This window comes from Lepeophtheirus salmonis, chromosome 5 (assembly GCF_016086655.4).
Source record: "Lepeophtheirus salmonis chromosome 5, UVic_Lsal_1.4, whole genome shotgun sequence".
Classification (NCBI taxonomy): domain Eukaryota; kingdom Metazoa; phylum Arthropoda; class Copepoda; order Siphonostomatoida; family Caligidae; genus Lepeophtheirus; species Lepeophtheirus salmonis.
The window spans coordinates 64429513-64571430 of record NC_052135.2 but is presented as its reverse complement, the minus strand read 5'-3'; the positions used below and the strand labels follow the sequence as shown (position 1 = coordinate 64571430).

At 29.3% G+C, this 141918-nt stretch overlaps 1 protein-coding gene and 1 non-coding gene across 2 annotated transcripts; one reads left to right on the top strand and one right to left on the bottom strand.

The window, feature by feature from the left end:
* The first annotated feature begins 20731 nt into the window (after window positions 1-20731).
* Window positions 20732-125387, top strand: olf186-M (Ki-ras-induced actin-interacting protein-IP3R-interacting domain olf186-M). The gene is made up of 9 exons (XM_071888117.1): window positions 20732-20863; window positions 40090-40307; window positions 61302-61507; window positions 64898-64955; window positions 73413-73514; window positions 93748-93871; window positions 108474-108567; window positions 121268-121914; window positions 123142-125387. Exons 1-9 carry the CDS (start codon window positions 20732-20734, stop codon window positions 123166-123168), a joined length of 1608 nt encoding a protein of 535 aa, XP_071744218.1. The 3' UTR covers window positions 123169-125387.
* On the bottom strand, window positions 53059-53222 carry LOC121119138 (U1 spliceosomal RNA). Its single transcript, XR_005864684.1, has one exon. It is a non-coding gene; the product is annotated as a U1 spliceosomal RNA (small nuclear RNA).
* Window positions 125388-141918: the final 16531 nt, after the last annotated feature.

Genomic DNA, 141918 nt, shown 5'->3' with positions numbered 1-141918 from the left:
GAAATTTTTTTTTTCATTTATGATCATTTCATAAAAACAACATAGTGGTATGTGTTTTGAATGTAGTTCGAATCTCCAATCGATGCGTTTCTTAGGACCAAGGACCCCCTCTAATGTGCTATAGACAGTTAAGGTTGATAATTTTGGTAAGGATACAAAAGCCTGCGAGGAAAAGGGAATGAATACTTATGGCATCATTTATTAAATAATAAACATCTTCCTCTATCAAGAACGTTATCAATTCCCGCCTTATTATTCAATATTAATATAATATTAGATACTGATAGGTGATGGAGAACTGAATAAAATTCCTAAAATAACGTCTCTTTCTGTCTGGATTTCTGGAAATGGAGGCTCAGGAATATGGAAATACTTACCGAACGAGGAACAGATGGCTTGTCGGATTTGTCGATATAAATGTGCCTTTAGTCCGCCGTCTACAGTTAAACACAACTCATTATCCTCATCTCATATTGAGAGCATGGATATTCATCTAAAAAATCAAGTTAATGATGAATACATCAAGCCAGACCATAACTTTGATCTCAAAAAAATACTTATTGCATGTAATATACCCTTATCTCTTGCTAATCATCCTACACTCAAAAAATTTATGGAAATACCCCCATTGTAAATTGTGAAGTTGAGATAATTTTCAGCATGTTTAGAGTCATCCACACCAAATTACGATCAAAGTTATCAGTAAAAAGTATAAAATATTTACTAATTTCGAAATGGAACTCTGAATTTTGTACCATCTATTTTTTTAAATTTAACCATAAAATATGATTCTATTTTAGCTAAAAATATCAAGAATTATGGTACACAACTCATTAAATGGCAAACACAACTGCTTAAATGGTCCAAACAACGGGGGTAGTAGCTTTGGATGGTTCGCAAATAGTTTGTATGACACTAGTTTCTTCACTTAAAGACATGGGTATGATCATTAGGTTTTCCAATATTACATAGTCAATAATTATTACTTTTTTATCACTTAAGGATTCACTATTATCACTATGGTTGATGAACTCCAAGAAGTGGTGTTCAGAAAAATCGTAAAAGGCCAAAACAACTTAAATGTTCACAACAACGGGAGTAGTTGCATTGGGTGTAGCATTATAATTAACAATTGTGTGTATCCTTCATGATATGTTGTTATGTAAGCATGAGTAACGGGGATTTTTTTTCTTTGATGCTCTTATTAAGGAGTAATATCGCCGGACATTACTACATAATTAGATTTTGCTCTAAATCTTTACGATAGATTTAATTCTAACATTTTTTTAATAAGTATATTTATTGTCTACTTTTATGATTTTGACATTTGCTTTATTATTAATAATTATTTAGGTAGAGATATATCTATCCTGTGCACAATTGTATATAGCAACTTCCACATGAAGAAAATGGGGTGATTATCTTTTTGATTAAACTCTACATCTGGCTTGTGTTTTGCAGCCTAAAGTTATGACATATTTAACTAAATTCTGATGTCAGACTAAGGAAATATTATTTGGATCAATCTATTATTTCAATATTCTGTATTTATAATTTATTGTTATTATTAGTTATATGATTCTAATTGTTTAATTTTGTATATTTTGCGTAAATATATGATGGTTTATTTTTTAGTATGTAGATTATATTAAATTTAAGCCTTCTTTTTTAAACTTGGAACTTCAAATATATTTGAAATACTCTACTTTATCGTTTCATTAGTTTTTTTTCTGAGAATATGGTTCATAATGAATTACAATTTCATGGAGTGTGACGTTTTCAAATCTACTGTAACGGATAAAAAACGTCTAAGTCAATTATTCCTAGTATATCTTCATTAAACATTTTGCTAATAAATACTTTCGTTATACCCTCAAAAATCATAATAAAGCAGGCAGCTGATAATCACATCAGTATTTTAAGCAATGATACCATAAGTCTTTCTACCCCCTCTTCTCCTCGCACGCGTTTTTCTCTACAGGATTATCAACTTTGGATAGTACATACTGACCCACAGATTGTGTACATGAGCTGCTGTGCCCTGATGTAAGATAAATCCTTCAGCTGCTGCTTCCCTGAGTATCAAGGAACCCTTCTTTTATCCAAAATATACCCCGTCCATCAGGTTGTTCATGTAAGTGCTGGGCCAAAAGGTTCTTTAAACTCTACCGCCGCTGCGTTTCAAATCAGCAAGGACCTCTTCTAATATGCTATGATACACTCTGGCCCACGGGGTGTGCGCAATCCATTCCTTAAAATCGGATATGTATAATAATTCATTAGTACAATAAATGGTAACAGATACAAGTAAAATACATACGTATTAGATTTCTAAAAATATAAATTTCTATTTAACATCATACATCAGTCATCACATAAAAATTGCTCAAAAAAGTACAAAGTACTTGCGTAGAAGTAGATGGTACACAATCTATGAGCCGTGTATGTGTCAGAGCATATTAGAAGGGGTCCTTGGTGCTCTACGACAGTAGAGTTTAAACGACCTTGGGATTCTGTACAACCTAAGAGCCAGGGTGTATTTTTTTGGATATTAGAAGGGTTTCTGGATGCTCAGGGAAGCAGCAAATGAAGAATTTAACATACATACGTTGGGACCAGGAGCTCATCTACACAACCCATGGGCCTGGGTTTGTTTGATGTTTAGATAATCTGCGACCTAATTCGGGGTCCAGCCGTTCACCTGCACAACCTGTGGTTCGAGGTGTCTTATAACATATTATAAAAGGGTCATATATGCTTAACAACGTGGCGGAGGTGGATTTCAAACAGCTTTGGGGCCCAGCGCTTCACTTGTGGGCTGGAATATTACATGGCCAGTTTTTTCATCATTCAATAATTTTTATTGTCCGAATATATTATGAATTGCAACAAAATTGCACACGATAATAATGCCTTGCAATGAAATTATTCGCAATCAAATTACTTACAATGATGTTGCTTCACGATGATATTACCCAAAACAATTTTGTCACACTGCGATAATGTACACGACATTTTTACCACGCAACAACATTGTCTGCAACCTGCTTAACACAATCATTTTACAATGAACACTACTTTAGTGCTTATATAATGTTCATTAACGAATATTAAATATTTATCTTAAAAAAAACCAAAAAAACACTCAATAATTTATTGACATATGACATTTATCATATGAACAATACCTATTTATCATTTTAAATGGAATTAAAATATGCAATCATATATATCAATAAAGGTAATATAATTTTTGGTCAAATTGTCCTTCGGCGAAATGTCCGTTTGGTAAATTCTCCTTCGAAAAAAATATTTTCGGCTAAAAGCCCGCTCAAGAAAATGAATGAATGTAATTTTAAAAAAAAGTGATTCTAATATTGTCCGCTAGGGAATCAGTGTTTATTACTCGTAGACAACATGACAAAAATACTATGGCGGAACTAACACCAGTAGGTGGTAGTAAATGAGTCTGTTTAGCATCTGTCGGTGGCAATTGTATTATTAATTTTCGTTTACATTTTTCAGCAAAATATTTTTGTCAAAAACGAGAAAAGTGTACACAGTGTACAAATTGTAAATTGAATAAATTCCATGTCTTTTGTATGCCAGCAGAAAGTTATGGTATTAAAGTAAAATAATATTGGGAGCCATGATGAAACTAATTATGAAATCTTTTAAAATAAATAAGTCTTGAATCCTAGTCTCCACCTCTGGTGCATCATATCAATCATCATAGCTAATAAGCATATAACTCAGGTTAAAATATTGAAGAAAAAAAAAATCAGTCTCAGCTTTTAAACTTATTGTGTACTACATATTCTCAATTTGAAACATTATACCTACAGGCTATAACATGATATATAGTTCGGGCCTTACATACTCGTAATATTTATTTGTAGCAGTCATTCAATTTTGATTTATTGGAGTCCTATCAAAACATGACGTTTAACAGATGTACTTTATTTTTTAAATATTTATTTATTCAACCTTAATCTCTTCTACTATGTAATCTGACTCTACGCTCTTAATTCGTTTCTTAATCTTCTTTTTATGGTCTTTTTATTTAGAATAATATAAATTATAAAGCAGAGTTTAAATGGATGTACTCGGTACAGTAATATTTGAGCGTATTAAATAAACAACATGCCACTACAGGGGGATCTGAAGGGGTGGAATGGAGGGGGTTGTATCCCCCAAAAAAGAAGTAAAGGAATTTTTACTTTTACAAAAAATTTGTTTGTTGAGGAAGAAAGATTTTATGCGAAATTAGTGTAAAATTTTAATTTTTTTTCATTAGCTATGGATTTTTGAAATTTTTTTTCCAAAAATTTAATTTTCATTTTTTTCGAATAGCTATAAGTTTTAGAAACATTTTCACAAAAATTCAATATTTCAAATTGTTTTCAAAAAAATTCCAAAATCAATATATTATTTATATAATCCTGTAGACGCAGGATTGAAAAATTGAAAATACTATATTATATACTTCCTATTCTTTGGAAAAATTCATTCCATCATATTTCTAATAATTTATGACTGATAATACTATGAAGGAAAGGCTCAACGGTCATCTTTAAATTTAACATACACGGACGTTGGTAGAATTAGACAAAAATACCTATTTATATATATGGAGGGGGGGAAGGGGGTAGTTTAAGGAACATTTTATATTAAAATTTATTTTTTGACCTTGGCCCTGAATTTCATCAAACACAAATTTTTTTTTGTAACAAAATGAAAATTGCCATGGGAAATATTACTTTTTTCAGGGGAGGGGGACCTCCTGCGGACGCCCCTCACCTAACCCTTAATACAAAACACAGTGAATGTATGTTTCGTTTCTGTTCAAATAATGGTCTTGCCTCATATAATTGTTGTTTGTCAACCCATGAGTATTTTCCATCAAGTCTCATGATTATTAATTGATAAAAGAGAAGTGACTAGCACTTCTTCTATTTGAATCATTCTCTTGTTTATTATTGTTATCATTTTATTACCTATTTTGTCTCTGGTTCGAATTCATTACATAGTGAGATTTCAAGAGTATGTACTATGTATTGAAATTTCAGGGATTAATTTTCATCCTTTTTTCGAACAGAAAACAACCATTTAATCCTTTTTATAGTAATAAACAATACATATTTTGCAGGAAAAATTCACAGGGAACATCAATTTTAGCCAAAAGTAAACCTAATTTATTTTTATATTAAGGCAAAAATCCTTGAGGCAAAATAGTTTAAGACGAAAGTACCTAGCACCCATATATATACTTTTTTTTTACTTATTTAATATGAAGCACATGCTCAACGCTACATTGCAAGACGCCTGCTAAATTTAATTAATATGACTATTTTATTATTTATTAGATTTATAAATATTTACTTAATGTAATAATATCATAGAGATAAAGTATGTTTTTTATCTCTATGAATAATATAAAATAATATTATTATCTAAGTATATTAATTTCTAAAATCTATATTTATAAGAGATTGCACATCTTTTCGCCTTAAAGTTAATTAAAAATAGGTAGAGATTAAAGAAGAATGTGTCTCTCCTTCTAACACCAGTCCTTAGCTAATGTAGAAACTTGAATAAAACATTAGCAATTAAATATATTCATATATAGATATCGAAACCGTTTAATATATGAGATCATAAGAAAATCGTTCCATAGAAAGAAACTAAAAAATATCGGTCTAATCCAGTATAGATAAAATCACTTAAGACGAAACCGAAAAAAAATATGTACTGGAAAGAGTCTCTACTCACTCAGGGGCATCCGCAAATGGGGTGGTCTGTACCCCAGCCCTAACCATTTTTTTGTGGGGGAAATCCATTTTTTTTCTAAGAAAAAGGTCATTTGATCAAATAGCCATGACCCAAAATGTAATAATCCTGCGGCAATCCTAACACACTATTTTGCGGCAATCCTAACACACTATTTACTCCCCAACACCTAGCTAACCCCCAAAACGGAATATTAATTATTTTCTAAATCACTAAACCTCAATCTTAACAACATTATGAAGTTTTTATTTATCTAAAAATTATTCATTACCTAGTACTAGTTAAATTTATGTGACAAGAATAGATAACACATTAATTAGATAAATATATAGGATCCTAACAGAGTTTTAAACGCAAATAAAAAAAAATTGAATCAATTATAACAATAAATAACTGATCTTAAAATTTAATTTGTTTTTGTATTTTTTTTCCGGATAAAAATAGATATTTTGTATCTAAACTTTCATAAGAATAAGTTTTTGTACTACATATACCGCACTATCACAAAAATGTAAATATTATTATCTTGTCAGCTGTCAATATTTCTTCTTTTTTCCCCGTATAGTCCTTGTTTTGAACGTTGATTGGTTGAATTTTAATTATCTCATGTTAAACAGTTAACAATTTTCAAGAACGATTGAATAATCCTTACGTAGTTGCTCAGAAGAATGTACTAATAACAACTGATTTTGGGCCTTGTTATCTTTCTTTTTGGAGCAAAAGTTAGAAGATATAATGAAGGTAACGACGTGACAAGACTTAAGAAGGAAGTATCAACATTTTTTAAGAAATATTTTGTAAAAAAAACGCCATAACAACTCGTATCACTTACAAAAAAAAAATAATGGACAATTATACATACATTATGACATATATTATGTATATACAATGTACATGTGTCCCTAGACAGAGCAATTGAAGTATATAGGATGATATAATACTGTGCGCGTGTATGTTACTTGTAAGTATATACTTACTTATCTTAGGCTCATTGCATTGCTCGAAATTTTTGCCCTGGTCCCTTCGCTCCTGCTTAAATACATATACATAATATATTGTTAAAAGAAGAAACGGGATTAACAAAATTCTGTATGTTATGTTGTGTCAGTCATAGTAGATGTGTGCCCTTGAATTCAACGTTATTTTATTTTTTATTTTATTTCCTTAGAAAAGTAAGGTTTACCATCCTCATACAACCAAGTAGTGCTTACATACCTATGTGATACATTATATCTACACAATATATCGGAAGTTAAAAAAAGAATGTGCTTGTAAACATCACTTAATATAAACACATGGTTCTTCTTCAACCTACTTTAGTGTCACAACATTACCATCAATTTTGTTCAAACGTTGTTTTTCTTCATTTTAATATTATAGGGTAAGAAATTTCCTTCATTTTGGATAAATAGGCATTTTATTCGTAGAATAAAAAAGAATCATAAGCCCTCATATATATTTGTAACATACTACAGACCTACTTGGTTGTACATGACTAAGGCCAGTTTGAGGAGAGCATAGGCCCCGTGCTTTTAAAAGTATTATTATCATTGATGACAAAAAGGTCATTCAAAATAAGATTTAAAATCTGTTTTCTACAAAAAAGGTCTTTTGAAAAAAATAAACATCAAATAAAAGACATTTCTTTTCTAAAAAATAAATTTGAATAAAAAAAAGAGCCCTAAGATTTATCTTTGTTCTAAACTCTGCTCACGGTAAAACCGGTCTTTAACACACTACTAGGACCGGTGCCAGTGAGAGAGTGAAGGGAACAATCCCTTTTGCCAACTTAACTGAGACCCAGATATTTTATAGAAAATATGTTGAATTATTTCCTACATTCGCCCCTTTTTGATCATAGAATGCTAGCAGAGGTTCTGTACTCCTGTATAATTTCTTCCATAATTGTGATGGAGAACCGAAAATGAACTACCTATGAATGATTAACAACTTACTCATAGAGATAATACAGAATAAAAAAATGCAAATATTGAAATCCATTCAAATAATCAGAAATATCTCACTCCGTCCGGGATATTGCAATACTTAGAACGGTTTTTCTCCTTTAAGCAATATAATTTGCCATTTAGATACTTGCAAAAATAATAAAACACTAATTCGTAGCATTACTACACGTCTTGTAGCACGAACAGCTAGGATTATAAAAGTCCGGTATACCAACTTCACTACTGTATAGTACCGAACTTTACGTTTCATAAGTGAAACAATAGTCTTTTGTGATATTATTTCAATATATCTTATATTGTACATCAAATTATTTAAGAGGGTGTATACACACTTGTCCCTTCGGAATTTCCGATATTGTTTTTTATTTTTCAGGGGTATTAGTAATTTTATGTTAAAAATGCCCTAAATTTGCTTAAAAAAAGTGGTATTCAGTGTACAGAAACAAAATAGGAATTTTAAACTTTAAATAGAATATTTTTAAAACTATTTAATCATAATGTAAAATTAAATCTCCATAAATCCAAAGGTATCATAAAATAAAAAAGACTATACTTTTGTGCAAATTGAACCCTATGAACCAAATTATGTGAAGTTCTACTAAACAATTATTGAGAACTATTCACGTCCCCTTGTAATAAGATACACTCTAAAAATATATAATGACTAATAATAGTCTTGCTTTTTTTGCAAAAAAATATTTATAAATAGTTATACCAAAATTATGTAGCGCCCAATTTGTGTTTCCGCGTTGGAGGTTATCAAGTCTTTCAACATTAACGAATGAATTCGCTTTAAATAAGAGTTATCTAAGTATGCATGTCTTTCAATAAAAGGTTAAGATTAAAACGCATAATTATTATTAATAATCTATGACTTCCATGGAAACTGCTTATCAAAATTATATTGATATGAACAATAAAGACATAATATATACTCGTATAAGTTAGGAAATATTAGAACTCAATTTTTTGTATAGGAGTTTTCAGATCCTTGTCGAAGCTTTATTAAGTAGCATCCTAAACAAAAAACATTGATCTCTTATGTTTGTTTATTAAACATTCCAAATTTGTTTAATGGTGTATTTGTCAATTACGTCAGAGAGGGATTATAAATAAAATACAAAGAGTCTCAGGGGCGTCTGCAGGTCACGGCGTTATCTCTCTAACACAAAAATACTCTATGTATTTTGATGTCAGCTGTTGATTCCCTCTTCTCCCTTGATACGTCATGGCTATTTCATAATTTATTCTTTTTCATATATACACGAAGTAATAATTTATTCTATACATATGCTCCGTTTCTAAATGAACAGGCATACAATTTCTTGTTGATCCCTCGTTGTTTATATAATTTTTAAATTGGCCATTTTGTCATAGAAATAATATGACTAATCATAACTACTCTTTTAATCAAATGTTACTCAGCAATATTATAATACAATATCGGATAAAATACTATGTAGATTTTAATAATATGTATTTTTTTTTAAAATGGTGAAGAAATAATATGACAGTGACAGGCTGCGAGTATATAAGATATAAATAGCGGCTGGTACGACTGCCTTATTCGGTTAACTACCAGATGATTTTGGGCCTTTTTTTTGTTTTTAAAAATTAAAATTTCAATCACCCCAGATCTTTAACTGAAGAGTTCTATATATAAGAATATAATGAAATATAAAATACAGTGAGGTTGCGAAATAACAATATTTGAGGCGCCATCTAAGTTGTTAACATACCCATTGATTACTAATCAAGACGTTACCTTGCCACCAACACAAAAATATACTCTGTATTTTATTGTAAGCTGTGGATATTTCTCTTTCTTTTGGCCTAACTAGTTCTCTGAACGTAGATTGCCTGAATCAACAAAAACTTTTTTTTAGCTATTCACAATTATTGTTGAAAATGCCATAGTTGGGAAGAATTGGCTTGCTACCAACCGATTTTAGGCCGTTTTTCTGTTTGTTTTTGAAGGATTTGTTGTGCTGTACAATACAAGTAGTGACGCGTACTACAAAGGGTGACAATTTCTTCTTCACCTCATCATTCCATGCTTTTTATCTCTAAAGATTGACAAATATTATCAAAACACTAGTAAAAAATGAGCTGTTACTTTTTTAAAGTCAATATAACCAATAAGAATAGGTTAAATTTTATATTATTATTTTTTATTGCATTGCAAGTAGTTACAAAGTTCTATTATTAAACTTATAAAATAAAATAACTAATTATGATTCATAATTTGGAATTCTATGAATCATTTACTTATGACATGAATTAATTTGAATTGTTAATCCCTGAAATTGACTGGTTAATAATTAATTCCTAAACGCTATAGATCTAATATTTTTTTAAATTATGAGTTACTTTATTGCTCATTTCCTAATTGCAAGTCTCAATTTTTTCTCCAATGCAAAGATATACACTAATTAAGCCAGACTTAGACTGTAAAACTGTTCTATACTTAATAAAAAAGATCCAAACTCCGTTGGTAATTAGTTAATTATTGTCAAAAGCGATGTAATTATTATTTAATTGTTGTTGGGAATTATTCGCCATTTAACAAGAGCTTATTCCAATTCAACTAATCAACGTTCAGAATACTGATAAGGGAAAAGAAGAGGACAAATATACAGCTAGTAACAAAATACAGTTTAAATGTTTATGTTAGTCAGGTAAGGCCGTGTCATAAGGAGAGTTTATACAAATCAACAGCTAAAAGAAACAAAACCGGAGCGGGGCGTCTGCAGGATTATATTTGTTTATGGTTTTTGGAATTTTTTTAGAAAAAATTTCAAAACTTAAATTTTTTGAAAAAAAATATAAAATTTAAATATTTTAGAAAAAAATTTCAAAACCTCATATTTTCTTAAAAAAATTTTTTTTGAAAATTTTTTTTCAGAATTCACAATGGATAAAAAAATTTCAAAAATCCATAGCTATGCTTAAAAAATTAAATATTTTGGAAAAAAAATTGAGAATCCACAGCTGTTAATAAAAAAATTTCAAAATTTCAGAGCTATTTACAAGAAATAAAGTTTTTTTCTTTTAATAATGTCAAAAATCAATAGATTTTCTTAAGAAACTGATCTTTTTGGGAGAAACATTCAGAATCCAGAGCTGTCAAGGAAAAAAATTCAAAACTGTTCGCAAAAAATTACATTGGTTGGAAATAAATTTCAAAATTCCATAGCTATTTTTAAAAAGTTAAATTTTTGGAAAAAAAATCAGAATCGACAGCTGTTAACAAAAATTTTCAAAATGCACAGCTATTTTCACAATATAAAAATCTTTTGAATAAAATTTACAAATATATTTAATTTTCTAGGTAAAGGCAAAAATTCCTTTTTTTTTTTTTAGGGTGGGGTCAATATCCCCTCCAATCCACCCCCTTGACGATGCCCCTGAACAATTTATTTTGTGTGGATAGCATTGGAATTTGTACTAAATATATTTTATCCCCTGATTACAAAATGGTTATCAATACCTGATTTTAATATTTGATATATTGTATCTAAACTTTACAGATCCATTTTTACAATTGATTACAATTTTCAAAAATAACCCGTTTTATGCTATTAACATATTTACTTATTTCAATTATTAAAAGAAAAAAAAATGATAATGGATTTAAACAATTTTGTTTTTACATAGTCTGTATTCAAAATTTATGCCCTTCAATGTTTGCCATTAGTTTCATCTTTAATATTATTGATAAATATTTTACATGAATATATTATGTATTCAAATTTATCCTTTTATCAATTTAGTTCTTAACTATTCAATAAAAAGGCTTTTGGTGGCTTGATTATCAGCTAATGAATAATTATTTCAGCAACGTTTTTTGATTGGATAATTAAAGGGCATACTAAATAGTAGACAGAGGGAGACCATGAACAGTTGAAATTCTATTTTTTGTTTAGGACCAGTGATGTATAAATTCACAATGTAATCCTAATAATTTGAAAAATGTTTGGGAGGAGAGCAGCTTAGCTGTTATGACGTTTTTAGTTAAGCTGCGAGCAGTGATGAGAGTAAGAATATAAACTGGTGATGGGATGATAAATCGGAATCGGGGAATCGGGTGTTTTATTGCCTCAGAATCGGGAAAATAATGTTTAATTTGCAATTCCGATTCTTATTTATTAGTGGTATTTAATAAATTATTATCTTTCTGAGTGATTGAAAAAAATATGGCTCCTCCCCCAATTTAAAGAATATTTCCTTTTTACAATAAAAATTTAATATTTTAAATTTAATTTAATTATTTAAATTTTTTTTCTTACAAATTTAATTTTCATATTTTTTCCCAAAAATTAAACTTGATTAGTAACTATGTATTTTTAAAATTTTCTCTAAAAATATAATATTAGAGTTTTTTTCCCACAAATTCTTGAATTAAAAATTTAATTTTTTTTGCAAACAGATGGGAATTTTTGATTTTTTTCCTAATAATATAATTTATTAAATTTTTTCGGAAAAAATTTGATTTCAGATGGGAATTTTTGATTTTTTTGCCTAAGAATATAATTTATTAAATTTTTCGATAAAAAATTTGTTTTTTTAGAGTAGCAAGGATTTTTGAACTTTTTTTATATAAAAATTTATTTTTGTACATAGTTGTAGATTTTTAAAACTTTTTGTGAATAGTTTTGGATTTTTGAAGAAATTGTGACTATCAAATTTTCAAAACATTTAAAATATTAAATTTTTTTTTCACAAAATTAAATATTTCATATTTTTATACAAAAATTGATAGCAAAATGCTATTTTTTAACTTATGGGTATTTTTACTGGAATTGCTTCGGAATTGGCATAGGAATAATTTTTTTTTTTAATCGTCCCATCACTTAAATGAACACAAATCCCACTCCATATATAGCAAGAATATATATGCTGGAACTACTGCGATGTTGATCCTTAATTTTACTACAATTCCAACAAGGATTTACATTTATAACTCCCGAGCAATCACCCATTGTTAATCTTTGTCTTTCATAAGAACACTCGCAAGTTATGACTTTATACTTAGATGTTTTGCCTTCATGAATGAAATATTTAAAATAGCAGCTTTAGAAAAAAAGCTTATTTAGATTGCCAACTTGAAAAATCCATTCCCCCTTTCTGGTACACATTTTATACTTCTCTGTTTATGGCACAAATATCCAAGGCACGTCAAAATTTTTATACAAAATACCTATTTACTATTGTTTGAATCTATTTACAGATTAAAGCAAGGATTAATTTATCCCCTAACAGTTAAAAAGATAATTTGAGTTACAAATTAAGAAAGTTTGAAAATATATCTATACCTCTTAAAATGTTGAATTACTAACATTCAATGTATTATATCAACTAAAGATATAATAAGATTTATGTTTTAAGTTACTAAAATTATAAACATAACCGAGAAATTGACTCTTACAACTCTCTTGAGAGCCCTGTTCTAGCTAAAAACATCCGTGCTGAGAAGTATAAATATATGAACTTATAAATGAAATATGATAAAATTTCAGCACTTGCCGCAACTGACCCCTTTGTACTGAGTGTTTCAATATCTTAAATATTAATATATTGTTCAAAAGATACGAGTTACTTCAAAAAAGAATAGCAAAATATTATCATAAAAAAACAATTATGCACCAAATCAATTTTAAGTATATGCCGGAGTAGTTAGTTGAAATTCCTATACTAATAAAGCAAAGTTTGTCTATAAATGTGTCGAAGCCTCATTTTTGAGTGTGCTCTTGATATTTTAGAACTTTAACCAATCAATGTTATTCGAAATATTTAATATAGAGTAAGAAATGGAAAAAAGAGACAGTTGACATAAAAATAAAAATGATTCATTTTCTTGTTAGTGGGATAACGCCATGAGTGTGATATTCTCGTTAACCTAAAATAAAAAATCAAAACACTTGCCCTATAACTTATTTGGAGCAAATAACTAAAATAACCTACTGAATTAATTTCAACTTTTTTTCTCTTGAAATATATTTGATCTACCTAGATACAAGTATATAGATGTTCAAGAGAAGGTGTTGATGACATCATGCATATGTACGAGTATATATGTATTTAGGCCTTCACATACACTTGCATACATGCATAATATACACATATATGTTATCTACAAATTGGGATTTTGAGCCTACATGTCGTCCTTACTTGTATAAGCATATTGTACAAATTTCAATCGTACAACTTATCGACAGAGTTTTTTAATGAAGTTGATAAAGTAGGTATGGTCCAAAAGTATGAATTAAATCTGCCAATTGTGATAGGCAGTTAGAGAATAAAACAAGATCAATATATATTTTTGTAACACAATGGTATCTCCAAAACATAAAACATTCCTATGCATTTTTTGTCAGCCATTGATTTGTATAATCATTCCCTTATAGGGCAACGTTTTTAAAACTAAATTTATTTGTATTAAAGTTCAAAAAGCCTTGCGTCCACACGAGTAAGAAATCTGCTTAATCTGAGCCAGTTAAGGATGATATATCTAACGGTACTCTACGTAGATTAAAATAATACTTTATTAGACGAGGGACCGGCTTTTTGTAGTTGCTGCCGGAATATATGTTTGTTTTTCCTAAAGCTGTTCTCATTATTCTTTAATTCTTGAGAGGAGAACATAATACATTGCGCATATCATTGCTAGATGCTGAGTGAGGTTTGTTTTTACTTCCTTCATCTCATAGATGCTTGCAGCTTATTTAATGAAACGTCATGGAAACTTAGTTTCTCTCTTCCAAAACATTCTTTAAATTGTCAAGGTGACCAAGTTAATTTTCAGTTCCTTTTTAACATACCGGGGGACTTGTCTGGATATTTGCCGTAAAGTCATCTTTGAAAGTGATTTTAATATCTACTTTGTTGCTACTTCATTAAAAAAAGAACAACGTGACAACAAGAGTAGGTAGCAACAACTCTGCACCTCATATTATATATGTATATTTAGGGTTATTAGCGAGCAAATTTAGTTGTTGTTAGGATTCGGTATTTAAAATTTAAATCCTCTATTTACTCTTGTAAAATTTGCTTATACAAGTTACAATTTTTACAACCAGATTGTACAAGTCAGTTTTATAATAATAAAGAAGATAACTTCCTAAGCAATCTTCTGTTTTTCAAGAGCATACTCATACGTAGTTACTCAATACATAGTTGTTCTCTTCTCAAGAATGTAAAAAAAAATAAAATAATAATAACTCTAGGGGATTTGATGTGGAGTTATAATTGTAAGTCCTTGTTGGACACGGAGTAGAATTGGGGATGGCCATCGAAGTAATTCCAGAAAATGTCTTTGTTTTTCTCCTTTTCACTGATATCAGCTTTTGAAATTAAAAAATACTTATTCAGGTAACAACTACAAAAAGCCGATCCCCCTTCCATTATCATATTATTTTCATCAATGAAGTACTCTATGTTCACGGTAAAGGTATGTAGTAGCGTTTAGGGATATTTATCAAAAGGTTTTCGATTCACTTCTTCCTACTCAAATCATAAATCAGGTTTTAACACAGGGATGAAGCACCATGTTATTTATTTGTCTTCCTTCTTGGATTGTGGTTTGTTTGAATTACTAATTTTTATATAATAGCGTTATTTCTTGAACATGTACTCGTGGATTGTTTGAACTCAAATTAAATCTTTTGATGCTCTGAACATTTCCTAAATATGTATAAAAATGAAAAATAGTTTCCCTATAGAACATTTTTACATGACTTCACAATGAACAACCATTGCCACCAAACTTAAGGAAATATACTTACAAGTCTTAAGTTTTAGTTTGGAAATCCTTAACTGCCCTGAGGTAGATAAATTTTAAGACTAAATTGGTCAAATTTTGGTCGTGACCGATCTCGTAGTATATACAAATAAATCGGTCTTGCTCCGGTTCAACGTCATTTGTTTGAAAAATAAATTTGAGAGAAACATTACGTAGTTTTGAGATTGTTTTCTGTCGATAGCTTGAATTCTGGGAATTTTAGGGTCTGCAAAATAACTTAAGACCGAACAAAAACTCTGGATTGAGTCTCAACACTCTGTTCTTTTGCAATCGTCATTTAGTGGAAATAAACCACGAGAACTACCAACTGAGTTTAGGAATTTTTTCTTTCTCTTTTTTGGGAAGAAAGGTTGCAGAATATAATAAAAATAACAACATACTTAAAAATACATTTTATATTAAAATATAAAATTATATTACTCATTCAACAAATAGGTCAGGAATCCTTGGAATCTTTATAGTACCTTTAATTTGATCATTATACCTATGTAGAGGTACTCCTTTAAAAATGATGGGATCGTCGAATGCATTTATTATGTATATGAAAAACATGTACATAAAAGTAATGAGATGTTTGGGTATAGTTATACTTAATATCTCAATGAGTCAGTTATCGAGTTAGCTCATGACTTTATTTAGTAATAAACTTTATTCGTTATGCTTGTATTTTTATATATAAAAAATGGAAATCAAAAGTTTATTTAGATCATTGCTTTTTTTTCATGATCGGAAGTTACGCCCTGTCCACGGGCGCCCTGGGAAGTTTCGCCATGTGGAAGTTTCGGCGTCATGCATATATTATAGTATCAATGGATCTGCCATATATAATTTAAGGTCTTCCTTTGCTTCAACTTGAAGTCATTTGTAATTAATTATGAAATTATGCCATTTGAGTAATTAATATGAAATAATTGTTGTTTCTTATTATAATGAATTCGAATCGTTTGATAGGTTCTATTTTAAAATACATTAAAATTGAACTAAATGCACTCATTTTACACTACAGAATGCAAAAATGCATTACAAATGATTTCAATTAGGGAGAAACTGATTTTAAATCTTAAATTATACGTGGAAGATACGTTTATGCTACAATATATGTACGAGGGCGAAAATTCTGCAGGGCTGTCCGGGGTGTAGCATCCTAGAACCTTTTTTTTTACATGTTTAGTTTTATTCTGTTTATATTGGTAAAATGATATGACCCTCTTTGGCAGACAATGGGCATTCAAAATAGCAAAAGAGGCTTATGTGAGTCAAAATCGAATATTTTAGAAATCCTAGTCAATTTATATCTTGTAAATTGATTACTTAGTTTTGTTATGGATGCCCCCTTCATTAAATTTAGGTTTGCGATAAATATTAATATTATGTTTAATTTAATGAAAAGAAAAAGAACAATTGGTAGTTGCACATTGATCAGTTCTATCAATATTGTTTATTATTTATTGTATATAAAAAAAATACATTGTAGAATGTAACAAAAGAACCAGACAGCAATTTCAGGTGTCCTCACTCATCTAAACAAATGTTGCAAACCTAATTATGATAAATATAGTAGCAAGATATGCTAATCTAAGTGGTCACACCCGCAATGCCTATTTGCTTCATCTGGTCCCTACTATATTCTACTTGCCATTGACAATAAATATATATTGATAGAGCAAAGTTGGTCTGGGTGCAAGTATAGTGTATACTCTTGGTTATTTGTAATAACATCAACTCTTGATCTTCCTTCAATATAAAAGGATGTTCCACTAAAGAAATTAGATCATTTTATTATGATCTACAATTTGATTATTCTGTGAGGTGATATAATTTGGGTGGATTGAGTGAAACATCTGTTCTTTAGTAAATGAGGTTTCGTAACGAGCATGTGTAGCTAAGTAGCACTCTAGAGACTAAAGTACTTTTGGGTTCATCATGTTACTTTAAAAAAAAACAACACTTAAGTATTGAATAGCCACGTGTGAGGGACTGTCTTACCTTTTTTTTTTTTGGTACTCTGAGAAATAACTAGGGTTGGGAATTTCTGAGAGTTTGAGAATGGAACGACATTGCTCAATAGGCAACATCATCGGGATAAATTATTCTTTTCCACTAAATCTGCGGGGGTTGTGTCTCGGTTGCTAGTGTATATGAACTTAAAAAGACAATTCCTTGTACAGATGGAGTAAATGTAATACTATAATGTTTACTAATACTCAATCAGTGCAACTCCATCTGACCTAAAGGAACATTAAAAATAAGAAAAAAAAATGAGAAAGACATATGGTAATACCTATATTATGATCATCTGCCTGTTAAATGATTTTGCGGAGAAAAATCTATTACAGCTTTAGAGATGATAACTTTCAACATTTATCGTTGCATTTGTGTATGGAAAATATTGTAAGAATTATATATAAATATATATACAATTATTTTATTATGTATTAAAGAAAAAATCACCCAAAAAGTCACAAAGAATTCATCATTCAGAGCGATCTATTAAAAAAAGGGGGAAAAACCAAAACAGAAACGATAGCACCAATTGTTTTTCTTTTTTAATCAAAACTATAAATATGCTCTACGTTTAGCCCGACCATAAAAATGGCATATCTACTGACAGAAATAACTATCAACTTTAGTACTCATTGCCTGTTAACACATTACAATTTTTAATATAAAAAGGAATAATTAATAAAAGCACTTAAATTTTACAGGATTTTCACTGAACTTTTCAATATTGATAATTGGGATAGTAAATTAACAGCTTCAGAGTCATAATTCGCTTCCTATGTCAGTCTTTGATAACGACACTTTGCTAAATTTATTATCTAATGCAGACTGCAAAATTATTTATTCGTTATGTAGCTTTTTCTTTTTTGCTAGTGAAAATGAATACATATAATAAGTTTATATGACTTACATATTCAATATGTAAGTCATACTATTATTAATTAATAGTATGAATACATATTACGTTAAGCACATAAAAACTCAACCTTTATATACATATGTTAATTATTTTAAATGTATTAATAACATAAAGGCTCATTTTTTGTATATGTTAATTATTATAAATCATACAAAATAAAATCTTAAAGGAACATAATATACCTACTAGGGGTTTCTCATTACCCAGGAAGTTGTCTCTGAATATTATTCTCGGACTTATGTTTTTGATATTCTGGGATCCAGGAAAATATCAGTTAAACTAAAGTAAATATTTTTATATTTTAATCAATTATAGTATATTTAAACTAGTCTTTCCCATTAATATATATATTCTCAATCCTCATTTTATCATTATGACTAAAAGTGCACGGTTTGTTTTTAGAGATCACGGCTCCAACTTATTTCAAATCCATAACACAATCCAACCATCAATAAAAAAATTTAAAAGAAAGAGATAAATGACCTATTTTTCTGTAGAGCTTGGGATTGTGTAATTTTAAAATACTGTGGATCAGAAATTTAGAAAGTGGCACCAGTAGATAGTCTAAAATTCAGAATTAATTTCTATGATTTACCTAAAAAAAGTTCAATTTGAAATCTTTAATATTTTTATTAATTTTTAAAAAATAACCAGTAAAATAAATTTGTGTACCCGTTAAACCGAATTCCAACCCTAGTAGTTGTCATCACACTACGAGTCCTGTTGGACTTATCTTCGTTTAGTAGTAGGTGCATAGTCACAGCTTAACAAAAAAATAGCTCTAGTTTAGTACATCAACATTATGGTCACCAATAAGCCTATATCGGCCACTAGGTTAATGCGTGGTTATAACTTTAACAATTTTTTGTTGGGGCAACTCTTTTTGTTTAATGGTATATAGATTATATATATTGAACCAAGAAATTGCCGAACTTCTCCGATCTAGGATTATAAAATTCATGTAATTATCAAATGTGATACGTATTGCTTTATAGGTTTTATAGTAGAAAAGTTGTAAATTGACGTGTTCACAGGGAAACACTATTATGACATTACTATGTAAAATGTGAATTCCGTCCTATTAAAATAATATTCTGTTTCCTCAAAAACTTGTTAAATATAAAAAGTTAATTCTCACTCAAAGTTATACAATAAACCTAAATGTGGGTACATTATGTAATTTACACTTCCTATTCATCTATGTCTCTTGTAAGAGCTTATTACTTTTTATGGGTATATCTACAAAACTCCTGTCCTTCAAAAAAATATCTACATTCTTACTTATTTTATGTGTACAAAAGAATATGTTAAGGTTCATTTAATTAATTCATTCCTTGCACGTTTGAAAGGGCCAATTATTATCAATAGATAAAATTTATTGGAATGATGTATAAGAAATTATACCACATATACCAATTATACTCCATCCGCTTCAAATTACGTAAAAGCTTTAATCAAGATATGTCAGAAATTAGTTTTTCAGAAGATGACGATAGATTTATAGCAAATTTCATATCGGGTAGGTTTTAGGCTTGTTATTTGGGGAAATTTTATGCAGTAATCACCACAAACCATATCCACCTATGCTAAATTCCACTTCTTGTTTTGATTATTGTTGTTCATTCTTGAAAACAAGGTATTGATAAACCATTAGCAGAGTTGGAAGTCTCTGACAGCTAAATTGGTAAAAAATGTGTCAAAAATCTCCAAAGAGTAATGTATGACTCTTGTAGATTCTTTTCCCACCTTTTCTCTTTACAGGTCCAAGTAGAGTTTGAAGTGACAGTTTAATTAGATTAAGTTACAATAATGGGTTTTAGTTGTGTTCTTCAACGTGAAATTAATACGCAATTAGACTTAAAATGGTGTTTTACAATGGTAAAAATTTGGTTTCTAGTTTCACTTATATGACTTTAATATATCAATTTATATAAATACGTAGTTTTTTAAAACATTTGTAATGATACTATTATTAGACAGATTTTATGGAGCTTTTTATGCATGTCATCATTAGTTAGCAAAAATTACTTAATATACCAATATACCTAAAACAGATATTTACTCTAATTATATAGAACTTAATATAGGAAACAAAGAAAGGGGTGGTTTACTGGGTGTAGAAGAAGTACTGAGACCTGTCTCTAAGTGGTAATTAAAATACTCATAATTGATCTGGATAATGTTGTACATGGAAAATTTTATTTTATAATATTTTTACTATAACAATCCACATTAATTATGAATCTGGCCACCATGAGCCTCAATGACAGCCTCCAAGAGCCTCCTGAACCCCTTGCACACATAGGCAATGAAGTCCTTTTTCATGATCCTCCACTGCAGGTTAACGGAGGTCTTCATAGTATCAATATTCGGATGGTGGACTTTGTAAGCCTTCTTCCCAATTTGCCACCAAGTGGAGCAATCCAGTGGATTCAGATCTGAGCTCCAAAGGTTCGTGTACCAGAATTTCATGTTGCTACCCATCCACTCCTGTACAATATTAGCAGTATGGGTCAGAGCCCCGTCCAGTTGAAATACATACGTGGCCTTGTTGGACTTCTTCATGGTCTTGGTGATCTATGAGACCACATTTTCCTTAAACACAATCAAGTAGTAGGCCGCAGGTTACCAGTATTCAACAGGAACCCAAATAGGATGCATTTTTCTCATGTTGGTGCTAAAACCACCAACATCATGACAGAGGCCGGATGTTTGGTCTTGGTGACTGTCCTCATGCTGTTGTCAGCCTTGTCAAAGCATACTATCCGATATGCATACTTTAAGGCTTGTTGTAAAGGGGGTCAACGGTAAAGTATTTTCATCAGAGAAAAAATTTACCCGGTTGCTGTTGTGCTTCAGATCATTCAAGAGTTCTTGCATCGCTGAAGACGGAGCTCTTTTTGACGTTGAAACAGGAGTGGCTCCCCAATTCTTCTATCGACCTTCCTCTAGCTTTTCGGATGGCCTTGTCCACCGTAGACCAATGCATCTTCTTCTTCCTGAAGTACTCTGTCATCTCCAACGTTGGGTTGACCTTAAAGGCCTCCATGATGTCTTCAGGCTTCACTTAGGCGAGTCTTCGACTATTGAGTTTATCCTTAAGGTTTTCCCGATTAGTCAAATGATTTATGACTTGACAGACTGGAGCCTTGCTGACATTTAAGGCCTTCATGAAGTCGGACGTTGTCCTCCAGGCGTGGATTAATTTGTCTATGATGGATTTTCTTGCCTCCATCGCGAATCATATGTAGTGCCGTACAGAGAAGATGACTTACTTAGTCGGGGTCACCAATGTAGTATTAGATCCAATACTATTTGATGTGTCACTTTTATACATTTTTATACCTCTTTATTCCTCAAACTACAAGTTACTATTGATTATAAAAGATACTTATGAAGAATTAATACAATTAAAAAAAAAAGATAATACTAATAAATGATAAACAGGTTAATGTGCAGATAGAAGTAATCTCCTCTATACCGCAATACATATACAGAATTGTTGATTACAACATGTACATCAATCAAAGATTTAGAATCTCAAAGAATCGAAACTTTATGATTTAATCAGCATTACTTATTCGAAACTGCATTTTTAGAAGGTCTCATTACTTTTTCTACACCCAGTATGTCTCAAAAAAGATGTTTACTTCTAGTAAATAGGCCGCTTCATCCTGGCAGAATAGCCCAAAGAGCCAAAACCTTCCGCTAAGGATATAGTAGCCGTTTTTAAGCTTTGTCGGTATGAGAAAAAATAAATTGAAAAATAGGCATGGTAACTCTGACAATTTAAAGAATGTTTGAAAGCAAAGCAACATGGCTGTCATAATGTTTTACAGGTGTGCGCGTCTAAAACTGAACACTTACCTCTCCTGTTCTCGACAGACTTTTTCACAGCAGCAACCATTCTAAGCATTTTAAATTAAGGCCATCGAGGCCTTGACTTAGATCTTGTGGTCTTCTCAGGAGTCCCTTTGGCTACCACGATGTAAACGGTGGTGCGGCTGCAGTTCAGGACCTTGGCAATTTCAGTGGGAGTTTTTCCCCGAAAGCTCCAAAATTACGACTCGACATCTCTGGATATTATTGGCTGTTGTTTCACTGTTGCTATTTAAAATTTGCTGGAGTTTTGTTTATAATTAGTCAAGACCCTTGCCTCGAAGTATAAACCGGTTTCAACTCAATAAAATCACAAATATATGCATGGGGTAAAATTTAAAGGAGTGTTGAGCTTTAGGCGAGCACACCTGTATTAGTATAGCTAAAAAAAGCTATGACAGAACGAAAACGAAATAACAAAAATCCCACTTTGTATCTAGAAATGACATAAACAGGAATGCCTAAAATGTTGATCCTCAATTTTAGTCTGAGTCCAACAAGGACATACATTGATAATCCTCCAACAAATCTTGCTAACACTGCTAAAGTTGTATCTTAAAAATACTGAACTCGTTTATTATCATATTTTTAACATCTTTACTCCTTATTGCGACATCTGAAAACTGATATATATATATATATATATATTTGAATAAATATTTTTATAAAATTTAATTTATACCTATTAGTTATTTGATAATAGTTTAATACATTAAAGGAAGTGACAAACTTTACACACCTAATTGTTTGTGAAAATTCCGAGTTCAAATATAGAAAATGTTTACTTTTAAGGATTTGACATGTTATTCACGACTTTTCTTTTTTTAGGAAATTATTTATCAATTAAGAAAAGTAATTAAGAATTCCAAGATGCATTAATAATAATTACGTATATATTTTCTAATCAGCTTATTATGTGGGCATTGATAATTTGATTTTCTTTATCAAAAAGAAGTTTCAATATATCTTAGCATTAAGTACAGATAAATATATTTTTTTATTTTGAGAATGTAATACCAGGCTTGCATACTTGAAGTTGCTCATACTTTTTCCGTTTATTTCTGAAAAAATTTATTTAAGGCACTAATTCGTCAATTTATATTTGCTTATTTTTACCATAAATTCGCTTATTTTCGTAAAATATCCATCTTAAGGAATCCCATAGGGCTTCACTTAATCATTTTCCCTCGTGACGTAAATTACTTCTTTGTTGTTAGAGAATTCGTCTTATGAATTGATGGACGTTACGTAGTAAGTTAAGTCCCTGGGTTAAAAGATTGTTTTGATAATAATGAAAAAGTTGTCGTTCTAATTTTTTGAAGTTAAATTAATTCCATTTTTACCCCTCTAGACGTTTTAAAAAGAACTGAGATTATTTCCTCTCAATATCCAAGCTTTTGTATTTAATTAAGTGCCTTGTACTCTATATTTATTTATGTTTTTCAAACATTTTTGAAGGAATTTTCCTTGTAGAAATAAAAGTAATTCCCAATTTAATTAAATATATTTTTTAATTAAATACTAAAAGAACTGATTTAAAAAAACACAGCAACACTATGTGTAATTTAAAAGGTATCTTATCCTGTAAATTCAAAAGTATACCTACAATTTAGTAATTAAAAGTTTTAATTACATGAAATTCTTTAACTCGAAGACTTTAATTTTACTTACTATATTTTTTCTTTATCCAGGGGAGTATCGACGTTATTCTATAATGGGATTATGCCATAATGGTTTTATACAAAATAATATTAACAAAAAAGGTTGAAATACCTTTTTGATATACAAAGAAAAAATATATATAAGTTAAATCTCCATCTCAAAGTTAAGTGCCCTACGGATCCTTAACTAATGCTCTATGAATTTATATTTTTTCAATTAACTTACTCTGAGATTTGGTAATTTTTGTTATATTATTTATGAAAATATCCAGATAAATATAAATTACGACATTTATTTATCATCACACATGAAGTTCTATTGTGCACAAGGCTGTGTATTGTTAAGGGTTTTAAAATTAAATATATAAGTGTTATTTAATAAATAACTAGCATTAGTACCCGGCATTGCCCAGAGTAGTATCCGGCATTTCCCGGAGTAATAAGCCGTCGACTAAAATAAAAAAATTGCTTTACCAATATAGAAGATAACTCCCTTCTCCATTTTTCAAGAGCACATTGACACGTAGTTTCTCAATACTTAAATGTTTTCTCCTCAAAAATAACAATAACAACTTTATTTTCTCACCCAATATGATGTGATGAACCAAGATGTACTTTAGTCTATAAAGCATTCGCTGGCTGTTCTTTACCTACACACCCTTGTTACTAATCCTCATCTAAAGTTTCATTTATTTATTTTTCATTAAAAATATACATATATTTCCTTTTTTAAATGTGAGATCGTTGTTTTAAATGAGTCCTCATTTTTAACCCGAATAAAAAACAGACAGGCTTTGTTAAAATAGATAAAGGTTCTTTTTGAATAAATCGATCCAATATAAATGAATTTGATATTTCAATATTCCTTTTGTTATTTATAAAAATCTTTTAAAATCAATTATTTTTTCGTTTATAATTTTGTTAAGTGTTGTTCCCCACAAATGATTAGTAACATGCTCCTATTGGTCCTAAATGGCCATAATATTATTCATTTATATTTACACCATAAAGTCATGTATATAATGTTCATACCCTTCTCCCCTTGTCTTTTTTTGCCCATAAAATGAGAAAAAAAATATGACCTCTAATAGAAAATAATATTTTTCACATACCTTAAAATTTCGAATCTACTACTTTCTCTGGATGTCATGTATGACTTGGGTTTTCAATTCTAAGCATTTTTTTACCGTGCAAGTTTTAGTTGTTGTTCTTGGCAACCTGATCAGTGTTATTACAATTCTTTCATTCTTGAGGAGAGAACATCTCAGTATAATGTGTAACCACGAGTAATGACGGAGAACAGCTATGAGGATCTATGAGGGTGTGAAATGTGTAACTCCTTGATGGACTCAGAGTAGGATTGAGGATTGACAACGAAGTAATTCCTGGCTGTATCCTTGCTAGTTATAGAGTGCGTTATTTAATAACTCAAAGCTAATCTTATGGAACTCCATAACAGCTAAGCTACTCTCTACCCGAAATTCTTCAAATTGTCGGGGGTACCATGTTAATTTTCGGCTGCCCTTTTTTATATAACAAAAGATATTTAATTTACAACTCTATATAAATCCTTAATAAAATTTAGTGGTTTAGTAAAATATAATAAATTTCTCATCTTTAAATGACCTCGTATAAAAATAATTGATTTAGTTCTGTTTTGTTCCAAATTAATTGTTCAATAAAGAGTAAAATTAATGGTCTGGTTGGTACATTAGAGTAACCGGTCGTCTACTTTTGCGCGTAATTGTCCTCAATATTGAACAAGGACTCTTTTATAGATGTATGGTAAATCCGCTTTGATTTCATTTTTTATGTATATCTTGAGTATAAGTTGTACAAGGAGATTGCACAAGTTGTAACCACAAAATTAATAAAATAATTACAATGATCAGTTTAAAAAATATAATTTGTCATAAGTTTTAATGTAATAATTGAAGCTCCATTAGATGTTTTATATATAAATTGGAGTATTATTAATAACTTTATTAATATAAATGTCTAATTACTTAGCAGTATGTTGCATCATATAATGTAATTAAAGGATTAAATACATATACAATTTATTGTTATGTTTAATTATAGACCAAAATGAAATTAGAGCATCAATTAGTGACTGTTAAATAGAAAAGCTAGTTTTATGATTAAATATTATACTATGGGCAAACTTGTAAATTCTAATTAATTTGGGTATGTAAAAAAAGAAAAATGTAATCCTAACAATTTCAAAAAATTTCGGGAGGAGAACAGATGAGCTACCATAATGTTTCAATAGATAAGCTGCAATGTAATAAAAATAAATCTCTTCCTTTATATTGCATTGTAATTTGTTGGCAGTACCTACTCCAATATTGATCCTCAATCCTGATTTGAGTTGAATATGGACTTATATCCCCCATACGAAACTTGAGCATTGTTTTCACTGATGAACAGTAAAAATTGAACAAGAACGAAATATAATGAGCTTAGTAGAGTTATATCTCTTGATTATAAATATGGCCTATATTTGTCTTTACTAGCCTCATGATCTTTGGTTAAAGGCTATGGGTTTTTTAACATTTTTGGCTACTTTTAAAGGCTAAAGTTTTTGTAAGCATTTGGTGTTGAAGATAGGGATACATCATGTGAATATCTTTCAAAGCGTAATGTTAAAAGAATACAAAACCATTCCTAAGTCCTCTATATCATGTTTATCACTCGAGTTATTTGTATTTATTGTTGAAAATGTGTGTTTTTTATTAAAAGGCTCATGGCTTCAAGAAGAATATATTTAGAAAAATTCTAAAAATATATCATTTGATTCGTGAAATTCTGAACTTCAATTAAAAAAAACCTCATTAAAAATGTGCTATAAAGTTCTCAATTTGAGATAAGTTGACCACAATATTTCAAGGATAAAACTCCTTTTCAAAAAATTAAAAACCGCCCTCTTTGTTAATGTATACTTAGATTTTCTCCCCTCAAGAAATAAAAAAACTCTATAAAGAATGAAGGAGTCTCGATACAATGTCTTGGAAAAATAAAAACCGTTAGACCTGGGAGGAAAATTATTAGAGTTGTTTCGGTATCTGATAAAAATAAACCAAAAATGAATATGGTTATCCTCGGAATTTGAGAGCGGAGTCTGTATGACGTCTTATCTGATTTGCAACAAGCAGCTATGACGAAAGTTAAAATAAACAAAAATCTCAGTTTGTATCTTGCAAGATAGGGTAGAATTACTCCAACGTCGACCGTCAGTTTTACTCTTAGTCAAACAAGGACTTAAACTTAAATTTCCCCATCAATTATAAGTGTTACTCACTGTCTTTTAACGTGATTACTATATATTTTGCTGTTATCTCCTCAAGAACTGCAGGGAAAAAAATAAAAAACACTTTTCGGATTGTCAACTACAAAAACGCTTCAACATGCTTAGAATTTAGAAGTCTAAGTCCATGAGACGTAGTAATTGCAATCTATATAAATTTCTTGTGACAATTTGTAAAAGTCCCTAACTAATAAACAATTAATAACTATATTAATGACAAGCAGTAATACTCTGCATTGCCCGGACATATTTGGCGTTGATAAAAAGAAAAACCTTGCTTTCATATGTAGCAACTCAATAGTAATTTTTTTTTTTTTTTGGGGGGGAGGGTGAAGCCCTACAAAAGGTTTCTGAACCCTCCCCAATTTACATCATATTTGAAAAGAAACATATATATATAACTAATGATATAAAAATGATGAAATGTAGCAACACTCCTTTTTTTTAACTCTAAATATATTTACACCATATTTTTTTTTCTTTTTAATATGACGCAATGACCTTTAGCTAGACACAATCGTCGATAAATCCCATCAAATGTCAAACTCATATTTTTATATGACGCGCTGAGCTATAGCTACAAATTCTCGTTGTTAAACATCAGTTTTCCCAGACAATCAAACTAACAAACAAATAAACATACCTTTATTAATTATATAGATATTTTGGTGTAGAGTGGCCCATGAAATATTATCCGAAAATAAACAATATATAATCACCCTTGAAAAAGGTGCATTATTGCTTGAAAATAGTCAATGTAATCAAAATAGAATACTGAATAAGAAATAACTATTTTAAATAAATGAAAAAAAAAAGAAAAACCTTTCAAAAAGATAAAAATAATTTTTCTCTAAAATGTTTTTTTTTATGAGAACTGAAGGATTTCTTTTGTGCAAAATATAATAATTTTCCCTTGTATAACATATATGAACAAAAATTTACTTTGAAAATACATTTTATTATTAAATTATAAATTTGTAGTCAATATTAATTAACCTTTCTATATATTACTTTGCCCATTTTTGGAGGTTTTTTTTTTACTGCAATATGGTTTTTTCTAGTGGAAGGCACAAAAAAACTATATTTGCTAAATTTCAAACCTTTAACTACAAAACAAATTATTATGATGTACATGTATTTTTAAAATCTAAGCATCTAAAAAGCCTTTATTATTTAAAAATATTGAGATGGTAGTAAAGAAAGTCATAAGACATACTTTTTGAAAAAAAATTTGGTTATATTTACTATATATAAAAGAAACATAAATTTCTGGGGCTCACAGTTAAAGAAACACTGTCATAGATTATAAATAAATAAATTACAGTATTAAAATAGACATGGTTTTTGTTATTATTATTCAAGATTTGTAGGACAAAATCAGAGAAAATTTCAAAGTATGAAATAAATCATTGAAATTTATGATGTAAACACAAGTTAAATAATAACGAACAATTTTATATATTGTACCGTTGCGACTCTTGGGGAAAAAATTACGAATACTTTGATTACCATAACACCCCAAAAATATAATGCCCATGTAGGGAATTAATTCATTTGATAAAGTTTCTTAAAGTTATTTTTTTGATAATTTCTCCCTTTTGCTTCATAAATCAATCAAACAACTATCTCTTGAACATAATTGGTTCATAATCAAATTGGAAACGTCAGTAAACACGCTTTCCTAATAATTATTTTCTAATACGGGATGACTAACCTATTGTTATGACATCCAAACACAAAAAAATAAGCTGAAGATTACAGATCTAAAAAAATTATGTAGAAATTATTATTTCTTGTATTTACAAGTAAATATGTACATACATATACCACAATTGATTAAACGATTTATAATTCTTGTAGCATTAATTTCAATTATATAAATAGCCGGCTATATTGTCACAATGTTGATTATAGTTTATATTATCACTATTTCCCGATAATATGTATTGGAACGTCATAAGTAATACAGCGAGTTTTTTGTCAACTTTCAACCTTGACTGATAAAAGGAATATAATAAGTTTGAAAAAAAAATGATAGCTGACCTTATGTATTGTTCTTGTTGCTAATTGTTCATTACACTATTCAATAGTGAAAATGTCCCGAACAAGAAATAAGTTAAACTTAATAAAATTTTATTCTTTTATTTCCAAGAATAACTTTAGTTTTTCTCTAACGACCTCTGATTCTTCAGAAGAGGGACATACAGTTTTAGTATTTTCCCTTTCTGAAATATTCAAAGCTTTTTAAGTGCTTGGCATTGAAGATGGAGATAAATTATATAAGTTTATTTTAAAGTATAATGTTAAAATATTTGAATTTTTTTTTTTAATAATTTTGTTGAATTTTAATTTTGAGTCATATTTTTTAAAAGTTGAAGTTCTTAGCTTGAAGAATAATACAAAAAGAAAAAATATTAGATGTTGCTCCAATCTTTTCCTATATTTTCTTTGGTTTTATCTACTATTTTAGACAAAAATATAACAAAAAAAAGGAAAGCGGTAAAATCTGTAAAATTTGATCAATATTAGAGTAAATACTTGATGATTAGGAACGGATTAATCCATTTTTAGTTATGTTTTATGTCAAAAATTGATTTGTAACTCGACTAGAACGCTTGTTGAAGTTCTTTCTGAAAAAATAACAGACAAATTTGGGAGTTTACTGAAGATACAACATTTTCAATTTAATCATAGTTTCCCTCCTAAGGGTTATTAAAATTTGAAGGTCTCTATTGATTTTATTATGTGTTTTTGCAATTTTTTTTCAACGATTTTTATTTTTCGAAAATTGATTTAAAACTAAAAAAATTGTCCACTACTTGACCTATGATGTTAAAATTTTAATAGATATAATTTAATGAAAAAATTGTTATGATTGACAAAAATTTAATGTTACTAATTTCACACATTACAAAAACTAAAATCAATAAATTCACAATATAATATATATAGCATAAAAAATAAAAGTATACGTGATCATTTCGATTAAAAAAATGAGCATCTTTGCATGATTACAAGAAAAAATAGAGGAATCAAATAACCGATGGTGAATAAACCATTTTGGAGACGTATTAATTAATATCGTGTTGTAAAACAAAACATACACATTTTCTTCGAAAAAATACTTAAAAAACTTCATGTAATGGGATTTAAATAAAAAAACTATAATATTGCAGTTTAATAATGTCGAAGTTTCCATACATTTATTTTTAGATTGAAAATCATATTTTTCAATTTAACAAGAAATGATAAATTTATCTGCAAAAAGAAAAAATTGCACTAGTCATCCAAAGTTTCTACCCAACGTTGCCTTTTTTTATGCCAAAAGTTCAGAGAAATTGTTTGTTCAAATTTAATATCTAATTTAATATTCTATTCTATATTTAATTCAAAATATATAATTTCAATAAGAAACTCACAATTAAAATTATAAGATTTTAAATAACATTTTACATTTAAAAATATATATTTTTTAATTAGTTTTGTTTTTGTATACTGATTTTAATTGAATTAACTAGTTGAAATTCTACCTTGGAGTAATAGTTTTAAATTATAATGTTTATTTATGTAGTGTATACGTAATTGTTTCGGGGTTTCTTATTAAAGTTATTAACTATTTTTGTATGCTTTGTATAAAATAAATGAAGGATATTACTTAAAAAACAAACAAGCTGTAAATTAAATAACTTTTTCCTATTCTGTTTTTTTTTTTTTGTAATTTCTTACATTGAGCCTATATTGTTTTATTTCTAAGAAAGTACATAAAAATACAATAAGCAGGAAAATACATCAAAAGCGTAGAAACAACCATACAATGGTTTAAATCCCGCTGATCAACAACACATCCCATTCTAAGGTTCTAATGCATATATTGCATGTCAAGAAATGAGCAAGCTATAATTATTTTCTAAGTTCTAAGATGTCTTAACTCATCCCACAAATTTAAACACAAGGCTTATTATTGACTCAAATATGTCAATAAAATATTTTTCGTTAAATATATACAGGAAGTAAAAAAAAATAATGTTTTCCTTTTCTTGAATCTTCTTCCATATTGTTTTTATGTTGACGTACTATATATATATTATTCTATAAATTATATTCACCACTTGTCATATTTTTTTCTCAAAGTATAATTTAAAAATATGGTTTTTTTCCCTCTTATTTTTAACAGAGAGTTTTTGTTGTTTTATAAGTATGGTTGAGTCATGTTAAAGGAGTTTTTTTTTATATATACCTGTATATGACCTTACATCTTTCAATTTGCATAATTTATTTGCTTCTTGGAAAATAAAACTATTTTCCCATCGTACATATGTTTGTTATTTAATATACTAAGTAATGTAAAAGTGTAAGTAGAGATAAGGAAACAAAATACTTTTTGGTAAAATCATTAAATTTACTCGGGTATACACTGATAAAATATTAAATTGAAGATATTTTAATCAAGAGATAAATGCGCCTTTAAAATTGAATGTAAAACATCTTTATTACTTTTTCAATTTGTAAATAAAGATTAGTGGATACTTGTGTCGGGTTTCGGTCTGAAAATTCTAGACTAATCTAAGACCGTTATGATTTTTAGTAGATAGAGTTAATTCGGTCCTTTAAAGAAGTTTGGCTGGAAAACTTCGGTCTTAAATTGGTCTGTACTGGCCTCATTTAAAATTTGGTCTAGACCAATTGCTAATGATGTTATGTGTGTTTCAAAATTGTGAACGTTGGCACAATAACTTCTAGGTGAGAAAAAATGGGTCTATAGATTGAGACCAAAAAAATTATTCCACGATTTGAAAACGATTAAATTTCGATTTAGGTTTGAGAGCAAGGGGGTGGACCGACATATTGGTTCAAGATGGTTTAGAAGAAATCCCTCAAGATCGATATAGAAAAAAAATGGCCTTGTTCCGAGTCTCAATAATAGTAGATATTAATGTTGGGTTTGTTCCTGAAATTTCTATGCCGGTGTAATACCTTTATATTTTTTATGATCAAACTAATTCGACTCAATTTCGGACGGGATCGGTATTGTAGTAAAATTCAGTTTACACTCCCCCCAAAAAAAATGGCTTTATTGGTCCAACACAAAATATGACGTTTTTTTAAGAGTAAAAATTGGTTTTATATCATTTTAAAAAAAAAAAAAAAAATTTGAAATCCCTCCCCGGTCTATGCTTTTAATTTTGTTCTACAATTCAATTTTCACTCTGCGGTTCTGAAAAAGTCCATTAAGACCAACTCAAAAAAAAATTCCTCCTTATCTCCGAGTATCAACTTTCTTAAATATGCCAATAAATTTATTTATTTGGTTGGTTTCTACTAATGGCTACTAAAGTATAATAAAACAATATGATAAAATCTAATCAAAGAATATGGTAAAATGAAATGATAGAATGTGGTGTGGAATTAAAGTATATGTGGATTATTTTTTAAAAAACTCTTAAAACTGCAAAGTGAAGACGTTCTTCTCATCTCTTCGGGGAGGCTATTCCATATCCGTATAGTTCCATTAGAAAAGCTATGTTGGAGGTAATTAGTATTTGCCGGTGGCTGAACTAAGTAAAAATCGGAAGACAACCTAGTGTTGTACACCTTACTACATACGTTGGGCTTGATATTACAATGAGTCAGTCCATTCATAACTTTAAATATCATAACTACATCCTAAAGTTTCCTCCTCTTTTCAAGCGACAACAGCCCTACCTGATATAAACCAACATCATGGGATATATCACCGTATACCATCTTAATAAAGCGTTTCTATACATTTTCAAGAGCTCTGATTTCCTTTATATACATACATTGGATTCCACAAAGGAGAAGCGTAGTTTAAAATAGGCATACCATATGGTTCATATAGCTTCTTCATCAACTTCATATTTCTGGTTTTAAAACTCCTTCAATAAACCCAAGCGCTCTGTTTGCTTTTCTAACAATATTGTAAATGTGAGTGTTGAATTTCATATTAGAATATGTCAGCACTCCGAGATCCTTAGAGACACCCACATTCTTCATCTCTCAAAAGATCAATAGCATCTCCCGAAAAATGATAAAGAAGCTCTTCTCAAGATTTACAGGAATTCTCCAACGGTCGCTCCGAGGTCATGTTTGGCCTCCTCTTCTGAGTGGCAAACAAGCATTGTGTCGTCAGCGTACATATATATTTTGGATCTGAGGTTGTCACACAGGTCACGAATATATACAAAGAAGGCCCAAGAACACTACCATGAGGTACAGAGGATGGGACACCTATTGAAGCTGATCCAATGCCGTTTATCAGAACTCACTGTTGTCGATTTCTGAGCCAAGATGAAATCCACTGCAATAGTTCACCCCCAATCCCAATGCAATATAGTTTGTGTTCGAGCCCACCATGCAGCACCTTGTCAAACGCCTTACTGAAATCAAAGTATAAAACATATGTATCCAGTGAGGAGTCCCTACTTCGAACGATACCATCCCAGAATGATAACAGGTTTGTAACACAATACCTTCCACTTCGGAATCCATGTTGTCTGGGAGATATCAAATTGTGTTTGTCAAAAATTTTTCTCAGTTCAAAATTGAATAGCTTCTCCATTAGTCGAGAGATCTGGCTTGTGATGGAAATTGATTGGTAATTACAAACATACTTATGGCTTATTTTTTGTGTATTGGGATAATATTGGTGCATTTCCAGTCAAACGGCACCACTCCCTTCTGGAACGACTTGTTGAATATCATTGTAAGAGGGAAATAGATAACAGTACTAAGCTTCTTCAAGAAGAAAGCACAAATACCATCAGGACCCGACGAGAAAGAACTATAGGGAGTAAATGGCTTTTAGGAAAACTGATTCTACAAAGACGGTGGACTTGTCTTACGATTGAATTCCCTATATGTATTTTTCTTCTTAGTGTTCTGAAAAAATGACTGCATCATCAAAACCTATGATTGAAAATTATTCTAAATCTTTATAGTATTTTTATTAACTAAAAAAGAGCTTCCACAGCGAAAAAAGTATAAGATTTATACATAATTCAGTCCTAGGTAATATTATTAAATCTTATATATGAGGTACCTAGTTACAAAAGTTTGGTTGAAATAAAAATCGTATTAAAGGAAGTACATAATGATCGAATCCGGACTAAACGGGATCTTGCTTTACACGAGTACTTGGTATTAAAAATTACTTTTTAAATTGTATTACCCAAATGATAGGAGATGCTTTATTATAAAAGTGCTTTGAAAATCCAAGGGAAAGAGTGGTGACGATTTGATTTAATAGCAAATATTTTTTATGGCAATATTAAATAGGTATATTGTTACTAAATAATTTCAAAAAACCTATTTATTACAAACCTTAAGAAGCTAAAAAGATCTATATTTAAAGGTAAAAAAATAATTGTGAATAAAAAACAGGAATAAATAATCCCCTTTTCAGATAAAAAGAGTGTGGACACAGAACACATATGTTTTATTGCTGTCTGAATAAATAAGTTTGAGAAACACACCATTCGGTACTCGTACAGCTTTTAAGTTGAACTATTCAGTATTCAAAGAAGAAATTGAAGTCTCGATTAATTTCCTACAACAATAATTGAATTGTTAAGTAGGTTATCTTTATATATGGCAGAAGGGTGGAAAAGGATATATTATATTAGTGATGCAGTCAAGACCTTGTGGAGCTAAGACCATGTTTTTCTTGTAAAAGCCAAAACATATCAGTTTTTTTTAAGGAATTTTTTTTATTCAAGCTGCTTTGGCCTTGTTCATGATATCGAGACAAATACATTTAAGGGTCAGAGCAGGTCAACACATTGAGGTGTAGAGATTGTAACGAGATATATATTTAAGTGTTAATACCAAGACTTTGTGGGGTAGATACCGTGACGAGACAAATATATTCAAGGGTTGATATAAAAGTTAGACTAAGACATTCTATGATTGAATCCAACACCAAAACTTTGAAGAGAAGAGAACAAGATCCATTTCGCGGAACACTAGAATAGGATCCAGTTATGATTTGAGAGGAAGTGCTGCGTTAATAAAAAGATTCAGAACCTGAAATCGAAACAAATATATATTATCAATCTAAAACTTATTTATGTCTTTAATATTTAACAATACTTACACACATTCTAAAGTATCCTAAAACTTCTAAATATCGAGTTTAACTATTTAATTTCATAGTGTTATATGAGAAGATGTAATTATAGGCAAAATATTTAATTATGTTTGTATAACTTAAACTTACGTTTAGTCACTAATAAGTATATATGTGAAAATTTGTGCATTTTTAAGCGTATTAAGATATAATATTTTGTACAATTGTATCCTCGAACAATTAAAAACCCTCGCCTTTTTACATCTATACTTGGAAGTGACGCTTTAGCATAGAAAGATAATAAGACTATAGCGGGTTTAGAAAACGTACTGAGACCTGCCTCTAAGTAGTCATTAAAATACTCCTGATTGATCAGGATCATGTTGTACATAGAAAATTTTATTTTAAAATATTTTTTACTATAATAATAGTACACATTAATTATGAATGTAGCCATCATCAGCCTCAATGACAGCCTACAACCACCTCCGGAACCTCTTGCACACTTTGGTAACGTAGTCATTCACAGTTGGTTAACAGAAGTCTTCAGGGCAAAAATATGCTTCAGATCATTCAAGAGTTGTTGAAATCACTGAAGACAGAGTTCTTTTTGACGTTGGGACATTAGTGTCCTCTCTATTCTTCTAAGCGACCTTCTTCTAGCCTTTTGGATGGCCTTGCCCACAGTAGACCGATGCACATTCTTTTTCCTTGCGTACTATGACATCTTTATCATTGAGTTGACCTTAAAGGCCTCCATGATGTCTTCAGACTTCATTTTTTGGGTCTTCCACTCTTTGATTTGTCCTTAAGGTTAACATCATCAGCCACGTGATTTTTGACCCGACAGGCTGTGTCCTTGCTGACGTTTAAGGCCTTCATGATATCCGAGGTGTTTCTCTCGGCGCAGACTATATTCCCTATGATAGCTCTTATTGGCTCCATCGCAAATTATACATAATTTTTGTTCACAACATGTACATCAATCAAAGTTCAGGGAGTTGAGGTCAGGACTGGAAGAGGACCACATGGAGATATACTAGAAATTAATTTGCATAATTAAACCTTGTAATAAAAAAAAAAAAGGAAAAAAAAACCAAAACGGTGATACAATCGTAATTAAATTCTACTGCAAGTTTTGGGTCACCACTCTGTAAAGTAAGACACTGAGATATGGTTTCCCCAATAAAGAGTTTTTAGAGATGAGTGCTGGTTTGTCCGTAAAAATTTGCGATATTATAAAAGAATATAAAACGAATTAAACTCGTATCTTAAGACATTACTGTATTACCTTATAAAAATAATACAATCATCGTTGAAGGATCTTCGTACATAAATACGACGTGCTTACTATATAATTGGTAACTATGTGAATCACTTATTTCTTTTGTATCATGTTTGAATTCTGTCGACTCCAGAACAATTTCACTGGTTGAAATGGGCATCTCTTAATTCTCATATATTGCCTCCATGGAGGTGAATCAGTAACTAAACTATCATCATGTATATGTATCAATATATATTGTAATCCAATAAAAATATTAATTTGGCATGCTTTTTATTTAGGACATACAATATGCTCAACAACACGATAATTTGCTGCCAGCGGTTGGTGTTTCTGCTTCTTTCTCATAAAAAATGTTCTGAATATTGATTGGTTTAGTTGGAACTATCACTTGTTAAACTGTGTACATTTTTCAAAATTTAATGAATAATAATTGCAAAGTTGGGAAAATTTCGCTGACTATCAACTGATTTTGGAATTTTTCTATTTCTTTTCGGAGTAAAGTTTGTGAGATACAATAAGGGTAACAATATATTATATTTGAGCAGTTTTGTACTGCAAATATTAGAAGTACAAACACAATTAGTTGAAGAATACAAATTTAATCAACACTCCTTTTTGAGAAAAATCATACTAGCATGGTTTTATGTTAATGAACTTCATACGATGGATTGTTTATTTATCATCTCTATTTTAAAGTAATATTAATGATGTACTATAGGCTTATCTTACATATAATGCTTATTTTGTACAAATTAAGAAAAATAAATGCAATATGCACTGCTGAGTAAGTGATTACTTTAAGAAAAAAAAACCCCATTAATTTGTAATAAACATAGGTATATTTCGCATTTTCTATTATCTTCACGACGTAATATTTGTCATTATTTAAAAGCTTGCAAAAATGGATGGTTATACAAAGGGAGCATCTCTACTAAGTACTCGTATGTGATATTCAGAGATCTTTTTAAAAAATACCTTTTGACTTTATTAATGAAATAGTAGAAAGGTTTTATGACATTTTCAAAAGTTTCACTTTTTGGTTCAATTACTCAAAGCTCGTTTAATTTGGACTCGACAAGTTTTAAAACAAGGTATCTACATATGTATACTATGATTTTCGACTCATCAAATGTTGCAACTGTTCCCGCAACAATTAAGTTTGAGTTAGAAATTTAAAAAAAATGACAAAATAGTATTTTTAATGAATAACTAACTAGATTTTTCATGTTGATGCATAATTAAATTTCAATGTATTATAGTAGATTAAGATAAAATAGATCATTCATCAATTGGATAAATTTACTCTCAAAACACTATTGTAGGGCTTGCAATGAATAAGAAATATGCTTGATCTGAAGTGTAATTTTATAGAAAATAAATGGTGCGAGGAAAAGTACAGCACTTATTGCAACTGTTAAATTTGTACTGAGTCTTTCAAATTTCAAGTTACTGATTAAGTTTTTAATTTTGAAAATATCAGATCAGCTAATAGCAAAATAATTCAAATAATATCAGTAACAGTAAAAATAATGATCGTTAAATATCTACTATTACCCCCTCAAACAGTTTTCATTCAATTTCTCAAAGACAAGTTGCAATAACTTACTGTCTCCCTACTTTTAATTGACTATTATTATTTTACAAGTAATGCAATTATTTAAAGAATATATATTACCTTAAATTTTAAGTAGGTTATCAAAAAAGTTAAAGTCCCATATTTACATTATTATAGTATAATATGTCGTTGATTACTGTGAAAAACATCAATATTTATTGACATATCTTATAAATTATCTCATAATTTATTTATTTATTAAGATAATTTTTTTTTTTCCTGGAGAAACTTTATATTACCTTTTTGTTTTGTTTTCAATAGGTAAAAAATTTGAATCTTTTTGACTTTTTTTTAATAACTTTGTTTTTTAATTAAAATTGGACCTACAATTTTTTGGATATATATTTTTTTCAAATATTATGAATGTGAGTTTGACATCCAAAAAAAATATTGCCAAAAAACAGTTTAACATAATTTTTAATAAAAGTAAATAAATTCATTCCTTCAATTGGTAATTTACTTAAAAAAATTTTTTTCAATATAATTTCATAATTTAAAATATGCAACATCCTTTGAACGCAAATAACTCTACTGAGAATGATGCTACAGGGTTAAAAATGGTGCCATAGGTGTCATGCAAAAATTGTAAATTAGTGTGATAAGTCCAAATTTAGATAAATGGAACGAGTTTTCTTATGGAAAAATCAATGTTGTTAAGACCTTTGCAAAATTGCCAAAAACGTATCCCATGATCAATTAATCATCCCCAATGAAAAAATAAGACATGTTAGAGATTAAGTTACACATATTTTTGTAAAAAATGATTATCCCTGATAAATCTTTCAATGAAAAGTTATTTAAAAAGTAACGAAAAAGATCACCTGATATTTTAAGTGAATAAATTTTTATTTCTATGAGTTTTAAAACTTTGTAAAGGAAAATTTTAAGTGTTTACTATCATTATGAAACTAAAAAAAAACTTTTCTGATTTATAAAACTTGTTTTATTTTCTTTTGGAAAAAATGAGTTAAGTTCCCGAAATATATGCTAATAATTGAATATCAAACATAAAAAAATAAGAATAAAAGATAATTGTGCAAGTTTACTAGCTCAAAGCCGATATTAAGTTGACTTCTCCTTACATGTAACCCACTATATACCAATAAAAATTATTGCTCCAAACTCTGTGGGTTACAATAAAAAAAAGGGTCATTGTACATATTATGAATAAACACATTTATTAAATGTCTCCAAAAATGAAATTATATTTTTAAAATTTTTAATAATCTACATAATCTGGATAAAAAGTTGTTAAAATTCGAAATCTATTTAAACAAAACACGTCAAAGGGGAAATATAGGGGGATCGTATTTCTAAGAACACTTTCGAATATTGCCCCTAGAATTAAACCCGTCCCCTGCTACTACTTCTAACTTGGTTGCCCCACATTATTAAAAAAAAATGTTCGGTTGTCTTACCTTGTAGTTGGAATTTTTATATTAAGAATTCGTTCACTATTATATAGTTAGTATTATCAAGTAGATATCAATAAACCAACTCTTAAAATATCAGCATACTTTAGTGAGCTACATGCTAGAACTAAACATTGAAATGTATGTGTGGGTCACTAGAAAATTAGGTTGAAATAATTGGAGGAATTATAATCTATTATTCAGTTTCTGAATTTAAAAAAAAAGAAGAAATATAACATTATTTTTTTTTTTGCATTATTTATCGTTTTTCTTTTTAACTTAGTTCATTTGTTGGACAAAGTATCAAATAAATGGGAACAGAAGACGCGGAACTAACATCAATTGTACATAGTTTGAAAACAGCCCAAAAAAAATGTCTCCCTTAATTATCCTAATGGACGAGAAAATAATAGTAGTGGAAATCTCCTACATCCAGGAGTAGACAACTCAAGACAAAGGCGAAAATCCCCAGTAACTGTTCAAGAATGGGTTGCAGCATTACCAATTCCTCATACAGTACAGCGAGGACTTGCTTTAGAGACTCAACAACAAAAGGAACGGAAAAATAAAAAGACTTTGTGGTAAGTCAAAATAACTGTTTATTGACAATTTAAAAACAAAGAAGGATAGTTTATTTTTTAATTAAAAATCCCCTATTTTAGGACCACACGCCAAAGGACAATTTGAGACATTTTATCTCAAAAATGATATTAAATATAATACTATAACCGACTCCATATTTTAATTCAATTTCACATGTTATTATGATCAATACTTAATATTTTTCTATATAATAAGTGCGAATGTTTTTGTCCGGGAGTCACGGACAAACCAATCAATGATTTTGCCGATTTTTTTCATGTAGGGTTTTAAAAGTCAATAGATGGTTCTGTTATCATTTTTTTTGGCCTTCGAGGAGGTCATGGCGGCCTTAAAATACCATTTTTCTAAATACAAACTTTTTGACTAACAAGGTACTACTGCTTGTGAAACAAAAAATAAAGACATAAAAGTTCTATTGATTCTTCTGCCTGCATATTGTATATATCTTTGCATACTTTAAAAAAAGGAGATTATAATGTTTAGAGAAAAGACGAAGAAGAGAGAATAAGACAAAGGATTATGATAATAATATGAAAATTGAGCGAACTACAGTTCATCTTGAATATTTTTTCTTATTAAAACCTTGTCATCTCATTTTAATAAAGCGTGAAAAAAATCATAGCAACAACATGGAAGGAGAATAATTTTAAAATATTTTGCAGTCGTTTTTTTTTTTTTTGTTATATATGAAGCAGAAGAGTTAATAATTACTTTTAATTTCTTAATGTCCCGGTTAAAGCTGGGCAAACCTACTTTGCTATTATTATATATACATATTTCATAAAGATAAATTAATGAGGGTTTTTCTAAAGAATTAAATTTTTAAATTAATTTATTGTATATTAGTGTCGGGGGAATAATAGTAACATTACACGTTGGTTCCCACTTTTTTTTGACCAAGCGTAATAGTTAAAGGATAGAATTGTAAGATTGCATGACTTTATCATTATATAATTTGTCCCCTACAAATAGATCCTGATCAAGATTACAGGCCAATATAGTCCTCGGAGTGTAACAATAAATGATGAGTGATAACACTTGGCAAACATCTTTTGTTTCATTCCATCTCTTCAAAAAGTTACTTAACTATCAATATGATTCAAACTCCATACTTTTGTTGTTTATAAAAAAATCATTAATGAATATAATAAATAAAAGAATACTATCCTGCAAAAGAACGCTACATAATTTAACTATATGAGGTGTAGAGTATATGAAAAATACCTATTTATCACACTTTCATATTAAATTGTTTTAAAATAGGTAACGGCATATATGAATATACATTTTTTTTTTGCAGAATTAGGTCGAAAAGTGCTTTTAATGTGCATATTTTGTTTAAGTAATGGAAAATACATGCTTTTAGTTGGAAATTAGTGTTAAAGTTATTAAATTTAACATTTTTACTAAATTTTCAACCATGTTAAAGCAAAAAATATTACATTTTACGCTTTTTGGACATAATTAGGTTGAAAAGGGCCTTTAAAGTGCATATTTTGTTTTAGCGATACAAACTACATTTTTTAAACTTAAAACTAGCGGTGAAATAATGAAATTTACCATTTTAACCGCGTTTCGAAATATGTTACCAAAGAAAATACAACATTTTAAGCTTTTTGGCAGAATTATATCGAAAAAATGATTTACAGGTGCACATTTTATTTCTACCATACAAAGGAAAATACAGGTTCTTAGTTAAGAATTATTGTTAAATAATTCAAATTATAATTTTTACTGCAACCTCAACTATACTACCAGAAAAAGTACTATAATTACAGGTTTTTTTTTGACATAACTAGTTTAAAAATGGGACTTTAAACTGCACATTATGGTTAAATAATGCAAAGTACATGTTTTAAGTTAGAAATTAGTGTATAAATCCATTTTTGGGGCAAATGTCCCAAATTGGTCTTGGATAAAAACAGTTTTGGTCAATAATTTGCTCACGATAGTCATTATATAACCAACAGAAAAGGGAAAACATATGAGGTTTTTGAATAAATTATGCTTTCATATTTTGAATATGTTCATCATCTTTTAATTTATCTGTCCACAAAACGTTGATACTTTATATTACTTAAACTAATTATTTTTTCAAGAACTTAATATTTTATATTATTCAATGTAAGTTATCTCTTCTTTTAAATAAAATTAAAGGTGTATGGTTTGCTTTTTCCTTCAAAATCAAATTATAAACTTTGTCACCTAAAATTAAGTTGTTTTTAAGGACCAGAAAATAAAGTTTATTTTTTTTGAAAGAAAAATTACCAAATCTGTATTTCACACGAGCAAAATAAAATTTTTTACCTTTTAATTATTTGCCAGAACAAATATTAAATAACCATTAAAATCCGATTACAAAAAGGTTGTTTCGATGTGTTATCAGTTGTTTCAATTAGAGGCAAATGATAATATAGACATGAATGCTATATAAAGGTATATAAACACATATTATATTAGGTTTTCTTTCTTTAACTATTTCAATTTATAAAAATATAATTGTTGGTGGTTCAATGTGCGTATGTTCGATTCACGGTCGCTCCTAAGGAATGAAGTATACATAATGTATATATTCTCAAAATACAATTCCTAGGTTAGATGGAGTAATTGGAATTAGTGTTGTGTCGGTCCTTATTTAGGAACAAGGATTGCGGTCCGGGCCGTTCCCATTCAGTCCAATCCCACTTGTCAACTCGCAATAGTGGTCCGGATTAGGTATCCTACTGCAGTCTGTCCTGAACGAGTTCTAAGGATGGTGCATTGTTCAGCCAGCCACCGGTATCAGAATTCATTAAAAACTGGAGATGCTGAAGACGGAATGTCTTTGTAAATGTTGAATATTTTGTAAAAGCTGTGTCCTCTCAATCATAAATTTAGAGAATTCATAAACCAGATAAACTGGGTTTTCATCACTTAAACCACACCCACGACATAGTAGGCTAACTTCATAGTGCATGAGATGATAGTGTTGGTGTAAGAGATAATGCCATGTGAGGAACTGAACCAAGAAGTTCAGTTTTCCTTTCGAAAAATACAAGAGATACTTCCACCTCCCAAGTCTAACACTTGGGAGCATCGCACGGCTTTAACGGCAATAGTCAAGGTTCGAACAAAGTGTCTGCCGTTTGTCTATGAAATGGGCAGATACTTTCTCCCTAAGGAAAATTTACTCGGGTAAAAGGTTGATCCAGAGCTCCAGCGTTGGCTTGCATATCAGCCACCTCATTTACAGTGACATTACTATGAACACTTACCCAGCAGAGGGAGAAAAGGACCTCACTATCTAACGACCTCAAAAGATTTTTCGTGTCTCAAACATGAGAACTCTTTGTCTCTAGTGACTGGATTGCGCCAATTGCTGCTTGAGAGTTTGACCGGATCCAAAATCCTCTAGACCCCCATTTCTCATGATTGTCTACGTGTCAGGGAGATTAGTGTTTAAAGTCGAAGATAAGCTGATGAGCAAGTTAACTAGCGCTAGTTGGAGCAACATATGTAAAATCTTTCTAGTTTGATATATGTAGAAAAATCAGCAGCATGATAAAATGGATGGAAAATATAGAAGGATCACGAACATAAATTGTAATAGCTGAGTAATATGCCAAAAATAACAAGCATTTGACTCCCTACGTCACTGCCACATTATGAGATCTGCTAAAAGTTACTCCCCTAACGTTTTTTAATCATATCATAGCTTTTTTCGCTAACGGCTCTGCGATAATTTTGTTGAATGATAAAATGAGTGAACCCATTCTATTAAGTAAGAGCTGTGGACAAGGATGTCTTGTCACTCCCCTTGATATTTATATCTACAATCAATGAACTAGCAAGGACCATTTCTAAAAAGTATTTGAGATTTGAAGTCTCTTTTTGTAGCACTCCACATCTAATTGAACTATATGCTGATGATGTAACGTTAATGATTGAAGCAAATTGGGAAATTCAACTTTGGTATAGGAAAAATAGTTCTTTTGACTTTTTTAACAAATTTAAGGTCAAGTCAGGATTGGAAATTAATAAAACGAAAACTGCCATCCTTCCCCTGTGATCTTGGAAACCGGACAGTTCTACAATAATTGAAACTTGTAAAATTGTACATAATGTTAACATCTTAGGTATCGAATGGACATCCAATGGTGTCTCAAGAGGTAATTAGGTCCTATTAAATATGATGGTCTACAAACCGATCCAAAAACGGGGTATCTCTGAAAAAATGTAATGATTTATATAATATGTGAATTTTCCCTGTTGTATTATTCCTTCTCTTGAAGAATCTGCAATGATGCAAGAAGATGCATGGTTTAAGGGTCCCTTTCGGAAAAATTATATTCCTGCTTTAAAGCGTCCAAAACATATATTAGCCGCTGGGTTTTGCCTTTGATCTTGTATAATCATAATATGCTATAAAAAGGTTGTGGAAGATTTATGTGTATACCTGTTGAGAGACTTGAGGGTGAATTTCACTTTTACTAATCGGTATTTTTCACCACTTCTAGTGTCTATTCAGATAATTGTATGGAAAAGAAGGCCTACTTATCATTTAGATAGAACAATTGATATTATTCAAGAAAATAGGACCAAAATGTCTTTCGTTAATACGTTTGGGAAACTGTTTTTATAAGAAAAGCCTGCTCTCCTACATAAAATTTCAAGATATCATCACTTAAGCCCTGAATCTATCATTTGGGGAGGGAGATTCCGTCTTCCTCTTGAGAGGTCTCTTCAATATTTTCCTCCTTCCAAGACTTGGTTTTTAAAAATGAGATTTTAACAAAATTTGTCAGTGGAAGTGAAGTCTGTGTCAGATAAATTTATAGTACTACTCAATCTTCCTCCTTCATGGGAACGAAGAATTCTCCGATCCATTTCTGGAATTTCACACCGGATCAAATTTACAGCACAATTTTTAAATTTCCAATGACAATATCAAATTTTATTATCCATGCAAAGACTGGGGTTTTATATTCAACATTACCCTGCACGATTTTGCTTATGGCCCAGTTTTGAGAGTAGTCAAATTTTTTATCCAATTCAACGTTTGTGTGACAGAAGATATTTCTTCAAACTTAATAAATGTAAATATATTATTTAGAGCTTATAAGAGAAATACTTCTCCTGGTTTACAAAGCCGTAGAGTTTACTTTATTAAATATGAAATCATTGACTGCTAAAAAATTAACTATTGACTCTCCATTACATGTGGAAGAATTAAAAGCCATAATGATAAACTCAACTGCTCAATATTCAGCACTTTCCTCTGTCATCATCTTTTTTGTAGGCATGGGCCGGAAATATCATTCAATTTGTTCCGTCGAGGTCTGTGCAAAATTTTAATCTCATCAAGACATTGGTTTTTATTAACTTTAGCTGATGTTTCGACTTTTTTTGAATAGTATATCGGGTTATTTTACTTCAGGACATTACATATAAACTATAATGTTCATTTATGTTTTTTTATAAAACGTAATTGTCCTGTTACTTTTTATTTATATGATTTACTTTTACCATCATTTGTATTTATTATTTAAATTACTTTAACCAAAAAAAAAAATAATAATAATAACAACAAAATATATTCATATTGCAGCATAAATTGATCAAACAACGAAGAAAGTATATATTTGATTGATTGTAATGAATATATGGATAAGTAGACACAAGAACATGCAAATGCACTTTCAAAAAAATAAAGAAACTGAAATTGATTATCATTTTACCAAACTTTCAATTATATGCATGGAGAAATGAAGCAGTAGACAACTTCAAAGCAAAAAACATAAATATGAAATATTTTGATGCCTGAGGTTTTTGTTCAAATCACTTTCATAATTAAATTCTATCAAGCAATACATTCATTATTAAAGTTATTTAGGGTATGTTTTGTAAAAAAATAAATCATAATCCTTAGCACATCTTAGTTTCATACATTTGTTAAAGGTTTGTAAATTGAATTATCAATAAAATATAAATCTTAAAATACAACAAGAAATATCTTTTTTTTTTTTGCAATAGGATACATACAGTTCTTTCTTGCAGAATTTAAATATATTTACGTTATATAAAAATAAATTTTTCATATATATATTTATAAAGAAGTTTTTTGTTCATTACAAACTTTTATATATGTACATTAGACAATACAATACAATGACAAACACTGGGAATCGCCGGATAATTTTTATTTTGAATTTTATTCCCCTATACAAGAAAATCACCGTGAAACGTCGGAAAGAATTGTCCTTCATGGACGCGTATTGATTTGAAAATCTGTAAAATGTAGAAAAAAAGAATAAAATTTTGATTTCGTTTCTTTAAAATTATTGATTTGATTCAAGTTACAAGGTTTTTATCATCGGAAGTACTCTAGATGAAGCATACATTTTGCAACAATAATTCTCTAACTTGCCTTGTAGTATAAATATTTTAGTTACAAACATGTTACTAATAAATTAATATTCTCTATTGGTACTACGTATTGTGCGCATTTATTCTAATATCTTCATTTTTATTACTCAAATCTAATTTTTGAAAACAAATGTTTAATCTTGTTATTATCAAATATGCTTTATAATTTTTCACCACGAAGACTTTTTATTAAACTCTTAAAAATACGACGAGAATAAATCCTATAATAACAAAAAAAACAATTAGATGACGAATGTAAAAAAAGTAATGAGACCTTCTAAAAAAACAGTTTTGAATAGGTGTTGTTGATTAAATCTTAAATTTCTGATTATTTTTGAGTAGCTTAGATTCTTAACCTTTAATTAATATACATTTTGCAAACAAAAATTCTTTATATGTTGCAATGGGGGCAAGAAGAGCCATAATAGGCAATTTAATCCGCAACGGCAGGACCACCTCGGACTTCATGAAGGCCTTAAACGTCAGAAAGGCCACTTTCTGTCGGGTCAGAAATCGTTTGTCTGATGGGGACAAATCCACGAGTGGAAGAACCACCAAAATGAAGCCTGAAGACATTCGAGTTGTGCTTAGAAGAAGTGAGAGGTTACATCTTTCCTGACGTCAAAAAGAACTCCGTCTTCAGCAATGTCAACAACTCTTTAATTTTCTGAAGTACAACTAGAACTGAGTCATTTTTTTCTTTGATGAAACGACCTTTACCGTTGAACCCGTTCACAACAAGAGCAATGACTGGATTTTATGCATTGGCAAGCGTGACAACAGTATCAAAACAGTTACCAAGACCAAACATCTGGCCTCTGTGAGAATTTTGGGGAGTGTGGCATCAACTGGAGATAAAATGCCTCCAATTTGGTTTCTTGTTGGATATCGGTTACCCATCTCCGACTACTTGATGGTGTTGAAGGAAAATAAGGTCCAATAGATCACCAAGACCATGAAGAGGTCCAACAAGGCCGCGTACGTATTTCAGAAGGACGGGGCTCTCTCCCATACCGGTAATATTGTACAAGAGTGGATGGGTAGCAATATGAATTTCTTGTTCAAGAACCTTTGGCCCGCTCATAGCCCACATCTGAATCCATAGGATCACTCCATTTTGTGGCAAATTAAGAAGAAGGCCTGCAAAATCCGAATGTTGATGCCCTGAATACCTCCGTTAACCAGCATTGAAGTATCATGAAAAAAGACTATGTTGTCAATGTGTGCAAGGGATTCTGAAGGCGGTTGGAGGCTGTTATTGAAGCCGATTGTGGCCAGATTCATAATTAATGTGCATTGTTATAGTAAAAAAATATTAGAATACAATTTTCCATATAAAATTATGAGTATTTTAATGACTACTTAGAGGCAGATCTAAGTACTTTTTCTACACCCAGTATGTTCTTCTACAGCAAAGAACATATTGTTCTTGATGAAGTTGATTTAAATTTTAAATAAATCACTTACGCACACTTGAAAAAAAATAAAATAATGGGGAATAATATTGTTGAAAAAAAAGTTAATTCATTTTTGTAAATATTGTAAAAACCCTGTAATAAAATGTTTCGGAAATCGATATTACTATTTTGTTTAAAAAAAATTGAAAATTAGTGTTTGATGAAAAAAAGAGATAAAAAATGAAAAAAAATCAAACATCAATTTTTATTTGTCAAACTTAAATGTAAACAAGTTTCCAGACAAATTTTTTCAAACTTTATTCTATCTGATAATCCAATATTCCATTGCTAATCTATTTTTTTAGCATTTCAAAAAAATGCGCCCAAGTGATTCCTAGAGAATTAAATATTCTTGATGTATATAGATTTCACCAAAAGAATCATAGGTCAGATGGAGTAATTTTAATACTATATTGTTTAATTATTCTTAATCAGTGGAACTCCATCTTATCAATTAAAGGAACAATAAAAAACAAACAAAAAATGTAACTGCAATTTTCACTGATTTTTTTTCACAACTTTTTTGATTCTGAACTAATTTAGAAAAGGTCCTTGTTCATATAGCTTTTTTTTTTTTACTTTCTACTTCTTTTAGACGTCAGTCATTTTTTAATTAATAACTCAACCCCCTTTTTGAGATACAAGAAAACGATTTTTGAGTTCTAGATATAAAATTAGCCCCCCTTATATGACTCCTTCCCCCTCAAAAATCGGCACTACCTTCTTAGCATGAACAAGTTAAAAATAGACACCCATGAAAAATTTCAGCCTCCTAGGCCCAACAGTGTGGGCAACCAAAAAAGACCAAACACACACACCAACTCTATTCCATGCAGATTTCTACAACATAAATGAATATACCTTTGTATATCAAAGGAAAAGCAGGACTCACAACAACAAGAACAATTAAACTATGCATATTTTACGGTCTTAGCATATGCCAACTTTTCTACACTACCCGTAATCGAAATTCGCTTAACAGTGGAATTATCTACCCCTAATTTACATTAATACATAGAAGGAACTCTGCACAATACTTGATAAATATTATAAGACAACCTTTTACTTTGAGAAATATCGTTTTACAAAAAGAAAGGAAAAAACCTTTTAAATATTATATATTCAATCAGTATGTGCTCTTACTTATATGTAAATATAATGTTAAAGCAAACCTCATATTTTCTAAATAAATAAATATTTTGTCATATTTTTTTTATAAATATACCATGTTAAAACATATAATACATAATAAAATAGGTACATAAATTATAAAAATTCTGCTCTATTTTTGCAAATATTTTAAACGAAAAAAAGTAGTGGAAGAAATATGTTTCATAGCTAGGAATGTTGATGTATCCACTGATAATGTTATTATTGCATTACTTCTCTAGAAATCTTAGCACGACTACTTCCTGAAGGGTTTTTATCCATATGAAAGTGGATAATGTAGCAATAATCAACTTTATTTGCCCTTAGAAGTTAATTCATATCTATATTAATAAAACAAAGTTTGTTTGTCTGTCTGTATAGAAATATAATCGCAATTCACCGGGTGCACTGTATATTGTGCACCATATAAATATTTTTGATATATGAAACATCTAGTCGTATTAATGAATTATTACAGGCCTGTACATATTTTAATTTGTTTTTATAATTGATCTCTTATGCATATAATAATTAATGAGCATTTTCAGTGAGTGTTAAAATTTTAATTAAATATTCATACTGGTATGTTAAAGTAAATTTTGCTTTGTTTTTATTAGTCAGCGCTCTGGAGATTAAAGTACTCATCAGTCATCCGAACATAGCAAATGTTTTTTCTCAAACTCTCATTACTTCAATTGAATTGATATAATGATTGAGTATTTACGTGTGAGTACATATACTCTTGAAAAACACTGATGATTTCTAGTGGAGTAATAAGGAAATAGTTATAGAAAGTTGTATGTGAAGAATTATCTTCCGGTTCACCCTTTAGCTATTACGTTTACTCTTCCGAAGAATTTTGTTTAAAAAATGTCCTATTTTTTATTAAACTAATAAATTTAAGGGATTGTACAAAAATTTTGTTGTTTTAGATTTGGAAGATCATATCCAGTTGTTTCGTGAAAACTACTTTTTATCAATTAAGAAATCCTTATCCTTGAAAGGGGAAACATATTTTAGTGAAATCAACTAATTTATTGAAAATATGTGATATGAAGAAAGTGTTGGTTAAAGAGAATTCAACCCAAAATAAGAAAAATGAGGCGCTAATTCCAACGATGTTAGATGTTGATACTTTAATAAAATGTGATTGTGATTAACTTCATTTAAATTTTATTATTTTTTATAAGTAGTTATATAGCTAGAAATCTAAACAAATATGTTCAATTAAATGTTGTCAATCCAAATTTTGATCATCTAAAAGAATTCCGAATATTAATTTTGAAAATTGACTTATGGATGATGAGTCTCAAACAGTCAAAGATTAATTCATCAATACGATAAGTTTATAAGGTCTTGATATCCTTCAAATTCTACTCATATACTTTATATTGTTTCCTGGAATCTGTATGAAACAGTTTAAGAAACACAGACTCCACTATAAATTTTTCAATAAATATTTTCCAAAGAGTACAATTTTATTGACTTGTTTTATGTATGGAATGTCAAATGAAGGCTCTCAACTAGACCTGGGAATATTGTATGTAAATAAATTAGAAAGGATATGCCTACTTTACAAAAATCAACGTTGCTTTCACTATACTGATTATTTAATTTTCTGAATTAAGCATTTCAGATACTGATAATAGTTTTATTAGCCTACGAAATGTTGATATCGATAATTTGTTATTCTACAATACGTACATATAGATGATTTTTAAAGCTAATAATAAATAATGTTGAGAAAGCGAAACTAATTTGTCTGTAATTGCTATGGTGCTACCTTTATTGAGGAAAAAAAACAGTTTTATGAAAAGAAAAGTTAAAAAGGTTTATTACTTTTCTCTTTTTTTCAAAAATATGGGCATTATTTGGTAGTTGAGTTGGAAAGAGAACATTTCCCTCAATAAGAAAGAATAAATCATTCCTGGCTACCTTTGTGATAACTTTTTTTAAAGGCATAGTAAAATTATATAACAAATAATATTAGTACAGTACTAATACTATTATATATGGTGAAAGTTCTCATTCCTGGACCATTAACTTATTTGTTTCCCTCCTAATAAAATAAAGACAGCTGATGCAAAGGAAATCCACTAATTGGCGAAACAAAATACCATTTGATAAATAATCGTCTTTTTATAATTGTCTTCTGGGGGCATTGAGTATCAAGCTTATAGAATTGCTTCTCATCTTTGTTTTTAAGCTTTAAGCTGATTAAAAACAAAAAGCTCCCCCCCCCCTCACTTCATACCCCCATTCACATGGTCAATTATATGTTACATTTTCAAAAGTGTCAAAAGGGGGTGGAGGTTTGATTGTATTTATTTCAAATAGACAGAACATAACAAAAATGACATATACAAGGAGATTTCCCAATATAAATTTACTTATTACATAATTATAGTTTATAGCAGATCGTTTTAGTATATAAATTTAAGATAAACAAGCTAAATATAAATAAAATCTTTTGAACTGGCTATCTTCAACATAGTGTGTTCGTACTAGTAAATAAATAAAATAATTCATTACAAGGTCGATTCTATTTTTTTTTTCATGTATTTTCTTAAATGGTCGTGGCTTTCTTACTCCAATTCTGCTTGCTAATATACCTTTCAACACTAATTACCTTAAATTATCCCATATATTTGAACACAAAGCCTATAATTGGGCAAAATATTTCTTAAGTAATGTTTGGGGCGTAGAAATATAAAGTAAATAAAACAAATGAGTTATTTATTTTTGTTCAAAATTGCTTTTCTACTGACACAGCAAAAAGGATATTCATTCTAATATATGTACTTAAGTAGGACTAAGTACATACGACGAGGAACTCCCGTTGATAAGCAGAAACGAAGAACATTTGCAAATTTTTAATCATTCTTGTTTGTTCGACATAAAATATAACATTTAGAACAAATTAAATGATAATTTAAAGAAGAAGCCTTAATTTTACTGAAAATCAATATTGCTATCATTTGAAACCAATGCATATTTACACTGATATACAAAAGTGGGAAAAATTCCTTATACTGCAAATCCAAGACAATTTTTTGTTCACACGTCCAGTTCAGGTCCTCAGAAAATAAAGTATACTTTTAAAATTATATTATATACAGGGTAAGGCAGCAAAACGTGGACTGCTAATTAATGTTTATTTCCTCATTACTATAAAAGATTCAGTGATTATTCTTGATATTCGGTTTTCACCAATATAAACAAACTTTAATATTGATTTATTGATTTCATCATCATGAATGAGCAACTAGCAAAAAGGCAGGGCATCTTAGATCGCCTAGATGCTGGAGTTGATGCAATGAAGATTACAGACATTGTTAAGTGTTCGAAGAGCCTGGTTTTTATGTTGGCCAAGATGAAAAAAAATGGAAAATACCTCTCCAGGATGTAAGGAAGTGGAGGGTATATTTTAAAAAGGGATACGATGTTCTTGTCAAGGTTAGAGAAGAATATAAAGCAGGATCCCACTAAGTCGATGAATCGCCTCACCAACGAGTTCTCTGTGGCTCCTAGGTCCATCAGGCTGGATATAAAGCATAGCTTGAGATTAGTTTCTTTCACAAGGACCCCACGCCAACTTCTTAACGAGGATATGAAAGCAGTTGGCTCGAGAGGTGCAAAAAATCCTCACATGGGTCAAGGCAAACGGTTAATTATGAAAATTTTCTCGAAATAGAATATTTTCACAGTATTTTTTTTAAGGGGATTAGCAACGCACGCATATACCCAAAATAGAAATTATGGTATCTAGTTATCCACATTTGGGATAATGGAGGAGTTAATCCCACCTAAATGTAATGGTAGGCCCTCATCCCTGTGCAACCACCTTATTGATCACGGTTTACCTCCTACTCAGGTAAGATTTTCACAGTTGATCAATTCCACAAGAGTCAGAACGACCGCTGGCTTGTAGAAATAAAAGAGGAGGTCCAACAGATTTACCACACCAAATATCTACCCAAACAATGATCCTCAGCGTTGTGGCCTCTGATGGAAATAAGATGCCTCCGTTCTTTTTCAAGGGTGGACAGAAAATCGGTCAGGAGACCTTCTATAAATGCGTAGATACACCATATTTCCATGGCTGAAGACAAACTATCCGGAGGTTAGCTATTTGTGGACTCCCACTCTCATACATTGCCAAGTGCCAAAGTTCATGTGTAGATAACATTGCTCGATTCTGGTCCAAAGAGATATGACCCCTTCCTCCCCAGATTTGAACCCACTGGACTTTTTATATGGGGCCAATAGGAACTTACACACAAAATTGGACTCCCTGTAGTCCTCCATAGTGTCTGCATGGAAAAATTTGTCAGAGGACATTGTCATCAACTCCTATATGGCCTTCAAGCGATATTTTCCTCCTTATTATCGAAAATATAAAATTATTGATGTATTTCTAAATCCATCTCTTGAGCCACGTTTTGCTGCCTTGCCTTGTATATTGAAAAAATGAAATGACTTTCGAGTAAAAAAGAATTGTGTCTGCCGAGGACTCAATTGGGAGTGTGTACTGAATATACTAAAACTGCACGACTACTTGATTTAAATAATAACTATGGAGCAACGAGTTGATGTGGTACTCAGTGCGTCCCATTTAAAAATAATCCAAAAAAATAACATGATTAGTTATACATTGGATGCTTAGTTAAGAGTAAAATGGGTTTATTTATCGTAGAGCAAGTCAGAAATACAAAAATATTTTTTTTTAATAAGAACTCTTTTTGTATCTGTTTATACAATTATGAATATTTTTTTAGAATTTTATACTATATATCTTTTTTAAATAAATGTTTAAAATTTAAATTGAACACAGTTAATCATAAATAAAAAAGAAAAAAGATTCAAACTGAATATATAATGAATGTGGGTACCAAGGAATTTATATATTTTTTTATATTTTAACAAATCGATCCGAACTATGCCAAGTACACCCCCAGGTATTTTAATAAGCATAATTTTTAATTTAAAATTCCTCAGTTAATTAATAGCTTCGCTGTATATGTATATTCAAGGATGTAATTTGAGAAATATTATATGCTTTTGTTTCATCAAAACGTATCAGAGAAGTGAAAAGTTCACTTCTTAATCGTTCATAATATAATCTAGTATATATTCATAAAATAAAATATTTCAATATTTTTTCATCAAAAATGAGTAATATAATATGTCAAAATCAGATATGTTTTGAAACTAATCAAATAAGTGACAAAATTATGATCAACAAATCGTCTATTGCTATAAATAAACTATTATGTTTAATCCTTGGAGAAGGTTCACTATTTAAATATACTGAAAAGTTTAGATTTTATTAGAAAGACTTAAGTATGAAGATTCTTAAACAAAAAGGTTCTGCATTCCTCTTATCACTAATATACTAGTTAGTGGACTAAGACAAAAATTGCCGATTAACAAACTAGTAGAATATCTAAATTATAAGAACGCGAATCCCATTTATACTTACTTAGATATCTAATGGTTCTTGAAGATTTGAGCCTATAGTTTCATTAACACTTTGAGGTTGTTCCATCTGGGCTCACCATAATCCAGTTTTAAAATGGATAGATTTATGATTCCGTTGCCTTGGTCATGTGATAACGCTGTTTAAGAGGTTTTATTTTCGAATAATATTTTTTCATTGCAGGAGGGCTAGCCGTCTTATTAGAGTTTTAAGACAAAATAAAGACACATCTCTGCCCTTCCCCTGAATTCCTGATTGCGAAACAGATTCCTTGGTAATACACGGGTCATTTGAGAGACCTTTACATAAAAAAAAAAAATTAGTGAATTCATATGTCATCTATCACATGCAATAACTGTCTTAACATCAACAATGAAAGTCGTGTCTATGGCGTACCAAGCTGTCTGTGTAGCAGCTCTGAGCGAATTTCAATATTGAAGAGAGGTGCCAGAGACATTCTCCTACAAGGCATCCAAACTTGCAAGTCCAGGGCGTTAAGACCAGGGCTGGAGGAGGGACGCATGGAGGCAGGACATACCTCAGCCATAAAGCTACAACAGTAGTTTTGGTTCTTCTCGGTTGTATGGGGGCTGTAATACACCTCTAGACAGTCTCTGGAGCCTGCTTAGCACTGACATCGTTGCAGAGGAGATTGCTAAAGCGTTGTCTTTTTTTTTGTTCTCCGACATTTTTATAGTTAGAGACATGTGATAAAAACAAATTGTTTATTTTTGTTTCAGCTGTCGTTAGGTTACGTAATAAAACCTCTTAATCAAAAGGGAGTACACGTTTTGGATCTTTTCTCTCTATAGTATAATTACAGGGCAATATTCTTACGATCAGTTGTCCTAGAACCGATAATTTTTTAATAAAGCCATAGATACGAATTTCTATCAAGACAAATAACCTTTGAGATTTAAAAAAATAACTAATATACAAAAGTATACAGTTTTTAATTTTTAATGATTATATTTTAAGTTCCCAATCTAGTAAAATTACAAAGATTTTATTCCTTTTTCCGACCAACTCTTAACAACATTAGTTTCAAATTCTTTATAATTCTTATTGCTAGGAATACAAATTTAGTTACGCTTAGTTAGGAAGTAATTTAGGTTGATCATAAAACCTCAAGCTATGAAAGTGTTACATTATTTTGTACAATTTTTATCTTCAGAAATTATAATATTATACGTACAATTAATTAACTTTAACATCAAATTTGATTCTCTATCTCCTTTACATAATATCTTCTGTGACTAAATAGATTTGATTAACAATACTTCCTTACAGCTGATACTAAATTTACATAGTTAAACATGAAATATGTATAGTCTATTTCTATATACACCTTGCTAACAATCCATTATTCTCCGAATTGAGTCTTTTTTTTCATTATCATAACACCTGATAAGTGATAAAAATGTATGTATTTATATCAAAAGGTTGATTTAACAATTTTTGAATAAAGATTCATAGATAGATAGATATGTTAATTATTATTTTTTTCACTTCTAAATCAAAGTTGATTTGCATACGAGTATATGGTATACATAATAGGGTTACCCTAGCTTTACCAAAAATTGGCTTCTTCCTCTCTCACTATTCAAGTTTTGGGTTCCTGCTGAGTCAGATCACGTTACTGAATTTCCATTGGATCCGGTTATTAGTGATAATAATAAAAATAAAAAAGATGAAAATTGATTGATCAAGCTAGCTTAAAGTTGATTTTTCTTCTTCAAATATAAGAATAATTACATAAATTTTACAGTAAATAGAATGAAGCAAAACGAATTAATAAATATGTTACAGATCTACAATGTCATACAAACTATTAAATACAATATAAATTTGAATGATTGATGCATCTATTATGACGTTATTCTATTCAGTCAGAGTTGTCGAAAAGGTAGATTCCCAGAGTTTAAAAGAAGTCATATCACAAAAGATATGAGTAATAAATATTTTCTGATGACTTTTCCATCTGAAAAATAGTATCAATGTGTGTTTATCTTCAACAAATTGAAATATATTCAGGAAAGGCTAGTTTTAGGCCAGTGGGGTAGGTCATAATGGGCACTTGCACAGATACCCACTTTTAACAGGGGTCTTTTCTAGATAGATATATTTTAAAATTGACAATATATTGTGCAAATAAATTTCTAAAAAACGATCATAGTGATAAAAAAGAAACAAAGAACTACAAAGAAAAATCAATTTATTAAAAAAAAGAAGTATGTTCCACATTTAAAAGGAGTGATTTATGTTTGCTTCAGGCCACGTTCAAGCTATAACTGTCTCTGATTGAAGTGATTGAGAATCGTTGAGAACTCATGACAAATCAATCATCAATATATATCTATTACGTTTTCTACAAAAAGAGAAAGAAAAACCCGTCGTAAATTGTAAGCTAGTTGGCCAATTACGTTATTCTTCCTCAAATTTAGTATGTATTACTTTAAAGTGTTACTAAAAAACCACGATTTATTCATTGTAATCTAAACAGTCTGCATTTCACAAGTGAAAATATTCCACATCATTTTAGTCCTTAGATGTGTCTCTTTTTGGATTATTGTTGAGAGATAGCAATGATATTGCTATATGCAACACGCGCTTTTAATTAATAATTTCTAAATTAGGTCTGGAGAGTTGAAAATTTGATATTTATAAAGCTTTCCATCGAAAAATGCGATAAGGGACAATTTTTTGATATTTTCAATTTTTTGTAATTAAAATCTTACTTAAGCATGTTATTAAAAAAGTGTCATCAAGTAAATGCTAAATTATGAGTGAATAATCTATAACAAATATGATTTTTAAAACGCAGACAATGATGAAAACATCGGGGTTTCTCCATGTTGGGAAAATATCAGTTTATAAAACATAAAACTATTGCTTTAGACTATATATATATTAAGGAAAATAAGTACAAGGAGTAATATATCACTTTATATGACATGACAAGGCTTTTAAATGATCGATTATGATGTAATGAATCAAATTTGTAACAAAATTGTTATAAAATAAATATAATTGATATTCTTCCCTCTCTTTTTTCTATTATCCAAGAAATATGATACATTTTTAATTTTTTTTTTTGGAAATCAGCACTTTTCCTTAGTAGAAATGAATGATTGAGAAACAATTGCAGCATGTTCCTTTTCTCGAACATCAAAAAAGTTCTAAAATTTATATTATGAAAATTATTCGAAAAAAAATTTAAAAAATTTTTCTTTAACTTTTCTTCAAGGTATTGACTGAAAACTTATTTAGGGGACTAAAAGTAATTACTTTAAGGAATAAGGATGTTTTGACTGTAACTTATAAATTGTGAATTATTGGTTCTTCTGCTATTCGTTGATATAATTGTATCAAAATTCAAAACTCACTCATTAAGGAGATATTTAAGATATCGTTAAGTTCTGCACAAAGGAAACAGTTGCAAAAAGTTTGCAATTTACCTCGTATTGTTTATTCTTTTTCTTTTTTATATATATACGAGTATTTACAATTCGTCGTAGTCACTTTCACCTTAATATATTTTGTCTTAAAACATTTCGCCTTAGGACATTTTGCTTCAAGGGTATTTTGCCTTAATATACAGGGTAGGCCAGTAAATCGTAATCTCCCGAGGATACTTTAGAAATACTTGTCGATAATCCTCACCACTTCAACTTCAGCATCTACGAGATCTAAAATGAGCTGCCTATTGGCGTTTTGTTCACTAATGATGGCGATATTACGAAATACTTATTATAGCTTATACACAAAAGATGACCAAAAAAAACAAAATGTCAAAAAATAATCACTAAATCTTCCTTTATTAATAAGAAAATAATCATTAATTAACATTGCACGTTTTTATTGTACAAACATGTTGAAATAAATTAGGTTCATACATCGTTGTTGAACCTTTTTGGTTGAAATTGATAGTTCCTTTGTATTCTTAATCAAAATATATAATTTTTATTACTATAAAAAGCTGAAATGATACACTTTTTATTTTATTTTACATATTTTCTTAGACATTTATCAATAAAAACGTAAAAATCACAAAAATGTTTTCATGACGCAACAGTCATAGGAAGCGTATCTGACCTTATATTCGGTATGACTAAAAAAATATAATTCTGGACCTATAAGATTATCTAATTTAGTTATTTCAGTTATAATCTGAAATATAGTTAGAGAAGAAGTTACATTTTAGTGAGTTCTGCCATTTTTTGATAATCAGCTCTTGGAGTTGTGTCTGATTTCAAAAAAATTTCTATCTTCTTTAAAAAATTTGCCCTTTTCCCTTTTAGTATAATCTTTTAATAGTGTGGCTTTTGTTAAGTTCTTTATTAAAGTTACACCACATGTCCCTTTAGTGTTTAAACCAGTGATTTTTTAGAGACTGAACTTTCCTAAACGACTTTTCCCAAACTGAGCCTACAAATTAAAAAAAATAATGCTAGAAATAACGAAAATTTCAAATTCTAATTAAGTACATAAATTGATATTAGATTATACCATAGATTCAACTTTTTTACTTTCTCCTTTTTCAAAAGCTGACGAGATTTTGTTAGATATAATAGAGTTTCTACAACTTAATATAATTTCTGATAAAAAATATTGTGTAATTTTTGAGGACTTGAAATTTTTTACTAATGATTTAAGATATCAAAATTTTTAAATATCTTAATACACTAAAAGTAATTATTCGTACAATGATTGAAATTATCATTGAAAAAATGATAACCTTTTGAACTTGTCTTTGTACACCACACTAATAAGAATGGTAGACTAAAAATATAATATAGAAGTACCTACTTCAAAAATATTAAATTTTTCTTAATAAAGATAACGACGTTGTTTAATAAAACATGGTACAAGTTGTTTATTTTATTATATCTTGCAAAATTTTATCCAAAAAGAAACATAAAAAAGGGCACGAAAAAGTTGGTAGTTATACATTTTTTTTACAATGGAAATATTAAAAAAAATGTTCGCAGTCCATTTTTATATTCGTGAGGTAATGTTGCAGGTACTATTCACTTAATAAATAATACCATTGTAAAAAAATAGCTTCTTGGTATATCCTTTTGAAGGGTGAATAATTAGATTTACTATAGTCATTATAAATAAAAAGCATTTTGGACATGTAAAAAAGAAGAAACCGAAAATTAAAATGGTAATCCTGACAATTTCAGAATGTTTTGGAGGAGAGTTGCCATGACGTGTCACCAGTTTAGCTCCAAGCAGATAAGAGACAGGAAAAAAAGTATCATTCTCCATAAAAAATACTCCATTTTATCCCCTCAGTTCTAATCTGATTCCAACAAGGACTAAAACTTATAACTCCCCAACAAATCTTCAGCTATATTCTCAGCCATTCACATTTGTGATTACACTTAATACCTAGATTATATCTTCCTCTGTAATAATAACAGACTTAGAAAAAAAAATGAGACCACTGTTTTATGTGCAAATAACAACAAAGCCGACACACTAAAAATGCTTAAGATTTAAGACTCTCTCATTGATATGACAATCTGAAAAATGGGATTTCAGTGAGAAAATATGTAACTCTTTCTACAGAAGACAGTGGATTACAAAAAATGCCCAAATATTTTAAACTCGAATTCAAAAATATTTTTAACCATCCTCCCCAATGAAAAACCCTAGAGACAACCCTACATATGTGGTGTGTCATCACTAAACCAAGTATAATAGCTTACGCTTTGCATGATCTTGAATTATAAGAATTAATTTAAGTTATGTTTCTTAATATATAGTAAGTAATACAATTATATGACCTTGACCTTTGACCTATCGAAGTTTAAGGGTAACTTACTGTTAAAAATAGTATTCCTTCACAAATTGATTTGTAAATTAAGACGAAAACATTTAAAAGTTGTTCATAATTCTGAATAACGTACTTGGGGCTATGTTTCATTCTGATCAAACCACATTTCTGGACTTTGCAGCTCAGTTCAGCTTCGTTGGCGAAAGTAACTACATCTAAATTGGTCGTTCAAAATATATTAGCCATTATCATTCTTATTTAAAATTGGTATAGTTCAATTTCATTGATGAATTGTTGATAACGTTATGTGTGTTTTTTAAAATTATCAACATTCGTACAATGACATTATATGCATTTTAAAGCGTTTTTATATATATACAACTCGTATAACTGGGATGGAGAGAAATTACTTAATAGTGTGCGATAAAAAAATAAATTTGTCAACGATTTGAAAACGATTAAATTTAGGTTCACAGTCTGACACTCCAAATCTATCTTGAAAGAATCAATTTAAACTAAACTAAAAATAAATCCAAAAATTGAACAAATCTTGGACTACTAATAAATTCCTATATTTCAAATCCTACAAATATAAATTACAATAGAGCAATATTTTTTTTTCGGACAAATTTCATATTAATAAAATCCACAATAATTAGAATATTCAATATTTTGACAATATTTTTATATTTTTTAGTTCTTTAAACGATTATGAAGAGGAAGATGACGAAGAAGAAGGAGACGATGACGAAATCAATGATATACTTAAGGGTGGATCCGATTTATTGATCCATTCAAATAGTCAAAAGGCCATTAATTCAAGCAATTCGAATCCGAGTAAAAATGAACACTTCAACGAAAACTCTGATACAGAAGATGATAATCTGATTCTAGGAGCTGAAGGTATGTATGCGACTCATAAACCCATAGAACAATAGCGTAAATTGTTCCCGCAATATACCAAACTGTTTAAGGAACAATAAGTATGTCAGAGCTGCAAATGAACATTTTATTATAAGTCATTCCATATAACCGGTTGATTTTATTGTCAAAACAACATTTGTAGAAATATGACCTAAAACGAGTGCAATACATTTTTTTTTTGGCAGTTTGAACGGTGTTTTTTAATTTCTCAATGCGCTATCATTATTCTTTAGCTCTGGAAGACAGAGTATATAGGTATAAAGTAATCAATTGTGTGTGTGCTGTTGAAGGGATGAGAATAACGCAGATGATTTGTAGAGGAGTTTAAGGTTGACTCAGAGTAGAATTAAGGATCGACGTCGAAGTAATTTCTGCATAAGTCTTTGCTGGATACGGAGTTGGATTTATGTTTGTCTCTTTCCATTAAATGCTATTTATAGCTTAACTCCGTAATAGAACGTCATAACAGCATAGTTGCACATTCCTCAAACTGTCATGGTTACAAAGTGAACTTTCATTTTCTTTTGTAGTATATCAGCAAGTCATATGATTTACAATTCTAGCTATAGGGGTCTTGAAATAAAACTCGGACCCATCAAATCCGAACTGAGCTGGGTATTGCTGTACATCTTAATTAAGCATAATGATTTTCTTTGTTTATGTTTTTGTAGCTTTCCTCTTAAATTAATTTTCCAATATTGATCAAATTTTATATTTTTACTTAATTGGCCAATTTATACATTCATATATTTCCTTTGATTAGTGCATTTGGATTATACAATAAGAAATGTTTGTCTTCTTAAATGAAGGTAATTTATTATTTTTTTTGTGAAAAGATTAAATTTCATTTTATAGGTAGTAATAATCCCAATGAAGCAAAGTTAAAATTGTTTTATGTTATGTTATGGTATGGGATGAAATAAAGGGAGATAAATTTTGTAGAAAAAAAAGAAGAGATATTTTGAGGAATAAATACGAGAAAAACAAAGTTCAATATTCGTGCATTCTGATATATCGATACCTATTTGTTAGTTAGCTTAAACTTTGAGATGTATTGATACTTTTAAGTAAAATAAACTAGTTTTTACTTCATAAGAATGATGAAATTCCCCAATATAAACTACGTTTAGAGACAATCAAATATTACTCTCTCCAACAACCTTTCCCACTTTTTTGAAATAACATTATTTCAATGCTGCCTTGCCTCTGTAACTAAAGACATATACAACTAAGATCAAGACCATTATGCATAAGTCATATAAAGATTGAAGTTTATCGATAAGTCAAACTTGGCGAATTGTGTCAAAGTTTCGTAAAATAGATGATTCGACTGATCAAAGAGGTGGATCCTCTAACATTATATAAAATTCAAAATTTATCTCGTTTGTAGAGATCATGGCAAATAAAAATCATTGTATAACATCTCATATCACCTTAATGTATCTCAAATAACTATTTTAAATTGCTTTCATGAAGATATGGGTCTCAAAAACAATTTATGATTGCTATGAATAATATTAGACTTAAAAAGATTATGGTTATTTATAATTTTTCAGCCTAGAAATGACATTATTTCAGTACAAAACTAGAAAAATCATTTTTGAAATTATCTTAAGCTTTTATATATTCATTTTGTATTGTACCGAGTAGTCATAAAAATCTGAACACTTTGAATTTATAACTTCAACAAGATATAATTTATAAATTGACAATAGAATTTCAACAAAATTAATACTATAAATAGATGTGTGTCTGAGCTCTCTTAATCATTAATCTATCCATCCTTAGAGACAATGATGGCTTCCAGGTGGTGGTGGAAGGCTTGGCATCCACTACAGATGTAGTCCTGTGTTATGGCGTCCCAGTATTGACTGACTGTGGCTTGGAGGGCCTCAGTGTTTGTAGGGTGGACACTGCAGGCTTTTATTTCGACATGCAAACAAAAATTGTGGTCGAGGGGTTGTTATCACGGCTGTACAGGGTGACAAAATTGTCAAAAAAGATTTCAAAAGAGTCTTGTAACAGAAGAGATGGGTTTCTTTCATTCCTGGTGTCAAAAGTGGCTTCTCCGCCCTCTCAAGGTTCTTTAAATCCAATTTTTTTGATAGTTCCCTGGACAATCTGGCGTAAAACCAAAAATTTATTGTATGGTCCCTCATGGACTTGAGGGGATTGATCTGGGCTGTTTTCTTTAACTCCTCCGAGTCCAGTTTGGCTTTCTTTTTGCCCTTTTTCCTCTCCAACGTTTTGGAATTGTTGACAGTATAAATGGTAGTCCTGGCGACTCCCACCTGCTGGGAGTGCGCGAAAGGAACTTTGTCAATCAGGTTCGTGTGTACTCATCTCAACTTTTACATAGACTAACGAGCACAGGTTTGCTTTGTTTTGTGACTAAATGTTTATTTTTTTTAATAAATCGAAATATGAATTCATTTCAATCATTCAACCTTCATCAATTATTCAAGTAGTATGTGTTCAGATTTCAATGGACCACCTCGTACTTAATGATAAAAGTGTTTCTAAACAACAAAAGTTTTATAAAGCAGATTACTCAGAAATCAAACTTCAAAAAGAAAATTAAGATCCATTTCGAATTTGATCTCAAAGATATACTTATTGTAAATTTCTAAATCAGTCTAATTATTTTTAACCTGTAATTGTTCCCCGTAGTTAATATCAATTTTACTATTCGAATACATACCAAAAGTACTTAATTCATCACAATATAAATAAGATATAATGTTTACCGAAGGATTTTGGGTATTTTTTAAAAGCCCTGATAATTTGAAGAATGTTTGGGAAGAGAGTAGCTTAGCTATCATGATGTTTCATAGGATTACCTATAATCAACTATAAGAGAAGAAAATAAACACATTTCCTACTCCAAATCTAGCTAGGAATTACTCCGTTGTTGATCCTCAATTATACTGCCAGTATTTCAAGGACATACACTTTTAACTCCGTAACAAACTCATTCACTAGTAATTACTTCATACTTTGATGTTAACTCCTCAAGAATTAAAAAATAATGATAACAGCTTAAAACACTGCTCAGATTATCAACTAAAAAAAAGCGCTCCCTGGCTTATGATTAACAACTCTTAATGATGATACTGTTTAATACTGTTAGGGGCATATACAAAATAAGTCTGCAGGTTTTATTCATTTTTACCCCGCCCCCTTCTCCCCAATGTTCATTGACATGTATAATTAAGTGTCCAACAGCATATTTTAGAGACATTTAAAATAATTAATTATACACACATAAGCTTTTATTATGTTTTATATTGGTTTAGTTTTATTTCTGTAAAAAAAAAAAAAAAAAAACATAATTTCCTAATTTATAATTGCTATTTTTCAACTTTTCAGCTGCACTATCCAACCAGGACTTTCACTCTTGTAATAAAGGAGAATTGAGCCAAAAAAGGTAATATTCCTCTTAAATTATTGATTTTTTGAATTTCTAATATTAAAAACACATTTTCTTGACAAAATTTTATTAGAATAAAATTCTTTCACAAATGTATTTTAATATATACAGGTTAAAAAATATACCGGATATTTATTTATCTATTTATAAGACAGTTTTTGTATGTAGATGCTTGATGTTCAATTGATTGATTATATATATTATTCTTTATTCATGCCATTTCCAAATGTCATTCAGTCAATATCTTCTTGAAAGAATTAGTTAGATATTAGACGTAGGCTGATATATCGGATTGAAATCGGAAAACCGATATATTGTGCAATATATCCAATATATGTATTTTGTTAGTATCAGAGAATATTCTTTGATGTTTCAATATCTACTCTGATATTTTTATATGATGTAGACAGAAAAAAGAAGGGAACAAAAAAAAAAAATGTTTTTCAATTTTTGTAGCTACAGAATGCTTCATACACATAACACTTACCCTTAGAGGAACGAAAGAATGCATTTCTTATGATTAGAGTTGACGTTTTTGCAAGGAAATAAAGAGCGCGAAGAGAGTGTGACATATGTTCTTAAAGAAAAATTAAAAAGCTTGTTAATATCACTTAGAAAAATAAACTATTCTTTCGTTTTCCCTTTTTTATATATGTTTCAAGTTATCCCAACTTGCGCAGGCCAACTTTTCCAATCCTGCTTTTTGACTAAAAAACTAATATTTTAACAAATACGTAAATCTTAAACTAACTCAACATATTGTATTATATAATATGCTAAGGCCTTAAGAATGTATGCTAATAATTAAATTTCTGAAGAAAAAAATGGAAAAAGATACAAAAAAAAAAAAAATAGAAAGAGCCAAAATTCGGAAAATGTGCTGCTAGTCAAAATAGGGTGTACGTTGAGTTTTTTAAGCCTTATTTATTTGTTCTAGTTCAGTACAGTCTTAAAAGTGGTCCTTCAGACCGTCGATCCTTCCGACTGTTTGTACTAGAACTGATTAAAAAAGAAGAAATAAAGTTGAGTGACGTCATCAAGGACCGAACTGATATGTGGACTAAACTGGACTAGACCGAGACTGAATTGGACGGGACTGCAGTCTTCAGCCCTAAATATGGATCAACACAACAATTGTTGTACTCACCACCTTTGAAGAGTCGTAGCTAAAGTAGCACTCATTGGCGGTTATTCTGCAAAAGTGCTCGAGTACAACTTGTAGAAACTTCGTAGAAAGTTGAAGTGTTCCACCATTCATGTGTTTTCCTAATGATTTGTTCTAAATTATAGAATAGTGGTTATTTATTTCCCTGTTTTTCGTAGGTACTATTTAATACCCACAAGAAGGGATATATATTTCAATAGAAGATATACTCTCATAAATGTTTCTAGTTATTTTCATTTCGAAACTCAATTTAAAATTGAATAAGATAATGAAAATATATCCTATTTCTAATATTTTGTTCAAAATCATATATTCTTATAAAAATGAGATATTAATATTCCCTTGATAGGAAAAAGTCTTGTGATGTGTCATGAGCAAAACCTGTAAATTGGTACTCGATTTTTATGAAGTAAAAAAAAACAACACAAAAACCTGACTCGTCGACATAAAAAGCCAAGTATTACTCGGATTCGACAAAAGCTCGTAACCTGTGAAAAACTGGCACTCACTAAAATTTGTGATTTTCTGTTTTTCTTTTTTGAACACATTATAACAGGTAAATCTTTCTAGATTGACTTCTTTTCTCTTTTAAATTTAGAATTGATGTTTTTCCAGAGTCAACATTTTGTTGAATTTAGTGAAATGCGTACCCTTAATCCCAGTTTGTTTTAAAAGATTACAAAAATTGAAAGGATATTCTTTATTGTCAATTTTTACGCACTCGTAGAATAGATGAAACGAGGTCTCCAACTCTTAATGACAAACATAACTATTTTTGTCTCTAAGATCTAACCGGGGATTGTTTGTAAAATTAGAAGACGTTCTAAATCTTTACCTCAATCCTTTTGGACGTGTTTCAGTGAATGGATTCCTCAAAATAACGTTTGAATCCGCACGTTCCATTATATCTCTAAAACCAAGTGTGTAAAGCCTTCTTGATAAATGATGGGTCCTTCTTTTCACGACCAATACTAATACTGTAAGCTTGCTTAATCATTTTGTTTGGAATGACTTCTAAGGCAATTAAATCAGCGATCGGAGGACAGTGATAATTATTTTTGAAATCCCATCCGGAGAATATCCGACGTGTTTTATGGGATAGAAATGAGATATTGAAGACGCGGCGCCCGTCTGATATATATTGACCTGCATAAGTAATCCCAGTATTTCTAAGGAACTCACTCTTACCGTTCAGTAAATGATTATAATTCAGTGGTTCTTTTAACCATGTTAATGGAGGGATGCCATCTTCAATGGCATATTTCTATACTGAGCACATCTTCCTCCAATGATGACCCAATATTTTCCCCACCCCAGACATTACAGATGGACCCATACAGATCTGTTCAGCAAAATGGAAACAAATCTCTTGTAAGATTATTTTTCTTTTCTTTTTTAATTACCCAAAATTATCAGAGCTTTTGATTCGTTTTACACCTTCTACATATCTTCTACGTGCGTAGAACTAATACCCCATGAGAGTTGTTGTTGCATTAATCCTCAACCTTGAAACGTATCCTCTTGTAGTCTCCCATACAATACCCATTTTAATACACTAGATTGGATTAACCAATTCAATCAGTTCACCGAAATATTGGTCACATACAATTTTTACATTTATTAATATAATCAATTCTTCTTCTCAGAATTGTAACCTTTCTTATATAATATTTATTTCATTTAATACATTTTTTGGAATGAATGATTGATATATATATAATTGTAATTTATATTAAATAAATAGGTGGTGGTCAATATCGTTAATGAAAAGATCAAAATCATGCATTTGATTTTGGTACTTAATGGATTACCATAAAAATAAGCGCTGATTGTTTGTAATAGAGGAAAGCGAGCAAGATAGCGTTCTTTTAAGAGTTTTGCTCCGGCCCTTTCATGACATATCCCCCTATTATATTTACACCCGTGTTGTCTTTAATCCTCAGGTTACATACTGAGTGGGCTTAAATATGGATTTTCAATCCGTAGTTCCAACATTAATAAATGAGTTCATCACTAAGTAGTTAAGTTTTTTTATAAGTAAGATGTGTTTTTATTAAATTTTCTTGAGTAGCCAAATGTAATTAAATGTTGCAGGAGGGTTACTTCTTATAATGTAAATGCATTAAAAAATAAATTTAATGTATAAGAGATGACTCAAGGACGGTGTTACCTAAATAACAAAAAAAAATCACACTGTATTTGTTTGTCAGCTATCGATATTTCTTTTTTTTTCCCTTGTTAGTGGTTGAACTTAAGCTATGAACAATGATTAAATAATAAGTTCATAGGTAGAAAGAGGGAAATTATTTATTTTCTGATTTTGGGTCTTTATTTTCTGATTTTGGGTCTTTATTTTGGTTTATTTACGATGTATAATAATAAAGGTAACAGTAGCCAAGAGCATCTAATAGTAAAACCATTCAGTTCTTTCTTTTTTCTTATCATTTTAACGAACTCAGGCCTAAAGTACACTATAGTATATAGCTGTTTTGTTTCTTTCTTCATTATAATGTTTCATTGAGTGCGTTGGTTATCATTATTATGTGTAGCAAAAGTTTGGAAATAAACTCCCTCTAAAATATCAAGGAAGAATTCGAATCCATTAAATTTTACTAATTTATAAGCATTAACATTGAGTGTAAATTGACAAAGGAGCCTTTCTATATGAGACAACATGTTCCATTCTTCCACCAAATAGCCGATGGAGACCTACTTGAAGGCGTCACTCCCAAAAAGGATTGAACTTAATTATTAAATTTTACTCCTTGCCTTTGGTAAGACATATTGTCGTGAAGTGGCATGGCATAACCAGTGGTGATTTTTTTATTATTTGGGCATGTTAAAAAAAGAAACCGAAAATCAAAATGGTAACCCTGCTAATTGGAAAAATGTTTTGGAAAAGAACAGCTTAGCTGTAATGAAGTTTTATTAGATCAGCAACAATCAGCTGTAATAAGGGATGAGGGGAAGAAGGAAATAAACAAGGACGTTAGTAATAATTACAACCATGCTTTATATATTTCTCTCCTAAGGATCGGCTCAAGCATTGACTTCACTTGGACTTCACCAATACTGTTAGTCTCAGTAAATAAAAAATAAGCATGGATGCTCAAAACTCTTCACTTTTAATACAGGAGTATTATAAGTTAGCTACAATGAGCAAAATTAATATCGAAATCATACGCTTTATAGCATTACTAGCAAAGGTTTACCTGACGTTGCTCAAGCCCAGAAGGGAGTGGGAAATCATACTGAATAGGGCCAATGTTATTTAATCTCAATGTTTACAACCCTTCGGTGCGGCTGAGTATTAAAACATATCTATTACTATGAATTTATAAAATAAAATTGTGTAATAAACTTCAAATAACATACCCAACAATTTGCATGTAAAAGTTTGTCTAGATGATAAGTTCATTTTTTATTTTGTCAAGTCAAAACTAGCGAAAACTAATGTAAAAAACTTTTTGTCACAAATTTTGCAAAAAAAAAAGAAAAGGTAGTAAATACTTTTTATTACAATTGTAAAGAGAAACACAAACCCATTAATATTTTTTTGTACTTACACTAACAAAAAGTTACAATAAATAATGTCGTCTAAAAATAACTCTTGATTTTGCAAATATTGCATAAAATGTTTAGTAAAATTTTCAGGAAATTCAAAATACTTTATCATAATGTTAAAGTCTACTTTTTACCTCTTTTCGTAGCATTTCTTTTTAAAAAATTGAAAAAAAGAGGAAAAAATAAAAAAAATTGAAAAAAGTTGAAAAATTATTCAGCACATATCAGTTAAACATCTCTTTTTCAGTGTCAGAATATCCAAATGAATTTCTAAATAAAATATCTACAAACTTTATATTATCTAAGAGTCCAATATTCGCTTGAATATATAATTTTTTGTAGCTGAAAATAAAACTAAACTAGGCACATCCCTCTAATCTTAAAAATATAAGCTAAGGGTTATATAGTTGCAATTTGGATGCGCTATCGATTTATCTAGCAAAAGTCAAACAAAATTCAACTTTTTTCACCTTTTGATCAAAATAATGTGTTCTTCATTGCTTTTACACTGAATAACATTAAATTTACCTTCATAACCTAAATTTCTAGTCTTGTGGCCTACAGAGTGTCCTACTAAAGAATATTTTTCCTAGCTTATACATGATTTAATGTTATTTTTCCCCTAGAAAGGAGAAAAACATACAGTTTTGTTTGTAGTTATATGTTTTAAAATTCATCAGATTATTTATGTATATTTTTTCAATCGGAGAAAATGTGTTGTAAGTATAAAAACTTGACACTCTCATTAAAATTCTATTACATTTTTTTAAATTATAGTTTGTCGTACCGTGAAGACATACAACTTTATAATAACAAAATCATTTTCTTTTTATACTTCAAATATTAAAGATTTGTTGCTCACAAAATATTTTTGTATTTTTCTAGAGCTATCAAGGCTTTATTGATATTAATGTTGTTCTTTGTAGACAAAAAAATGACTTAAAGGTTACTTTTATTTTATTAAAATCAGAAGCACACCATCTCATTTACATCGCAAAAATTTGTTTACAATTGGTACAGGTATTTTTTACCAATACATATTTTATTATAATTATAATTTATGGATACATGTATTATGTGAGATCTAACATGTATGCATTTAAAAGTAATTTGCAGTGCATCTCAGATAATCTAAGAAAGATTTTTATAGCTTTGTTATAATCTTCCATTAGATATGTTCTAGGGATTTTGTCAAGGAGGGGCTTTATCCGTAAAGGATTTTGCCGTAACGGGTTTTTGTCCATTGTGATTTTTGTAATAGTAGGGATAGTCCTCTGCATCTCTACTTCACGGATCCAGTGCGAATACCCCTTATACAATATGAAAGAGGAACTAATAACCTTCTCAAAATAAATAAAACTCTTAACTCTAATTTCACGATTCTTCACACTATTAATGATAGCATTAAGAAAATTAAAAAACTTTAAAGACTCAGGATTGTACTTTAACATTTTTAGGCAAAAAAATCCAAGGGACAGTAATCGAGGAATATTTCCAAGGATAGATAGGAGCAATCCTAAGAAAAGCCTAGACTGAAAAAATAAGAATCGACACAACACTTCCCATCCCTGTCTAAAACTATGAAATTGTAATTATTTTATTATTCTCATCATATTTATAATACAAACTTTTCATTTAAAATGTTTTGTCTCATTTATTTTTCCATTGCAACTTGAACAATCTTCTTTGCACAAGCTGTTACAGGTACAAATCTAAACTTTTATACAGAGCATGCATACCAGTATACCATATTTACGTAATAAATATTTCATCCAATATTTTTTTAATAAAAGTTCATATATAAAAAAGTAATATTATTAATCTTCATTTTTGAAATGAATAGTTTTTCTCTCTCTTCATTTTCTTTGCAACTTTATCCTTTCGATTAGATTATAAATTATTTATATATTTCTTTGAGTAGGCCTATAATATATATAAGTATTAGTGTTGGGGTTCGGTCTGGAAATCCTGGACCGGTCTAGGACCGTTATATTTTGTTGTTGGACTGAATTAGTTCGGTCCAACAAAAAAGCTCCGTCTGGACCGGTTTCATATAAAAATTCGTTCTGGATCGGTCCAAAGTATAAGTTGGGTCTAGTTCGGTCCCAAAAAAATCGGTCTAGACCGATTTTATAGAGAAACTGTTTATAACATGACATCATATGTTTTTTCAAGTAGAAGGACGTTATGCGAAGTTTAAACAGAGATAGCTCTGATTAATTTTCATCCTGCTGTCTTTTATATGTATACAGTATTTGTTCTAGAACTTATTGTGTAAAGTTGAATCACAGTTGATCTAGAAAAAAAGGTCTTTCATAATATATGAGACCGAACAAAATCCGTCCATAAAGTGAGACCGAAAAATATCGATCCCAATCGGTCTAGAAAAAATCACTTAAGACCGAACCGAAAAATAGATTGGATGCTGGACCAAGTCTCAACACTAGTAAATATATTATTGGGGAAGTAGTCTCCAAAAATTCTAATGTCAAATTTCCTCAGTACATAATACTTAAAAACAAATATGAATTACCTACGCCATGAAATTTGTAATGTATTGTTCCGTATAATCTATGGGTATTTGTATTTTACATATTCAAATATGAACATAAGTGTGAATATTACCTATTAGTGTTGAGTTTCGGTTTGAAAATCTCAGCCCCGTTTCAGTACGTTAATGTTTGTAAGACCGAAGTAATTCGTTCCAATTTCGGGCTGTACTGGTCTCGTAATAAAATTTGGTCATAAAAAATGATAAAAAAAATTGAACTACCGTTTTTTTTGAAAATGTAATAAAATTATTGTGATGTAAAATTTCATTTTACAATTTTTCATACAATTATAAATAACATAAATGGAGCGGCGTAGCTCAATAGACAACGTGCTCCAGAGAAATAATTCTGCAGAAATAATGTGTGTAGGCTCGATACCCGGACACCCATTTATAAATAAATACGCATAAAACTAGAGTTGTATAAAAGATATCCTTAAAGTTTGCAATATTTTTTTCTAGCTAGCAATATGAAGAGTGTTTTTTCTTTAATTTATAAAGCTGTTATCATGATTTATTAATTATTTAAGAGAAACTGTCCAAATATAAAATAACCACAAGGATGTTTGCTCATAAAAGACGAAGAGTGAATCTGAGGGATTGTTTAAGAGTTGTAAGTGTAAGGGTTTGTTGGACTCAGAGTAAAATTAAGGATCGAAATCGGAGTAATTCCTGTCTATTTCCTTACTAGTTAAAGAATGTGAATAACGTTTATTTCATTCTTCTCATAGTTGCTTGCAGCTTATCTATTAAAACGTCATAACAACTCAGCTGTTCTCTCCCTAAAACCTCTTCATATTGTCAAGGTTACTATTTTAATTTTTGATTTCTTCTTTTTTCTATACTGAAAATGTCTACTTCTTCCTAATTGATACAACTCCATTCGACCAATCAGAAAACACGTAAGACAGAATCGGAAAAAAATCAGTCATGGACCGAGTCTTAACACTATTATCCTTGAATGTATAATGTCTGTCTTTTTATCGGCAATAATACATAAGTAGCAACTTTATATCTATATCCCATGATACATCTTCTACAATCATTTTTTTTTAAAGTCTGTGAAATTTTTCATGTCCATTTGTTATTTCATTTAAACTCCTTATCTAAATATTTCCCATTCAAGTTCTTAATGAGATTTAATCTGTCTATATAAAATATATTTTCATTATAGAAAATGTAGAAATTCGTTGGATACGAGACGAAGATATTTAAAGGAGTCACGTGACCTATATCGATCATTCCAGTCTGATATATCCATCAAAACGGTTTCAAGGTAAGTTTTAATTTTATTTAATAGTAACATATGTACGCACAATTTAAGTAGCTGCTTGAAATACATATGTAGTTTGGTTTTGGTGAAAATGCTGTCATATAGGAAATCGGTTTTGTTCATATTTATCCTTCGTTACTTTTTTGGGTCTTCCAAAATCTTTTTTTTACAAAATGTGTATATTTTCTTATTTCCAAGATTATTTTCATTCCTCTTTCAAAAAAGTGTCTTATTTGTATATTTCTTCTACATGTGGCATGCCAATGTAAAAGATGGCATTGATAAAAACAAAAACTTGAGAAAAAAGATTTATTCTATTTTTATCTATTTACCTCATAAGTAAGGATCACATGATTTTTAAAAGCCCATTATCCACCCTTATTTAAGGAAATATATTGAGATTTTTCATGACGTTCCTCTTAAAATTTAAAGCTTTAGAATTTGGGGTTTTTTGAATGAAATATTTCTATGTTTAACATTGTGTGTAGATAAAAAAAAACCACAGCTTCCATTCAATGAATAAAAACAATTGTTAATTTTATTTAAAGAGCAAAACTTCATTGATTATTTTGTTTTTTGGTCGATTTGTACAAAAACAATTCCAGCCTGCTTTTATGCTAACGTGACAAATATCTAGTTTTTTCAGGATGTCTCTTGAATATTCTAGACGCTAGAATTGATTAATTATTCCTTCTTTTGGTATTTCTCATATAAGTTATAAGATAAAGTCTTAAGCTCTATTATTACCTTTGAATTGATCAAAGACAACTAAAAAGGAAGACAGCATGTTTTTATTTTTGATTTTTTTCAAGCATGAATGGGGAAACTAAACAAAGCAAGCGAAGAGAAGAATTATTAATACAAATTAATATGTATACAACGCATTTTGTATGCGTATTGATATTTAATATTATCTAAAAACAATATAAGAAAATATAATTATACAATGTGTTAATATTATGGAGGTCATTAAAATATTTCGTTCATTTTGATGAAGAAAATAATTTCAAAGTGTTTTTTGTAGATGGATCATTGTGAAAAATACTTCATTTATTATTTCATAAGTGACTTTAAGTGTGAAATTGTTTGAAATTGTCGTACATATTTCTTCAATCAAATAATTACATCTTATATACAATAGATTTTCTAAGTCATTGGTTTTCTCAATCTTTTCGAGAATAAACTTAGAAAAAACAACTCGTGGATTTCTCGAATTGATCAAGAATTTCTTACAAATATTATTATACCCAATTAAATTGAATAGACCATATATAAAAAATCTTGTGTATAAATGAGGTTGCTAGGACTAGTGAGCTCTCCTCTTGAAACCATATGAAGATAGTCTTCTATATTCTCAAATATTAACTTAACTTGTCCATTCATAACCAGGCTTAGACATTAAACAGAAAAACGAACGGCGGTCATTTCTTATTTTTTAATATTGTTTCCGAAGATTACTACATCTTTTTTTATGTACATTATGGGTATAATTATGATAATTATCTTTGATGGTGGCTAAAATACAGTTCATATCTTTTTATTTCTTTCAATCCGTTACTTCGTTTAATTGCACCCTTCACTGGAGAATAAGTCATCTCAAGATGAGAAGATATCCACATACTCGAATTTTATATTATACAATTCAATTGCAGGTATTTAAAAATATTAACTTTTGCACAATACTGTATTCTACAATTAATGAAAATTTAATTGAATTCTCTTGATGTTTCAGAAAGTTGTGTTTAATTGAAAGATCAAAGATTTTGGTATAGAAAATTTGAGTAAACGAATATCTTTTCACACTTTTCAGACAATAAATGATAATATATTATATTCTGAGAAAAAAACCTTTAATATTATATTAAATAATTTAAAAATTTAACATCCATAAAATAGATCTATGTACCAAAAAAAAAATAAAGACAAGGGTTTACAAAATAAAAATATTACAACTGCACGAATATGTGGATCAGTATAGTGTAAACTGTTTATATGCACTTATTTTTATCATACTCAGAAATGAAGTGATTAACTGGTCAGAGAAGTGCATTCAGGTCGGATTGTACCCAAAAATATAGACAAGGGATTTGGGACTAATTTTATCATCTCACAAGGCAAGCACCTCCCCTCCCCCTCTCAAGTCCTGCATTAATGTCTCCAACAAGAAATGATTATAATATAAACAGAACTTACCTGTCTTGAGAAGTTAAATCTATAGACAAACTAATACCACTGTTGGTATATCAGAGATGAACTCACATGTCGAATTTACAACTTTTTCAAAAAATCAGCATAACAATTAAAAAACAATAACACACCTAAGTTGGCTTAGCTATTTTTTAACAGAGGGAGGCTGTTAAAAATAGATTGGAGGTCGCCTTAAGTAAAAGTACTGCCTCTATTTTGAGACTATTAAAAAATATATTTAAAGAAATTGGATACCATTTAATAAAAATTGAGTTATCATTTTAGGACCCCTGGAATTGTCAGTTTTGCTTCTAGTAAGCTAAATCCATGAGGCTCATTTTTATGTACTACGAAACAAAAAGGGGTTTATATATTAACGAGTATTTTTTTAGGTTTAACTTTTTAAAGTAGTTAAATATTAAATGAATAAATAAAAATTCAAAAATGAACGAAAAAAGAGTGATCGGGTATAAGCCTAGTCATAAAATATTCTAGAAAAAAATTATTCCAGCAAGTATATTAATAATTGACCTAGTGCGAAAGAACTATCTTCGAGGGCAAAGCATGTTTTTTTTTAAGATATATCCTCCGTCGACCATCCTTTATCCATAAAGAAATTTTTCTTAAAAAATCAGTTTGTTCTTTATTAGTATTATATATAGGAGATTTTGTTGGATGCTCATTCTTAATTTCTTAGAAAATTAATATATATATGCATCTTAGGGAACATCTCAATTTCCCTTTGCGGAAAACATGATTTCTATTTGCAGAAGGACGTTTCTCCTCTGCTTGTAATTTAAGAAAGAAGAGGTTCATTATAAAACCGTCTAAAGCTATTTTCTCAGTCCAAAAACCTTAATAATCTAACTGAAGGAAGATCCTACATTCCTCTTAAAAGCTACTATGGCTGACCTAGTACTATGGTTATATTATTCCCAACAACAGGTTATTATCATCGCCGGTTTTACTTTCGGGTCTCTTAAAGTACAATTACTTTGGGAATAAGTGGAACTGACGGAAAGAAGTAATTCTCTTTCTCCCAGTTTTTTGTGAATGCATCTGTTGTAATTGCTTTGTTGTCCGGAAGCCAAGAGACATATTTCTGTGTTTGGTGCCATTTCCGGATGCAAAGTAGTTGCATTTTGGGTTGAACCAGAAATACCTGAGGCAATAGTGGGAAATTCCAGGTTTCCTGACCTGCGCCTGATATGAAATCTGCTTTCACATTTCAAAAATAATCTGGCTCTGCAATTTGTTTCTAAGATTTTCTTCCAGAAAGTCACTGCTAAATTTCCCACTACTTCGTTTTTTCGTTCCTTCCATTACCTTGAAATAATATCAAGCTGTACTATGATCTGCAAATCAAGCAATAGAAGTATTTTGAGATATTATATCTAAGCTGTGAATAACAGCTTTCATTTATAGAATATTAATATGCTCTAATGATTCCCAATCATCCTGGATGCATCTCCCGTCTGAGGCAAATGTCCGTATCTCGAGAGTGAAGCATCTGTGCGAATATCAAAATCTGGATAGTAATCTTCCCAAATGCGTGAGCATTGAAAATGAATATCGGAGGAGAACCACCAGTCTAACTCTTGTAAAGCCTCCGTAGAAGGAGAAACTGTGCGTACATTTGGATTCAGTCGAGAGCATCTTTTGTTAACTCGCTGAATTGAACAAAAAAATACTGGGGTAAATTCAACAGCTACTCTACAGATGTCTAGAAGGCCTATTATTTTCTGGACATCTTTCAGAGAACATTTATCTAGATTTCTGAGAGACAAGCACCAAGATTTTATATTTGTTACTTTTTCCTTGGTTATTCAGACTACATAGTTCTCGGTATCCCAAACAATTCCTAAGTGTTCTAAACTTTTAGTGGCGATTAAGTAACTTTTCTGTCCACTTACATTAAATCCAAGTGAAGTGGGGAACATAATTGTATGGCAAGCGTATTAGAATACTGAATTTTTAGATAAACCTTGTATTATAATATAATATAGATAAATACTACATTATATTTTCAAATTTGATCTTAAAAATTGAAGTACACTTGTCATTAGTTTAGTGAAAATTCTAGGGGTACTGCTTAGGCCGAAACAAAGAACGTTAAATCTAAAAAATTTATGTCCACGTATTTATGTAGCAATACACAGTAGACAATTTTAAACATAATCGCAATGATTTATTAAGTTAAAATGATTCTATTCTTCCTAAGTAAAGTTCAAACATAGATGATATTGTTTGGGTTTTAGAATGTCGCGCTCTCTAGCACGAGGTACGGGACAAGATAGTCATTATTTATATAGGATTTACTATAACGTTGTATATTTAATGCATTTATGATTATTTAATGATATAATTTAATATAGTTCTGTGAAAAAGATAATAATCAGTCGTCATCATTATTGGATCGTTCTACACATAAGCACATACACTATACAACAAAATGTTTGTATTAAATTTTTATTTCTTCCGTTAGTCGCGTTCTTGAAAAAATAATTGTTAGTTGCTGTCCTTCTCTGCGGTATTTCTTGTAATTTATCTTTGATGTTAAAATATTCTCTATGGTATGTCAAATTTAAAAAAAGAGTGATTGAGTATTTATAATAATAATATACGCAATTAAATAATGTACTGATCACAAAACCTCTTAGCATGAATTGTTTTGGATTTCTACTCATTTTTGTTGGATTTATTATATTTTGCTTGTCTTTTTATCAATAACATTTAAAATTAATGGCACGCTTAAAATATATATTGATTAATGAGGGAGGAACACAAATATGAATTTAAGGCCATTTTTATTATGTTTTTTATATTTGTTTGATATAACAATTTAAAAAAAAAACATTTTTCTTATAAAATAGACCAGATTAAAACAATTTAATTTCGTGTCTCCTGTTTTCTTGAGTAGGATTATTCAATTAAAAATCAAATTTGCTTAAACTACACGCCAAAAAGTAGTTCGTGGAAAATAATAAAAAAAAATTAAATATTTACAGTTGCGACTTATGTTGAGGTGAGTGACCACACCCTTAATTATTATCTGGTTCGTTTTTTTTAATATATAATAATTAATAAACTACTTCTTATTGATAATTAATAGTCATGTCGTCCTTTTTGATGTACTCTCAAACTCAACTGTTAATTAGTGAAATGAAACATTTAAAATAAACAAACGTATGTCATCTACCCTTCCATATTTGTAAGCATTATATACATTGAATGGATAATTTTATGAATACAATTATCAGTGAATAAGTATGTAATGACACAATTTCCAAACGTAGGTCCTTGACATATATATAAATATCCAAATATACTATTCCACAATATTAGCAAAATTATTATATAACTATCAGGACACAATTGGAGGATAAGGAGACACGTAGAGAAAATGAAACCTTATTATTACAATCTAAATACAACAGACTTACCACAAATAGAAGTGAAAACCAAAGTAAAAGTCGAAAATTATCAAAATCGCAGATGGTCAGATGTAGTCGAGAATCTAGAAAAGAAATTAAATGGAAGTTATCGTGCCCTATAAAAATCTGGGAAGATATTGCAAAGAAACGGAAGGTTTTTGAGAGTGTAAAATGGAATTATTAAATCTGAGAAAATCATCGACATTAATAAATGTCAGGAAATACAAAGATCTTTGAGATAGCAATATTGAATTATTTAACCTCAGAAGATGATAGACATTCATATATGTAAGGAACTGCAAAGATCTTTAAGAGTTAAAAATAATTTGAACTAAGGAAGGATATGTTAGGTGTTCAAGTAGCTTAATAAAATGGATGGAGCACAGCTTCCTTTAGGACAAGGTCCATGTACAGGAGGATGATTAAATGATGTGTAGTATTTAATATTACTTTATCACGTCTATCTCAGTTATGTATTTTGTATTTCGATTGTAGTTCATAACGCTCATGAAAACAGCTGAAAGGAGAAAACACTGTTTCTTTGTTTTCTTAAAAAAAGATGATGATGAATCAATACTGATAGAATAGATAAAAGTACTAGTCCAAACTTGCTTTGTTATTTTTATCCAAGTGGGGCCATTCTCAAGCTCTTGTAAATGAAAAACTCTACTCTAGAAATTTTTTATGTATATATACATTTTGAGTTAGTTGAATTGCCAACTATCTACAAGCCATAAAATAAGAAAATAATGGGTAAGTAATCAATTATATATACATAATTCCAACCAAAAAATATTTTCTTATATATAGTCATATACTCGTATAATGAAGAAATCAAATTATTTTAAGCTTTCTGGAAGAATGATTGTTTTTATATTACTCCTGTATTTAAGAAATACGCAATAATGTAAGAAGTCTACAAAAAAAAAAAAAATCATATAAAAACTCACTAAAGGAATGTTAGATGCACAAATTTGAACTTTACAAAAACTTTTATAAATAATCTAAAATATAATATTATGTAGTGATGTGCTGCGAGCTGAATTTTACTATATGAGTATTTTCGAGTTTCCAAAAAAATACTTGAAGGAATAACGAGCTTTACTCGTTACTTGCTTGAATACTCGGTACTCGCCTGAATACTTGTTACTCGCTTGAATACTCTTTACTTGCCTAAACACTCGATACTCAACCTAACAATTTTTGCTCTCTAAAAAAACTCGTTAGACAAAAAAATTATATTTTATAGTGAATTATTGAAAATTGTCATTTAAAAATTTGTGTAGTTCTCTAGAGGTATTTGTAACTAATATATTATATTTATACATATAAAATGATCTTAGAATAACAATAATATTGGTATACTAGACGGACTATAACACATTTAATATAAGGTACTGATGACCACACAAAATTGTTTTCGTAATTTATGTTTGACCGACTAATCTAAAAAATATGTATCTTATTTGAATCGTGTTTATAAGCGTAATTTAACAGTTTTTATAGTCAATAAATCAATACTTTCTATAACTCGTAATAGATATGTTTTTAGAGGCAATGATACTTATTACTTATTAGTATGAATGGAGATTAATGATAATATATAGAAGAAATAAAAGTTTTTAGACGGCTAAGTAATTCCAATGAATGTTGAGTACTTCCACTAGTCTTAAACAAATCAAAGAAAGATTATTTTGAAAACAAATTGGGATTATGAGTACACAATGCAAAAAAAACAACTTACTTCTACCTATGGAAAACATAAATTCTAAATTTTGGAAAGAAAGGACGTACGTCTAGAAAGATTTTCATGTTATAAAGGGCCATAAAAAGAAATGAATCCCAAGTTTTGAGGAGTTCCGCGTAAAACTCTTCTTTTCATTCCCTCTAGCATAGTTTTTTATGTCTTTTTTTATAGACTTCATAAAACTCTTGTTACAATTGACAAGTTTTGCTCTTGGAACATCACTAATATTCAGAGTAAGGAAAAATTGATTAACTCTATTGTGTAATTCTTATAAAATCATCCATATTTCATAATTTATGTTTGGCCACAGGCACCATTATGTAGAAACTTGTTGCCTTTTCTGCAATGTCTACTCTTAATTCTACTTCGTTTGAAAAGTAATCGTTATTTGATTTTTTTTTAGACTAGCGGGAGTAATTGAGATTCCTTGAAATGGAGCAGTTAATTAAGTACATACTCAAAAGTCCTTCTCAGACCAATAGACATACGATACACTTGTCTGCATTAATATGGATGCATGATAATTAATAAATGAATATTTCCAAATATATGATGGAGAGGCTGCTATTAAACATAAATCTGAATGGTCAAATTTGATATTCAATCTGGTAGCTACTAATTTATTTAGGATATCCTTTGAGATATAAGTTTAAAAATGATTTTTATTTCTCTAGCAATTGTAGCATTTCAGTATTAGAGTATTATCTTAGTAACTTTCATTATCTTCTTTGTTTAAATAGTAGATACAGCTTGAAGTGAATTTATTGGATAAACTTTTAGTATGTATTCGTATTCGATTAATATATATTTATTTTTTTAAAAATCAGTTTTCCCTCTTTAAGGATGAATATGAAAAAAAAATAGCTGTTGAAAATATAAACTGTTGAATTACGCATAGGACCATGATTCAAATAAGTTAGATTAATTTTTAAGTTAATCTTGGAAAATAAATTACAAAAACAATTTCTCAATTACGAGTTCCAATAATTCTTTAAAAAATATGGTTTTTTTTGTCTGATATTTTTTTTTAGCGAACAAAAGTGTTAAGTTGAGTAACGAATAAAGTTCCTAATTCCTCGAGTGTTTTTTTCAGAAACTCAAAAATACTCATGCAGCAAAATTCAAGTCTCGACACATCACTATTAATATTATTTACATTAAATAAATGAAGGCGACTTATTTTATCAAGTGTAGTTCTTAGACATTTGTAGCATAATGGTATTTTTTAACTATTATTTAAATTTTATTTATTTATTATTTTAAAGAATCAAAATAGGTATTTGAATGTTTTACTAGAATTGCATTGGAATCGGCATCTAGAATCTTTTTTGGAATCGTCTAATTACTAAAAAAAAATCACGAAAAGGAGAAAATCCTTATTTATTTTTCAACTTCATGTATTCATACAACTTCTGTGTATTGATCCTTATTTATTCGGTCCAGTCCAGTCAAGTCTTGGGACCAGTCCTATCGGTACTTAGGACCATCAGTCTTTGGGACTGGTACATAAGACCATTGGTCCTTGTGACCGGTTCTTAACTATCGGCCCATCGAATTTTTCGTAAAAATATCGATGGTTTATTGAGCCAAATAAGATATATGAAATATGTATTAAGATTATTGCACATATCTAGACAAAAATTTGTTACTTGATTATATAATTTATTCTATTATGTAACATAATAATTAACAGGAGGAAAAATACCCTCATAATGTCACGAGGGATCGATTTTACCTTCTTCAAGGACCGACAAGTTAGACTGGACTAGATCGTGACCCTTGGTTCTAAATAAGGATCGACACAACACTACATACAACTCAATGTTTCATAAACCTTTTTGAATCAAGAATAATGTTTTTATACAAATTTATGGGATTTTTTAAGATATCCCAGAAGTTTAACTATAGCTCAAAACCTTAATTTGATTTAAGAGACTTATATTGCCTCCGAAATGACCTTTTTAAAATAAAGTATGTCAATTTTTCTTTTTCTACTGTGATAATTAATTTTCGCAAGTTGAAGTGTAATTTTCACCTGTTTCCAAAGGGTAAATAAGAAGATGTTGATGTATATTGACAATAATTTATTTTACAAACTCAATTTTGGGAAACATTTTTTTAACTTGCTTTTGTGTTGACGGCCACATATCGTAAATACTGTGTGGGTTTCAACGCGCAATTTTCATTGTTTCACCGTGCGGAAACTTCACTGCAAAGACAATTAATATTAATTGTGATTTCTTAATCATTTCATATAATTTTTTTATATTTGATAAGGATATTATTATATATGTGTTGAGTTAACACAAAAACAATCTAGAACAAATATCAAGAAAATGAGAGATGCCTAAGTAATTTGCTTAGACCAAATACACATACAGCCCATACAGTTCGCAGACAAATTTTGGTGAACTATAAGTTTGGTTTTCAAATTTATGAGATGAGTTGAAACACCCAAAGAAGTTAACTTTAGTTTAACTCTTTGTTGGATTTATGGGACCTAATTTGGCCTAGATATGGCCTTTAAAAATAAAATTTATCAAATTCTAATAGTTTGATATTGACGATATTTTTTTTGCTTCTCTAAGTTCAATTTGTAGCAACAATAAAATTGGAAAATGTTTTACGTTTTTTTTATCTCGAAGTATAAATAAGCTAATACGTTCAAAATTATTGAGTTGAGTGATTTGTAAAGGAAAAAGTAAAAATGAAATACAAAATGAAGTCAATTTATCGTATCGGGAAAAGTATTTCTTAAGTGTCAGTATTTTTAAATTTACGTACATATATTGATGTATTGCCTTTTCTTTTTGACTGTTATATCAAGGTAAACTATTGATGTTTTATTTTTTTAAAAGAAGTTTGATGATATTTTTAAAACGGGAAGAACTTCTATTGAAAATTCCACATTTTTATACAATTTTTTACATTAAAACCTATTTGCATGTAAAATACCTATAATTACTGAGTTAACACAAAATCAATCTTGAATAGAAATCCGGAAATGGAAAATTTCCCATTTTTTATACCAAATACAGGCAAGGAATTTTAAATAATTTTAAATCCAGAAAATTTAGAGATAAGGTATTTTACAAATTATATCCCAAAATTAATTTAGCAATTCACAAATCTTTTGCACTCTGTGACAAAAATAAGTATCTGTAATTATGTACTTTTCGATACCTGTTTGAATAAATATATACAATAAAAATGTCGTTAAGGGGAATATGCAATTCTAGAGTACCGGTTTCAGTATCAGATTGGTATAGAACCATTTTAAATGTGCTATTACCAGCTATGGTAAAGGAGTACCAAACAACGTTTGTATTAATATATAAAAGTTTTTGGCTTAAAGTGTTTTTTTTAATTGGCTGTAAATAATTTCATATGTCCTACTTATGAATCATTCTCAATTGTGCATGCATAAAATATAATATATGTACAATGTGTATTGAGACCATCATATTGTATAATTAATTACCTTATAAAAAAGGTACACACATGCTTTCTTTACAATCCGATTATGATTTTATTAAAACACAATATATTATGTAAATAGTTATTAGGAAAATTATTTTTGATTTAACAAGGAAAAATATTTTTTTTCCAGTGTATCAACCTAATGGGGCATGAACGTGTTTACTCATAAGTATTTTGTGTATATAGTCAGGGATAGTGGTGCCATCTTATTTGTTGTTTTTTATTAATAGTTTCTTTATATATTTTTTTTACAACAGTTTAGTACATCTGCACCATATGGATTACTTTTTAGTTGGTCATGTTATATTATCGTAGTAGACACTTGACGGATATATATTGGGCCCTAAATTTTTTTTCATTAGCATATAACAAACTAATGAAAGTAATAAACAAAATAATGTTGGCTATGTGGTAGCATGAGTACACCGTGTTTTTACAGCTATATGCTAGCGTTATTTAAGCATAAACTGAATATCATTTACAATGTTTTTAGTTATAATGATCGGCATTCAATTATTAGCATATAGTTAGTCGTCAAACCCCTAGAACTGTTCTTCAAGAATGCTTTCTAGCATTTTGGGCTCTAATCCAAACGGGTTGGATTATCAAACCTGCAAAAGTTATTCTAGCACCAATATTTGGAACTACTTTTATACTTTTAATTTATCTTTGTCTGAATATCAGTTCCAGATAAACTATTCTATCATCCACGTTCTTCTTGACACTACTTACTTTCATTGAAATGGAATTAAAAATACTTTCCTTGATTTATACATGAACTTAAAATGATCCATTTTTTTGATTGATTGTATTTCTTTCGGTACCCAGGTCATTTTTCTTCATTTCTATGATAATATCTTCCATAATAAGAATATCATTTTATTTATGCATTAATTTTAAACAATAAATTTATAAATCAACAGAAATATTATTGTCATATTCTGGTTAAAAAAACTAAAACAAAAAAGTAGACGCAACACTTGCATGTTAATCAAAATTAAGTCAACGACACAAGGAGAATAACAAAAAAAAAAGAAAAACTGGGAAATCCAGAGATCCGTTGAGTATGTCGTATCATGAAGAGAGGATCTTGAGCTAGTTCTGACAAATAATTATTAGTTAACATTCTATATGGTTTATTAGTATTTCCTAGCGATGGAGAGGGAGTTGAGGATTATAATTGTCTGAGAGACGTTATCATGGAGCCACGAAGCAAACCCAAGACTTATAGGGTGAGGATGTTATAATGAGCCGATTCGAGGGACTCAGTCTCACATCTTAGTTCATTCAGATTTCTTCCTCTACAATCGTAAGGATTGGTGTAATTTATTACGCATTCGTGGAATAGACGAAACAAAGTCTCCCACTCTTAATGGTAAAAATAACCATTTCTCTCTTTAGAATCAAACCATGACTTGTTTGTAAAAATAGAGAACGTTCTGAATCTATACTTTAGTATTTTGCATGGACGTATGCTCTTGCATACCCCCATACTAAATCTTCCCTTATTTTACATATATATGTTCTTACATACTTTAATGAAAAAGGAACGTATCCCAACTGATTGAACGTTTTTGGGAGGGTGTTGATATCCCAGGCCTTCATTCTTTCATATCTGGTGAATGGGCTATTATTTAAAAATCTAATACTCTTCTGTATAGTATATATCACTTTTTACCTCTTTTCTTCTCTCAACGTCGACACTGCAGTTAGAAACTTCAATTCCTGGAAGTCAGAAAGACTTAACAAAATCTAGTTCGCAAAGAAAATCACATGTCACATTAAGAATACCTTCAAGTATGACTTATCTACTCATTTTATCAAGTGCTTTAATACTTGATATCAAACTTGACCCTCTTGCCAAGGATTCTTCCTGATTTTATATTTTTCTTCACTTAAACAAATGGATATAACCACTAAAAGAGACAACTAAGGTGTTTTATTTCAATATTTGATGTCTCTTCACTATTATTTTCTTTTTGAAATTTTTTTTATACAAGGGTGTCTACAGGATTAAAAAATATATACACTGTATACTGTGCCCCATCCTGTTTCCATACCTAATTTCCAATGCCGTAGGTTGAGTTGATGGAGGAAGACACTTTTTTGGCGTATATAACTTTATATTAATTGGCCTTCAATGTCCCTTTTATCCATACTGGTGAAAATGCCTTACCGTCTTTACCAATGACATCGATCATCATGGCATTGGGTGGGTGTTTCGTACGCCCAGTAAATTTTACCTAGGAAGATGCACCTTTGGGGATCTTGGTGATGTACCAAAGGCTGCGGAGGGTGCTGACTGGGTAAACTGTGAAAAAATTTTCATCCAAAAACTGAGGACTTTTCTTTTGGGTTTCTTCAATTTATTAAAATGATTTTCGGTCGTTCCAGCCTTTTTCGTCTGTGTAAAGCCGTCCAACCCTAAACTTTTGTAATATCCCTAGACTTTACCCCCAAATCCTCTTTAAAGATGCGCTGGACAGCTGTTTTGTGAACCCTGAGGTCCTTGTCAATTTGCCAGATGTTGTCACGAGGGTTTGTCTCTATCTTTGCCTTCACACTCCTTATGAGGTCTCTGCGCAGACCGATTTGAGTCTTCCCATTCTGTGACAATCAACACAGGCAAAATTTAAACATTATTATCGGTATAAAAAGTGTAAAAGAACTTATGGTGTATACAGTATATGTATACATTTGGGAGGGGGTGCTTGGCTTTTGGATTTTTTCAAAAAAATTTCAAAGTTCTAAATTTATTTACAAAAAAAAAATGAAATATTAAATTCAATTGGAAAAACTTAAAAAATCTTATTATAAAAATTTTTATTTCAAATCTTGAATTTTTTGGAAAAATTATTTAAATCCAGTCTTCAAATGACATCTCCTTAATCCAACATTTTTTGCTTGGCAACATAAAGGTGTGTTAAATAAATTAAAAAATTTATCTTCGATCTTCTTGGATTCATTCTTATCATTAAATATCAGAGCCACCACATTATGATCTCATAAGCCTTATCAAATTATATATAATTGATGTGTTCTTCTAGCTGAGCTAGATATTTTATTTGTATTTCATCTCTTCACTTTTGACATTTTCTTCCTCCAACAATTGTGTCTTTATTTGATCTTTGCCATAAATAATCTTAATATTTCAAGTTGTTGTTTGTCTCTTCTGATCAGCTCTTCATAATATTGTTTCTGCTCTTTTATCATCATCATAATTGTCATCGTTGGATCATCTTTTCTCTTTTGTGGAGCGATGGAAAATTTTCTTCTTTTATGTATTTCAACATCCAAATTTGATTTTCTTCTTCAAATTCATTAGTGTCCTAAAAATTCATTTCTAACAGTGGTTGTTCCAAATTTCTAGAGTAGTTTATATGAGATCCGCTCATAAGTTTTTCTTAAAAGCCTGCAGCTCCAGAAGGGATGGTCAGTAGTCTGGCGCGTTTAATTGCAAAACGGAAAAATACTCCTCTGGTCATTAAAGAATTTGGCTCCAACCTCCAACGGCCTTGAGAGTAATCAATATTTAAGCAATCTTTCAGAAGATTTCAAGTATTTACCCTTTATCACTTTGATACTTTTACACACTCCTTTGTTGAGGGTTCTCTTTCTCAAATAATAACAAACAGGAACTATAGTGGTTTTTTTAAAATACCTCCTGATTTCTAAAGTAATAATCATCGATGCTTTTATTTTGAATGACACCAGGGGCCTTTCTCAACCCTTAAAATTACTTATTCTTGGGTTAAAAGGACTGTTCAGCCATTTTATCAATAAGTGGACGTTCATTGGTCGTACTCACTAATTGATAAAATGTCTGAACTGCCCATAGGAGGACACTTTAATTTTCATACTTCCCGGAAATTAAAGCGTCCTCTTAACCAAGAGACAATTTAAACTTCTTAGTAATATCCAAGCACCCTTTACATAGATAATGCATTCGTTTCGAGTATGACACGTGATTTTGCAAAACATTGTAAAATCAGCAAAGGGATTACCCATAAGAAATACTTGTCTCTTATTCAGGAAGTCATTGAGAATATAATACTAAGGTTCCTCGCTATCTCATATTTTCCCTAAAACAATAAAAGTCCAGAACTTTTCATATTTCCTGGACGCTTATCAAAGACAATCTTCCACTATTCAGTGGACCGAAATATTTAATAATAATTAATCCAGAATTTAATGAGAGCTCTCTGATTAGGATCATAATTCTTCTGATTGACTTTATTGTTATGAAAGGGCTCCGCCTTATATCAAAGTTAGGTAGTCAGCAGAGCAGAGTCATTTGGATGAGCTGGGATCGCCGAAAAGCCTCAATTTGGTCATCCTGATAAATATTTTTGAGAAATCTAATAATCTGGCAATGTAAACATGGTGTCACCCTCCCTTAGTCCTCGACTTTTCTCGAAAAAATGACTCTTGATGTCCATATTCAAAATGGTACGGGAAACCGCTAAGATTACTCCAACCATTTAGCTATAAAATTGCCGAATCTTTTCTTATATAGTACACGAATGACGACTTCATGAGAGAGTATTTTAAAGGCTTTGGCATTATCTAGAGCAATCACAAATATGTAACTCGGTGATGACAGGAAAGTCTGTACAGGGAAGGAAATGTTGTTCATAAATTTACCTTTCAGAATGCTGTACTGGGAGGGGTATGGATATGTCTCCGTCTTACTACTTATTCTACTATTCCATACAAACGAAAAAATTTTGTTTGGATGATTTTGTATGGTTAACGGTACGTAGTTCTTCAGGTATACAGGATCTTTGTTAGCCTTTGCCATTCTGTCCTTCTGATGTAAATTCAGTAAAAACACCAAGAGATATTTACCTTTACGTTAAAATTGAGTAAAAAAGGTATCAAACGGTCAACATATTTGTTGTAAAATTCGACACAAAGCCACTAAAACGGCCCAGTGGATTTATTAAATTTATCATTTTTGACGATGACATTTTTAACCTCAACGTATCTAAAATGTTTTTCCATTAGATCTTTACCTGTTTCTGATACTCAACATCATTGCTCGGTTCACACTTCAAGCCATCATAAAAGGAAACTGTATTCATCTGGCATCTCCTTCAATTATTAACATTATGTCAATCATAAAATGAGTACAGTTTATAGTAAAATTTAAACTGCAGATGTATTTTAGGTCATCCGATTTCATGCCATTATTATGAAATAGGCTTATGTTTTTTTTTCTATTTCTAATATTCCCTTGCCACACACAATGCAGTCTTGAATGTGACAGGTCATCAATATTGTTAATTTCTATTCTGTGTCTATATTATAAATCGTTTTTCTTATACATCTAGTCTAACTTGGCTTTTTTTCTTCGGCAGTGAGAATGCTCTTGGAAATAGATGCGATTTTATTTAGATATTCCCTCCCCCTTATCGCAAGAATCTATCCTTTTCTTCTGCACAAAACTTGTATACTATGAAGCATTGATTGCACTAGCAGAAACACATCCCCCTCATACTGCAGCTTTTGGGATACGTCCAGAATTATGTTTACTACTCCTTCCTTAACTTTGGGATCGTCCATGAGGCTCGAATTAAGTATCCTCTGCTCTTCTTTTTTTAGTTCCTTCCATGGAGTTTTAATATTAGATGAATTGCCTTGTGATCTGAAATTTTAACCTATATAACGTCATTAGAACCAACTGCTTCTCCTACAAATCCCTTGTCAGGAATAAGTCGATTATTGACGACACTGGCTTAGATTTATTGTCAATAGAAGAAAAGGTTTTACTTGAATTCATTGAGCATCCTACGTTATTAAAACCAAAGGACGTAATAATTGAGGACAGTACTTTTGTGGATGTAGGATGGGAGTTTACTTCCTTGCTTGTTGTGTATTTGTCAATTTAGTTTCACGTTAGTACCTCTTCCTATAATTGTTGGTCTGTGTGAGACAATGTGCAAAAGCTTACCCTAGTAGAAATCCAGGTCGTCAGTGTTTGGTCCATATATAGAGACAAATCACTTCAAAATTAAAGCCTAGGCAATAATATTGTGCTTGATATTTTCCTCAGGGGTATTGCACTTTTGGGTTTAGAGTAGATTTGATTTGTGAAGTTACTCCACGTTTTGGGTTATGCTTCATACTATTGAAGGTCGAGAAAGAGAGGTAACCAGATGGAATGGAGTAATGATGATTCAAATTACATTTTGTATAATAGAGTATGGGGATATCAAGTATTTTAGCTTATTTCATAAATCTAGCTACATCATATTTATGTCTCAAACTTTGTATAAAGACTATATTCAGGTAAAGGATTGATATGGTCATTCTTTTTTATGTTATTTTGATACAAACACACAAAGAGACGATTTTGAACTATATAATGCTCGTTTTGAATTAGATCCTGATCTAGATCTAAACGGAAAAATATTCTTCTATGTAATAACTGAAATTTAAGTTTCATTACGCCTAACCACTCTGTATTCCAAAACTAGTTCGTTAATCTGGTGACTTTAAATTTGAATATTCTCATCAACTACTATATCAATTTATTTTTGAAGAAAAATTGTCTTATTTTTTTAAAGTGACGATGAAATGCTTAAGGATTGATTTACTTGCGCAAAGGATTGATATGGTCATTCTTTTTTATGTTATTTTGATACAAACACACAAAGAGACGATTTTGAACTATATAATGCTTGTTTTGAATTAGATCCTGATCTAAATCTAACCGGAAAAATATTCTTCTTTGTAAGCATAGAAAGAGAGTTTCTTGGAGTCTCTGTCTCAGATAGTATTCTCAAATGTCCGGCGCTCGCTTTAGTAACAGGCGTAAGGTTTTGATGCCCACTGCTCTCCCTATGATGGTTTTCGTTATATCGATTTTCAAAATCTTACCAACTGTGCCATGCTTTGTTATGAACAATCCAATTTGATCATAAATTACTAGTACCCTTATGTACTTATCCATTATACTATCTAATCAATTAATAGTAAATATACTATAACATACTATAAATCAATCAGTCATATGTGTAGGTCCTGTATATGTTGTTTCTCCTCGACAGAGCTCCGCTCGATCCATTTTATTAATCTGCTTGAACCCCAACATGAGGATTTAAGTTTAAAGTTCATGTGCTCATAAGAGATGAAGAGTGACACTAGGGAATTATAAGTGTGAGTCCTTGTAGCACTTGGAGTAGAATTGAAGATCGATATCAGAGCCTTCATATGTCTTTGCTAGATCCAGAGTCGATTTTTTTTAAATTCCTTCATCTTCTAGCTAGAAGCAGTTAATTACATGAAACATTAAGATAGATAAGTTGCTCTCTTCCAAATAATTTGTATTGATGTATCAATGTATTGATTTCCGTATCAATTTTTGGTTTCATTTTTTACCATGTCGACAGGTCAAATGATTTACAACTCTATTTATACATATCCTTCCCCCTCCCCCGTCTAAATAATATTGTAGATGTACTGCTTTCAAATTATGGTGAAAATGTTATATCCTCTATGATTTTCTTTCTTTTATGGGATTAAGTACTTAAAATGTTTTGATGAGCATGATGAATGCACTTTGAAAAGTTTCATATAAATTGTGTGAAATAATTTCTTACTTGTAATCTGCAGCATGATGCTGCCTAGATACACGTGTCAGTTGAAACTCGATATAGTATATTATACATACATAGTTTAACATGAATATATATGAATTTTCTACTTTGTTATGTATAATGTATATATGTAATTTGGAAATATACTTGTTTTAAGAAAAAAACAAAAAACATATCATGTGTTATCTTATTAATAATTTACCAATTCTTTCTTACCTACTGAGTATCAAATATTGTTTAGAGTAAACATTGCGAAATATATGTAAAAAATTGTATAAGACAGATTAATAGATCAAAAAGGAATAAACATAAGTGGGGCTCATCAAACAAAAACAAGATAAAATTTCCTTTCTCAAAATTTAATTTAGATAATAAATGTATTCTTGAACGAATTATCGCCCATTCCTATCATATCATTCCCTTCTTCAAAGTCTAGTAGATAGTCTGCCTGGAAACACCAAGGTTATAGCTGATTTCTGTCGATGTCTTGCCTCGGTGAGAATGGGCTAAAATTGCTCTCATGCGCTCATCTGAGACAACAGATTTATGTAAGCCATGATGATGATCAGGATTAAATACATAATTACTATGTTTTATAAATATTTTCTATTAGTGAATGAATTCACTGAGTGGCTATCACAAGTCAATCACAAGGCTACAAAAAATTTAGAGGCAAATTAAAAAGTGTATTCTCTTAACCGAACACACTTGTCCATCAAATGAATCATCTAAAATATATTGAACATACAATCCTGGGCTTCTTCGATATCTGAACTCTTCCAATAAATTTGAATACAATGTCTATAATAGATTGAAATATTTATATTTGACAAATTAGATTAAATATGTAATTAAAAAAAAAAAAAATAATAATTTTTCTCAATTTTTCTTAATTTATGCTCAAGAATTAATTAATATTAACTCACCATATATGATATTTAACAAAACAAGAACACAATTTTTTTACTTTATTAATATCCAATATTTCATTAACAATTTAAACTTGAAATTCAAGTCTTTGAGATGGCTTGAAATATCACTGAAAGTCAATAATTCTAAGAGATACGGTAGGTTGTGGATAAAAAACAGGTAATTAGAATAGAAAAAAATGGTTGTTACTTTTAATTATTTCTCTAAAAATTATTTTTTCACTCTTTGTTGTGTGGAAAAAAATCTCCCTATAAATTCTAATGAATAAATTAATAAAACTACTTAACTTTTTCGTAATTAAAAAAAAATCAAGATTACAATATGAGGTAAATATTTGGGTACTTCATTTTCAAAACAGTAAATTCTACCAAAGGAGGCCAATACTTTATCAACCTTGTAGAGATGGTAATTTGCCATGTTGATGTTCGGTTTCATTTTTTACAGTACTAAAATTCCTAAGGATATACAACTCTACCTATTAATCAATTCATGTAAATATATTTCCAGTAGACTGCAACAACATACACACATATATGAAATTATTGTGCTCTATACAAATAGTAGAAACAACAAAAATTAGCATACCTTCAAGGCTTCCTTCCTTTATTTTTTTTTGTGTTAGACTTATTAACAAGTGTTTTATTTCTATAATAATAAGCTCTTATATATTTAATATTATTGTTGTTTAAAGTACCTGTGTTATAAAGAGTGTGCTTTAATGCTGCGTTTTGTATTTAAAAAAAATTAGAGCGTCAACATTAATCATACTTACTACTCTTGTTATTCTTCAATTAAACTAAAATTTCAAAAATTAAGAAAATAGACATTAATAACTCTTTTTCTACTCCTTATGTCAGTGTTGATAGTGTTTTACTTGCAAGAGAGTTAAATCCGACGGAAATGCTTATGGAACTTGGATTTGGAGGACCGCCTACCTCCATGCTGGCTCGAGTACCTAGAAGATTTCTCCAGGATTCCGAGGTATGACTTCAATTTTGTTTAAATATATAATTTTTGTCAAAATTGTTTTTCTCACTCATATACTCACCATATATGTAATGAAATTTTTTTAATATTTTATAAGTATTTAAAAAGGGATAAGGAATCACATTGCAATGAAGTGTGTACGGTAAAAAGAGAAATATTCAGGTGAACTCTCCACAAATAGTATTAAAAAAACAAAATTAATTTATTTTGTCCTGATGATATATTTTTTTACTCTTCATTTGTAGCCCGTCATCCCAAAAGCAAGCTAGAATGATTGTTGTCAAAATTGAGTTTGTATTACAATTATCCTCGTCCACAATTTTTGGTCAATTTATATCCACAAATTATTCTTGTTCACCCTTTGTAATTAAAGTTGCCGAAATTGATCATCACAATAAAATAATGCCAATTTGATATAATTTATTGGAAGGACAATATTAGGACAAAATAGCATACGTTTTCTAAATCAAACAAAGGTATTAGGCTATAGCTAGAATTCTAGAGTATCTTAAATTATCCTACAAAATTGAATTATTTCTCTAAGAATTAGTTCTCTACATGCCAACTGATTGCCAATAAGGGGTTTGGCATTCAAAAGAGCGAAATGTATTCCCCAATTTTCTGCACTATTTGGTCTTTACCTTGTAGGTAAGCCGAAAAAAAATTGTTGGCTTTTATGTATTAATATTTTCCACCTCCATATTTAGAGAATAAAATTCAATTAAAAAAGACAACAAAGGGCACTCGACATACCCATTATAAAAAAACTTTCCACAGTCTTTACAGGGATCGTTTTAAACAATACAGTAGTCTGTAGAAGTCTGAAATTGAGATGTAATTTTTTTGCTCTGACAACTCGAACAAAAAAAATTCCTCATAGTGTTAGGCAAAGAATCTGACTGTTTCAATTTTCTGATGAAATTTTCACATGTTTTGTACGATATATCAGCACATGAAGGCAAAATCTTCATCCTTAAGTAACAGGGCACTGGATGTATATGATGTCTTGCAGATTTTGTAAGTGAAACCCGATATTTTCCATTATTTAACATGGAGTTAGTGTTGCAGTTCAAGTCATAGACAGTAATTTTATTATAAGTTTCCATTTCTAAGTCCCTAGGATTTTCTATTCGTTTGAAAAAATATCTTGTTAATCCGTTTTGTCTCACAATATCCAATGTTGACGTAGAATCAAAAAAAGATCCCCGTGCCATATAATTCTTTGAACATCTGCCCAAGTTTTAAAGATCGACTCCCAAAAACTATTTAATTGGTCAGAGCTGAGCATAATCCAAGAATACATACTCGAATTACACCCAGTCAATCTCAATTCAAAATCTGGTTTATTGGGCATATCAATCAAAAGTTATATATATATTTTTGGTAAACCTCTGTTCAAAAGTACCAATCTACCACCAAGATGTTTTCTAAGTGTTTTAAGAGACAGAATATAAGACTTGTGAAAGAGACACAAAAGCCAATGCTCTCCTCTGTGATTGCCAAATCTGTCAATAATGGTAGAGCTAATATTTTGAATATATCTATAACTGTACTGCATTCATCTTATGAGAATGCTTGTTTTTCTTTGATTAATTTCTAACCAAGACTTATTTTTAAATTTTCGTAAAAGAGAAAAAATATCCTCAATTCTCCTAATGAGTTGCCGTCACATCGTTGGTGTAGACATAAAAAATAGAGGGCCTGTCATCAAATAAAATAACACAGCCACCATACTCTTTCTTAATTTTTATAGGTAATTTTTCTATGGCCATAAAAAACAATAGAGGAGCAGTCCGACATCCTTAACGACAGCTTCAATTTAACATTATCGGATACCTTTATCTCCATCTATAGAAAAATCATTTTATAATGAAAAAATATTTTTTATAAATAAACTATCTTTCAATGCTTATAATAAAGTTTTCTTAAGAAATAACTTTTTCTTCTTACAAATAACGAAAAAAATAACGCTGAGCCTGCACTATTTTTTCCCTGCATGTATAACATAAATCAATTTTTAAACGTTTTTCAAGTTCACTAAGTGCATAAAACAAAGTCATTGTATATTTCCCCTATAAAATCAACCTAGAATAATATATTACTCTGTGATGGCTAAATTGTATTACTTTTGTTGAAAAATTAGAGATAGAACATATAAGCCTTTTATCCACCTAACAACAATTTATAGCATTACGAGTATATGACAGTAATATCATGATATAATAGCCATTTTACTAAAAATATAAAGTTAATTGGAAATTACGAATTTTTCTCATTCAAAAATAATTATTTTAGGTTATAAGTATTTAAAAACTTTTGAAAGATTGTGTATTTAAATATAATAGTTATTTATTACCTCTGCAACGAAGCTGAAAAGAGATCATTTTTTTTTCTTCATTCCAATATAACTGCACTAGAAATTAAAAAAAAATAAGAATTGAAAGTGCGTCAAGAGGCTTTTACAATTTCTCTTTTGGATAATCGTTTTCTTTTGAACTTTTTATGCCTGGTCTTACTGACAAATAAAAAGCTTTGTCAAATCGTTGCGTCGTTTCATAAACAAAGTTTTTTTTTTGCTAAAATAGTTGATTGCCAGCAGGTGGAACACAAAACGACTTTTAAGAAAATCTATGGGTTTTATTCGTCCATACATTTTACCAAAGGTATGCTTTGCCCTCTGTTTGTTAGTCACAAGGATTACGGTAAAAGTTACAGATTGATTTTGATCAAACTTCGTAGAAATATTATATACTATTATATATATTATATTATATGCAAAGCATCTCTTTGGTACTTTGTTTACAAAATAAAAACTAATAAGTTAATAACGTTCATACCCATTGGAATGTACATTATGTATATAGTGTACCAAGTATCCCTGACTTTTCAAACACAAATGCAAATAGTGAAGAATGAATTATATTAACTTTCACTAGAAAGTTGGAAGTTTCCTGATTAATTGAGCAAAAAGTATTTTAATTGTCTCCTCTAACACAAATTTAAATGTTTCAAATTAGAAAACAATAAAATAAACCGACCTACACCTACAGTTCAATTTATGAATAACTTCAAACAATTCAAGTATTTTTGTACAAAGTTTGAAATATTTATTTAGTTACAAACATAATTTTATTTTCATGGCAATTTTAGGTGTTCATTAAATAAATCCAAATGAATTCAACGATTTTAATAATCTTATTAATATTGTTCGGTATCCCGATACAATAGTGATATTGTGTACTTATGCATTTAAAACGGTACTATACTCAATTGGTATTAAAAACGGTATTTACAGTGGGAGTGATTGGGTGCTACAGGCCCCTCCTGACAATTATCTTGTTGTCATATTTTGAAAAAAAATAACTTTCTTGTCCATTTTTTGTGATAACTTACGTAAATAATGATTTAAAAAAAATTGACATTTACAAATATTGTTCATTCCAAAGACTATAATTCTAACGAAAAAAACTCGTAACTAACAATTTGTCAAATTTCTTACAAACTTGTCAAAATACTCCCTCCCCCCGGGAAAAAATTTAATAACGGTCTTGCTTGCTGGGTTATTATGTTTTAAAAATATTGCACCGCCAATGACGTAAACCCTACATTTCAGTGCTACACTCAATCTTCAACTCCGCAAAAAAGGTGTTTTCATATAAAAAAAGATAACGATAATTGTTTTGTTTAAAAAGCTGCTTTGCCACTACCCCGAATAGATAAAAATCTTGTGAGAGCGCATGTGAGCTGTCCGTTCTTGGTATACATTTTTCAGTCAAAAAGTTCTCGAAAAATATAGTGACAACCAGTAATAAGTACTTTTACTAGTAATAAAAACTAGCACTTATTACTGTTACTGCTTATTTTATGGCTAAATATGTTGATAAATTGTTGCTAAAGCCCCACTACTTGTTGTTCATTTTTATTTTTTACAGAACCTAATCAGTTTTTATGCACAAATTTCAAAAGTTAGTATACATATGCAATTATATATTGAAAAGTTTTGTATTAACATATTCTATATCGTGGATAAAATAAGTTTTTGATCTCTTTCTGATTTTGTAAGTTTGCCCACTGACACAGACAAGAACGGTTTATAAGTTTAATGCAAATTTATTTTAAACTTGAAATACATTATATGACTAAAAAAGTGTTGGGAGGAAGAACACCTATAATACGATGTCAAGCATAGGTATGGAAACATTATGTTTTGGTGGTGGAGGATTGATGTACACAGAATCTACCGGAAAATCTTTGATTTCAATCTCCTTTCCTTAGGACACGGCATTGAAATTGGGACATGTAATTGATTATCCAGTACAACAATGACTCCTCAAAAAATTCCGTCACGGCAACAAAGGAGTTGCTCAAGAATAAATTCATGGTGTATTCATGGAATAGAAGTCTCAGGACTTCTATTCCATAATTTTTTTTTATGTGTGGGTCAAACTTACAAAATCGGCAAGGGATCCAAATATTTACTTCCTGCACTGTAAATATTAAGTCTATTATATGTTAAAGTTTGTATGCCAGCGTTTATTTTTGCGTTTTAGAGAAGAAACTAGCCCTCATGTTTGTTTTTGGAGATTTAATTATATATATTAAGAGATACAAAGATTTTGGATTTTATATGTATGTAGCAGTTGAGAATAGGATCGGTTGTTGGGGGGGGGGGATTGCGATCAATTTGAATTAAAAAGTTATTTCATATTCTTTTCATTAAAAAAGAAAAGAAAAATCAAATCAATTTTGTAGAAAATAAAGAAAAGAGTCCTTTACATTTATCTGTACCCTAGGGGCCACTCACAATAAAAATGGCTCTGTTTGAGAATTGCAGTAGTAATAACTGAAATTTAAGCTTCATTACGCCTAACCACTCTGTATTCCAAAACTAGTTTGTTAATCAGTTGACTTTAAATTTGAATATTCTCATCGACTACTATATCAATTTATTTTTGAGAAAAATTGTCGTAATTTTTTAAAGTGACGATGAAATGATAAGGATTGATTTACTTACGCAAAGTAAATATCTTTTATACAAAAATAATATTATTAGGGACCATGTTGAATATATGCATTTATGTTTTTTGGCTTCCATGTTGCATTTGGTTCACATAATTTACTTACGGTATTTTATCTTGGCTTTACAATTTAAAAACCCGTCAGATATTTTATATTAAGTTTTCATAAGAAAATATTAAGCTTTAGAAATTATATACAACATTTTGTAACTCCACTCGAGGTAAAATTGAAAAAAATATGATTAACTTTTAAACATCACAACTTCAAAATATCATCCATGATTGACTTAATGTAGCATAAAATTATTGATGATTTTCCTTATTGGTTTTTAAATGAAAGAGTTTGTTAAAAGATGCCACTATCAAAAAACATCAGGGCGTCATGTGGAGATCGTTTGATTTGTTCTGATATTTTAGCAACTATATTAACTCAATGGCGTTTGTTATTTTTATCCATCACTTTTTTTACTTTTGTCGTGTGACTTATTTAGTTTGGGATAGTTTTTTTTCATTTGATACGGGTACATAACCCTATTCATTTTCGCGTTCCGCATAAATTCAATCTTGTTTTATATATTTGTATTTCCATACAGTGAGAATTTGTACATGCAATAAATACATTTAGAACCCTTGGTTACACTTTCATAGCATATTTATTTCCCTCTTTTGTATTTGAATGATCAACGAGGTCTTCTATAATTAGGATTGTAGATCCTAAGCATTAATTGCATGCGATTTTTTTTGTTTTTGTTCGCAACTTGAAAAGTATTTTTAATTTTCTAAAGCTGTTATCATTATTATTTTATTTTTGAGGAGAGAACATATAAGTTTAAAGTCTTAACATGATTATGTGTGATCCTAAATGATGAAGATAAATACTGAAGAGATGTTAAGGAGATTTAAGTGTAAGTCCTTATGGGACTCAGAGTAGAATTGTGGAGTATGGAGCTTGCTTTTTTTTTCATTTTTTTTATGTTCTTTTAATTGGTTTAATTTCATTATTCTCACAACTGCTCATGCTAATTTAATGAAACATCACGATGGCTAAGCTGCTTTCCTCTCAAACATTCTTCAAGTTGACAGGATTATTATTTTAATTTTGTATATTGTACATAACGAAAATGCTTATGATTTACAATCCCATTTATAACCGAGATACATTTTTATAAAAGAAATCAACCATATATTTGATTGTAGTTGCAATGGGTTAGGAAAAAAATTGGGATCTATATATGATGTCATATGCCTAAATTGCTTTAATCTTAATGTATGTTTTAATAAGGTACTTTGTGGTGGGTACATAAGTACTTACAGTGCATCTTCTAGTGTAAATATATGTTTTAATAAAGATAAAAATAGTTTTGAATTTGTTACAAAAATAATTATAATCATAAAACAAATGAGTTATGTAGATATTAGATAATGTATGTAATTATATCAAATATTTCATCGTAATGCAAAAAAAAAAGCACATGTTAATAAATTATACAACTGTTTAAAGACTTAAAATTCAATTTTATGTCCTAAATAGTGTTTTTCTAAAATTACAAGCTAATTCCACTAAACGATATAAGCTTAAAATAAAACAAATTTGATTAGATAACACACAGTCAACATAGACTCAATATTACACTATTCTTTATTTTACTATTTTCTTACATATTTCATCAATTTGGGGGTCGCAAATATAAATTTGAGTGCTGAAAATGAGTTCAGTTGATAAAGGAATATTGATACTTTTTTAAATTAATTTTAATACAAAAATTTTACCTTTGAGTGTCAAGATACCTAGGGTTGAGAGCCAAATTGTTGTAGCCCGAATATATAATTTAAAGAATTAAGGATGGAAACTCCATATTTTATTATGAATAATGGTGATTACCAATTTTACAATAAAATGGTTTTGAAAAATCCATTTCAAGAATCTAAATTTCTCTGTTTGATAGAATTAACATTACAAATTTGGCTTCTAGGATGAAATATAGAAAAATTTAAATAATATTTAGATTATTTGAGTGACGAAAATTTGGCTCTAACCCCTCGAAATAATGTGCTTTTTTTATAGTAAAAATATTAGAATTTCGAAACATCTATTAAGTATTCACAAATTTTTTGGTAATTGGGTAAATTTAATCAATGAGATTGTATATGACAAATAAAATTATAGTCTATATTATAATAGCATCAACTCCTACAAATCACATTGAAGGAAGGGTAAATAGTGAAACAAAAGAACAATTTAAGGGCGAACACAAGATTTGATATCATCAAATCTTGATTAAAGGTTGCAAAATATACGACAATTTCTTATATAAGACATTACTATAACAACAATAAAGTTACATTTATTTTGATTTGATGCTGTCTCAGGAGTATACTATATGTTAGGGTGAGAAAATATGGGTTGAACAGAATAAAAAGGAGTTTGAAAGAGCATGGAGTAAGGAAAATCTATGTTCCTTAAAGAAAGAGTAAAGGCACACCCAGATCCTCATATTTTAATGGTTTTATGTATGTGCGAGTGTGAACGTACTTGTTGATGTAAAGTAAATATATTTTTATGACTCCAAACTACTATATTGGGAAATATTTTAAAATTAATGCTAATTCAGTTGATATAAAATCATATAGTATTTTAGGGGTTAAATCAATGAATACTTGAATTTTTTTCCATTCCTTTTTCTTGACCAACTAGGTACTATTTTTTCTATATAGAGAGTATTCAAGAAGGAAATAGGAAATTGAATCCTGTTGGTGTAATTAATGTCCTCAAGAATTAAAATAACTTTATTTATGAATGATTAAATGAAGTACATAAAATAAATAGATTAACCAAAAAAGTATTTGAATTATTTAAGACACTTAATCATAGATTTTTTTAATTCCCCTCCTTCTTATATTTCATTACTATCATTCTCTAAAAAAATTCCCTTAGTTGGTCAGAAAAAGGAGGTTACAAAAGTGTGTTTTCCATTTGCAAAGTATTCATTGGTTAAATGTAAGGTTATTCAATCTTACTCAATACGCGCGAAGCACATGAATTTTTAGCCGTTTAGGAATAACTATTGTATTTGTTACGGATTTAAAAATAAATCAAACTTTAACACGGCTTAAAATATATTCTTATGGAATCAACAAGGAAAGGAGAGAAAAATCATACTATTAGATAAAGTCTAAATTAAATGATGAAATAATTTCTTATTCATACTCATCTATTGCAACGACATTCCAAGAATAATTAAAATATAATTTAAAAAAGTTTTTATTTCCTTTAATTTATCTGTCAAATTCATATTTGAACCAGAAAAACGTATTTGTTCATTATATAGATGTGGGGTTCGTCCACATAAAAGCAAGCTAGAATGAATTTTCTTATATTTTTATTATTCTACCAACTATTTTCAATTCCTATCTACAAATTATTCTAGATAACCCTTTAGAGTTATTACAAATGGACTTAACGTAACCAGTTAATTTGAATGGCTATACCGAGCCAAATATAAGTCTTGGAAAACAAAAAAGGTTTTCAAATATAGGTAAAATTTTTGGGTATCTTAATTCATGCCAAAAATTTGAAAACAAACCCTATTATTGACTCAAATGCATCTATGAACTATTTTGCTGTAGTGTTTATATATGAAATAAAAAAATAAATTGTGATTTTCTTGATTTTTGTTCAATATTGATTTTATGTTAACGTAGTTTTCCCTTCTAAAGTTAATAATTGAGTTCGATAAGAAAATATTTATAAAATAAGTTTATAATCATATTAATACTATCATTTTTACTTAGCTGTTTCTCAGGATGAGATATAAAATAAAACCAATATTCAGAATAAACTTAAAAAGTTGCGAGAGTATAATTAATTTTGTAAGTAATTTTTATGGTATTGTAGCTTAAATCTTTAAAAATCTTAAAATTGGTAAAAGTAATAGGGAAATCACAACTTTATTATACAATGCGGTATATTGTTGGAAAACATCTGCCATTTTTTTAACTTTTCTTTGAGATATTGGATAAAAAGTTTTTTTTGTATGTTAAAAGTAATACTTTGGATATACAATATTGTAGTCATTTTTAAATGGGTTTAAAAAAAAAAGAAAAGTGGATTTATTTTATGACTATTATACTATCGAATGATATAATTTGATCAAAATTATTAACTCATTCGTTCAGAAAAAATTATATACATTGTAACGCTTAGTACAAAAAGAAAAGTTGCAAGAAGTGCTTTAATTTTCTGCGTACTGTTTATTCTTCTTTAATAATTGTTATATTTTTACTTCACGGCAAGCATGTATGTAGGGTATCGACTTCTTGGATTCATTATATCTTAATCTACTATAATTTGATGAAAGTTAATCACTCCACAACCTGAAATATAATATATATATATATATATGAAAGTAGAAAGAAAAAGGTGAAATCGATATACCCTTTTATATGAAAAAATAATAAATGTACGAAAATACTATATAAATGAAATTATGATTGTTATAAATCACACCATTATTTCTAATTCTATGAGTTCTCTACTGAAATTGGACTAATTTACAGATCTATACTTTTATTTCCGAAGCGTTCTACTGTCAACAGTACAACAAACCAAGTTTCAGTCAATTCTGTCTTTGTGTGAAAACTTCTCACAGAATGACTTTTCGTCCCAATATACCAACAAAAATAAAAATTAATTTATTTTTATTAATTTATAAAACCAGGTTTAAGTAATTAAGCCAAAAACACAAAGTGATACAGATATCCCCGATCTTATCAACTATTATTATTATAAATAAAACCTTAACTATTTTTTTTGCTCTTAATATGTGTTATATGTAAGTATAGATATTTACTTATATTAACGAAAATATTTTGCCTGAATTAATGGGTTACTTTTTCTAAGGGATTTATTAAACATTTTTAAAGGATAAACATTCTATCAATATGGGAGGGGATTATTGCTAACAATAGAACAATAATACATAATCTTATTTATATTTCAATAGTAATAGGTTAAATATAGATACCATTTACTATGAAAATATCTAAATGTACTCTGTTTATTTAATGCTCTAAAATAAATATAGAAGATTATAGATAAGTATGCAATCAATTTTTTTTCAAATTTTGATTACGGATAGTGTGGAACAATTTTCATGTGGTCAAGAAATAGCCTATACAAATTTCCATTGTTATAAATTATCAACTTTAATGTGGCACTTAAAGGGTGCTTTCGAAAATTATTTTATTGATATTTTTTAAAAGTAAGAAAAATCTCTAGTCTATTTTTTATGCCAAAAACACAAATTACCTATTAACTTAGTACGTAATGCATACTTTATTTTTCAAACTTAAAGCGAGATATGCGACCTCAAAACGACATCGTAAAATATTGAAATTTGTTATGAAATAACTATGAAGCAACGTGCGTGTATAGCTATTGCTTAGCGTGTCATATTAAAAAATAAAAGTAAATAGAAAATTTTGGAACAGAAGCATAGCTGTCATGATGTTTTATTTACTAAGCTGCAATCCACTGTGAGAGCCAAGAAATTACCAAATACTTTTTCCGTATCTAGCAAGGATATACGCAACAATTACTACAATTTTACTACAAGTCTATTAGGATTTATAATGAAAATTCCAGAACAAATTTTCAGAGTTAGTCTTCTTCTTTCATGCACTTGTGATTACTTTGTACTTATATATTCTCTCCTCAAGAATAAAATAATAATGATAAAAGCTTGGGAAAAAAACAACAACATAAAACTGCAACTACAAACAGTTTCATGATTGTACAATGTCATACTTTTTACAACTATATCTAAATTCCAATATTTGGAATGAACCCTAAAAATATTTAAAATAGGGAGTAAAGATGACTAATTTATAAACTTTGAAAACATTGTTGAGAACTTTAAATCATTATTAAAGGAATGACTTATTTTGCCGAGTGTTTTAGCATGATCAAAGTAGTATTTGTAAAGGAGTAACAAGTGAGATACCAGAGATATTTTTGTATAAGAGATGCATCTACCTTCACCCAAAAACAGCTGCAAATTTTTCTAATTATTATTAACTTTTAGACAATTTGTCTCTAGTTGACATTACAAAGAGTTTGTTGATACATACTGAATAGATTATATATCATGCTTTGAAAAATTTACAGATTATGATTTAGTGTTATACTTGATTCTTTTTCGCCCTAAATTTAATGGAAATAATTGGGGTTCTTCTTCTATTGATTTCAAAAATATACTATTACAATTATGAATCGAAACATTTCAGTAAAAATAATTGTACTCCATAAGATATTTTTACTTTTAACCCTCCTCTCGCTTTTAAGTCCATTGTATGGGTTTTGTCCTCCCTTTTTTCCAAATTAGGAACTTTATGGTGTATAGAATGAGTTTAAATTTTTAAATGTTTTTTTTAAATTTTATATGATTATCGTTTTTATTTATAGATTGCATGATATTGTTTCTTTTGGAGAAAAAAAATCAACCAATTTTCGTAAATTTATACAAATGTTATGTTTCTTAATTCCAATCTCAATTTTTGTATTGTAATGAAAGAAAATATTTACAGATTTTGTATTAGAGCAGATAAATGTTGTATTTTTCGTAGCGAGTCCGGTAGCAACATTTGTACAAAGATATCGGCATTTTAGTACTTTTCGATACTTTTTCTGGTAAAAATATTTTTAAACAAATCGTCATTAAAGGTACTTGACACGCATGAACAATATGGGCATCTATAATTTTTTTATTTAGAATAGATTTTTTTATAAATGATTATTTTTGCCTTTGCGTTATTTATAGAGAACAATTTTAGGAGGTGGTTGGCGAAATTTTTAGTATAATATCTTCGACAAGTAATATTTTCATGACGTAGTGGAGTTGCTAGTACTGGTTCCAATATGAGTTTATTATTGTGCTATTTCAAATGTGTAAACACCCGAGAATTGCTATAGCTCCCGTATACCGAACAACACTGGTGTGGACACATTATTAATCTTGGATTAATGAACAACCAACCAAGTATTACTGAAATAAACTCAATTTTCCTATATCTACAATAATTTAGGGTATTGTTGATTATTAATGCCATAAACTTTCTATTTTGTGTAGTAACTATATAAATAACTAAGTCTTTAGCGTGCCCTTGGTTTTGGCTCATTGTAGAGCTTATGACGTTAGAATATACGTTACGTACAAGTAGTTTGGAAAGTTCAGCAATTATTTTTACATTGTTAAGGAAATGAATTAAAATTTCAAATTTTGATTGTACCAAATTGCATTCACTATATCTTAATTAATCTAAATTACAGCTTCAAGTTTACAGCTTTCAAAAAAATGTTCTTTGGTTTTCTACAGGAGAAGCATTGAACACATTAATAAATAGAATTAATTTATGTTTTATATTAACCTTACTTACTTTCGAACATGGACTGAAAAGTCCCAGGCTTCACACAAAGATTGGGCTTTTTATTATTTGCCTCATTTTCAGTTATTACCAACCTTCAAACGACAGCTGTCAAAATTTCATTACCATCTATTTTTTATTTTGTGAGTAATTGTGCTAAGTGTAGCGCTACTTTTGTTAATTCCAAAACAATGGATCAAAAACTAATTTCTGTTTTAATTTTATACTGCTTCTCGATGGGATAAAAATATCGTTCAAGCTAAGCAAGGCCTCAAAAAGTGATATGGGGACTCCACGCTTTCATAAAAAAAATAATTAAACGTTGGTTTTCTTACTTCAAACGTGGTGTAGATACGACAAAAATGAAGAATGCAGTGGATATCCAGATGAGGTGGTAACAATAAAAAACATCGAACAAACCTACAAAACTGCTTTGAATGATTTGAAAGTCAAGTTGCGTGAGTTAGCTGACATCGTAAAGATATAAAAAGAACGATTTACCTTTATCTTGCATGAGCATTTGTCCACGAGAAAGCTCTGAACTGAAAGTAGGTGCCAAACTGTTGACCAAAAGTAAAAACACATGTTGATGATTCTGAGCTATGTTTGAACAAGTTTAAGCTTAACAAACCGGAATTCTTGCATCGGTATGTTACAATGATTGTAAAATGGATCCGTCGCTTTACTTCGTAATCAAAACAATCATCATCTGAGTGGACAGCAACTGGTGAATATCATTCAAAGCGCTCGAAAGCACAACAATCAGGTGGAATAGTTTTGGGTTCTTTATTTTGGGATGCATATGGCATAACGTGAATAAAATACCTTTAGAAAGGAAATAGTATCAACAGTTAATATTATATAGCGTTATAAAGGTATTTGAAGAAAAACAAACAAGGATAAACGGCCCCACTTGAAGAAGAAGAAAGTTCTATTTCACCGGGTATAACGTACTGTGTCCCAAGTTAATAAAAAGTGACCAAAATACATTAACTGAACAACAAATTGATACTCCATACTCCTGACTCTTTAGATGTTCCTCTCAAAGACTACAAGGAGCTCACAGACCTGAAAAAACGACTACTTGTAAGAAATTTCGCTTCTAGAAGAGACTATTGATGAACTGAGAACTATTTTGAGGCAACAGATAAAGAGTTTTATTAAAATGGCCTAGAAATAATATAGCAGCGCTGAATTATTCTGCTGCTTTCGATGGAGATTGATAAATAAAACCAATTTTCGAAGAAAAAGAAAAAACGTTTTCTTTGTGAAGCCCGGGACTTTTCAGATCATTTGTTAGTTAGTGGCTAACAAACTTTATACGACGTATTAAATCGATAAAGCTGAAAATGCCTTTAACGATTGGTTTACAAAGAGAAAAGTATACAGTATCTGCGTTTTTAACAAAAAGCATGCCATATTCGTTTTCTATGACATCAAGGGAGCATTCGAAAATCTTTTTTACAGTTTCATTGAAAAGTATTTTGTCCCATTAAACATAGTTTAATCGATGGTGAGGTTCTTTTTTTTGTGCTTTATACATTTATGTATAAGTATTTTACGGTATAAAATTGTGCAAATTGACCTTAACGCTTGCGAAATTTAATTCCTTTTTACAATACTTGTTTTTATTCAACTCTATACGTGTATAATTTTTTTTTTTTTTTAATATGATGCACATACTTGATCGTATTGTTATTCCTTAGATCAATTATCTACTCTCAAAAATTACTTATGTTTAGCATACATACTATCAGACAAACCATGCAGTTATAATATAGATACATAATTTACAATTTTAGTCAAACAGTGTAAGAGCCGAAGCCCACTTCTTAATTTTCCTAAAATGCTAACATTTTTTGCACGGGAATATATTTTTGCTATTAAACCTGACCAAGAGAACAAGTGAAAGAAAATAAAAGCATTGATTTTTTTCAATTTATGGATTGGTTTTCCCTAAGCCTTCTTTTGCATTATGCCTCCTTTTCTTGTTTTTTGCTTGTATATTCACATACCAAGGGAAACAACCATTAAATACCTTAAAAATATAAGAAAAGTAACTTAAAAACATCCGACTTTTCCGACTGTCTAAAGCCACAAACGACAGTTATTAACATTTATATTTATATTATAAATCTTTTTTGTTTTTGTTTAAGGTAAAAGGAATCAGTTTAAGGAAATTTATATCAATGCAAGATGAAGTTTTTGAGTATAATGGGAATATGGATAACAACTCTCACGCTACTTTAGGTAAGACATTTAATATTTTAATAAAATGTATTGAATTTTTGATGGGTAGCACATCTTGCTTTAAAATATGGGATCAAAGCACGGGCTTCAAAAAGTCTGATTTTTTTTTTACAAAAACAACCAAAAACACGAACTTTATGAATTATTTTCATAGAAAAATAAAATAATATGTTCACACTCAGCAAAAAAAAATAATAACTGAAGCAAAAGTTTGCAAAAATGAAAAAAAACTAATAATTTAAAAATACATTGCAATAAAAGATTAATTGGGTTATAATAGAATATTAAATAAATGACACTTTTTTAGTATTTGTGTTGAGGTGGATCAACAAATAAGCTGACTTCCATCAAGGGGAGGAGTTAGTCTTTACATGCCCAATGCACTAATTTTCTCTTCTTTCGAAACTTTTCTCAAAAGTCTCTTTTTGTTTTTAACTTCTACACTATAATACACCATTCATAAATTAGAAATGAGTTATACAGATGAGAAAGCTTTTCCTGAAAGGAACTAATTATAATTAGTTATAACTTCGAATCAATCTATATTACCTAATAAATTCAATCATATTATGACAAAGTCCTATTTGATCTCATACTACTAAATGAACAAACGTTTTTATTATATCATACACATAACAATTATGGAGTTTATATATCGCAAAAACGTCATATAATAAGAGTATATGCATAATCATTTTTTTTTTGTCATTTCATGTCTAAACAGCTTATTAAACTTTATTTTTGTAGTTAACAAAAATTAGCCTGTATTAAGAATAATGAATGTTTTTTAATGTAGGAAATGTATAATAAATCGTCTAAAAGAGTAATTAAATAGAAATGTTATGCTTAATATATAGTTAATGACAGTTATAGTTACTACCAGTTATAATTGACCCTTTAGACACGTCGAAAATTGCATTTTAATTAGCCAAAATGCAAAAAAATTAATTTAAAAAATAAATTTTTTGGAAAAAAATTTAACATATTTTATTAAATTTCAAATATATAATTTTGAAGTAAAGGTTATAAATAATAATAGTAATGCAAATTAAACATTATTTGCCCGATACATATCCTGATTCCAGAAAAAACACTGATGTTGATTAATCACACCATCAGTATCTTTAAACTTTCTTTTCAACGTATAAATATCTTTGATTGATTGTCTGAATATAAATTCGGAGGATTCATTTTAACTTTAATTTTGAATAAATGTTTTTAAAAATCTACTATATTCCTTTATTATCAAACTAGTTGAATGTAAATCATTCATTAGAGCAAGCTATCACTACTTTTGAAGTATTTGGTAATGTGTGTATTGCTACTCTTCGAAATAATAAATAAGTGTTTCGACAAAGTTCAATTTCAAAATATATTTATTAAATATTAGTGTCTATAAATTAGTATGAATTTATCATTATTTTTACAATCAATTTTGATTAAATAATTTCCGATATCTAACAAAAAAGATGAATGTAACTCATAATATATATTATTATAATTTTTGACCTAATCCTATTTAATTTATAATTGAAGGTTTAACATTTAAATTAATACCTTAAAAGATAGGTAAATAAGACTGAAAAATTTATAACATTTACTTTTCTTAAAAGGAGATGCTCACTTGGGGTTATGTGCACACTTAGATTAAAGACGATAAAAATAATTAATTAATAAACTAAATTATTCCATTTATTCGTCTTTGAATTTCATCTCATTATTTTTAAAAGATTCACTTCCGTTTTTGTTCTTTTTTAATGAGACTCCTTGAGCTTTAGAAACACACGCTCGTTGCTACATTGTTATTTCTTATATTTCTTAGATCATTTCCGAATACAATCTTGCGAATTCACAGATGTGCTTACGCATGCATAGCTGACACATATCCTCTTCCTTTTATTATTATCATTATTCTTATCTAGTCATTGTAATATTTCTTCAAAAAATTCCTGAAATAAAGTCTAATAATTAATAAAAAGAAGACATTATGTATTTGCTATGAATCCAGTGACCCCACCATTAGATATTAAGCAAACACTCAAAAATTAGTCAACATCAGACAAACAGACAGGTACAAACTTTCCCTTATTAATATATGTAGATTATTGCGTACGTACGAGAGATTAAATTTTATAATATAGTGCTCCAGCCCATGATAGTGACTGACTTTATTTCCTAGAAAACTTTAAATCTAGTATCTATCTAGAGGCTATTTCTTCTCAAATGTGGGTGGCTCACATTATAAAATGCAGGGTTGTTGTACCCTATAATTTTCAAAAGGACTGTACGTTGTTCCAAAATATCAAAATATATGTACTTTTCGATACCTTTTCGCTTAAAACTTTTAAACAAAAATGTCTTTCAGGGAAATTCAAATGCACTGACAGGAGTGACTGAAACATTTTTGTTTGTGGTGGTGGCTATCTCAGAAAATCGTGGACTTTTTTAAGAAAAACAAATGTAGCATAATACTAATTTAATTGAGTCAGTTCACGGGTACCGCTTTAGTAACCTTAATATCAGGTCTATTTCTTTTTTTTAGAGGATAACTTGTTGTTTTCAATGGTGACTCCTAAGTATCTTATCAAATTTGTTGGTCTTTGTATTTAAGATGGTCGACTTCAGGAGTAATAACATTATGCAAAAACCTATTTTTAAATGATTTTAGAATTTATTTTTCTCAAGAAAGTTTAAGGTCTATTTTTCATTAATTTTGGTTTGCTTCATCACATTATGTATCGTCTTTATTTTGTGAAGATAAGACAATATGGGTTCTTAATTAGACGAAACATTAAAATGTATTTCGTTTCGTCTCGCAATTGTCATGCAAAAAGCATTGCTTCACTAATACATGGTCATTGTTATTATTTATAATTTTTTTTCTATGTCTAATTTAAATAACAAATTATCAAAGATAAGTTAAACAAGGTTTTAATGTACTAGTTTTTTTATTATTTATTCCACACCACTATTACAGGTAAATGATTAATGGGTAAAAAATACAACATAAACTATTTATAATCTACATTCACCATGAATTAATTCGTTAAAACAAATAAAAACCACTCTGAAAATGCAAAAAAATTTGTAAATATAACTCATAGGTTTTATTGATTTCTAAAAAAAATTGTTCTGATGAATGAGTTAGTAAAATAATTGTATAAAAATACTTAATTTCAATACTTTCCTAGGCAAAACACTTCTTAAAAATTAAATTTACCTTTTGCGACATGGGCCACTTTTCTTGAGAGATGGCATCCCAGGATGCCCTCTTCGCCACCATCGTCTAAAACTTTGCCGCCACTGCTTCCCAAGCAACAATTTAACGTTGATATAACTTTTTATTAACGGAAGCCTTAAGTTGTCTGAACGTCGTTTAAACGTAAATTTTGGTCGATCCATGGTTAATACATGGTTGTGCAGGAAAATTGTCTAAGCGTTGTATTGACGTTATCTAATGGTTGTAAACAACTTTCAAATAACGTTGATCGAACGTTATCTCATAGTTGTGTGTTGATTAATAACTCTGATCTAACGTTATCACTTAGCTGTTTAATGATTGCACTCAACTCCTTAATAACCCTTTTTATTGTACAGAATATTACGTACTAAATTATATTTTATTAAATTAATATACAAGTACATATAATACCAAGACTGAAATAGTTATAACTTATGTATTCATAAAAGAATAGCATATAAAAAAAATATATATGTATAATATAAATAAGAAATAATATGAAGATTTTCGAGTCCCGAGTGTTTAATATGGTGTTTCATAGACCAGTGTTGTAAAAAGTTCTTGAGTGAGTTTTGCACTGAACTATCCTCAACAGTAGAGTCATTAGATAACTCTATAGTATTTATAATTATTATCTTCAATAATATCTGCACAAACACTTTTACTTAATAGTATGCCAATTGTCAACCTATCCTCAGGCTCAGTATTTGACAACAACAAAAAGGAATCCTCATGGGTAGAGTCCCGAATTTTGATAGGTTCAAGCTGTTTAACGTTCGTACATTGTTTTCTTGTATCATTTCTTCTCTCAATCCATTTCACACAGATTCCATCTCTAGACGACCCATCTTTCAGTTCTTGCTATAGGTTTGTCTGGTTTACCGCTCCTATCTCATTGCCGGAAAATTCGTAAAAAACTAACTTAAAATAATAATTTAGCTTATAAATATAGTTGTAGACAAAAAATATTTTTTGAATAACAGAGACACTGACCACTCAAACAACAACAATCCAAATACTGAAGGAAATAAGGGATTTATAAAAAAAGCAAGCCAAACAACCCTAGGTAATTCTCTTGTTAAAAAAAACGTGCTCCATTTTACATTCATTTCCAGTTATCTCTAGTTTTTTTATGAATTTTGAATTATGAATGATACGTCTAAAGAATAGATTTAAAGCAAGAAAATAAATAGTAAGGGCGTTAGGTGGTAAAAGCACCTATATAACTTTTGTGTACCAAATACATTTGTTTGTGTATTTTAATCAAAGAACATGTATATTTAGGAAACAGTATGTTTGCATGGAAAGAAATTTAATCTATCCTACACACACGCCAACATACATATTTATAAACTTACTATCCGGGGTGGGTGCAGAAGTTTATTAAATCGATTACGAAGATTGAAGTTTATTTTGATAATTATTTGAATTAAATATTATTTACTATTATTAAAATCGGCTCAAGAACTAACTCTGATAATTATCAAAGACGAATGAATCCTACATGATGAGCATTTCATAAAGTGTTTCGTTTTCGAAATTTTAATCTTTTTCTTATAATATTCTTGATTTAAATCTAAATCAACGGAATGATTAAAAACTGATAGTTTTTTCCCCCTAAATTAGTGTAGAAAAAAGTCATTTCAATTATTTCTCCTTTATCTTTCACCTAAGCAGAGAATCACATCCAATCATTTAAAAATAGGACACATTTCTAAATTTATATAGTTACTATTTTTCGAATTGGCTGCTCAAATCGAAATTGATGCCAAATTTGGATCCAGCAGAAAAAAATGAGTTAGATAATATAAATCTTAGCAAATGCACAATTGAGAAATAGATATTTGTGTAATCGTTCGTTATATCATCTTATCGACTTTGGGTTCGATACTTTAATAATCATAACACAAAGTTATAATAACTTAGCTTTTTCGTTATTTTTATAACCGTGAAAGAATGTTATAATAACTTCAGTCTAAGTTATTATTAATTTGTCTCATGGTTATCAAAATAACGAATCTCTTCGTTTTATTTATAACTATGAGTCAACGTAAATATAACGTAATTTTCTGGTAACGTTTTAACCAACCTTTATTCAACCATATTCTAACGTTATTATTATGTTATGTGTTGGACGGGTTTGGCAGCTATCTTCAAAGCCACGTTTTGGCTGTGCGGCAAGAACCCGTATAGTAGTTTGTACTGCGTTTGCGCTTTACCAATATTCTGGAGAATACCCTCCACCAGGACTCCACCGCTTTGTCTATTCTTTTGCACTCCCTGAAGTCGTGCATCTCATCTCAAAATACTCTCGGCGTGAAGTAGAGGCCCAATATTATGCTATACTTCGTTTTACATATTCTTTTGTCTTTACATTTTCCATTGCAGCCCTCATAAATATGCGGAGTTACGTACTTTGATCTTGCAAACGCAGTCTTCTTTTGATGGAGCGATTAGGAACATTCATATCCGCATTCATGGGTTTAGGTGTTATGGTCGAACTGAAGGGGAACTGAAGGGACTGCTTCAGCATTACATATTTGGTTATGAAGCTCACTTGGTATACTATGTATGTATAAATGTAGCATGTTAATTTTAATTAAAGAAGAAGTCATTTTTTAGTACATAATATGATGGATTAGTGTCATATATAGTACATATATTCAGATTATAAAAGTATAGTACATAGATGTCTCTATATTTTGATATTTAATCAAATACAGTATACGATTTTGAGGGATTAACTACACACTTATAAACTTAAGAAAAAAACTTAAACTGGTTTCTGGTAAAGTTAATATAAATATTTCTCTTGTCAAGCAGCATAATTTTTTCAGCCAATAGTTTTCAATCATTTGAGGGTGTCGTTATGTAAGAGTAGCTTATTGAAAAAAACAAAAATGTAGTGTATTTTCCTTTCAGCTGTTTTAATTCATATTCATTTAAAATATCTGACTCAAAAAATTTATTACTTAGGTATTGGACTTAAATATTAATTAGTAAAAATCAAGGGCCTTCGCTTATTATTCGTCTCATTTCATACTCAGTCATTGATAAGATTATGAATTCAAAGTAAATAACAAAACTGGGGAACACGAATTTTGTACAGATTCCATTTTTAATTGAAAAAAAATGTGTATTTGAAAATATGCATCTCCTAGGATTTTTGTTCAATTTTGTATTATTTCAGTAATTCTATTTTTCATAGAAATGTACTCGCACAAATACGCAAGATTATTATAATATTTTATACAGTTTTTTAATGTCAATTTCATGACGTTATGCACCGTAATAAATAATAATTATTAATAATTTATATTACAATACTGCGCTTTCTACAAATTTAAAAAAAATTATTTATTATATTTGAAACATTATAATTCCCTATTCATCGTGAATGGATATTTTTATTGTATTGATCCTGGTATCTTCTTCCCAAAAAAGGAGTCCATTTGAATTCCTTATGAGGTTTGGTAATTTTCCTTGGATGATTTTAGTGGAATTTTGAATCCGAATTTGAAGATCTCTTGATATAGATGTTCAAGTTAAATGTATCTTCCTTAGATTGTCTCGATTTTCCTTTGGTTCTAACTTTGGAAGAAATAAGTCCACTTCTTTCGGTCTTAATGATTGCAACTGTCAAACTAAAAGAACATCATAATATAAAATGTGTCTGTTTTATAATGATTTAATTGTTTAAATTTTTTGTGTTTTAGTTCTTCGATAATAACTTCAAGTTATTGGAGTACTTATTTGGAATTAAATATCTTATTTTATATTTCATATCCGGAGCCTTATATCTGCAAGTAAAAAGAACTTGTCACAGTTTCAAACCTTTAGTATATATGCATTGTTATATATAAATGCATAGATTTCTACCCAAGGAAAGAATCCACTCTACTCACGTATGAAGTTTAGCTTGATTTGGTTCTCTTCTTAGGATACATTTTAATCGCATCATCCTCCCCATTTATATCAGAAATCGAACATCTCTGGTTAAGGATAAAGTATCTCTTCTTTTCTCCTAATTCTTAAAGAATATTGAAGTATTTCCGTCTTTAATGAATGAAAATCGATCTAGGCAAATGAAAAGCATAATTAAGTTTAAAATTAGTCTCACCATTTACTGAAATGTTTTTCTGTGTTATTTTTAATATATATAAATTTTATGAATATAGCTCATGTATAATATTAATGCTCTGATAATAATTAATTTTTTATATTTAAGTATAGCAAATCCACTCTTTTATTAAATTATATTTAGAATGGTAATCTTTGAAAGTGGGGGTATGACTTGAAATTGACCAAAATATGTATCGATATTTTGCTTCGCTATTAGTTAGACTGAGATATTATTGTCTTTATATTATAGATTTTTTTAACTATTCACTCAAAATGTAGGTACCAAAGAGGATTTAAAAAAATTTAAACGTTACATCTTTTAACTAGTGATAAAAAGACAGTTGATTTGGTCAATTAAATAAATAATAATATTAAAAAAATAAAAAATAATCAGTGTACCATCTGATATTATTATTACTTTATATACAAGGAGATGTAGTTTTCATTTATGTGACTTAATAAACTATTTATAAGCTGTGTGCTATGTCATACATAAAGTTGACATATATGACCTGTCGCTAGGCTAAAAAAATACCAAAATTTAATTGTAGATAGTCAGTTATTCCTCACTTCAGTAATTTTCTACATAGTTGATTTTAGGAAATCGTTCATAGCTTAACAACAATTTATCCAAATAAAATAAATCATTGTTGCATTTTCTAATATGGAACAAGAGAACAAAAAATTTAAAAGTTGACAAGAACATTTAAGTTTTTGATGTTTTAAGAAGACAATTGTGGAATGACCCTTTGCTTAATTTTTTTAGAGTATATGAAAATGGCCTTTACTTTGAGTTATCGAGCCAGATAGAAAAGTTACAATATAGGTTACCAAATATTTATTGGATTTTTTTTTATGAAACAAAGCCTTATCTTGACAAATTTCACCTAAAATATAATTTTGTCAATTTACACGCGTGTCAATTAGCCCCAATCTCTCACTTGTAGAAAAAAGTTATTTACTTTCAGTTTTCGAGTAAACGAGGATGCTGCAATACAGGTTATCAACTATTTACCATATAGGTATAGCTACTAAAAAACTCTTAATTTAGTAGTATGGATATTTTACAAGAAATATTCTATATTTAATAATTAAATGTCGAACAAAGTGTATGATCAAACCAAGGAATAAATCGAGATTTAACTTAGTTGGACTTGATTCATGATATATTTTTCTTATTCTACTATGAGAGTCGTCTGGTCAGCAACTACATCTAGCATCTACAATTATATATCACATTGTTAAAACTGAAAAAGGAAGGATTATTTCGAATAAGCCAGTTAATAACTTTTATCTTACCAAATGCAGCTCTTTAATATGAATATTTCTTTAAAGAAAAACATTTTTTTCTTTGCATTTAAATTTTGCAAACAAAAGAGAACCCTTAATTTTTTTATACATTATATCATCATATTATCTACATTGTATGTACTTTGATGATTTAGTTTATTCTATGGGGTATTAAATTAATAGCATCATGCATAATTTTCCTTTTTATTATATAGCTTAAAAGAGAAAAAGTTAACAGTTTGCATTATGAATGGATTTATATTGAAGCTTTCAATAAATATATATATGTAATCCGTTTATAGAAAGACAACTATAATGATTTTTTTTTCAAAATCGAGTGTGAATTATAGTTGTATTCTTCGACGAATGATTGCCAATTTCTATTAACAAAGGACTATGATTATTACTGCAAATTGCTCTTAAGTTTGGAAAAATGCATTGGAATAATGCTATTGAGAAAAATTAATAGGTTCTATTTGATTTACCATATTTGTTTAAGACTGATGTTGTGTTGACGCACCACATAATTATTATTTTATATTCTTTAATTTTTTTTTTGCAATAATAAAGACTATACAAAAATATTAACACGACTTTGGCTCTTAAAAATCAATGACTCTGCGGATCTTGTATTTAATGCCACTTCAGTCGCATATAGTTTTATTCACTATCAAGTATTCTTAGTAAAATCCAGCGTTTTTGCCACTAACCATGATTGTTTTTTAAAATATAGTTTTAGCTACACCCGCTAGTTGTGACAGTTGTATTTCTTGGATTAAGTAGTCACACAATTTTTAGGGTATTAAACGCACGCTAAAAAAAGTTGACTCTATAAACATCTAAACATGTCGACAAATGTTACTTTATTATTACAGGATAAAATATTATTATTTTTCTCGAAATGCAGAAACTGACATTTTTTGAAGATCATCATTGTTGACAACTAATAATTACGAGTAATACCAGATTTTCCCCTGCTAGTAATGTATAAATACTAAATAAATAAACGCATATGTGTATATCATAGACTAATTTGATATCTCGTTGTAAAATCAAATTTAAAGAACATTCTCATATTTTGATATACTAATAAAAAAATTGTTGATTTCTTTCATTGCTTCATAAAACTAATTATTTGATTATATTAATCACCATAGTTGAAAATAATACAATAATGGAACAGTGCCTAGATTTTGTAATTGGTTCTTGGATATATTTTTTTTAATTTTCCGGAGGTTTTCTTGTTATTTTTCATTCTTGAGGAGAAAACATTTATATATTTATAAACTTTGTTGATGAATGAGTAAGATTTTGGAGTTATAAGTGTAAGTCTATGTGTCAAGTAATTTTTATGTTGGAAAGGCGGTTCTTTCAAAAAGTTTTGCCCGAGATGGAAGATGTCTCGCGGATTTAGTCCCAAAACCGTTGAACTATTCTTTCTTAATATTAAGTTTATTCAGAGATTAATATGATTCAATTTGAGTCTAAGAAAATCACCTTTTAATTGTAGTTCCTTTTCATATTTGCATGGTAGTACAGTTTTAAATACTTTATTCTAGACTAGTGGTAGTACCCAGGATTACTTGGAGTTATTATACGTCGACGAACATAACAAATTTTGCTCGAATAATGTAAACCATTACAACATCCCAACAAATCACTTGGTGTTATCCTCCGCTTAGCATAAGCACACTCACACGTAGCTACTCACTGGGCATTCCCTTCTTAGGAATAAAAAAGTAATACTAACAAATTGATAAAAAAAATGATTTGATGATCTAGGGAGTACTTTAGCTCGTTGCTAAACCTCATTCAAAGCAAGGTTAATAGAAATACAAGGTTATACCATCACAAGTGTACGACTGACGTTTGACTTCCACCATTTTTTCAATATTGACGTCATAGTAGATGAGTGGTTGTGTGTTTCTTCAAAATCTGCTTTTCTTCCCCAACAGTCTGTACTATATATCAAATTGAAAATTATAGCTATATTGACGTAATAGCCTATGAGTGGTTGTAGTTCTTGTCAAAATCTCCCTGTCTTGACCAGCAGTCGGTACAATACATCAGATTAGAAATTCTAGTAAGCCCGATTACATGATGGTCTAACCTTGTATTTCTATTAACTTTGATCCAATGTATCATTATTTTTTTTAATTTTATATAAAACACTTCCCTTATTTTCTTTATCAATGTGAGTTAAGCTAAACGACTGTGTGATTTTATTTATTTTATACAGTCCTCTTTGTATATTACAATCTTTTTTATTTTATTTATAATGTATTGGTATATAAATCAGGGAGCATTATATACAGTGTACCCGGTAACGTCTTTTCATATATAGAAAATTGTTTTATTAATAGCTAGATGGCTTTTAAGTTGAACTAATGTTACTTTTTCAATATTTTATGTCAAAAATTAGCAAGATTTTATTGCAAAAGAACATGTGTTTAACTCAATTCAGTCAAATTTTATCAACTCTGAATACTAAAATTGTATCTCATCGTCACATAATTAAATGCCTTAATTTCCTGTATGGAGCATCCTTTAAGATTATAGGAAGCAAGAGTTGATGTTTTTAGTAAATATGATCAACGTTATTGCTTAAATAAGTGTTCTTTTAAACTTTATGAGTCTTTTTTCATTCTAAAAAAAGAAAGGGACAACACTTAATAATAATAATTGAATTTTTTTAGCCTATTCTGAAAAAAGAGAATTATAACTTTTATAGTCTTTTTATTCATCCCTCGTGTTCTATCTTGAACTAATTGAAATAAAAAAAAAAACTTTTTTGATACACAATATGTTATTGTATGATGAAACGTATATTAAATTTTTAAGATAAATAAAATATTTTTTAGGTAAAAAGAACATTCCTACATAAGTTTGGGTTATTTTGGAAACACGCGTACAAAGTAAACATATTAATATAATCTCATTGTAAAAATGAGACAAAAAAAATCATTTCCTCTTTGCTAACCTATTTGAGAGTGTTTGATTCTTCCTTACTAGAGAATGATGCTTGTGAAGGGACATTTGAGTTTACATTCATATATATTTATGGTTGAGTAATAAACAAATATTCATCAGCATAAAAATTATAATGAGTGGATGTCTTGTGGATTTTTAATATATTCGTAAAGGCTTAACATCTAATATTAGTTATAGAATAAATAAATCAATTATTTTTCCAATATATAACTTTAGTATTGTGTATTTGCGTTGTATAAGTGCGATTGTTTTATACTTGATATGGTGACAAAGACAAGATTTCGGTACTCAAAAAACATTTTTGACTGTTTTATGATTGGTTGAAAAAGTATTTTTTGTGTGTGCGCCGAAGGTGGACACTGAGAAAGTAAAAATGTACTAAATTTTACAGTTTTTCTTTGATAAAGACGAAAACACAAGCCAGTAGGTTAAAAATATAAATAGCGACATAGTTCTAATACTGTAACAGCCAATTAACTGCAACTTCATTTTCGTCGATTCTATTCCGGCAATTTTGATGTCAAAGATGCACAACGATATTTTGAGTCCAATCCTGATTGCCAAGGGGATAACTATTAATAGAGAAAAATTAAATTTAAAAAAAATATCAACGAATTATTTTTTTTACTGCTCACATTATTATAAGAAGATTTGCGCATTATATTCAAATTTTTGTGATATTTTGAAATAGCCATTGATTTTAAATATAGTTGAAAATTTCATTTTATGCATGATATTTTATTTGCACCAATATGGTTTTCCAATAAGAATATATATTATTTTATTCCATATTGATCCCATGGAGTTTTTTCTGCCTTGAAACGTAATTTGCTATGTCTTCAATGGATTTTTAAGAATATTTTATTAATAGAAGTAGAAGAAAGTTATTAGTATTCTTATAAAAATGTAATGCAGACTCAATTATTGGGGGAAATCATTCTAGCCTACTTTACTGTTGATAGACCACAATTGTACATTGATTCCTGCGGAAATTTACTGAAACAGACCGCTCTCTATATATAAGTTTAATATTATATATTCTATTCTAATTTTCAGATGATCATGGTTCATTTAACATCAAATCAAAATCCGAAATCGTCGATAGTTTTTTGGAGCATCTCATCAATCCATCAACTCGGCAGTCATGGGTAATGAGTAGTTGGCCAAGCAGTTGCTCTTTAAGTCGCATCCCTTCGAGCTACACCACAAACAGCATCATTTCCTCATCTCAATCCTCATCTTATTCTGTGATGAAGCCTACTTCGCTCAAAGGGGTTCAAGCATTTCGCGCTGCAGCTCATAGTGTCCTGAGTCCTGCCAATCGTCAATTCCTGAGTGAAAAACCCAAACCAACAAAAACGAAGAAACTCATTCTAGGGGACGAAACCCTGACCGTGAGTGAGGATGGAGATATTGAAAATACCTCAGAAAATATTAAACCTAGGCGTTTATCAGTAGAAAGTGTTGAAAGTGATTGGAGTGGTGATGATGAAGAGCTTCAGGAAATGAAGAGAGTTGCCGCATCCTCAGCAGAGAAAAACAAGGCCATTCTTCGGTGGAAAAGAATTCGGAAGGCTGCAGTAGAGAAAAAGAAGGAACATGAGGAAGCTGCAAGCAAGGAGAAAGAACAGGCAAGACTTATATTTCCGGTACAGGAGGAAACGTCCTCTATATCCACGGAGTCGGAGGATGAAAATGATGAGGTGAGTTTATAGTATACATTCAATGTAGATAGCTCAATCCTTAATTAAGTATTAAATTGAATTACATATGGTATTTAATAGAGCCCGACCGATTGACTGGCAAGCCGATAAGTAATTCAGACATAGAACTGAACTAGTAAATGATATTTTAAAAATGATTGGTAAAACTCTTATTCTTAAATAAAAATATTTATAAAGTGTTTTTTTTAAAATTATTTAGTTACAAAAATCCCAAACGTCTCCAAGAAAAATCATTTATGTAAGTCAACTCCTTTCTCCCACAGAATTTAATATTTTGACGAGATACCTTGCCATGTTCACAATGATAATTATTGTAGCTGTCAAAAAAATGAACTACATGCGTATGATATATCATCTTCCTGATGCCAGGCAATTACGTTCTAATAGGAAATGCAAGTTTCTAGTAAATTTTAATATGTGATCTTAATAAACTGTGTTTGTTTTATGAAACAGAAAAACCAATTTATATTAATTTTTCATCCCCATCAATCAGAAAAATTTCTTCGGCGTTGCTTTTTGATTGACCCTCCAATCCATTTATATTGTTATCAAATATTATCTTTTTAAAACATGGTTTATTACTAATGTACGAAGCTACAAAGGTGCGAAACAATTACCATGTCATGATTTTTTTTAAAATTTAGTTTACTACAAGAAAAACTTTTTTTTCTGAATGGAGGGCTAAGGGAACGATGAATTTATCTACAACTAACTTTGTAACCTCTATGAATTCACCCCATTAATTGAATTAAGAAGGTGAATGCTCTAAGGGGAAGAAAATGATAAAGTAACGTCATCAAAAATGGCCGAAAAGTTTTCACTTAGCCAAGGCAGCTAAAAAGTTCGTTTATTGACTTTTTTTAAATGGTTTTGATGACTGTCAATAAAAATATATTTCAAGCTATAAGAATAAAAAAAATCATGAGTGATTGACGTTCCGTTAGAATCCCTCTATTTTACAAATATTAAAATTTTACTTTGGCCGGAATGCCCATGGATATGCCTTTGGGTAATTATTTTTTATAGATCCTTAAGGGCTAACTTAAAGAAGGGAAATATCTCCAAATATTCGATATTGGCCCTCAAAAATCGGTCGAGTCCTAATATCTACCTATTTCTTCATTTCTGTAAATATGATTAATAACAATAATTAACTTCTTAAATTACTACTTTCTGTAAATAATATATAATCTTATTCTTTTACAGAAATGTTTCACCTGTAGTATAGCTTAATATATTAAATAACAGTGGTCTGGAATTGGTGATACTATATACACATATAATATATAAAAGCTGTAATTTGATTATTGCTAAATTTAGTGGAACATATAAATATATATTGATCAATTTCGAAAGTTAATTAAATGTTCTAAATACAAATTGATAACAGAAAACCATTATTATCCAAGAAAAGTTTGGAACATTAAATAATAAACATTAAGTTAATTTGATTAGTGTAATATCTATTTCCAAACCATTTCCTCATTGCTAAAATGTTATAGTTGTATTTTTTCTTTCTGTCTATTAATGGTTCTTTTTGATTAACTACTTAATATGTGTTGTTGTGTCGGTCCCAATTTATTTTGTATAGACTAGTCTAACGACATGCTTTATCCTTCCATAGAACTGTCAGAATTGAATTTTGTCCTAAAAATGTTGATGGTTCATAAAATCAAGCAAAATATACAGGGTGCAGAAGCAGAAAATATAAATTTTTTTGTTCAGAACAATTTGGCTTGTAAAAACGATTTTAGAGACAAATTACTTTTGTACCACATATAAAGGAATACTTAAGTATCAACTTTTTTCAGTATGTCCCCCCTTTGATTCAGTAACAGCTTCCACACGAGTACTAAATATTAAGTAGCTGTTAATGATTGTTAGAATAGTTGTCTACTCCTTAATGATTACGGACTTCAGAGACTTTATACAAGGATAAGAAGTCCTATTGGTCTTGGACTCAAAACGATTTATAAATCATAATTCAATGAATTATTTCATTGCCAGAAGTTAGAAGGTCAGAAATTGACCATATTTCCACATATAACTTTTGGGCTAATATTGTAACTACCGCTTCCTGGCTGTTTTCTCATACATTAACTTTCATAATACAGGGCGTACCTGATATTGTAGACTGTTGTCAATGAGAACCCAACAATGTCGGCAATGTTCGGGGCCACTTGTGCGCGGAGAAAGTTAGACACAGGTTTTCTTTTTTATTCTTGTTCATATATTTCAAATTTGGGTAAATATTTTTTTGGTATAAACAAAAAGCTGAATATTGGAACTTGGAGATCTTGCTTTTTAAAGCAACCTTCACATTGAATATTAACGGAGATATGAAGCTTTTAATAAAAATTTAAGCTTGGTTCTGCACACTCTATCAGATATGTACATTATTAAGAATGAAAACATTGTTTAAATTACGGTGAGTGTAAAAACACGGCTTTACAGAATATAACCAAACACTAAAGTAAATCAGTTAAATAACATATCCGTTATAATTTTCAAAATAAGTAGATATATATATTCATAAATAAAGTTTGTAGAGAACTTCTTTTTAAACTGCGTGGCTACTTGATCCAAGAAATAACAATGTAGCAATGAGCGTGTGGAGCTAAAGCTCCGTGTGTCGAATTCAAAAATACAATAAAAAAGCAGTAAATATCAATAATAGCATTACTCCCCAACTCCGGATGTTTAAATCATCAGCATTGCCTGTAGGTCTAAGTGTAAAGAAGCGAAAAAATATCATAACTAAGTTACATAAAATTTATGTTTATGACGGTATTTTGCAGTCTTTTTTTGTCTTACATACCGAATCATCTATTTTTTACTACTCACAACCACTATATTGAGTACTTTAGTTAACTCCCTGTTTTGTCTATTAAGATATTTTTGATTTTTTATTGGTTGTAAGTTCATGAATATTATGATTGGAACAGTTAATAATAACTGAAGTTTTGAAAATTAGTATTATCGTTTTTAAAGTGATCTTTTTAAGAAGATATGTTCTCTATCAAAGTACATTTTTCAAAACATCAAGAAACAATAACTAAAGCAGTCATATTTTCCCCTTACCAACATATAATTTTTAATAAATATATGCTTGCTGCAATTTAGACAATATTCACATCCCTTAGTATTGCATACATTTTTCAAAAATATTCCTTTTTTCATAATAATGCATGATATTATGAGCATAAATTATTTTTACATAATTACATTATATATAGCAGAATAATTAAAAACGAAAAACACCCTCAATAATACTGTAAGAAATCGATTTTACAGTTTTTAAGGACGGATAATTGAGACTGGACAGGACTGTGGTCCACAATCCTAAATAAGGACCGACACAATACTTTTAATGTGTGTTCTATATATAATATTTCCTATTGTTGTTTTTTTTCTCTTTTTTCATGAAATGTATTCAATTTTTTTTTCTTTAACACACATAGATACGTCGGGTCAAATAAAGTTGTTGTTCTTACAAAATTAATACATTATACCTAAATGAATGTATGTGATGGGCTAATGTTGTAATCATAAAACCTTCGTTTTTATTTTTAAATATTCATCATGGAGGAATATTGCAAATAATGAATAAATAATATAAAACATGGGCAATCCAACGATGGATGACTTCAAAAAATAACAAATTATTATGACAAAATACATCTATCTTCAGAATTTATAACTAATATATGGTAGGTAAAATAAGTGTAACAAATATAGTTTAATAACATTATGCATTTGTGGAAAGTACTCATTTGAGCGTCAGTTAAGTTTGGCGTAAGGATAAATATATATTCGTATCCAATTATTCTAAAAAATTAAAAATACATAGTTTGGGATTTTTTTTATATTATCATTAAAAAGTTTTTTAGGATGTTGATTATCGTATTAAAAATATAATGTAAATGAACTAGAAGATACATAAAAGCTTTTACGCGACGTATTCAATTTAGATATTGGTGATCTTGGTAGAAGCACGATAACCAAATTAAATAAAACTACATTTTTTGTTCTTACTTCACAATAGTTTTTCTCATTTTTAAAACATTGCATGTAGTTTCGATAAGATTTATTGTATTCATTTTTTCCATTTTTTCACCATATTAGCAACACCATCAAATGGTCTCATTTTTGGTCAATTTTAAAATTGGTTACGTCATGAAATATGCACCTTAGATTAGTTTTAAACGAAATCTATAAGAATAATCACTTTAAAATTATGCGTAAAAATATTAAAAAATTTATGTACCTCAGATTTGTTTAGATACTTGGTTAATTTCAAAAAATTCTAATGGATTATTTTACTATAAAAGAAACAAAATCTGTTTTTTATTGAATTGAAATTTTTTCGATGTACGCACCAATATGTTTTTTCTTCTAAAGTATTTCATATGTATAATTATATTTACCTATTTAGAGTGATTTGTGCCATGCATACTAATTGAATATATTAGTTATATACAAAATACTAATTCACTTTATATAAGTTAATCCTATTTTGTAAATTGGACAATAAATATTCCAAAATATTTACCATTTGTTTAATTTTTTAATGTTTGGTTTGATGATTAATCAGTGTAAGGAACTTTTTTGTAATTTGAGTTGACGAGTAAATTTTTAAGTCACCGTAATTATTATCTTCAATCTATAAATAGTGTGCTGTTCATATATTATGAGTAAGGGATGATACTTTTGCAGATAAAAGCCACATTTATTCATCAAAAAAATAACAACAATTACTGCGTGTGCTTTTTATAATTTTTTGTTAATTCCATATTTGATACTCTAAGTGGAACAATTTCTTTCTGAAAGAAGAATTCTCAGATTTATTTGTTTTCAATTGTTTTACAAATGCATAATAAAATAAATTTCTATATGTAAATATAATTATGATATTTTCCCTGAATTAAATGCTATTTTAAATGTAGAACGTTCTCCTCCTTATAGCAAAAAAAACAAACAATATACCTAATTATATTGAAACAAGAGGACAAATGGAGGAATGAGAAATCCCAGATGTTTGAAAAAAACGAAAATATCTGGGTATTTCCAAAAAAATACCATTAATAAATAATTTTCATTAAATAATATTATTGACCTAAAAACTACGTCCATATATTATTAGCTTTAGATATCAAATACCGAATGATTTATTATATTTGACATGTTGCTTGTGCCAGATTGGTTCAACTATTTTTACGAAAGTATTTTCTTGTACTCATTTGGTTGTTGATTATATAGTTGAATATTTAATTTTGTAACTAATTACAAGATAATAATTTGAAAGAAATAAAAAGTAACTAAATCTTGGCTTTCTTAGAACCATACGAAAAATTTAGTCATAAATATTGTCTCAAAAAGGGGTAAAAAGGTATAGTAAAGTGTACAAAAATCTAAAATGTTTGTACAATGCTGTAAAATATCCATTAATACAGGAACAGAGAGTAGATAACTTGCCGAAAATAACTTTTTCGCCCTCTGTAGACAGATGTAATAGCAGAAAGAAAATTTAAAGAAAGAAGTTAGTACTAAAATATAATTACAATTTGGTATTCAAGAAAGAGGACACTCTTTTGGAAAGAAAAAATATCAAAATTCCCCCCCTCCCCGTTACCCCCAAATTACATAATGAATGCGTAGTTTTTTAATCTAATGTCAAAGTAATAATAAAAAACTTGCGGAGCATTAAAGACTTTTTATGCTTAAAGCAATATAAATATAACATTAAAGTTTATAAAGTACAATTTAAGGTTATATGAAAGGTCAAAGGTAACAAAAAAGGTCAACCTTTTCTAAGTTTTTATTTTAGCGTGTTTACTATAGTGTGCAATTATTAGGGTTACCTGGTAATTTGATATTAAAATGAAAAAATTATGTTTGTAAGTTTCAGTCTTCAAAGAGCGTTTTACACCATCTATAGCCATTTGAAAAGGACCTTTTTTAACGAAATTCTCTATTTGTAAAGGGATTCAGAAGTATCAATTTTAAAGTTATGTTGCCCTACTTTGAAAGTTTTAGTATGAAGTTATGTTGCCCTACTTTGAAAGTTTTAGTATGAAGTTATGTTGTTGATTTTTAAAAGCTTAATTAAAGTTCCTTTTCTCAAATGACACATAAGAATATAATCCTTATTTTTCATTTTGAAGGAAAAAAAATACAAATGGTAGCCCAAAGAAATACTTCGGATATGCAAAATATCAAAACCACTTGTTTTACTCAATCTGAGCAAGAACCAACCCTAATTCAGGAGCTTTTTTATGCCAATACAGATAAAAAACATATTCCTTGTTATTTTTAGGAAAGTAAATGGCATTTAAATTTACAAATTCTTGCATGCAATTCAATTTTGGTTAAATTGTGAATTATTAATTTTGAATTATTAAGCATATATTTAAGCCTCTGTTTGGGAACTGGAATATTATGCACCCCAGGATTTATAAAAATGTATGTTATTCCCTTGGAAATACATTTAATAGCTAATACTTTTTGTATATAACAGAAAAGATAAATTGGATTCTATGCAATTATTTTTTATCTTGATAATGTCTTGTTTAGAATGTATTTGTAAATTTAGCCATTTTTGATCGATTTTAATGTATCTGAAATTTATGGAAGAGATTAGTCATCACAAAATGGCTTCACAAATTCAAAAAGTCTTATATCATGCAAGGAAACCAATAGAATGAATGATCCTGCAGATGTTACAAATAACTACAAGCCGACGTTTATCTGAAAATATAAATATCAAGTAATTAAGAGTCGACTAGATCACACGTATATTTCAGACAATGTACTATCATCAGATATATCTTTAGGAAGAATTTTATCAAATTTGGTGTTGGATCACTTCTTTTTGTTGGGACCCATGAGCTTCATACAGGAAAACAAGGAGGAAACTAAATAATGAACTACACATGCACAGAGAAATGATGGAAGCTCTGAGGGAGAGCATGTATGGGATTCAAAGGGATATTGATTGTGGTTATCAAATACAAAAGAGGTATTGGATACGTTTTACCAAAGTGCCAGGAAATACTAACTGTTGTCGGAAAATGTGAAGGGAAGAGAAGAAGACGAAATGAAAAGAAAATTAGACAGGAACTATCTGTGAAAGAAAATACAACGTAGAATCAGGAGTCTTAGAATTAATTGATGAATATCAAAATAAAATGAGCCTAAATATGGATACAATGTCGCTTCCCTGATATAAATTTAAAAAAAATTATATATTACTTAATTGCTTGGAAGAAAGAAGAAACGAAAATGAAATCATGACAGGTGGATAAGAAGGAGGAATATTGCTCAAAGAAAATTGCAAAGTACGTAGAAGGTTATTTTCAGGAACTGTTTACAGAGTGCCACAAGGAAATTTTCCGCGATCAAGAAGCAATAATAGCTTAATAACTTTTAGAAAACCTGAAACCTTGATTAGTACAAAAAAAAAATAATTTAATGACGTGGAAAATTTCCATTTCGACTCTGTACATCGAAAAAATTGCACATTCTTCACAAAGTAGAGATATACAATATTGGCTTAAAAGATAGAAAAATGCTGACAAAAATATTCACAGCAAAAGAAGTATGTCAGTTTGGTCGGGGTTCAACGGAAACTTATACCAAGTTCTGCCAAAATTTTGAAATGTTTTAGCAAAGCTTTACAACGAAAAATTATTCCGAAAAGGGGTACACGAACCTCAAAAGAGGGAAGATATCTTTGTTTCCGAAGAAAAGTAAGAATATTAAAAACTGAAGACTTATAAGTGTCCCGGAAGTACAATAAAAAATATACTTCGGGATCTTAACAGAAAGACTAATAACCATCTTCGTTAAAATTGTAGGAGAAGCAAATGAGTCAGGAAAGTCCTTGGATTTCCAAAAAATACTTGATTCCTTCGAGCATGTGGCATTATGGAGGTAAATTAAATGTTAGGGGTGTCCTAAATGCAATCAAAAATATGTAGAAAGGATGAAATTAGGGATCCTATCATCCCATCTTTCTTCTCCACAGGGATCAACTCCCTGGTATGATAGATAAATATGAATTGGCAGACGATGTGACGATCTTAGTGAATGAACAGTAAAATGAGTTGGATTGGAAATTCTTCAACCGATCCCTTTAATCATTTGAAGTGAGATGGAGTTTGAAAATAAATGGCAAAAATACTCAATTCATGACGAATATGGAAGCGTCCGAGCAACTATTCAATAATTCCTGTTTGGTAAACGACACAACAATATTAAGAAATATCATCACTATGGAAGACGACATTCTAAAAAATGTTCAATAAGTCGACAATAAAAGAATCAATGATTTTATCAATTAGAAAACATATGCACGAAACACTGTTCAAGTTAAATCTTGTTGAATATCCAAACTTGTGTTGTTGACATTTTTAGCACAATGTGCTAAATTGATGGAATAACAAAAAAAAAAAAAATGATACAAAATTTTAATGACGTAACTACTATAATCGTACAACTGTTTATTATGTAACAAAATATTTTTTTTAGGCTTCTTTTTTACTCAGTTCACTAACTGTGTTATAAAAAGGATGCTTAATAACAGAGGATTTAAGAACATAGAGATGCTAAGAAATTGCTCGTAAATATTATCTTTCCCCCTTCATCCATTGAAAGTCAAAGACGATTCAGTAGTCCAGGTTATAAATATGAGCCAACCAGGAATATATTGACTCCTGATCACGGAGAAAAATTATCTTTTTTTGAACTTAAATTTAGAAATTACTCACAGCGTATTATAAATATATTTATGATTGATACATTTATGTATTTTCTTAACACCGTAATCAATTAACATTTTAACATAAAAAAAATCATTTTTTTATTTGTTTGTATAATTCATTTATACATAATAAAGAATCGGAGTAATCTAAAAAGATGGAATTGGAATCTGAATCGAAATCGGGTGCCATCTTGGCATCGATACATGTCTAGTATTTATTCATGAATTGAGTTGATATTTAGCTCACCGTAACTTAATTTGATGAAATACAGAGCATATGATAAAAAATGCTTAGCAATGCTCTGTGAATCATCATCATATATATATAAATATATTATTTTTTAGGGACATGTGCATAAGGAAAATTGTTTTAAAGTCATCAAGTTCATATCTTACACAATTGAAATGAACTATGAAAGTTATGTTCACATAAGATTAAATGTTTCTAACTTTGAAAAACTTTTTTAATATAACTTGTTATTACTTCAAAATTTTGAGTATTTTTTTTTAAGAATGACAATTATATTTAAATATATATATTGTAATTTACATATATCCTTTTGGTTAATAAATAAATAAAAGCAGAAGAATGAAAACATCCCAAAATACATTTAAGGGTATTTATGAACATAATAAGTGCATCATATACAGGGCAGCAAGTTTTTGATTCATAACAAGGATGAAATTCCCAGATTTAACGGCCCCTAGTTAGTTAAATATTTATTACTGCTTGCCATATATACATAAAATAAAATTGCACAAATATAAGACAACGAACATAACCACACAAAGGGGTACTTGTGCAGCTACAGCAGATTCTAAAATCTAGTTTACAATACAATTTTGTAAAATAATATTTTTTTATTTTTTTTACATTTCATAAATTTTTGAATACAAAATTCTTCGTTTTCCTTATTCATTGTCTGATCTCTCTCTTAAGATAGGGGGGCATCAACGGATGAGATGGTCTGCACTTTTCAATACTACCATACAGACATTGCACGTTGAGCTTATTTCTTTCCACTTGCTTGGGATTTTTCTCTTCCTAGCTAGTGTATGTTTCATAATTTGATCTTTTTTATATCGTTCACACCAATATTGATAGAAGAAGTCATGAATTATTTTCTTTATGTAGCTTGTATACCATCAAAATTTACGATCAATACCTTTGCCTAAGAGTTTTTTGAAATTCTTTTTTTTTACTGCCTTGCCTTTGGGACTTGGGATATCCTCTAAGATTAAGAGCGTCTTAAATGTTATATGGAGATTGGATCTTATCCATAGGCAAAATCAGGAGAATCGTTTCTAATGTTCGGAAAAGAAAGGGTCCTCTAAGAAAATTCCAAGATTATCGAGCCTGCAGAGATTATGGTGAATAAGAATCGTTGGATAACATTTCAAATAACTATTTTAAATTTCATTAATGAAGGTCTGTTAAACGATCAGCATAGACAATGATACTAAAATGAGCGAATGTTATGTGCAAATAAAGGTATCATAATCGAAAGCCCGTCCTGTATATAGTTCAAACTTGGTTCCAAATGATTTTTATTTGTTCCCTGATGTAAAAAAATTATAATTAATTTACCACAGTTTAGGGGCTCTGCAAGAGGTGAAAAATTACGGGGACAAAGACAAAAAGAGTATCTTATAGTATTTTATAAAAAAAACCTTTTATATAGACTTTCGCTCATGGGAAAATAGCTGGAAGAAGGTTTTCAAATGTGATGGTGATTATCAAAGTTGAGAATCGGTTCAAGAACAGAATAATAATAAAAAGAAGACAAATAACGTTTTTTAAATTAAAAAACAAATTCTGGCAACATAAATTCATTTTTTGAAAGAAAACGTAGTCTTTTCAACAACAAAGGGGGAAGGGGGGGGGGATAATATCCTCTCAAACGCATTTGAACTAGTCAAGAACTTGATTTCAGATATCAGTAAATCCCCTCCGTTATTACAAGGGTTCTTACTAAAAAAATACAAATGAACTCGTATTTCCACTTTTTTAACCGAATATGGAAATTCAAAATTGACTTAATACCTTATTTCAAATTGGAACATTGTTATTTTATTAATAACCATAGTACAACGATATCTATTACAGATTTTGTCTTATAAAATAATAATTATCCAATTTGAGTCAAGGCTTTTACTTAATATTATTTTACGTATTCGCAAAATTTTGCAAGTGATCAGAATATCCTACTATATATATGAAGATAAGTTTTCAAGTATGTTGATGTAAAGATAAATTACCACATCTATTATGTGCCTACACTTAATTATTTTTAAAGAACTTAATATACTATAATTTTCAAACATCAACAACTTTCCTATCAAAATAAAGAGTTTAGCTGAAATAAAATGTTTCTTGTTTCAGAGATAGAAATTGACAATTTAGTAATTTTTGTGCTTCAAAATTTAATTTAAGATTCCATTTTCATTCTTAAAAACACACACTATAAATCACTGAACCACTTTACTTTGAAAGGGAGATTGGTTGAAGTTTCGAAATGATTAGCTGTAAAGTTCTAAAAGATAAACTGTCTTTTGGTACGTTCCAAATTCATACACGTTTATACTAGTGCTGAAAAAAAAGATAAAGTAGCCAACTAGGCTGGCTCTTACATTAAGGCCCTTTAGGGCCGATTACATCAAAAATATATTATTTTATAATTAGTGTGGCAATAGCCCAATGCTGTGCGCTTCCTAAATAATGAATACAAATATTATGCAATTTTCTGAATCTTAAAGTATTTCACGAATGGTTTCAAATATCTTAATTTCTAAATTACTGAATTTAAATTAAATGCACAATTAGGGAGTATGAATAAATAAGTAGCTTAAAAATTAATTAGAATTATGATTCTTTCTAATTTGTACTCTTATAAAAAATGCAGGATTAAAATCAAAGTAGGTAAAAGAGTACTTTAATTAATCATTCATAGAATTATCAGTAGTTATGGGCATTTTGTAGAGTATCAGAAAAAGGTGGGAGTGAGACAGTAAATTGTACTTCTGAGTTAGGTAATAATTAATTAATTATCACCCTTTTTAAAATTTGCTATTTGTTCATAATTTTGGGTGAGAATAACCGGAGATTCTATAGGCTATTGGTAATATATCACAGACGCCGAGACACTCAGAATTATTGTAATGACATGTAATATGCTACATCTATCATGCGTTTACACATAAATTGTGTTTAGATATATATTTTTTTTAAATCTTTATTTGGACTACAAATAGTTTATAAAAATTAGAATTATCTAAAATTTTCTATTGAAGATGCAATTACAAAAATATAATTAAACATTATAGCTTAAAATTTCTTCACTAGATTAAGAATTACAGACATTAAATATTTATATATCTTAACTAAAAACATAAGCATGTAAAATCAATAAAATAGAAATATAATATTAATAACAAATTTGCTTTTAAACCTACAACTAGCTCGGTTTTTTTTTTTTTGCTCTTTCTAAAAAGTTCGAGTATCTTCTGCAAATTCTAAAAATGTCATAATGCGTTTGATGTATGATATTTAATGATATCAGAGGCCCAGTACCAAGCACCTTCACTCGCCTTTGAGATTTTCAACTCGAACGCTCCATATCTTGCCACCACCAATATTACCATAACACAAATTTCCTCTGCAACCACGGGTTCTCTTACAGTTATATTCTTAGCTAGATAACTCTTTCTTTTCAGAAAGCATTCCCTATCGACCTAGCTTTAGGAGTACTTTTTTTCTTTTTGTGGGACATGGAATAATCACCGTTATTATATTATTGCTCAGGTTTAAAATAATAAATAATCTCAGGTATGTAATTGTGGACATTCCGAAAAAGCGTGTCTAGTAGTTTATAATCATTTACCATAATCTTTATTGGAGTGCTGAAAAACAAAATTCCTGTGGCTATTTAACATTGAGCTCTTAATTTTCTTCCATCTTCTATTTGGGAAGTCGAGGACATACTCCTATGCATCCAATTACTAGATATATTTAATTCCCTAATTCATGCATCACACCTTGAAGACACCGATTCTGAATTATAAAAAATCATTTTCAAATGCCTAGGAACGGACATATTGTGTGGCATGTTATGTTTCATGAGAGGAAAAGTATACTTCCCAGTAAAAAAAGACCAGAGTGAATACCAATATCATGTATTGTTAGCTGATTTTTGTAAGTGCCTCCCATTCCAAAGATACAGGGTCACGTAAATTCTTAAAAAAAGGTTTCTTTCCAAGATCCTTATGAATAATATCCATGGTCGTTCCACAATCGTACGTGGGAGTTGTTTTCCATAGAACCCTTTATTTTACGGCAAGCAAAGGTGAAAAGTCGTCGATATGTCCATTTATAAGATCAGTTCCCAGTGTAACATATTCATAGTATTGACTTGATGTTATTAAATATATGAAATCCATGTTGAGATTCTTCGTTATATCAACCAAAAATTTTGTGATTATGTCCACAAAAAGTTTGAGCCCACCACCCAATCGATTTCTTGGTCTATTTAGAGCTGAAATGTAATTCTGAGGAAAAAGATTCTCCAACCAAAATTTGTCCTCCCTCTCATATGGCATCCTCCCCCAATATTGGTAAAGAGATAGCCTGAAACAAAACATTTGGAATAACAAAAGTGATGTAAAGGTCTATTCTTTTTTGAAGGTTGAAATTGCGCCAGCCTTTGATTTTATCAGATAATTTTTTTCGAAAATTCGTAAATGTTATATTTTTCAAACCTCAATGTCAATTTCAATGTAACAAGGGTCTGTGATTTCAAATGTTTTTTGCTTAATTGTGGGAGTAGAAAATGCATCATACATTAAACTTTGGAAGTGTGAAAAACAAAAACAAGAAAATCTTTAAATCACAGAACCTCTTTATTTTGACAACATGAGTTGTTGAAGTTTTAAGATTATTAAATGTAAATTTCTTTAAAAAAGTTACAAGTACACACATAAAGGATCTGTTAATCGGTCTTCAGGTGCCTTATCTAAAGATGAGGAATGGACATTTTTCATGAACACACACATGATATATATGGTAACCCACCTTAATTCTATTAAGTATAAATGGCACAAAAATGTTTACTGTTCTGTCCTTGCACTAGTTCAGTTCCTTTAACTTCACATACAAAGTAATAAAAATACATAATATCAAATAGATAATATATTATTGATATTAAAGAGTATTTATTAATTGAATACGTAATGAATCAAAGTCGAGCTAACATGTTGTGCATCTTAAGTGACTAACTCCCTCCTTGATCTGAATATTTGATGTAATATCAATACTTTTATCATTATGTGTACTATTTATGTATTACCATATTTATCTAATAAATATTTCGTCTTGCTATTGTGTGTACGAAATTGACGTTAGTAAATCTAATTTTAATTTTTAAAATATTGAAAAAGATAAAAGTCTTCTTTAATTTGAGGGATTGTGAATTTTTTCCCTAGAACATGTTTAGTGCAACCTTAAAAACAACAACAATTGAGAATTGTGTATTTATTTTTCTTCTCTCTATATAATATTCTTTATTTGATTTTATAATTACCTAAAAGTGACTATTAATCCTAGTAATAAACAGAGATACAAACATTAAAGTTGTGTACACACCAATATATAATAAATATAATAAGTTATAATTTTATATAACAATCTATCACAAGTATCAAATTGTGTATTCTTAATCTATATTAAAAATAGAAAAGTTTGTCTATCTGTTAGTTTATTTATTTGATTACCTGGACATACCTCATTTCCAACAACGAGCATGCTATTTATTAAAAGAAAAACTTAAACAAAAAAACAGGGAATTGACGTAGCTCATAACCAATGCGCTAGGGAGAATTTATTTTGTTGATCTTAATGTGCGTAAGTTTGCGCCCAGGTGATTACTAAACAAAGAAATATAATTTTAAACAAGATTCCTAGGTTAGTTAAAGTAATTGTAATACTATAATGTTTACTTATACTTAATCAGTGCAACTCCATCTAACCAATTCAAGAAACATTAAAAAGAAAGAAAAAAGAGCATAAATGTGACTTTACATTAAATTTAGCAACAAGTGTGTGTAAATCTTTATTGATATTTCAAATGACGCCAAAATATATTGCGTGACACACCAAATATTTATCAAAACACTCAATTTTACAAATTTTGGAAGATGATCATATCGATTTTGAAACCGACCGTATGTGTGATAGAAAATATGTTCCTCAGATCCATGTTAATTTTTTTATATGTTTATTTATTTGCAAATCACGTTATTTTAGTAGCCATTTGAATAAAGATTGTTAAATTTATTTTAGTTTTAACAAATCTTTTGCAGTTAATTAACGATTTCATATATGGATTATTTTTATATTATAATTTTGCCAAAATCCCGTCCTTCCCAAAGAAGTTACTATTTAATAAAAATAATGATTCGTCAATGATCCTAATGGGAACTATGATTCAACTTTGTCATCTTACTATAAAGCTCATTCGGCTTTTGACACCAAAATAGTTAGTAACAACTTATATTAATGTGTTTGTTTACACACGTTGGATAAATTTGTTATGCATTCACGTGCATAAACAACCATTTGAGTAAGGAATAAAATCCTCACTCCTCCAGCAACATATAGTTTTTCCACTTTTATCGGTTTATTATGCAATTTTTGTTATAGTAAATATTCTATAATACATTAGTTCAGAATTTTTCTTTTTTATAAGGTTTTGAGATTGTTGAGCCTCTAAATTTTAATCATAAATAGCAAATTTGTTGAGATAAGTTTCAGTTCAATGAGATAACACAAGAGATCTGATGGTAACTTATATTGTATTATCCACGTCTACTTAAATAACAATAATTTAATCTTTTATTGAAGCTCTACACTAATCATTCCTAGAGATGTGTAAAAGGTTGATGTCCCCGGCGACTGTAAATTTAAACAATAGATTATTGGTGTTTTTATTAATCATACTTCTTTATTTTGAAAATTGAAATAGATTGGCAAGGAACTCTATTTATACCATTGCGTGAAATGTTGAAATAGAGTTGAGTTTAAGAAAAGATAGATAAATAAAAGTAGATTTTTTTAGTTTTATCAGTTCTATCTTTATTGTTCATAGAAAAACTATTCCATCTTTTTCTAACCTTTAATTATTCGTATCACTCAGTATTTTAATATCAGACTTCAATTAATATCTTACAAATGACACAGTTGACAAAGTTTTTTGAATACTCAATTCACACTTCAAGTTTAACTATATGTATTGTATAGCAATTAATTATTATTAATGATATTTTATCGGGTACATGGATAAAGAAGATATTGTTTTTATGAATAAGTAGCTTGTACGTGTGTTCAGAAAAGACAGAGAGGGGGAGGAGAAAATGAAATACTGCTATAAGAGAATAACTTTCTACATTTTAAATTGCATTAATACAGGGAAAATAATGCAATTATATTTAAATTCATATGTATTATATTATTATGCATTTTTAAAACAATTTAGACCAAAGATAGGCAATACTGCATACTTCAGATGGAGAAGTTATTACCACGACCACCAATAAAATAATGGAAAAAATAAGAAAGAACACATGCACCTGCCGGTTTTCCTTTTTTATTTTCTAGGGTGGTTTTTTCATTACAAACTACTCAACTCTACTAATAATACGTCTTGATGCTCTCCATGTCATTTCTTCACTTTTTTATTTCCATATATAAACAAATCATATGATAGATCATCCCTAATTATGTACATTTATCACAATTATTGTAAATTATTGATTTAAAATGCATATTATCATCTTTGTCAGAAACTAGTACCAAATTCAATAATAAAATTAAATATATAAATACTTTTTTTTTTGTAGGCTCGATCCCTACCATGTTTCGCGGATAAATCATCCTCTCAACATTATCACCACCACATACCATATTCCAATAATAATCGAAGTCATTTGAGAAACAGAAATTCAAATTCTAGTGATCCCCAAATTCTCAACTATATACTCAATGCAATTCAAAGAGATCATCGCATTCCCAAAAGATTTAGTTTTAATAGTACAACATTGTCAAGATATTGCACATAAACTGTTTAATCTATTTGTGTAGCTAAAAACTGCGTACTGTTTACTAAGAATAAATATAATCCGCAATGTAATACAAAAATCTCTAACAAATTATATAAATAAAGAAATAGATCAAATTAAAACATTTTAAAAGCTGTAATGTTATATTAAATATTATAACAATTAATTTGTAATAAAGGGCTTAATTCAATAAAAATTTACCAAAAGCTTTTTTATTAAATATAAAATTCCCTAAAAAAATAATTAATAAATTTAACTATGGTTACAATAAATAATTATCTCCTGTTCTTGTTGCTCCAACTTTGAAATATCTTATGTTTTTGTTTTAATTGCCACAAATTATAAATAACTTATTGATGATTCCTATGAAAAAAAACTTAGTGGATGCCTGTCAGATGGATCAAAGGGTTTTGCCCTTTGAGCCTAATATTTCAAGGACGGCGTATTGAACATTTCTGTAAGATAATTATACAGCAGGACGAAAATATTTCTATTATTTTTAAAAAGACCAAAAGTTCATCGATTCACACGATAAAAAATAGTTTTTATCGAATAAAACAAACAAAATAAAAGTTATTTCCGTAAAAATCAATTAAAAGGAAGTACACATCTTTAGAAATTACCTCCCATATGAAATTTAAAACAGGTTGTTAATGATTAATAACATTTTTTTAGGATTTAACTTATTCAATTATTGGGTGATACTATTCTGCATAGATTGTAAATTAAAGTAAATTTAGGATATTAATTATTTACATTTTTTTTATTTTATCAATTATTTACATAGGTAAGTATGTCACACATCACAATTAAAAATAATTAGTAGTAAAAACATCGGAACATTCACGTAATGTCTATCAACTTATTCCCATAAAACATATAACTAGTAGCTTTTTAAAATAAGAAAATATACTCTGTATTTTCTTTGTAGTTTTGTATTTTTTAAAAGAGCTGTATCACATAATATTTAATTTTTATTTTTATCATAAAATTGTCGATTACAATATAAATGTATCGTAGAATAGGTTCAAATAGGGTATAATTGGTTTTCAGTTCATTATTCTTCATTTTCAAATATTATAAAGTGCTGTTTGAAAAAAATTAAATGCTGTGCATACTATGAGCCATCAAAGTTATAAGTTTTATGAAATGAATGTTCATGATTTGATGTTTTTGGTGGTGCTGAATATGCACATTTGGTTTAATAAAAAGGTAGAAGTGAAAAGGAAAGGCTTTAATTACCTAGGGTTAGCAAAAATTATTAATTTATTTATATGTGTCAAAATGTAGGTAATAATCTTTGTTTGAAGATAAGAATTAAAGCTATTACAAAAGAGATCTATTTTTATAGTTTTATAAGTGAGGTCAAATGAGTGTATTAACTATTTTATTGAAATTTTTATTTGTATTTAATAATTACCCATTTATGTTGTAAATGTGAAATTGATACCTAAGAATGATGCTAATATGTTGACTTGAAGCATTTGTAAAGTTCTTCCAAATTCTTGGAAATACCCTCCTATCACAAAAATTCAGCCGTAAATGTGATGATTCTTTCATCTACAATTATTGAACATTAAAAATTAATTATTGTAAATGTGGCCCTCTACTATTGGTATACTTAATACAGTTGTCTTAGTATTATCTTTTAAAGATGGGAAATGATGATATCTTAGCTAAAATTTGTGGCTAAGAAAGTGCTAATTTTGCACTATTAATAGGATTATTCAAATTCATAAATACGTAAAAATGTTGATAATATTTAAAAATACAGTCATTGAGGAAAAATGATTTACATTAGTTTTGAAAATAATTTTGATGATCCGTTAGACCTAAATATTACCCTGTAAAAAAGTGTTTTTTTGTAATATTGTAAGAGAACGAATAATATTTATCAGTATATTTTAATATTTTATTGTGTTTGATAACCATTCAATATTTTAAAATAAACTAAAATATTTCTCATGATACAAAATATCCTCATATTGTGATATTAAAGTTGTTGCTGCAGTAATAAATTGTTCTTTTAAATTCGGCCGCTATGTAATAGGCAAATTATTAGTGGGTGGCACTTAATTGAGCGCCGCTCAAAATTCCTAAGCAATCGCGGGAGAGAGCTCACTGTCTCGAAAAACGAGGAAGAGTGTGGTCGTGTTCGCCATTTTAGAAGAATGATAAAATCGCTAGAATTTGCTATCATTTACATAAATTTTGTATCACTTTTTTCGTTTCTGAGTCTTATGAGATACCACCAAAATTTTGGAGAATTAAAGAATAATATTAAAGATTGCATGAAAAAAAAGTTGAAGTTATGTCTCAAGATATGCTTGAATATTGTTTCTATGCTGTATCAGTGGATCTCTGATGTCTTCTGTTGAACAGTTTGCCTCTATATAGCTGGCTACTCTAAGAAGACTCATACATCCGTTTCCTCAGAGATACTATCAGCTCCTTCGTGTACGGAGATTACGTTGGAAGATAAATATTTCTGAATTGTTAACGATTTTTCCAGACTGAAATACGATTATCTTAAATTTTATGTATTAAATGAACACCCCTGCTTTGAAGGCTCAACTAATTATCAGGGTTAACTGGATTATAATGCACGAAACCTCTTATAACATGTCCTCTAAGAGAGTGGTTCCCAAACTTTTTGTGCCTAAGGCACACCTAAAGACATGTAAAGATTTTTTGACACACTTATATTAAATTAAAACAATTATGTGGATTATTATCATTAATCATGAATGGTTGTCCAAATTGTATGGCCCACTTGAACTTCCCTCCAGATACACTGCTTGGGAACAACTACTCTTTAGCACTAAATATTATCTAATTTGCATGTAGTAATGGGATTTTCATCAATTAAATAATTATTATTCAAAGATATTTGAATATTTGGCAGAATTGTCTTTATCTCTAATCGAGCACATATGTGTGTGCTGCCTTCTGATTTATACACTGCTGTCTTCAGCCACCGCTGAGATAGTAGTTTCTAAAGTTGGTCAATCCTATAAGAATAGATGCCAGAGTTTAAATATTGAAAATTTTGAAAAAAAGCAAAAACTTTCTTAATGAATTAAATATTTTTTTGTCAAAACATTGGATTAACC

What these genes read in the sequence shown, in the direction of transcription:
- olf186-M (XM_071888117.1), top strand. Translation starts at nt 20,732, where the DNA reads ATGAGCCTCAATGACAGCCTCCAAGAGCCTCCTGAACCCCTTGCACAC. An exon ending in TCTGATTCTAGGAGCTGAAG is followed by an intron (nt 61,508 to 64,897) that starts GTATGTATGCGA and finishes TCAACTTTTCAG; the next exon opens with CTGCACTATCCAACCAGGAC. An exon ending in CGGAGGATGAAAATGATGAG is followed by an intron (nt 121,915 to 123,141) that starts GTGAGTTTATAG and finishes ATTCTTTTACAG; the next exon opens with AAATGTTTCACCTGTAGTAT.